We start from the raw sequence: 141126 nt of genomic DNA, 5'->3' as shown, positions 1-141126 counted from the left end.
CTCTTCGCTCGGGTTTCTTCCCTCCAAGAGCCCCCTCCCCTCCCTTCACAGGATCCTGTTACTCATTCACCTGCAAATACCAGTCTCTCTCCTCCCCTGCTGGCCAGGGGCCCCTTCCTTCTCCACTGTGTTCTTAAACCCCTCCTCCATCAGGCCATTCTCAGCCTGCCATTGGCCCTTACACCAGTTTGCAGGACACCCAATCCCAATTTTCTTGCAGGAAGTTCTGACCCTGTCCTGCCTCTGGCTCTGGTGTTTCTGGCCGGATCTGGGTGCTGGGCTTCCTAGGAGCCTCCCTCCTCTTTTCTTAACCCCCAAACCCCTATCCGAGACCTGTGAACATGACATTAAAAGTTTTTAATGGTCGCAGTTAGTAGAAAAAGACCAAGGCTAATCGCCAGGCCCACATGCAGCAGAAGGTAACACTCCAAACCCAGGCTCTTGTGGCAACCCTGAGGCTGGCAGAGCAACAGAGGCAAGACACAGGAGGTGCCCGACCCAAGTCCGGGCTGCAAAGAGGAACCCCATCACTGGTCCTGACAGTGTCCCTGCCCACGACTGCCCACTGAGCTCTGCCCTGACTGCAAGCAGCCTGGTCACTGGTGGAGCGATTGCCCCTTTGGGCAGCGGGCTCATCCTCAGCACCTCTACGTGAAGGACAAGCCACTCAGATGGGAGGCCAAGCTAGCCAGGAGGGCCCATTGTTTGAACTCCTAGGACACGGCCTGGACTCGGAGACCCCCATCATCCTCACCAAATCCCAGGTTAATGCTGCAGGAATGGGTAAGTTCATCTCATTTCTTGTGGACACAGGGGCTACCTTCTCTGTTTTTCCATCACACTCTGGACCTCCGTTCACTCACAGGTCTTGGTTATAGGAGTGGATGGGACCTCTTTCTTTCCCCTTCTTACACCACCTCTGACATGCAGTTTTTTCCCTTTGTACGCCACTCCTGGCATACAGTTTTGCCTCAAGTTTGCTGGCCCCTACCCATCTCCAGCTCACCAAAAGGCTGGACTCTGCAAATCCCCCTATTACTCCTCTTTAAAAAAAAAACAATCCTTACAGGACCACATCCGCGAAGTTTCTCCAGTCATGGTCTAACACAGGGGTCGGGAACCTATGACTCACAAGCCAGATGTGGCTCTTTTGATGGCTGCATCTGGCTCGCAGACAAATCTTTAATAAAAATAGTAACGTTAAAAATATAAAACATTCTCATGTATTACAATCCATTCATTTCCTACCACTCATGTTCATGGTTGCGGGTGGCTGGAGCCAATCACAGCTGTCCTCCGGGACAACACCAAATTTTTATTGGATATTGCGAAACATACACAGGTCGTTGTATGGCTCTCATGGAATTACATTTTTTTTTTTTTTTTGTATTTTTCTGAAGTTGGAAATGGGGAGGCAGTCAGACAGACTCCCGCATGTGCCTGACCAGGATCCACCCGGCATGCCCACCAGGGGGCGATGCTCTGCCCATCTGGGGCGTCTCTCTGTTGCAACCAGAGCCATTCTAGCGCCTGAGGTGGAGGCCATGGAGTCATCCCCAGCGCCCAGGGCCAACTTTGCTCCAGTGGAGCCTCGGCTGCGGGAGGGGAAGAGAGAGACAGAGAGGAAGGAGAGGGGGAGGGGTGGAGAAGCAGATGGGTGCTTCTCCTGTGTGCCCTGGCTGGGAATCGAACCTGGGACTCCTGCATGCCAAGCCAATGCTCTACCACTGAGCCAACCAGCCAGAGCCTGAAATTACATTTTAAAATATGTGGCGTTCATGGCTCTCTCAGCAAAAAAGGTTCCCGACCTCTATTCTAACAGATGTTCCTCCTGACACCCCTCAAAGCCACCACCTTCCGATCTCCCCCTCCCCATGACACCCATAATCAGCAGGAAGTAGCCAGACAAATAAGCGGCACCCCTAATTAACACAAAAGATCGGAATGTAGGGTGGTCAGCAATAAGGGAAGGTCATGTGAGGAACCCAGACCCGGGAACTTTGACTAGAACCACGCACATCCATGCGCGCCAAAAGAAACTCCCCAGGAGCCCTTGGGAAAGAGCGACCAACTGTCAGACAGTGAGATTTCACCACGTCATATCTGCGTCCTGGTGCAGCAGGTGCTATTGGGCATACGCTAGACTAGGGGTAGTCAACCTTTTTATACCTACCGCCCACTTTTGTATCTCTGTTAGCAATAAAATTTTCTAACCACCCACTGGTTCCACAGTAATGGTGATTTATAAAGTAGGGAAGTAACTTTACTTTATAAAATTTATAAAGCAGAGTTACAGCAAGTTAAAGCATGTAATAATAATTGCTTACCAGGTACTTTATGTCGGATTTTCGCTAAGTTTGGCAGAATAAATCTTTATAAAACAACTTAGTATAGTTAAATCTATCTTTATATTTATACTCTGGTTGCTTCGCTACCGCCCACCATGAAAGCTAGAATGCCCACTAGTGGGCGGTAGGGACCAGGTGGACTACCACTGCACTAGAGTATCAGAAGCCTGTGTGTTGGGATTGGCATGCCTTTTAAGTCAATCATTGTTTTCCTGTGTCTTCTGCTGGGGACTGACCAAGATTGGGTGTGTGATACAATTCTGGTTAGTGAACTATGACAGAAGCTGCTAGGGGGATTCTGGGAAGAGTTCCTTACATTTAAAAAGACATATCCAGCCAAACCAGGTGGTGGCACAGTGGATAGAGCATCAGACTGGGACACAGAGAACCCAGGTTCGAAACCCCAAGGTCACTGGCTTGAGCGTGGCATCATAGACATGACCCAATGGTCACTGGCTTGAGCCCAAAGGTTGCTGGCTTGAGCAAGGGGTCACTCATTCTGTTGTACCCCCAACCCCTCCATCAAGACACATATGAGAAAGCAATCAATGAACAACTAAGGAGCCACAACAAAGAATTGATGCTTCTCATCTCTCTCCCTTCCTGTCTGTCCCTACCTGTCCCTCTCTCTGTCTCTGTCATATACAGAAGTAGTTTCCTTTGCTGGGTGTTGTCATTTCTGAATGTGATGCCTGGAACAGTGGCAGCCATCTTGTGATCATGAGGAGGCTGCCCTGAGAACAGAGCTGGCCCCTCTTGGGCAGCACAGAAACGTAGATGAAACCTGGTCTCTGCTGATGTCACTGCAGCACTGCAGTAACTAGCCCTGGGTGGCTGTACCGGGTTTTTTTTTGTGCAGGAGGCACACCTCCCTTACCATTTCACCCCCCTCAGTTGGGCCTTCTGTCACTTGCAGCTGGAAGCACTCTAACTAATCCTCACATCTCCCTCTGCTCCGTTTCCTGCTCCAAGGCAGGTGCGGACCAGAGCCAAGCAGCTCCACCTGGGGATAAGCAGCACTGCCCATTCTTTGCCCTCACACTTGGAGCAGAGCTTTGTGAGGCTGGCTGCTCATTTAACTTGCTGTCCACCACAGCCAGAAAGGGGGCAAGAACTGTGTTTAAAACTCCGGGCAGGGGGAGGAGTGGTTTGTGGGGGCTACATAAAGAAAGGCCAGGCCCTGGCCAGTTGGCTCAGCAGTAGAGCGTCGGCCTGGTGTGCGGGGGACCAGGGTTCGATTCCCGGCCAGGGCACATAGGAGAAGCGCCCATTTGCTTCTCCACCCCCACCCCCTCCTTCCTCTCTGTCTCTCTCTTCCCCTCCCGCAGCCAAGGCTCCATTGGAGCAAAGATGGCCCTGGCGCTGGGGATGTCTCCTTGGCCTCTGCCCCAGGCACTAGAGTGGCTCTGGTCGCAGCAGAGCGACGCCCCGGAGGGGCAGAGCATCGCCCCTTGGTGGGCAGAGCGTCGCCCCTGGTGGGCATGCTGGGTGGATCCCGGTCGGGCGCATGCGGGAGTCTGTCTGACTGTCTCTCCCCGTTTCCAGCTTCAGAAAAAAAAAAAAAAAAAAAAAAAAGAAAGGCCATTCCTGACCTGTGTAGCCCCCACCACAGCCCTGCCCAGCCCAGCATTGCCCCAGAGACACTGCCAGCAGCCATCCTCCAGCTGCTGTGTGTGAATGGGACAGAAAGACTGGTGGGTAAGTGCTAGAGAAGCCAGACCCCGTGTCTGGCCCAAATGCACTATTGTTGAGGGAATGTGACTATTCTTTCTTCCCAGCTGCCTGGTGCAGAATGACTATAGGCCAGTTAAGGACTTTTCTGGCGACTGATTATATAGATTTGCCTCCATGTAAGCACTCTCTCGCAGTGACCCAGGACATCTGGAGCGCCCTCCCCCAGACATTCGTGTTGAAAACACTGACATGCTGGCCTCTTTGCTCTCAGGAAAAGGGGCTCTTTTACAGGGAGAAAGCTCTAGAGCAAGGGTCCCCAAACTACGGCCCGCGGGCCACATGCGGCCCCCTGAGGCAATTTATCCGGCCCCTGACGCACTTCCGGAAGGGGCACCTCTTTCATCGGTGGTCAGTGAGAGGAGCACAGGATGCATCCTCTCACTGTATGTGAGTACTGTATGTGGCGGTGCCGCAAAGCGAGTCGTCACTCACATGCAGTACTATTTCAGGTGACGCGGGACACACGCGTCACGGCTCCAGAAGTGCATCATATCACTTGTTACGGCTAGCAGTGACAAATATGGACCCGGACATTGACCATCTCATTAGCCAAAAGCAGACCCATAGTTCCCATTGAAATACTGGTCAGTTTGTTGATTTAAATTTACTTGTTCTTTATTTTAAATATTGTATTTGTTCCCATTTTGGTTTTTTACTTTAAAATAAGATATGTGCAGTGTGCATAGGCATTTGTTCATAGTTTTTTTTTATAGTCCGGCCCTCCAATGGTCTGAGGGACAGTGAACTGGCCCCCTGTGTAAAAAGTTTGGGGACCCCTGCCCTAGAGGAAAGCACTTCATGAGACATTTTCTTTCTTGGATGAAATGCTAGAGGGCCTGAATGTCACCGCTCCCACCAGGCCACCCACCAAATGCTGCCAGGTGAAGCCTGCAAATTGCAGATCTGATCATGCTGTCCCCTGCCCAGGGTGCTGATGGTGCCTGCTGTCCCTGAATGGCCTTGGCTGCCCTTGAATGGCTATGGCTGGCCCACGCAGCCAGCTGTTCTGTGCTTATGGCTTCATGCTGCTGGGCACTTGCTCACGCCATTTCCTGTGCCAGAATTCCCTATTGCCCCAGGCGGTGTGCCACCCAGGTGTGGCCATCAGTCATAAGGATTGGTTCAGGCATGGGAGCCAAAGAGGTTCAGCCCTGAGGCCTTTGTGGGAACCTCTGGAAAGGCACCCCACACTTCTCTGGGCTTGTTAGCTAGAGAGTGTACAGGTGGCATTGCTGGGACCATGCCTGTCCTCCAGTGAGGTCAGCACTAAGAGTGAAACCAACGCAGACGAAAGCAGAACGAAAAGGCATCAGGGGATGTCCTGATGACATTATCTGAGCACTTAAATCCACCTATGTCTTTGTATTTTCCAGTCATTTGAGTACATAAGTTCCCTTTGTCTTAAAAAGAAAAAAAAATACAGTTTGAGCTGGGCTGTCACCCACATGGAAAGCCATGACTAGTGGAGAGACGTGACCCTGGTCAGGCAGACGCAGTCAGTCCTGTGTGGCTCGCGACGTGCCGCTTACAGCACTTACCCACCTTAGCAGCTCTTATGCTTCTTTCTCGGTCTGTCTGTCCGAGCTGCTCCCTTCTGGAGGAGTGGACAGTGCTGTGCTTCAGGTTTCCCTGGAGCTCGCGTGGGCTTATTTTCCTCACCAGTCATGTTAAACCCTGCATGTTGCCTTTGTCCATATAAGACTGCTCCCTTGTTTCATGTATTCCTTGATCTCTGGACCCACTCCCAGCCCTTCCTCTGCATCGGCAACGTGCTAGCAAGGCTCTTTTTCTTCTTGTATGCCCATCCCTGTTGCAACATGAGCATCCATTCTCGCCTAGGTGCTACATCATTCTCAAATATTTTTTAATTTATTCATTTTAGAGAGGAGAGAGAGTGAGAGAGAGAGAGAGACAGAGGAGAGAGAGAAGGGCAAGGAATGAGCAGAAAGCATCCACTCCCATATGTGCCTTGACCAGGCAAGCCCAGGGTTTTGAACCAGCGACCTCAGTGTTCCAGGCCGACACTTTACCCACTGTGCCACCACAGGTCAGGCCACATCATTCTCCACGCGGTGAATCATTCTTATTGATCTTCCCATTATCCCTGAGATGAACCCCTAGGTTGCCAGCCACAGCCCCTGCCGCCACACCACTACAAAGAACTCTGCAGTGACCATACTGATATGCATGTCGCATGGAACTGTGTCAATTTTGTTTGCATCTCTACTTGGACATGGAATTGCACTGTTGACTAACTACCCACACAGTGGCCTCACTGCCCTCCCCTCCCATTAGCAGCTCCCTCACCAACACCCCCACACCTCCACCCAACACCAGTGCTTGACTTTATCCAGCTAAGTTTGGCCTGCCAACAGATTACATTAGTTCTCTGCTGCTGGATAACAAGTTACCACAAACCTAGTACCTTAAAATAACATCCATTTTTTATCTCTCCTTTTTCATTTCCCAGCGTAGGGGGGTCCTCTGCTCAAGCTGCAGTCAAGGCATCGTCCATGTTGCCTTGTAATCAGGGGCTTGATTTAGAGAGAGAGAGAGAGAGCCATTTCCAGACTGCCTCAGGTTGTTGGCAGAATTTGTCTCCCTGTGGTTGTAAAACTCAAGGTGACTTACTTCTTCAAGGTCAGCAGAAGAGTGAGTCTCTGACCTCTACATCCATTTTTAAAGGGCTCACCTGATTAGGTACAGCCCACCCAGATTAATCTTTATTTTGATGAATTTAAAGTCAACCATTACAGGGTTTAATTACAACAGCAAATTCCTGTCATCTTTTCCGTATAGTGTAATCTAATCAGAGGTGATACCCCATAACCTTTGTTATGTTCTATTAGTTATAAGCAAATTACAGGCTCTGTCCATACTCAAGGGAGATAATTATATAAGGGCTTGGGCACTGGGGCTCATCTTAGAATTGAGCTTATCACATAGATGTAATGTTATATTTTATTGCTGTTTTTTAAATTGTGGTAAAATATACATGACATAAAATCATCTTAATCATTTTAAACGTTCAGTTCAGTGATATTAAGTATATTCTCATTGTTTTACAGCCATAACCAATATCCATCTCCAGATCTTTTTCATCCTTTGCAACTGAAACTTTGTACCCTTTAAACTTAACTAACTTCTCTTTTCTCCCTCCCTCAACTCCTAGTAACCACCATTCTTTTTCTTTCTTCTTCCTTCTTCCTCCTTTCTCCTTCCTCCTTCCTCCCTCTCCTCTGCCTTCTCCTCCTCCTTGTCCTTCTCCTCCTCCTCTTCCCTTCTTCTTCTTACAACTGAATTACCCTAGATATCTCATATAAATGGAAACATATAGTATTTGTGGTTCTGTGACCATGACTGGTTTACTCACTTAGCATAATGTACACAAGGTTCATCCTTGTTGTAGTGTGTCAGAATTGCCTTCCTTTATATGGCTGAATTAATATTCTATTGTATGTATCTACCACATTTTGTTTACCCATTTATCAGACACTGGGTTGCCTTTTTTTTTTTTTTTTTTGACTGTTGTGAATAATGCTGCTTTGAACATGAGAGTGTATATGTCTCTTTGAGATCTGCTTTCAATTCTTTTGGGTACATGCCCAGAAGAGGAGTTTCTGGATTGTATGGTGATTTTATTTAAAAATTTTTGAAGAACTGCCATATAGTTTTTTTAGTGGCTGCACCATTTTACATTCCCACCAACAGTACACAAAGGTTCTAATTTCCCCATATCCTCACTAACACTTGTTATTTTCTGTTTTCTTGATAGTAACCATCCTAAAGGATGTGAGTGGTTTTGATTTCCATTTCCTTAATGACTAGTGATACTGACCACCTTTTCATGTGATATTGGCCATTTGTATATCTTCTTTGGAGAAAAGTCTGTTTGGATATTTTATTATTATAATCTGCATTTTTCTACTAATCTCATATATTTCTTGGCTTTTGTGATCTCCTCTTCCAAAACTTGCTTGCTCATTCATAACCTTTGTCCATTTATTTTTCTTGTTTATAGAAGTGCCATGTATATTGAGGTTCTACTAATCTTGTACATTTTAGTTAATGCCTATATCTTCTCTCATTTTGTCATGTCTCATTTGGAACAAATAGCTTTAATTTTGACATAATAAAGCCTCCCTTTTTTGCTTTATGAATTGTACTTTGATATTTTGTCTAAGAAATCTTTTCCTCCTTCTGGGTCTCAAAGATGATCCTCTCCATGTTTTTTCTACCAATAGTATAATTTGGCCATTCACATTGATTTTTTTTCTTTCCCGAAGTTAGAAGCGGGGAGGCAGTCAGACTCCTGCATGCGCCCCACCGGGATCCACCTGGCATGCCCACCAGGGAGTGATGCTCTGCCCATTTGGGGCATTGCTCTGTTGCAGCTGGAGCCATTCTAGCGCTTGAGGTAGAGGGCATGGAGCCATCCTCAGCACCCGGGACCATTTTGCTCCAATGGAGCCTTTGGCTGTGGGAGGGGAAGAGAGAGACAGAGAGGAAGAAGAGGGGGAAGAGTGGAGAAGCAGATGGGCGCTTCTCCTGTGTGCTCTGGCTAGAAATCAAACCCAGGACTTCCACATGCTGGGTCAACACTCTACCACTGAGCCAACCAGCCAGGGCCATTCGTATTGATTTTTAATTCACTTTCTCAGCACCCATCTTGTATGGATTACATTTTTTTTCCTATAAAGCCAGAGTTTCCCTGGTAAGAACAATTTTTTCCCCACTGATTTGTGATGCACCTTTTATTGCATCTTAAGCACCCCTATAAATCTCTGAACTCTCCATACTGTCCCAATGGGTTGTTCATTCTTCCACTAACACCATACTGTTGTGTTGTTGTTTTTTTTCAACAATGTCATCATTTGTCTGAATCTCTGGGAAAGTAAGTTCCCTGTATCCCTCCTGTTACTTCAGCATCTGTAGACCTTTCTCCCTCCTCACACATTTCAGAGTAAGTTCAGATGACAGTGAAATTATAGATAAACTTAGGGAGAACTGACATTGTCATATATTAGGCCACCCCTCCCAAGGCACAAGATGACTTTACTTGAGGAGTACAACCCTATTTTGCAATTAGCAGGCAATGGATGAAGTTTACAAAATTGATGCTAGGGAGGCAAACAAAAGAGTAGGCCTGGAACATTGCTCAACACCACTCCCTCCATTCTCAGTGGGGTTGGGCAATGGGGAGGAAACATGCTGCTACAGAACCTATGTGTACTTGGGTTTTGTCTGGGTAGGCAAAACCCAAGTATGATGGAGGAAATGCACATGGTTGTAAGGTGGTTCCCCCTGCCCCCGCAAGGGTTGGGGCAAGAAGATCACAGAGCAACAGAATAACTCCTGGCTTTTCCCACGGTGGCCCAACCCTCCTGGTAAGCATCACTTTGTGGTGCTGGCTGGCTCACCATCATCTCTGATGTGTGCAAGATCAATCATGTGCTTGTCTAAACTAAGCCCATGCATTCCACCATCTTGCTGAGCCACATCCCAACGTATCACATAAGTGACAGATTATCACCCTCATTCAATAGGAGAACTAAGGTCCACAAAAAAGAAAGTTCATCTATCACTCAACAAATATTTATCAAAAGTCTACACAGCTGAGACCAGACAGAGGTCCAATCCTAGTGTTATAAAGTCACAGTGATGCAATGGTGGACATGGTGCTTTCATCAGCTAGCCAATATCTCTTCCCTGAGGGAGCTAATCTCTCTATACTACACTGCTGCTTTAGGGAAAGGGTGCAGCCTATACAGCACCATACCTCCTAGATTGTGATTGGTCCAGAGAGTGGATGTATGATCCTAGCAGGAGTTTTTATACAGATGTTGGAGGACAGACATTTTTTCTAAGATTTCTAAGTAAGGTGAAGGAAGGTGAGTCTTGGGCTACTGGAAGTCATCTTGGTATAGGAGATAGCCTTCAGGAAGATAAAAAACCAAGCAGAGACCAGTAATACAGACATGTGAGAGAGAATCAGAGGCCTGAGAAGGTTGTTTTGAGCACTGGACCTAGCCATGCCTGAAGCTAACACACCTATACCTTCTAGTTATGTGAGTCAACCCATAATCTTTTGGCTTAAGTTTGTTTGACTTGGAATCGGTGGAAAGGAAGAGTCCCATTGGACAGAAAGTCTAGCAACAAGTTCAGCTTTCTGCCCACTCTACTGAACTGTCATCCCTCAAGTATCACCAGATTCTTTCAGATTGGGGCTCATTTTGGTCATAATTTCCCTTTCCTCAAAATATCTGAATCCTAAATGTCAGCAAATACCCTTTATTCCCTATTGTTTTATGGCATCTGCTAGAATGCTGAGCTAAACCTGAGTTCTGGGACATTATCCAGGTTGTTGGGGGGAAGGACAGAGCCCCGTAGTATGAAATACCCTTCTCCCTCAAGCCATCAACCCATTAGCTTTTCACACCATCTCTGGCTTCACAGAATCCAGATTCCCATTTTTAGCAAGAACTTCCCATCCTCTACCTCCAAGCCTCTTGGCTCAAGTGTTTTTTTGTTTTAAGATTTTATTTACTGATTTTACAGAAAGAATAGAGGGGAGTGAGAAATGTCAACTCAGAATTGCCTTAATTTAGCTGTTCATTGACTGCTTGTATGTGCCTCTCTGGGCAAGGCCAGGGTTTTGAACTGGTGACCTCAGCATTCCAAGATGACACTTTATCCACTGAGCCACAACAGATCAGGCTTGGCGTTGGAGAAAGTGGCCTGTGTGGTGAGCATCTGTTGGTAGCTGCCTAGCATTCACTTTCTCACTCTCCTGCTACCAGCACTCAGTTTCTGCTCCTCCATTCTCAGCTGTGTGGTTTTGTGAGAGACAGGCTATGTAAGATGACAAAGTCCATATAGCCTAGGCTAGGGCTTAGCTTAAGACTAAGCTCTTCCCCACACCCTTGACTATTGCATGGTGGAGGGTGGTGCACTGTTATGAGAATTCCTGTTTATGCCTCAGATGTGTGACTTTATATCAGAGACTTTTTTATTTGCATATGGCTCTGCACTATATAATAAAGCAGACCGGGAGCTTTGCTTTGGCTCTGGCTTGCTATCAGCTTGCAGAGACCTCCCGATTCCATCATTTTTCTCTCTGAGTTTATTTCTTTATTCCGTACTGTTCTCACTCAGGACCTGGACAATTACTAGCTGCACTTGTTTGCAGCAGGTGGCGCCCAAACAAGGACCTGAGGAAGAGGAAACTAAACTAAAGGCAGGTGATGGAGCTCCCCAAGTGTGCACAGTGAGTAAAGTTTTTGGGGAAAGTATAGTAGGGAGTAGTAAATTATGAGACAATTAGGGTCAAAAGTAAGGGATCTTTCTGTAAGAATAGTTATGCAGCTAGAATGCTTTTTGTGATATATTCAAGATGTGTGCCCCTGATTCCCGGAGGAGGGAATGGTTAGTTCTGCTACAGGGGAACAAGTAGGTAAAGTTCTGAAAAGGTAGTGGTGTGAGGAGACTATGGCAGGTGGTGCTGTACTTTGTGGCTAGAGTGTCGAGGAATGTGGGACAGTGTGGCTGCTCCTAGTTCTCTTTGATTGCTTAGTCTGCTGCTCATCTAAAATTGAGGTAGAGGAGAAGTGTTGTCATGGTCAACCTGAGCCGCCAGTTATAGCAACTATGAAATTTGAGAATGATTAGGAGATTCAGCTATTAAAGTTACAGCTTTTCTTGTTATTGTCTGATTTTCTTTAACGTTTTAGCAAATAGTCCTCTGAATTATTATTTTGTTTCTTTCCTGTTCTTTGCCTGGAAATTTAGGCAGGGGACCCCTGCTGGATCTGACTACAAAATTTTCCATGCAGCTGCTGAGAGCAAATTTTCTCAGGGAGATTTTGTTTAGTCCCATCCTTCATTGTCCCTGTCAGAAAATGCCCTGACTGAGATCAGGTAGGCATCTTTCTAGTCTGGTTGTGCTCTGAAATATCTGGTTTTCTCTCCAGTTTGTCTGATTCTAGTTTCTGTTTAGTTTTTGTCTGATGTTGTCTAAAATGTGATTTTTAAGGCCTTAATTAAGTTCTTGCATGCAAAAATTTGGAAATGCTGGCTTTTATATTGAAAAAATAAAATATCGTATTTTTTACTCCATAAGACACACCTGACCATAAGACACACCTAGGGTTTTAAGGAGAAAAATAAGAAAAAATATTCTGAACCAAATTGTATGTTAAAATATTTAATAAAACACTGTGCTTTTTGCTCCATAAGATGCATGAGCATTTTCCCCTCCACTTTTGAGGGGAAAAAGTGTGTCTTATGGAGCAAAAAATATGGTAGTTTTGTCCCTACATTTCTGCTTTAAAATGGGAACATATAAGGAGTGCTTATTTAAATTTAAATAAAATGGAATGTAGATCCTAAAGACTTGCTAATTTAGTTGGTGCTTTGCAAGGTGTGTTCTTTGTTTTCTGAGTTGAGAGCAAAATAGCAACTCAGGTATTGGGATTAATCAGATTTAGAGCGTGCCCATCAAACACTTAAAAGTCAATTACAAAAATAAAAAAAGGGGGAGTCATACCCTGGAACTCCTGCAAATCTTCTTTATCACACAGTTTTTACTTTCAAATAATTTTGAGTACTGATTTACAGGGTCATTCAGTGGCTTAGAGACTCTGGAATCCAACAAGGAAAGCCTTCTCTGAAATGCAATGGAGGGACCCACTCACAGTAATCTGGCAAGTGTCAGACCCTGTTCTCTTATGAGATGGAGGATATGTTTGTGATTTTCCTAGGTCTGCTGAGGCTCCTTGGTCGGTTCCTGAACGTTTGATGAGACATCATGAGCCAGGAGGAGAGATTCACTTCAAAAAAGCAATTATATAAGGCTTATTTTATTCCACTCTCATCCCTCTCTCTGTCAAATCCACCTATCAAATCCTCTTAGCACACCCCAAACCTCCTCCTCCTGCAATTTATGCTGTCCCTCTGTCTTCTTCCAATCAGCCCCTGGTATACGGAAAAAGTTTTAAAAAGGCAGAGGAGAGCCCTGAAACCCCTCAATGAGATCTCCTGAGCATGGCTTTTAAGGTCTATAATGACCGAGAAGAACAGGAGAAGGCAGACAGAGCCCAAAGGGATCAGGCAAAATGCTGGCTCTTGGCAGCCACCCTTAAAAGCTCCAACACCCCTTAGGGGCCTCATAAGACTCCATCAGGGCCTTGCTTTAAGTGTGAAAAGGAAGGTCATTGGGCAAAAGCTTGTCTGGCTCCTCAGCCCCTGCCAGGGCCATGCCCTCGCTGCAGGAAAAAGGGACACTGGAAGGTAGACTGCCCCCTCGCTCCTTTAAAGGAAGGTTCGGGCTCTTCTAGCCCTACCCCAGCCATCTCTGACCTAACCTAGCCCAGCCTGCTGGGACTTGCCACTGAAAACTGAAGGTGCCCAGAGCCGTTGGCCCCATCTCACATCATTGATGAGCCTAGGGTGACCATCCAAGTAGCAGGTAAGCTGATCTCATTTCTTATAGATACAGAGGCCACTTACTCTGCCTTGCCCAAATATTTAGGTCCTGCTCATCTCTTGAAGATCTCTGTCATTGGTGTTGATGGCCTTATTTTCCTCCTCGCTTTCCATGGATCCACTGCCTTGTCTAATACATGGTGTCTCCTTTACACGTTCTTTTTCTCCTCCTGCCTCGGTGCCTTAACCCTATTATAGGCCAAGACCTACTCTCCAAATTCAGAGCCTTTCTCTCCTTTCACCTCTCATCTTCGGAATTGGCCTTGTTGCTACTCTCAGCCAGCCGTGTCATTGAAAATAGCTCCGCATGTCAATGCTGACATGCGTGTCATAGGTTCGCCATCATGGGCCTAGGGCTTAGTTTAAGACTAAACTCTTCCCCACAGCCTTTTAAAACTAAAATCTTTCTCACACCCTTCTAAGACTAAGATCTTCTTAACATCCTTTTTAAAACTAAGCTTTTCCCCACACCCTTGACAGTTGCATGTTGGGGGGGTACACTCTTATGAGAATTCCTGTTTATGCCTCAGATGTGTGACTTTGTATCAGAGACTTCCTTATTTGCATATGGCTCTGCACTGTATAATAAAGCAGACTGGGGGCTTTGCTTTGGCTCTGGCTTGCTATTACCATGCAAAGACCTCCCAATCCCATCTTTTTCCTCTCTGAGTTTATTTCTTTATTCCGCACCATTCTCACTCAGAATCTAAACAATTACAAGTCGCGCTGGTTCATGGCATTGTTTGCTGCCATGTTTAATTAAACTTTTTGAAAGGTTCTGGAATAATGATTAGAACTACAACACAGAGCACAACCAGTGGTAACCTCTAAAGGTGACTATAAAGCCAGTAGCCATGGCCACCATCACAGCAGCCTGGCCCATGCAAGTTCACATTAGATTCAAACAGATGGTAATGAAACAATGGAGCCAAGAACTGGTGGGTCATTAGCTTTAATCCTAACTTGCACCCAGCGGGCAAGTAAAAACACACACTGGGCTCCAAAACCCACTCATTCAGTGCTCACAAAGCTACTGACTTATCCGAGTTCCTAGAATCAGTTTCTAGGAACCAGCCTTATTCACCTCTGTTTCCCACCTCCTTCTCTCTGCACAACTTTGCACAAACTGGCTTCTCACTCAGCACTCCACCATCTTGGCTGCTTCTCCTGGCCTCCTCCACGTGGCCTCTCTCAGCTCTCCTCTCTAATGTTAATCTCAGGAACCAAGAGAGAGAGCAAGCTCCTGGTCTGCCCCACTTTATAGTATAGAAATCAAAACCTTTAATTCAATATACAAATAAGGAAGTCTCTGATACAAAGTCACTTATCTGAGGCATAATGGGATTCCTCATGAGAGTGCACCACCCTACATCAAAAAGGGTGGGAAAGGCTTAGTCTTAAAACTATAAGAATCCTGCCTGCTTACAGCCTGTCCCCCCACATCCAATGCAAACTATAAGCGAACAAACATACAGCGTGTTCTTAAAGTCATGGTGCACTTTTGACCGGTCACAGGAAAGTAACAAAAGATGATAGAAATGTGAAGTCTGCACCAAATAAAAGGAAAATCCTCCCAGTTTCTGTAGGATGATGTGGCAGCATGTGCGCGTGCACAAATGATGATGTAACACCGTGTATACAGCGGAGCAGCCCACGGCCATGCCAGTCGAGATGTGAATGGTACAGAGGAAAGTCTAGTGTGTTCTGTGGCTCGCTAAATTCAAACCCGTGACCAAAGTGCAACGTGAATATCAGCACGTTTATAACGAAGCACCACCACATAGGAATAACATTACTCAGTGGGATAAGCAGTTGAAGGAAACTGGCAGTTTGGTGGAGAAACCCCGTTCTGTTAGGCCATCAGTCAGTGACGAGTCTGTAGAGGCTATACGGGATAACTACCTAAGGAGCCCTAAAAAATCTGTGCATGAGCCCACATCGAGCTGCACTGAATAGGTATGAAACTGGGAGAGTTTTCCTTTTATTTGGTGCAGATTTCACATTTCTGTCGTCTTTTGTTGCTTTCCTGTGACTGGTCAAAACTGCACCATGACTTTACAGACACACTGTATATATCATATTTACAAACTTATTTGACCAACAGTGACTGTGCTGAGTGAGCTCCTGGACCTAGAGGGATATCCCAGAAAGGGACACTTCCACCAACCCTCTGGTGAGCCTAAGGGATAAGAGTTAGGGCATTTGTGCCCAGACGAATGCCAGAACCAAGCCCTCTTCTCCAGGTGATGTACAGCAGAAAGTCCCATAACATTCAGGTGGGTACAGGCCCCCAACCCCAGGGAGGGCCTTTATCCCTCTGGGCTTAAGGTGTCAATTATATGTGTTGGTATGTTCTAGGTGATGTGATCCGGCCTGAGCTCATGGTGGGGTGTTGGGCAAATAAGTTTGTAAAATGTGTTTTTTAGGTTTGCTTGCTTATATTGCATTGGTCTGGGCAGCACCATGTGTAAGTAGTCTGTGAAAGGCTGCGGTTTTGCCCTCAGGGTGGCAGATTGCAAATTGCAGATTACCTTCCTGCTTGGGAGAGGGCATTGTATTGCTAATGTTTGCTGGAGAAGGGATGTTTTTCCCAGCCTGGGTTTTGCAGATGTGAAACTGGGGTGCAGATGTGGAACTGGAGCTGAGGGGCTTTGGGAGCTCCACTGAGGCTGGTGGGGCCTTTGATTGCAGGAGGAACTGGAGAAGATTCTCCGGGTTGTGGAACCTAAGAATGTGTCAGGGCTTTGGGAGCTCTGAATGAGATGGAAGCCGTCTGCCCTGCCTGTTTGCTCGTCCGCCAGTATGAGACTTTAATAAAGGAATGGCCCACCATTTTTTGGCTCCACTGGTTCTTTACCGTATGCTTGAATCTAATAAGATCCTGCATGACCGTGATGGTGGTGGCGGCCACTGGCCACACATCGGGCCAATTCTAAATGAGTTTATTTGTGTCTCCCAGGGTCAGGTCAGCCACAGTCAGTCTTCACACAGCCAGCCTGTAGGTTTCACTACATCATGTTGTAAAGTACTATAATCCACAGGTTACATAGAGACACCAAGTCCAAATGAATTTTTGAGGAATTTATTAATTAGCCAGCTAACTATACGGGGCACAATCCCAAATCATGCAAGCTCTCTTACTGTTCTAGACCTTATTTTATACAAAATCAAGTACTGGTTGGGGTGGGTAAGGAGGGAGCATGGTACAATAGTCAATTACTAACAAGCTTACAACATCTATCTATAGGATCTATTAAAAGGAAAAAGCATTCTTATATCAAGACCACAAGATAACACAGTAGTGATAATTGTCTTACATACCAGTGTTGGTCAAATAAGTTTGTAAGTATGATATATAGGTTTGCTTGCTTATATATTATCACTGAATGAGTGAGTTTTGGAGCCCAGTGTGTGTTTTTACTTGCCTGCCGGGTGCAAGCTAGGATTAAAGCCAATGGCCCACCAGTTCTTGGCTCCATTGTTTCATTACCGTCTGTCTGAATCCAATGCGAACCTGCATAGGCCAGGAGCTGTGGTGGTGGCCATGGACACTAGCCATACATTTGGTGTAGTCTGTGGCAGGATTCAATACAGTTCAGTATGGAACCACCACCACCTTTGAGCGGTGGAGTAGAGGACTGGCTGCTGTTATGGTTCCCCATGGCTGTCCTTTTGGGGGCCGTAGGCTGACTGACTTTTATAGCCATGTGTGAGGAAACTGAGAGCTCTGTGGAAGAGGCTGCCTGGGACCTGCAAACCCAGCAGTGGAAGGAGCTGGAGCAAATGTGGGAGAAAGAGATGCTGACCCTGGAGCTAGAGTAAGCGCTGGAGGAGGAGGCCGACCAGGTTTGCGAGATTTGCTTGGAAATGGAGCAGCCACTGGAAAAGGAATCACAGATTCATGAGTTTCAGCTTGCCCTGGACATTGTGGAGAGCCAGCAGTGGCAGGAGGCCGGAGCTGAGGCCGGAGCTGAGGCCGGAGCTGGGGCTGCAAGTCTTGCAGAGCAGAAGGTGGCAGCAGCCCAGGGTTCAAGCCTGGTGGCGGGAGCTGGTGTTTTCAGTTCCTCTTTGGAGGATGAGGAAAATCGGGCTGGAGTTGCGATCCGCAGTCTCCAGACGGTGAGAGCCCAGAAGCAAGGAGTATCTACTACATTGCTGGTAGGTCTGCGATTTTAGGACATAAGGGTGGATGCCATCATGCTCTCTGGAGCAGAGATGGAAATGCTGACTGCCATTGCCAGGTGCTCCTCCTTGGGACAGTGTAAGACCTGCCAGGACAGCAGGGATGAGGGGAGTGGCTGAGGTCCCATGTGTGTGGACTGATTCCTGGACTATGACCGGAGTGGGCACTGGTTCCTTTGTTGGATAGACTTACAGATTTTGGACAATGTGAAATACCCTGATGGGGGTGGGAGGCAGCTTTGCTGGAAGCTTTTCCCATGGCTAGAAAAAAGTCCGAGGACATTTTGTGCTTTTGGCAAAGTGCTTAGAGACTGGTGAAGTGTATCTTTGTAATTGTTGAAATTGTATGATTTGTCATGTTGTTGTAATTTGTGTAATGTGCCTAATTTCCTTGTGCAGGATTACCTGTGCTTTAGATTGTGAAGCAAGCAAAAGGGGTGGAATGTTGGTCAAATTAATTTGTAAATATGATATACAGGTTTGCTCGCTTATAGTTTGCATTGGGTGTCGGGGACAGACTGTAAGCAGGCAGGGTTGTTATACCCTAAGGCTTAGTTTTAAGATGAAGCCTTTCCTACCCTAAGTGACTTTGTATCAGAGACTTCCTTTTTTGTGTATTGGATTAAAGGTTTTGATTTCTACACTATAAAGTGGGGTAGTCCAGGAGCTTGCTCTCTCTCAGTTCCTGAAATTAGTATTAGAGAGGAGAGCAGAGAAAGGCCATGTGGAGGAGGCCAGAAGAAGCAGCCAAGATGGCGGAGTGCTGAAGTAGAAGCCAGTTAGTGCAGAGTTTGTGCAGAGAGAAGGAGATGGGAAACAGAGGTGAATAAGTCTGGTGAGCTAGAAACCTGTGAATCTAGGAAACTCAGATAAGTCAGTAGCTTTGTGAGCACTGAGTGAGTGGGTTTTGGAGCCCAGTGTGTGGTTTTTTTTGTTTTTGTTTTTTTTCTTTTCATTTTTCTGAAGCTGGAAACAGGGAGAGACAGTCAGACAGACTCCCGCATGCGCCCGACCGGGATCCACCCGGCACGCCCACCAGGGGCGACGCTCTGCCCACCAGGGGGTGATGCTCTGCCCATCCTGAGCGTCACCATGTTGCGACCAGAGCCACTCTAGCGCCTGGGGCAGAGGCCACAGAGCCATCCCCAGCGCCCGGGCCGTCTTTGCTCCAATGGAGCCTTGGCTGCGGGAAGGGAAGAGAGAGACAGAGAGGGAAAGTGCGGCGGAGGGGTGGAGAAGCAAATGGGCGCTTCTCCTGTGTGCCCTGGCCGGGAATCTAACCTGGGTCCTCCGCACGCTAGGCCGATGCTCTACCGCTGAGCCAACCGGCCAGGGCTCCAGTGTGTGTTTTTACTTGCCCTCCAGGTGCAAGCTAGTATTAAAGCCAATGGCCCACCAGTTCTTGGCTCCATTGTTTCATTTCCGTCTGTCTGAATCCAATGCGAACCTGCATGGGCCAGGAGGCTGTGGTGGTGGCTGTGGCTACTGGCCTTATACCTGGCAAAGACATTCCCAAATTTTCTAGTGTCTACCCCCCATTCCTGTTGCCACAACGAAATGGTTAGCTTATTATAAGGAGAGAGGCTAAATGGAAATACCTTTGCTAAAAGTGTTGGGGCTAGCTTATTAGGAAAATAAGCTAGTCCCCGCTCATTTAGTTTACAAGTTTTTATACATATAAATAGGATTTCAAGAGGGATGATTATTAGAAAGCATATAAAATGTTACAGAATGCAGGTTTTTCAAGCAAGGGGAGTGGTCTCGTGATCCCTTTGTCTAGAGGTATAGGTCACTCTCAGGACTACAGGAGGGAAGGAAGAGTTAGAATCAGGGTAGAAATTTTTAATTAAGATATGTAAACATTGTCTCCTAAAGCAGTGGTCCCCAATCCCTGAGCAGCAGACTGATATCAGTACATGGGCCATTTGGTACCGGTCTGCAGAGAAAGAATAAATAACTTACATTATCTCCGTTTTATTTATATTTAAGTCTGAATGATGTTTTATTTTTTAAAAATGACCAGGTTCCCTCTGTTACAACTGTCTAAGACTCACTCTTGATGCTTGTCTCGGTCACGTGATACATTTATCTGTCCCACCCTAAAGGCCGGTCCATGAAAATATTTTCTGACATTAGACCAGTCCATGGCCCAAAAAAGGTTGGGGACCACTGTCCTAAAGGATCTTAAGGATGGGGAAGAGGAAGTTTTCAGATAAGTTTTATCCTTCCAGAGAACTATAGTTAAACTATGACTAGATGACCCATTTGTCCTTGTAAGCCAGGAAGCTCCTGCATTTTTCTCCCACCATTCTCTAAAGAAAGGAGGGGGCAAGAAGCCTGACTTTTCCTCTTTAAAATGGCGTTGCCAATTCTAAGTTTTACAGTTCTTTGGCACCTTATAACAATCGAAGCATCTCATTTTATGCATGTGACTTGAAGAGGAGCACATTGACTTCTTGCTACCTGGGTTAAGATCCAGGTCTGAAAGGTGATGCTTTTTTTGAAATGTCTAAATTGAAACAAACAAAAACCAAACCACATTTCTTTCATAGAAGCAACATAACAGAGGAAAGAACTCTGCTAGATGACAGACCAGTCTCTGACATCACAATATGTCCAGCTTTTGAGTCTGAAGCATGTCTTCAGATGACTTCTCAGTATCAAAACTTCCTACAGACAATTACAAAACTCAACTGCCTATATAGATGGTGTTCCCAGAACAAAGAGGTTGTAAGGTATCCACCCCCCCCCCTCACCCCAGGAAGAAAGAAGGGCATAGCCAGAAAGTGTGGATAAGCAAAAGCTTTATTTAGTACAGCACTTCCCAGATGATGTTCTCTGGTCTGAAAGACGGGGGCCAGAGAAGTTGAATGGGGGAATCCACGTGGGGGTAATTTAAAGGGTCGTTTTGGGTGGTCAAGTTAATATGACGTAGGAAGATTTCATTGTCTGGCAGACAGTCGCTCTTTACCAAAGGATTCCTGGGAAGTTTCTTTTTTTTTTTGTATTTTTCTGAAGCTTGAAACGGGGAGAGACAGACTCCCGCATGCGCCCGACTGGGATCCACCCGGCACGCCCAACAGGGGCAACGCTCTGCCCACCAGGGGGCGATGCTCTGCCCCTCCGGTCCGGGGCGTCGCTCTGCCGCGACCAGAGCCACTCTAGCGCCTGGGGCAGAGGCCAAGGAGCCATCCCCAGCGCCCAGGCCATCTTTGCTCCAATGGAGCCTTGGCTGCGGGAGGGGAAGAGAGAGACAGAGAGGAAGGAGGGGGGGTAGAGAAGCAAATGGGCGCTTCTCCTGGCCGAGAATCGAACCCGGGTCCCCCGCACGCCAGGCCGACGCTCTACCGCCAAGCCAACCGGCCAGGGCCGGGAAGTTTCTTTCTTTTTCTTTTTTTTTTTACAGGGACAGAGAGAGAGAGTCAGAGAGAGGGATAGATAGGGACAGACAGACAGAAATGGAGAGAGATGAGAAGCATCAATCATCAGTTTTTCATTGAGACACCTTAGTTGTTCATTGATTGCTTTCTTTTTTTATATAAATAAGTTTTTATTAATTTTAATGGGGTGACATCAATAAATCAGGGTACATATATTAAAAAAAAAACATGTCCAGGTTATCTTGTCACTCAATTATGTTGCATACCTATCACCCAAAGTCAGATTGTCCTCCATAACCTTCTATCTAGTTTTCTTTGTGTCCCTCCCCCTCCTTCTTCCCCTCTCCTCCTCCTCCCCACCCCCGTAACCACCACACTCTTGTCCATGTCTCTTAGTCTCGTTTTTATGTCCCACCAATGTATGGAATCATGCAGTTCTTGTTTTTTTCTGATTTACTTATTTCACTCTGTATAATGTTATCAAGATCCCACCATTTTGTTGTAAATGATCCGATGTCATCATTTCTTCTAGCTGAATAGTATACCATGGTGTATATGTGCCACATCTTCTTTATCCAGTCTTCTATTTTTTTTTTACAGTGATTAAAGCCTTTAGGCAAACTCTTGGCCAATACAGCAAGAATCCATAAAAGAGTTGTGTCCTTAACATGTTCACCAAGTCCAAGTTGGCCCCATCACCATGCCAAATCCCTGAAAAATGCAACCCAACCCCAGTTCAGTCCATTAGGAACTGCCACAAGGAGCAGGAGTCCAGGAAAAGCCCACATGGCACTGGAATTGTTGTCACAATTCTATACTTTGCAGCTCATGTCCAAGTCCCAATGACCACTGCTTCTAGCTGGTAATGATTCAGGTAGACTGGAAAAGCCATCTGCAGCATGTGTGGAGATGGAGCTTCTGTTCTCCTCTGCCTGGAGAGATGAGACCAGGGTGCTTTTCCCTGGAGCTCTGCAACTGTGGCATGGTAAAGAGAACCTTGGGATACACTAAGCTGGGTGGCAAAGGTAGATTCATAATAGAAGTTGGCAAAAGGGGGAGAGAGAGCTCTAAATTAGGAGTAGGTCCCAGCCTGAAATATGAGTGGAGCATTGAGGTAGGAGGAATAAAGGAAACACTATATATTAAACAAAGCAGCAGAAAATAGGACTATCACAACAGAGATCTTTGAAGAAAGAATAAAAAGCCTGACTATTCAGGCAAGACATAGTTAAGTGGCCCTTGTGCAAATGAGATCAGTTTACCTGCTTCTTGGAAGAAATATCCTAGGCTCGTCCACAGTGTCATAGATGGGGCCAATGGTCCTGGGCACCTCCAGCCTTCAGTGGCAAACCCCAGCATTCTGGGCAAGGTTAGGTCATAGGTGGCTGGAGCAGGGCTGGAAGAGAATGAACCCTCCCTTAGAGGAGCAAGGGGGAAGCCTACCTTCCAGTGTCCCTGTTTCCTCACAGCAAAGGCCTGTAAGCCTGGCAGGCTTTAGCTCAATGACCTTCCTTTTCACTATTGAAGCAGGACCCAGATGGAATCCTATGAGACCCCTTTGGGGCATTGGAGCCTTTAAGGGCGTATCTTAAAAGCTGGTAGTTCACTTGATTTCTATTGGGCTTTTTCTGCCTCTTGGTACCTTAAAAGCCATGCTTAGAATATCTCACTGAGGGATTTGAGGATCCCCATCCACCTATATATACCTTTTCCGTAATCTGGAGCTATTTGGAAAAAGACAAAACAGTGTTATTAGCTGGATCAAATAAAAAAAGGTAGAAGTTTGCAGGAGAAAGAGATTTGGCATCTCCTGTTCATCAGCATTCAAAAGAAATTTAAAAATTTTTAAGTAAAAAGCATGATATGGTAGACCCGTAGGAGTTCCAGGATATGGCTCCCCCCTTTTAAATTTTTTTAAATTGACCTTAAAATATTTGCTGGGTACACTTTAATAATACCTTAACTTTAAAGATTGTAAGAAATAGCCTGACCAGGCGGTGGTGCAGTGGATAGAGTGTCGAACTGGGATGCCGAGGACCCAGGTTCGAGACCCCGAGGTCGCCAGCTTGAGCACGGGCTCATCTAGTTTGAGCAAAAAGCTCACCAGCTTGGACCCAAGGTCGCTGGCTCAAGCAAGGGGTTACTTGGTCTGCTGAAGGCCCGCGGTTAAGGCACATATGAGAAAGCAATCAATGAACAACTAAGGCATCCCAATGTGCAACAAAAAACTAATGATTGATGCTTCTCATCTCTCCGTTCCTGTCTGTCTGTCCCTGTCTATCCTTCTCTCTGTCTCTGTAAATAAATAAATAAATAAATAAAGATTGTAAGAAATACCCATAATTCGAAAGGTTTGACAAAATACAGTAAATGCTTTTGCTACATATGCAGGAGCATTGTCAGTTTTAACCAGTTCAGGAAATCCAATAATAAAAAAATGCGTACAGATAATGAGCTATAACATGCTTAGCAGCCTCTCCTGTTCTGGCAGAGGTTACTATAACTCCAGAATAAGTATCCACTGTAACATGGACATAAGACTGTTTGCCAAATGAAGGTATATGAGTAACATCCATTTGCCAAAGTTGTCCTGGTAGGAGTCCTTGAGGGTTAACTCCAAATGAAGGGACAGATTGTAGTATAGGACCCCTTGGACAGGATTTACCAATCTGCCATGCTGCTTCCTGAGAAAGTTGAAACTGTTTACACAGGGTTGCAGCGTTCTGGTGATGAATAGTATGAGACTGAATTGCTTGATCTGTCATGGTTGCTCCAAATAATTTTCTTTTGGGTAGCTTGATCAACAAGGGCATTTCCTTGTGCTAAAGCTCCAGAGAGCATGGAGTGAGCTCAAGTATGTCCTTTAAAACATGGAGCTCTATGTTGACATACAAGTCTTTTTATTTTCTTTTAAAAAAAATATAGTAAAACCCAGGAGAGAGAAGTACCTTTCTTTTTTCTTTCTTTCTTTTTTTTTATTTTTTTGTATTTTTCTGAAGTTGGAAACGGGGAGGCAGAGAGACAGACTCCCGCATGCACCCGACCGGGATCCACCTGGCATGCCCACCAGGGGCCGATGCTCTGCCCATCTGGGGCGTTGCTCTGTTGCCATTCTAGCGCCTGTGGTGGAGGCCATGGAGCCATCCTCAGTGTCCGGGCCAACTTTGCTCCAATGGAGCCTTGGCTGCAGGAGGGGAAGAGAGAGGCAGAGAGGAAGGAGAGGGGGAGGGGTGGAGAAGCAGATGGGCGCTTCTCCTGTGTGCCCTGGCCGGGAATTGAACCTGGGACTCCTGCATACCAGGCCGACGCTCTACCACTGAGCCCACCGGCCAGCGCCTACAAGTCTTTGAAGAAGGAGGAACTGCTGAAATAGTTCATCAGCAGTTGTCCCTAAGACAGCAGTTTTTATAGTGGAAACAACCATAAGTAAATATTTGCTGTCTGTATATAGATTAAAGGAGGAATATGGCAAATGCTAAAAAGCCATGATAATGGCATATAATTCTAGTCTTTGAGCTGATTTTACATTGATTGCTTTCTCATACGTGCCTTGACCGTGGGCCTTCAGCAGACCAAGTAACCCCTTGCTCTAGCCAGAGACCTTGGGTCCAAGCTGGTGAGCTTTTTTGCTCAAGCCAGTTGAGCCTGCATTCAAGCTGGTGACCTCGGGGTCTCGAACCTGGGTCTTTCACATCCCAGTCTGATGCTCTATCCACTGCGCCACCACCTGGTCAGGTTCCTGGGAAGTTTCTTTTGGTGTGCATGGGTGTGGGTGGTTCCAGCCAAAATTCCTGGGTCTGGTTCCTCACATGACCTTCCTCCATTGCCAACTTACCTCACAGAGGTGTTGGGTAAATTCAAGTCTGTCCTCTTAGGAAGCAACTTATAACTTCAATATAAAGGGGCTTTTGTTTTGTTGTTTTTTAGCTTCAGGATCTAGTTGTGGCCAGTGTACTCTGATACAAAAGAAAAGTAAGATGGAACAAAATGGATACTGCAATGCAGAAAGGACCTTGGTTAAAGTGGGTGGACCCAGACAAACAGCCTGGGTTCATAGATACTGTTGGTCAAATAAGTTTGTAAATATGATCTATATGTTTGCTCGCTTATAGTTTGCATTGGGTGTGGGGGGACCGGCTGTAAGCAGGCAGGGTGGTTATAGCCTAAGGCTTAGTTTTTAAGACTAAGCTTTTCCCCATACCCTTGACTGATTGCATGATGTGGGGTGGTGCACTCTCATGAGGAATCCCATTATGCCTCAGATAAGTGACTTTGTATCAGAGACTTCCTTGTTTGTATATTGGATTAAAGGTTTTGGTTTCTACACTATAAAGTGGGGCAGACCGAGAGCTTGCTCTCTCAGTTCCTGCTATCACCATTGCAGGGGCCTCCCTGATCCCTTGCCCTTCATGGGAAAAGCTGGTTTTCTGCTTTTCCCTGTCTTCTCTTGTGGCTTGCCTGTCTTGGTGAGACACCAATAAACAGAATGGTCCACTATCCTCCAACTCTGCCATTTCTTTACCATCTGCCCGAATCCAATGGGAACCTGCATGTGAATGGCCACGATTGCAGCTCCTGGCCTTACAGATACAAAGTGAGACAAAAAAGGAAGATAAAGCTACACCCTGGAGGGGAAGGGTGAAGGCAGTAACATCAGGGGTGGTGAGTCAGAGAAAAGGGAAGAATGTGAAACAGCTTTGTGCTCTCAGGCCAAGCCAGGCTCCCATGTAGCTTTGCTCACTCAGAGTGTCACAGTGTTCTGAAACTGTGGAATTCTCTTGACATTTCATGTAGGCTCACTGCATACATAGGTGGCTGTGTGGGAACAAACCAGTCATTTACTCTTTCATGTAGTCTATATGTCTTGCCTACTTGCTGGTTCCCTGGTGGGTGCTGGGAACAGTCCAAAGATGCCCAAGTTCATTCATCTGGAGCTTAGGGCTGAGACAGGTATTAATAATCAAATAACCACACAAATAACAAAACACTGGCCTTGGGACCAGCTGAAACCCAGGCACCTCATAACTGCAGCACATCCCTGTGGTCTGGAATTCGAATCAATAAATGAAATGACAGGGGGAGGCTTTGTGGTAGGCAGTTAGACATGAGCAGAGTAAGGCCAGGGACAGAAGGTCACCAAGAAGGAAAGCCCCAAGTGCCTAGCAACGTGCAAAACTAGGAAAACAAGCATCTAGTCCCCAGGCTAACCTTTCCTCCACTAGTATATCACTGCATGTGGCTTAATTCCTTGATTGCATATCTCTTATCATGCAGTTCAGACCCTCCCCTGACTTTCTTCCCTGGCTTGTTGCTAGTCATGCGGGTTAGATCCCCTTAGCAGGGGAGTGAATGGGGGTGGGGGGTAAGGGGGTGGAGAATAGTCCTTAATCATTAACCCCTAGGGATAATATCTAGGTCTCATGATTAACTCCTAGGGATAATATCTAGGTCTCAGTTGTGTTTCCGCTCCAGGCCCAGAAATGCAACAAAAGCAGAGGAGCAGTGCTACACAGCTGACTTCAGGACCAGCTACATTGACTAAAAATCCCCTGGTACCAACGAAATCAGTGGAGGTCAGGACCCTAAAGGCCACAACCAGAAAACTGATGAATATTCTATTGAGATCCTCCCCTGGACCGCCTCTAAAATCTACACTCTTAAAAGACCTTAGGACAGAGAACCCAGTATGCTCTCTCTTTGGGGAGCATGCCTATGCCTTTCCTCTCCTCCTCCTCTTCTTATCCTCAGGCGTGTTTCCCCTGCCACTCTCTTTCTCCTGACGCTAAGGGACCCCTCAAGACTTGCAATCAGGGGAGCAATGGTTAGTGGCCGGTTGTCCTGGGCTAACCGCCATAACCAATCTCCAAAGGTCCCCTTTTCTTTGCTTGTTCAGTCCCTTCTGAGTGTACTCCTGCACCTCCAATAATTTTTTCCTTAAGTTGATGCATTTTCTCTTGGTTGAATTCCTTCAAGAAGACAAGAATAGAGGTCGGCTGTTTCACCAATAACAGCTTGATTTGTTTTTCATGACCCAAAACTGGCTTCTGGTGATCCTCTGCGTTTTCTAAGTGTCCCAACTTGTAAATTTGCTAGAGCCTAAACTCCTGCCTAGTGGCATATGTAGCTTAAAACCTTCCTTCATTAGAACCTGGCTATCCTCAAGTCCTTGTCCAACCTCCAGGTACCCGGGCTCTCCCAGAGTATCCAGGGATCCGCAACATCTGGGGAAGCCTGCCTGGGAAAGACGACAGGAAAGACGACGGGGCCCAATATACACAGCCAGACACTCAATAACCCGCCAGACCTGCCACCGGAAGCACAACCAGCCCCCGCTGGGCACGAGTCATGTGGTCAAGCAGCTCGCAGAGTGCGTGGGGTGGGGTCTCAGGGGCGGGTCTTTGAGTCCAGCGCGCGTTTCCATTGGCTCTCAGGGCTGCCTCGCCGACGAGTGCGCAGAGCCTCCAGTCCGCGCGCTTGGCCTCCCGTGAGGCTTCGCGGTTGGTGGGAATTAGTGGCCGGTGTGAGGAAGACTTGTGGAGTTGCTGCTGGGCCTGACTGGGTCAGATACATCCCAGGAACGTCCAGGTCCCTTCCTGCCTCAGGAGCCGCCCAGGTGACCTTCCTGGGTTCGGGCAAGGGTGGAGGAGTGGTGTGAGGGGCTTACTAGTGACACAGCTCCACTGGGGCCTGGCCTGTGGATACCCCAGACGTGCGTGTGTGTATGTGTGTATGTGTGTGTGTGTGTGTGTGTGTGTGTGTGTGAGAGAGAGAGAGAGAGAGAGAGAGAGAGAGAGAGAGAGATACACACGTGCGCGCGCAGGCGCACTCTTGTGCTTTGTAGGGAGCACGCGCAGTGGGCCTAGCAAGGGACCAGGTTCTGAGGGTGGGGCTGGGACCTAGGGTTGAAGAGGTCACGTTCAAGCCGTTCTTCTTTGTAGGGAACAGGTTGGATGTCATCCTTTGATGGAGGGCTTCACATTTAAGTGTGTGCCAGGGCCAGGCAACAGGTGGACCTGATGTGGCCAGTGGGACAGTGCCTGCTGCTGGGCGAAAGGGACCGCGGCCCGGACTCCAGCAGCTAAAGTCCTGGTGATGACTGCCACAGGAACCAAGTCTTGGGTTTTTCTTTCATCATAACAGCTGGAAACCATTTTTAACCTAATAAGCTCTCTAGTTTTAAATGTTGATGTTGGGGCCTGGCTGGTTGGCTCAGCGGTAGAATGTAGAATGTCGGCTGGCGTGGGGATGTCCTGAATTCAGTTTCCGTCAGGGCACTTAGGAGAAGCAATCATCTGCCTCTCCACCTCTCCCCCTTCTATCTCTCTCTCGCTCTCTCTTTTTCTCTGTCAGCCATGGCTCAAGTGGTTCCAGCAAGTTGGCCCAGCACTGAGGTCCTCTCCATGGCCTCCCCTCAGGTGCTAAAATAGCTCGGTTGCCCAGCAATGAAGTAGCTGCCCCAGATGGGCAGAACATTGCCTGGTAGGGGGCTTGGTGGGTGGATCCCGGTCAGGGTGCATATAGGAGTCTGCCCCTCTGCCTCCCTGCCTCTCACTTAAAAAAAAGTTTCAAGTGAAATGTTGACGTTAATTCATCAAGTTTCAGAACCATGTGTGGCAGAAAGCCTGTGTGTGAACTGCATTTGGCCCTCAGGATGCCAGCTTGCACCCTGGGGGCTGGGGTGTCTAGGTAGGAGCTACAGACTGACACAGATCCCCATTTGGGGGGCTTGGGTGCTAGACAGATATATCCCAGAACTGGTCTCTGGATTGTGTGAGCTAAATAGTTGATGTAGTTGGCAAATAGGAGTTACCCCTGGCCCTATCTTTTACTTTTTCTGACCCCTCTAAGGTTAGCACAGATCTAGTGGGGTTAGATTTTTTTTTTTTTTTTCAGAGACAGAGAGAGACAGAGAGAGTCAGAGAGAGGGATAGATAGGGACAGACAGGAATGGAGAGAGATGAGAAGCATCAATCATCAGTTTTTCGTTGCGACACCTTAGTTGTTCATTGATTGCTTTCTCATATGTGCCTTGACCATGGGGCTTCAGCAGACTGAGTAACCCCTTGCTCAAGCTAGTGACCTTGGGTCTAAGCTGCTGAGCTTTGCTCAAACCAGATGAGCCCGCACTCAAGCTGACGACCTCGGGGTCTTGAACCTGGGTCTTCCGCATTCCAGGCCGACGCTGTATCCACTGCGCCACCGCCTGGTTAGGCGGGGCTTAGATTTTTGAAAGGGGTGTTCTGAGGCTGGGGAGCAGCCATCCTCCTTGCAAAACAAACAGGACTCCCCAGTTTGCAGTCCTGCCGTGGGAGCTTCCTGTGCCAAGTGTCTGAATGGGGTGGTTAGAACATTTTCAAAGTAGGAAGTGCATTTGGGATGAGTCTACCAGAACTCACACACTGCAAGGATCGTCATCCTGGTATACCACTTGACTTCATGGTTTTAAATAGTGCTAATTGGGGAGAGGAGGAGAGACCTGAAAGATTCTGGGAAAGGAAATTACAGTTAGTCATCTGGCACTTCCGGGGTCCCTCTTCTGTGCAGAGCAGACTGCTGGTCAGAGACCAGTCAGTTGCAGCCCTGGACCTCAGGGCACTTTAGATGACACAAGGATGTGAAACCTCAGCTCTGGAGGAGGCTCTAGCCCAGCAAGCTTGGGCTGAGGGAACCAAGGAAGAGAGGAAGCCCTAGGGGGAGATTCAGAGGCATCATGCACTTAGAGCTATGGGCAGAATTTGATGGGAAGGGAGAAGGCACGTTCACATGGGTATGTGCAGTGAGTGGTGGGAGCAGGTACCATCCATCCATCCATCCATCAGGGGCATGGTGAGAGATCAGGGTAGAGGGAGTTTTAGGGCCTAATTTCTGGGTCAGAAGGGGTTCAGTGCTGCTTTATGGAATAGATATTTCTTAGTTCAGGGGAATATTATGGGAAGGAGGGGCTGAAGAGGTAACCAGTGGGATCTGTGGAGAGTGTGGTGTGAGATGGGATGGATTGTGGAAAAGTTTGTCTTGTCTCCAACCAGAAGAGCATTCCTTGGGGAAAGATCTGTGTATTTCTCTGTGTCCTGACTCCTTAGCTGTCCCCCGACTCCCCCACCTAGTACCTGGCCCACATTCCTGTGATGGTTGAGTACGTGAAGGGCCATCTTCTGGTGAGGAGAAGAAGAGCAGCTGAGCAGGACCTGGTGGGCTTGTGGCTATGGTCCTGTCCCTCTTTGGCAGTTTCATGCCTCCTTCCTGTCAGCCCAGCCTTGTTCTTTCTCTCTGCACAGAAGGAGTCTGAGTCTCCAGTATAGCCCTCATCTGTGCTGGGACGTGGCAGCGTAGGTGTTGACAGGAAGACAGTTGAGTTTTACGTTCACCATTAGGTTGCCCCTGATCCGCACATGGAAACTTTTGGAGGACAGCTGGCTCCTTGGTGGGAACATTTGAGTATGGGGCATGGCTTTGGTTTAAGTCAGCTTCCAGCCCAGTTGGTGGAAGGTGACTGCTGGCCTGGGTGTAGTCTGTTTTTTCCAGGGATGAGAATTTGGTGGTGACCACAGGAACCATAGGTTGTGGCCCAGAATCCAGTACCCCATCCATCCTTCCATCTTTCCTAGGTCAGATTTCTGTGGTGAGAGGAAGAGAGCCAGAGGTGGATGTTTCTCAGATCTTATAGGCACCCATGGACACAATGTTAGGAGCGAAACTCCAAACTCAGCAGAGGAGCAGCCAGAATGGCCAAGAGGTAGTATGGCCCCTTTCATTCCCAGGATACCCTCTGCCCTCCCACCATCCCCCCTGTGAACCTCCCTCTTGGACCCTCCCTTCCTCTGCCAAGGACTTTGAGTCTTTTCATCTTTCCCTGTGGCCACTTTCCAGACTAGCCTGTGGTCTTCAGGCCTGGAGATGAAGCTGGAGGCTATCACCCCATTCCTGGGGAAGTACCGCCCTTTTGTGGGTCGCTGCTGCCAGACCTGCACCCCCAAGAGCTGGGTGAGTAATGTAGGGCTGGGACCCACTAGGGGAACTTGGAGGAGCTTGGTTGTGGGAGCCATAGCTTCCCTTATGTCCTTCCAGACTTAGCTTTCCCTGCCCATGCCTTTGCCCCTATCTTTCAGGGGAACGGAGGCACTGGTTCTGGTTGTATTGTTGGCCTGAGGCTGGCTTGCAGTTCTCAGAGAGTTGGGTGGGGAAGTGCAGAGTGTCCTGAGAAGACAGAGAGTGGCCAGAGAGCTGGGATCTGACCATGCCTGCACAGTCCTGTTGTTTAGTTTTGGGGACCCACCCACTCAGTTACCCAGCATTTAGAACAGGTTAAAGACCTCCTATGAGCCTGACCGGGCAGTGGCACAGTGGATAGAGCATTGAACTGGGATGCAGAAGACCCAGGTTTGATACTCTGAGGTCACTGGCTTGAGTGTGGGCTCACCAGCTTGAGCACAGGTTCGCTGGCTTGAGGGTGAAAGCATAGACATGACCCCATGATTGCTGGCTTGAGTCCAAGGTCGCTGGCGAGCAAGTGGTCACTTGCTCTGCTGTGCCCCCCCCCCGACCCCCGTCAAGGCACGTATGAGAAAGCAATCAATGAACAACTAAAGGGACTAAGGTGCTGCAACGAAGAATTGATGCTTCTCATCTCTCTCTCTGTCTCTATCGGTCCCTCTCTCTGTCTCTCTCTCTGTCTCTGACACACACACATACACACACAAAGACCTCCTGTGAGTCCATGCCTCATGTGTTGATGGGACCTACAGTTCTGGTGAGATCAGGCTATGTGTATGTTCTCTGAGGTAGATGAAAGACCTCACAGACTTCAGCGTGCCGCTCTCCAAGAGGGCGGTACTGTAGGGAATGTAGCCCTTCCGTTTTGACCACAGAACCCTTTTTCCTGAGTGAGCCTGGGCATCTTTTGGGAAATGGCTGTGCTACAGTCCTACCTCCTGGCAGACATGACAGGCCATCAGGCAGGGACCACAGAAGACAGAGCAGGGGCTTTCCATTGTTGGTTTTCAAAGACCCCTCAATGACATGCTGTCCCTGCCTCCTCTTGAGCAGGAGTCCCTCTTCCACAGAAGTATAATGGATTTGGGCTTCTGCAATGTGATCCTGGTAAAGGAGGAGAACACCAGGTAGGCAAGGCCAGGGGTGGGCCGGGCCCTGAGGTGTGGGGCTGCTAAGGCCCTGCTTTGTGCTATCCTTTTCTTCCTCCAATGGGAAAGAAGGGCCCCTGCTCTTTGCTCCATATCCACAGGTGGGAGAGTCAAGGAACTGCAAAAGCTCTCCAGCAGTTCCTTCTGTTAGTATTTATGAGCTGCCCACTGCGTGTCAGGCCCTGAACCTATACCTTACTTAGTGGGGAGGGGGCGGGAATGGGGCACAGATGGGCAGGTGCTTCCTCATTCTGCTGTGTAATAAGCCAAGCTCAGGTGTTCTCAGACCATGGGACTGGGGTGTTACTAGTCCTGGTGGACTACCCTCTGTGGGCCCTAGTAGGAGGGAGACCCTCTGAAAGATCTTCCCCCTGCTTCCTGGGCTGTGCTCAGGTTCCGGGGCTGGCTGGTTCGGAGGCTCTGCTATTTCTTGTGGTCCCTGGAGCAGCACATCCCCCCCTGCCAGGATGCCGCACAGAAGGTCATGGAGAGCACTAGGTGAGGAGGCAAGGACTGGTATTGGGCTGGCACTTCTGGGATCCTTGAAGGGATGACAGAGGCTCTAGGCAAGGGTGGTTGAGGGCTGGCTTCTGGAGTGTTAGCTTTGCCTAAGTTCCGAGATGGAGGGTGAAGACTGGAAGTGTGCCCTGAGGAGGTGGTGGGGCTAAGGAAAGTGACCTGAGGGATGTTAGGCCTGCCCCAGCCTGACACCACTCTGCCCACACCATAGGGTACAGAATGTCATCTCAGGAAGACCCCCGGGCGGGGCTGGGGAAGGCCAGGTGCCTGGCCTTGTGAAGAGAGAGGTACAGCGTATTCTGGGTCACATCCAGGCCCAGCCCAGCTCATTCCTGCTCAGGTAACTTTGTGCTAAGGGATACTCATCCCTATGCTAGGGCCTCTGCCCTTCTGGAGAGTGAGTTTTGGGAAGGACTGGACACCTCCCACTGGGGAGCCAGATGGTGTGTTTACTAGAGAGCCTGGGGGAATCCCTGACCTGGACACTGACACCGTTTTAGGATAGTTGGCTCCTTGGTGGGACCAGTTGGACATGGAATGGGCTTTTGATCTGAGGCAGCCCTCAGCTTCCAATCTGGGGGTTTCACACTGCTGGCCTGGGTAGTGACTGTCCTGGGGGTGGGAATTTGTCCTGGGTTGTGGCCCAGACTTCAGCACCCACCTCCATCCCTTCGCCTCTCTCAGGTGAGGTTCTGTGGAGAGATGGAGAGAGGCCGTGGTGACTGGTTCCCTGATTTTGTAGGCCCCCCATGCTCCCTCCCACATTCATCCTACTGTCACCACCTGCTCCCTCTCGCATTCATCTGCACAGTCTGAGCTCCTTTTAGATGCAGGTGCTATTCCAGGGGGAATGCAGGGGTGCACAGGTCAGAGCAAACAGATAAATATGGCAGCAAGAACAGAAAAAGGGCTGGGACTGAAAGTACCTGCAGGGGAGGAAGAGACTTGTAAGCCAGGGATGAAAAGGGGGAAAGGATCCAGCCTTGGGGTAAGAGGTGCAAGGATAGGAATAGTCCCACTAGAGAGAATGGCATGAGTGATAGTCGTAGGAAAGGCCTGGGTTTGCTCATAAAGCTCAGGCAGCTGGAAGCTGGCCAGGGAGCTCTTGGAGACGAAATGAGAGGTAGAAGGGACCAGATACACAGGGCCATACAGGAAGTTTGGATTTGATTTCTAAGTGCAGTGACAACTCATGGAAAGGTTTTAAGTAGAGAATTACAACAGGATTAATTGGGATCAAGAGTAGAGAACAGATAGACCATCTGGCAAACTGTTTTGTTAGTCCATGTGAGACATGGTGATAGCTTGGATAGAAGGTGACACTAGAGGTTAGAAAAATGGATTGAGAGACCAGTGTGAAATTGCAGAACTCACTGATGGATTGGAGGTCAGGGTGGGATAGTGAGAGAAAAGGGAGAACTCACAGGAGAGCTGGTTTCTGGCCAAGCACCTGGTGGTATGGATGGGGGTGCAGGTTTGGGAGGAGTGAGTTAGGTCCACAAAGGATATTTTGGATATAGTTTCAGACACCTGATGTGCTGGTGGAGGCATTTGTTTATGAGTTGAGCTTAGAAGAGAGCCTGGGGCCAGGGATGTACATTTGCAAAGCTTTAGCACATGGATGATGGTTGAAGCCAGGGCATGAGTGAGTTATGGAGGGAAAAAGGGCACAGGGCAGCATGTCTCAGGCTCAGCTGTTCTGACAGAGCTGAGAAGTTCACTGAGGAAGGATAGAAAATAGAAGAGGTTGTCGACTTAGACTGGCCCTCTACGTGAAAAGTCTTTTGCCTTTGTTGAGACTTCTAGTCCCCTGACCTGGCCACCTTTATACTGGCTATCAGCCGCTGCTGGTGTAGCTTCAGTTCCAGGGCTCATCATGATACTAGCACCCCTGTGAAGGAGTTACTGGGCACAATCGGTTCTGTTTGAACCCAATTTCCTGCATCCTCTGAGGTCCCTGAGCAGCCAATGTTGCTAGAGAAGAACACACCATGTGGACCTGCTTCCTTTTGAGTGCAGTTCTCTAAGGGGCCCAGGCTTCAGTCCAGGCTGCTCTTTCTCAGCTTTACCCACTGTCCGCTGATGCCCCACCTCATGTCATCAGATGAGGACACGCTGCTTTCCCACCAAATCTCCACGCTACCTGCATCAATGCTTCTGCTCTCATTTAAAGCTGCTCCCCTTCAGTTCCCTTTCCTTCCAGTATCACGAACTTTTCCCAGCAGTTTGCAAAGAGAAGGCCAAGCTATGCCTGCAGAATCTTAGCCTTCTAATCTCCTTTGGAGTAAATTGGGGAAGGGAGGTGGGCTGAAGCTTACAGGGAGTGGCTGCCCCAGGAGGCCTCACGGGAGTGTCAGCATCTCACAGGCATGGGCTCTGGTGTCAGGCCAGCCTGCCAGTTGGCAGTACTTAGCTTTCTCTCCTACTCAGTCTGTAGCCTCTCTGAGCCTCACTCCCTCTTCTGTAAACTGGGGACAAAATTGGAGGCCCTCTTAGATGCTGGGGGGCCCTGCCTTATGGGCAGTGCCCGCCACCCCTCACACTGTGTCTTGCTGCTCTTCAGGCTGTTCAGCTGGGCGGTGCTGCGGTTCCTGAACCGCCTCTTCCTGAATGTGCAACTCCACAAGGGCCACATGAAGATGGTCCAAAAGGCCTCCCAGGCGGTAAGCCCGCCCTCCAATGGGGATGGGATGGCAGGAGCAGAGCTAGGCCAAGCTCTTAGGACCAGCCCCATTCCCTGCTGGGAAAACTCCACTGCTCTTTGATGACCTCTCTTCGTGTCTCACGGCCCTGCTCCCATGGGGCTTCCTCTAACGTCTTTTCATCATGGTCTTAACCATTACATCAGTGTGTTACCTTAAAAATCGCCCACAGAGCTCCTTTCCTTTTGGGAAATGTGTTCTAAGGAAGAACTGCCCAACTGAATTCTTTGTCAGTCTGTAGCTGCCCTGGGTCTGGAGGCGCAGGGTGTAAGCTCCCTGTGTCTTCAGGGTGGATGCAGGTTGGCTCTCTCCAACCAGGGCTCGCCGCTCGTCTTCCTCTCCACCCACAAGTCACTCCTGGACGGGATCCTGCTGCCCTTTATGCTGCTTTCCCAGGGCCTAGGTGTGCTCCGTTTGGCTTGGGACCCCTGTGTCTGCTCTCCCATCCTCAGGTAAAAGCTTTCTGCCCCTGGACACGCATGGGAAATGTTCTCAGGCTGGGGTAGGGGTGTGTGGGGATGTGGATCAGAGTCTGCTAGCAGCAGTTCCTGGTCTCTTTGCTCCCAACTTCTACCAGTTCAGCCTGTGGGTTCAGCCAAGATGGCCCTAGGTGGGCCAAGGCTCTCACTAGCCGCCAGCCTGGTCCCATCTGAGCCCCTTACCTCATCAGGCTCTGTCTTTCCTGTGCTCCACAGAGCTCTGCTAAGGAAGCTTGGGTGCCTTTTCCTACCCCCAGAGACCAACTTCTCCCTGGACAACCCTGAGGGGATTGTTGCAAGGGCTGTGGTTCACGCGGTGAGTGTCCCCAGTGGTTTTGTATGGGGCCAGGCCACTGTATAGGTACCTGTTGCTGCTCTGGTCTTGATACCTGCCTCTGACACTACCTCCCTACCCTCTTCAAGGTTGTGGAGCAGTTGCTGGTCAGCAGGCAGCCCCTGCTCATCTTCCTGGAAGAGCCCCCTGGGACCCAGGGGCCTTGGCTGTCAGCCCTGGGCCAGGCCTGGCTGGGACTGGTGGTGCAGGCAGTCCAGGTGGGCGTTGTTCCAGATGCAGTGCTGGTGCCAGTGGCCATCACCTATGACTTGGTTCCAGATGCACATGATACACACCACGTGAGACCCTCCTGCCTCTTGGGACCCCAAGTGGACACCATCTCCTTAGAAGAGGCACAATATGTTGTGTCCTGTGGCTGAGTGCCTCTCAGGGATAGGGTTAGGGGGGTACAAGGGAATTCTCCCCTTATAGTCATCATCCTGTAGCACCTGTCCAGGCTGAGATAATCATTCTCTGCTTCATTCTCAAAAGACCTCACTAGGAAGGGATTTCTCCTGTTTTATGGATGAGAAAACAAGCTTGTAGAGGTCATAATCATGTACCAGTTTGCAAGATAAAGCTGAGCAGAGAGCAGTGCTCTGTGCAAGCCAGCTCCCTCAGGCCCTCCCTCCCTGCAGGCCACGGCCCCACTGGGGCTGTGGACAGGAGCTCTGGCTATCCTGCAGAGCCTGCGAGGCTGGCGCTATAGCCGCCGGGGCTGCGTCCGTGTTCACCTGGCCCAGCCCTTCTCCCTGAAGGTACGGAGTCTGTTGGGCAAAGCTGGGAGGACCTGAGGTCCTGGCACTTCTGGCAGCCTGGCCCTCAGAGCCACTGCAGGGATAACCTCCCCTACCTCAGTGGGATGTGCAGGTTTTCTAGTGGGCAGGCACAGCAACTGACACCTTGTCCTGGGCAGGAATACACTATTACTGCCAGAAGCTGCTGGGGCAGCAGGCAGACCCTGGAGCAGCTGCTGCAGCCCATCGTGCTGGGCCAAAGGTAGGGGCATGGGAGGATGTGGGTCTCGGGCATAGCAAGTGGTCCTTCAGCACATAGCCACAGACATCACTAGCTTCATCCTCCCCTCACCAAATATTTTGGGACATCTAGGATAGTGGCTGGCATCCCTCCTTGCCTATAATCTGAGTGTAGAAAATGGCAGTGGCTGGGAGGGGCAGTGGTTACAGGAGCCATTCCTACCCTGGGCCTGGGCTGGGGAAAAAACCTCTTTTGAGAAAGTTCTGGGCTTCCCAAGACTGACTGTTTTTAGGTTAGTTCCCCTCTTCCTGTGCTCTCTCTATCCTAGTACTATCATACCAGACACTGAGAAGGAGCAGGAGTGGACCCCAGTTACTGGGCCCCTTGTGGCCCTCAAGGAAGAGGACCAGCTCCTCGTCAGAAGGCTGAGCCGTCATATCCTGAATGGTGAGGGGAGCTAGGTCTGGGCCTTTGGGGAGGGCCCTGTGCTATCCTTCCTGTCAACGGGCTGCCAGGGCCCTCCATTCCAAGTGGGTTTCTGCATCTGACCCTTTGCCTGAGTGACCCACTTGGGATATATAAGGAGTGGGGCAACCAGGGAGAATATGAGGGAGCCCCTAGAGAGTACACACAGATGGCCACCTGAGCCGCAGGGGGTGGGCTGTACAGAGGGCAGATGCCTGGATCCAGGCCACCCACCTGAGGTCAGCCCTGCCTCGGACTCACCACTTCACTTCTCTGAGCCTGGTTTCCTGAGCTGTAAATGGAGTGCCAGTGACTGAATGGAATAATGCATGTGAAGAATTTAACATAGTGCCTGGCACAGAGGGGACTCTTTTTTTGTGTGTATTTTTCTGAAGTGAGAAGCGAGAGGAGACAGACAGACTCCCACATGTGCCCAATTGGGATCCACCCAGCATGCCCGCTAGGGGGCGATGCTCTGCCTATCTTACGCATTGCTCCGTTGCAACTGGAGCCATTCTGGCACCTGAGGTAGAAATCTATAGAGCCATCCACAGCGCCCAGGCCAACTTTGTTCCAATGGAGCTTTGGCTGCTGGAGGGGAAGAGAGAAACAGAGAGGAAGGAGAGGGGGAGGGGTAGAGACGCAGATGGGCTCTTCTCCTGTGTGCCCTGGCCGGAAATTGAACCCAGGACTTCCACACGCTGGGCTGATGCTTTACCGCTGAGCTAACCAGCCAGGGCCTTCAGAGAGGACTATTAACAGAATAGGCTTACCACTGTCTTCTCAGGTACTCCTCTGTGGCTGAGACTGGGCTGGTGGGTAGGCCTGCAAGGCTGAGCTCCCTGATAGGTTTGATAAATGCCAGTTCTCCACTGAGAGGAGTGGCCCCCAAAGCCCAAGCAGGCCTGCTCTTTCCTTCCCTGACGTGGAGTTGTTGGGGAGGGGGGCTGCTGCCAAGGAGGCAGAGGAGGACTGTTCTTGGTCCAGACCTGGGTGATGGAATTGGCTGCTGGGCCCAGGCCCCTGACCATCAACCCCCACCCTGGCTGCAGCTAGCATTGCGAACTCTGCGGTGATGAGCACAGCCATCATGGCAACGTTGCTGCTGTTTAAGCACAAGAAGGTAGGCAGAGGGTGGAGGGGGAAAGGGGGTTGGTTGTGGGTGGGGTGTGGCCCTACTGCTCAGTCCCGGCACTGCCCACCTAGGGTGTATTCCTGTCACAGCTCCTGGGGGAGTTCTCCTGGCTGACGGAGGAAACGCTGTTGCGTGGCTTTGACGTGGGCTTCTCAGGTCAGCTGCGATGCCTAGTACGGCACTCGCTGAGCCTGCTGCGGGCACATGTGGCTCTGCTGTGCGTCCACCAGGGGGACTTGCTGGTGGTTCCCCGGCCTGGTCCAGGCCTCATGCACTTAGCACACCTGAGTGCCGAGCTGCTGCCTGCCTTCCTGAGCGAGGCCGTGGGTGGTGAGTCCTGTGGGCTCGGGTGGTTGGGGTGTCAGTTTAGGGGATGGCTTCCTCACACCTGACCCCCTCCCAAGCCTGTGCAGTTCGGGCGCTGCTGGCAGGCAGAGTGCCGCCAGAGGGGCCCTGGGAGCTGCAGGGAATCCAGCTACTGAGCCAGAATGAGCTGTATCGCCAGATCCTGCTGCTGCTGCACTTGCTGCCACAGGACCTGCTGCTGCTGCAGGTCAGGCTTCCCCTCAGCCCGCTCGGGCCTGGGTGCTCCCTCAGTCGCAGGAAAGACCGTGCCCACCCTGCCCCTGCCACCTCTGCCCACTGCCAGGCTCTGCTGAGGCCACATGGACACATTTCTCCCCAGCCCTGCCAGTCTTCCTACTGCTACTGTCAGGAGGTACTGGATCGTCTCATCCAGTGTGGGCTCCTGGTTGCTGAGGAGGTAGGCAAAGCCACTGGAGACAAAATCAAAATCCCTGCCCGAGCCTGGCCTCCCTCAGCCTTCCACCTGAGTGACAGCTGCCCCATGTTGCTGTGGGTGTGGGCAGCCCCTGGCTGGGCAGACAGGGAGGCCAAGGTCCTTCTTCTGCCTCTGCCTCAGGGCTTGGTGGACCATACCAGCCCTGGGTCTATGTGTGTCTAAAATGACAGGACTGCACAGTGGTATCCCTGAGGTTCTCTGCACACCTCTTGCCCCTACATTTCTTGCCCATAGGGATGTGGGCCTTGAGGGTGGGTGCCTACTTCCTCTCACCCTGAGGCTGGCTCAGCAGGCACTGTGTCCCCACAGGGTCTCTTGAACTCCCTAGGTCTTTTACTAGTTGTGCTTCCATGTGCCTTGTCTGCCATGTAATGTGAACTGGGGGCTCAGGGCTGAACCTTGGCCAGCCTGACTGGGACCAATGGCTCCTCTGGCCCCCAGTCTCCAGGCTCCCAGCAGGCCTGTGATACAGGGCGACAGCGTTTCAGTGCCAAGCTGCTGTGGAAACCGAGTGGGGATTTTACAGATAGTGACAGCGATGACTTTGAGACTGAGGGCCGGTACTTCAGGGTACGTTGGGAGAAGCCACCAGGGAAGGAGGCAGTATGGAGAGCGAGAGCTGCCCTCACCTGGCCCGTCTCCCTCCAGCTCAGTCAGCAGTCTCGCTGCCCTGACTTCTTCCTCTTCTTGTGCCGCCTGCTCAGCCCAGTGCTCAAGGCTTTTGCACAGGCTGCCACCTTCCTCCACCAGGGCCAGCTGCCTGACACAGGTGAGACTCGCACTCCCTTGGTCATCCTCAGGGAGGGGCTAAGAGGTCAGGGCAGGGCTCTGCCTGTGCCAGCCCTAACTCTCCTCTGCCCCACAGAGTCAGGTTTTGTGGAGCAGCTGTTCCAGTTCTTGCAGGCCACTGCCCAGGAGGATGGGTTCTTTGGTGAGTCCCCAAGCAGCCAAGTGGTGCCCAGGAGGCAGGTGCTTGCTGGTGGTGGTTGCTGCCCTCTGCTGAGCGGTGACAGCTCCACCCCAGGAAAGACGGCAGCAGAGTAGAGGGCCTTTGGATGCAGCCTGAGCTCAGCCTTGGGTGGTTTCTTTTAGCAAGAAGAGAGAAGCCTGTGCCAGTGGCTCTTGGCACCCACTAGAGCAGCGGTTCTCAACCTGTGGGTCGCGACCCCGGCGGGGGTCGAACGACCAAAACACAGGGGTCGCCTAAAGCCATCGGAAAATACATATTTATTATACAATACATTTTTAAATAAAATATGTATTTCTGATGGCTTTAGGCAACCCCTGTGTTTTAGTCGTTCGACCCCCGCCGGGGTCACGACCCACACACAGGTTGAGAACCGCTGCTCTAGAGCTTCATTTCTTTCTCCCACCCAGAGTATGCGGACCCAAGTCTTGCCATCAGGGCTGTCTGGACCTTCAGAGACTTGGGGGTAAGAGGGGCAGTCTCACCCTCCTCTCCCCTGCCTCTACTCTGATAGAGCTGCTCAGGGACGCCCACCTGTACCCACCTCAGGTTTTCCCCAGTGTCTCCCAAGAACAGGTGTTACAGGTGTTGTGACAGGAGTTGGGGAAGATAGGATGGTTTTCCTGCCCCTCTTGATCTCCCAAACCACCACCTCATTCTACTCCCAGGTGGGGTGCTGGGGATGGTTTGAGAGGCAGCACTGTTCAAACTCTGAGACCTAAGGGACCAGAGGCCTCACTGTAGATTTCCCCATGGTGAGTGCTCACAGCCCTTCTCCACGGCACAGGTGCTGCAGCAGACGCCCAGCCCTGCAGGCCCCATGCTCCACCTGTCCCCTACATTCACCAGCCAGGACAATCAGGAAAAGCTGCAACAGTTCATCCAGCAATTCATCTGTGGCTAGAATTGTGGTGTGGCACCTGTGGTGAGACTTCTCAGTCTCAGAACACAGCCTAGCCCTGGAGCCAGAAGACAGAGGCTGCTGCAGACCCTGGGTTGGCCTATTAAGTTGTTGAGGTTCCACTGTCTCATTGTATCTTGCTTTGGTTTAATAAACAAGGGACCTGGACTGGACAAGTCCTCTTTTTCCAAGCTCACCAGTGTCTTCTGGTGTGTGTACATAGCGTCTGCTCTCCTTTCCCATCCCGTGACAAGGCCACCTCATTCCCTGAAACAAACTATAAAAGGCAGGAAGAAGCCAAGCTGCTGCTTTAGCCTAAGTTTATTTGTGAAGAGAGCCCTACCTCCTCCTCTCTATCTAGATGAGGAAGCTTAAGGGGGCTGCCACTGGGCTTCACCATTTACAAGACTGAGAAGGATGGAAGTCCCACCTCTTGTCTTAAATTCAGAGCCGCAGCAGGAGCCGTCACACCACCTTGTTGACGATGACACCCAATTCTTCAATCTCACACTGGACTTCATCGCCCTTCTGCAACAGAGTGGCCACCAGGTTGTCAGTCCTCAGTCTGACTCACATATTTACACATACACAGGCCTGGGTTTCTTAAGTCTGAGCCAAGCCTGCAAGGCCTCTGGGTCCTTTTCCTTTTAGCTAACCTACCTTGAGAAAGACAGGAGGTTTCCTGAATAAACCAACTCCTGGAGGGGTCCCCGTGAGGATGATGTCCCCAGGGTAAAGAGTGACGAACCTGAGGCAAAAAGGCGAGGTGAGACCAAGGGCTGAGGTGCCCCAGCCCGGGACTGAGGGCTCAGCTCAGCTGCAGGTGGCTCTGTGGGGCAGGGTTTCATTCCTTACTGGGAGATCCAGGCTATCAGCTCTTCTGTCTTAAACACCATCTGGTTGGTGCTGCTGCTCTGGACCAGCTCCTTGTTCACCCGACAGCAGATCTTTAAGTTGTGTGGATCTGAAATGCAAAACCACCATCTTGGAGTTTCCGGTTTTCCCCAAGCCCACCTGCCAGTGGTCACTTGGCTGAATTAAGATGTGTTCCAGACCCCCCAGGGGAAGAAAAAAATGTCAGTTTTTATTTTTGCTTAAAAAATCTGTACAGCAAAGGCTGACAATTGCAGGTATAAAGACTTCACATCTGTAATGCAATGGGGAACAGCATGAGCAGGGCAGTGAACCTGCACCTGACTGGCAGAGGGCACTCACCAGTAAGTGTCCCGGCTAACCACACTTTTAACTTCTGTTTTACAGTCACAAACACACCCTCTTAGAGCAGCTGGGACACAATTTAACTGCACTGTTGACTGTACAAGATGGTGTGAAGCCAACCCTGTCAGTCACATGCACCCGCATCCCAAATGGCCACACTCGGCCCTCTGCGCCACCGCTTTTCTCCCTGCTCGCTGCCCTGGTCACAGTACTGTTGGTCCTCTCCATCTCCTGAACTGAAGAAAATGCAGGGGCTTTGTGGCAGTCATTCTTTGTGATGCTCAAGGGCCAGCTTTGCTTCCAACTGAAAGACTCTCCCAGATGGTGGCAGCTAGGGGAAGCCTGACCACCCATCAGGGGACCGCTGTTCTCTGCAATTCACTTGATGAACAGTCACATCTGTGGCTGTGGTCCTCTAGGGGGTGAGGGGATGTGGAAGGAGGCCTGCTGCGAACTCATGGCCAGGGTGAGGCTTGCTAAGGAACCAGTGAAAGGTAGTTGAGGAGAAGGCTCCACATTGAGCAGTCCCCAATCCCATTTCCTGAGCACTGGTATTTCTTTGCTCTGACATAGCCGAGCAGAGCAAGAAGAGCCATTGTGGGGGCTGTCAGAGACTTACCTGTTACACTGTCCTTGGTTACCAAGGCAGGGCCTAGGGGGCAGAAGGTGTCAAAGGTTTTCCCCAGCAGCCACTGCTTTCCATTGCGTCTTACTTGCCAGTCACGAGCACTTACGTCATGTGCCACAGTGAAGCCAGCCACATAAGCCATGGCATCTGTGGCCTAGGGGGTGGGGGTTTGGCCAGATTGGAGGTTAAATCAGTGATACCAACTGCTGTAACAAAGCTGTTATCCCACGTTAGTAGCCAGAGCTCACCAAAGGTGCTAAGCGAAGGACAAGGCAGGTACCCCAGCTGACCACTTACTGAGGCCAGATTCAATAGACACCACCCCTTCAACCTCACCTTGATGTCCTTGCCTTTCTTTCCAATGACCACGGCCAGCTCCACTTCCCAGTCCACCTGCTGTAGAGTGGGAAAGGAGCAGTGAACAACCCGGCTCTGAGGCCTGTTTCTGTGCTAAGGGGCTGCATGCTGTGTTTCAGGGTCTCGGCCTCCAACAATGGGGTCAGCTGCTGGCCCACAGTCATATGAAAGCAAGGTGTGACCTGTAGACCCCGTGCCTGGGCAATGGCAGGCAGCACCACTGGATGCAGGCTTAACTCCCATGGTGACTAGAGGAACAACACTGATCAAGGGACTAAATTTAAAAGTCACTCTTGATAATTCCAAAAAAGGATGGATACCAAGTGATAATAGTTAACTACCATGTGCCAGGCACCATTCTAGTGCTTTAATATATTAACTCACTTAAATGATAAAAAGCTCAACATGCTAAAATAAGTATGGGCAAAAGGTTTGAGTAAGCAATTCACAAAAAATGCACAGGGCCACAGAAAATGAAAACATATTCAGCCTTTCCCTTATCAGGAAAGTGCTACAAAAACATAAAATCTAACCTTTTAAACTGGCTGCTCTTTTGAACGGTCCAGAGATGCTGTGAGCACACCTGACAGCCACCTTGGTCTCTAGTATCGCTCTCCACTAGAACGAACCAGGTACCCTGGGGGAAATGGCTAATTCCAGGTCCAACACAGTAAGACAAGCCTGTGCATTCTTGTACAGAAAGCAAGGAAGTGCTTAAAAAGTGACAGGGATGGGGGCCAACTTGAAGCCACCCCCACTGGCCAAACTGAGATCATCTGCATATAAAAAGACCAAATGATGGATTACAACATGTTAGCTAAAAATAAAAATCAGGAATTCAGTGACACTAAAGGAATGGAGAAAAAAAAAAAAAAAAAGGGCAGCTCTTGTTCATGAAATGCCAGCTAATAAAAATAGAAGGTGTGATAGAAAAGTCTCATTTTTCGAACCCCCAGTGCAATAATGGAGTCAGAGAAAGATGACCAGGGAATTGTCCGGTAAAACTGTAGGGCAGTAAGGCAGCCCCATGGTCTCAAACAACTACAGACTGCACATGACCAGAGAAATGCACCTTCACAATGAAGGGGTCTAGTGAGCAGCGAGTGAACCAGGTGATCACTTTAGGCACCTGACAAGAGCCTCCCAAGGGGATGCAGTAAGGCCACAATATCTGTGCTATAGACAGAATGTCTGTGTCCCTCCAAATTCATGTTGAAACCTAGCCCTGAGGTGACTGTCATTAGGGCAGAGCCCCTACGAATAGGATTAGTGTCCTTATAAGAGACCCCAGAGGGTTCCCTGGCCCCTTTCACCATGTAGAAACACACAGAAAGATATCATCTAGGAACTGGGAATGGCCTATCGAGGCACCAAATGTATCAGCATCTTGATATTTACTTCCAGCCTCCAAAACTGTGAACAATAAATGTCTGTTGTTTACAGGCCACCTGGACTATTTAGTTAGAGCAGCCCAAATGGACCAAGACACTTGTGTAGAACTCTTAACAAAAATGTTTAACCTGAATCTAAGCAGGAGGAAAAAAACAGACAAATACAGACTGTGGGACATGCTATGAGACTACTAACTGGACTCTTTAAATAGTGTCATGACAGAGAGAAAAGAGCAGCAGACTGTTGGTCAGTGACCAGAGGTCAGCAAAGTCTGGCCCATAGGTAAAGCCAGCTCGCCTGGTTCTGCAGGTGAAGCTTTCCTGGAACACAACCACGTTCATTCCCTTATGGATCAGCCATGCTGCTGTCACAGACAGTGGCAAGAGACTCTATCTGGCGTTCAAAGTTTAGTATTTACTAACTGGCCATTTGAGAAAAAGTCCTTGGATCCCTGTGGGTCTGTAGATTATAGACCCTAAAGAGACATAACCAAATATAATGTATGGCCTTGTTTGATCCTGGGTAATCAAATGACAAAACAGTACTCAAATTGAAAGTCATCTCCTAGTTGGACTATATATAATATCTGTATTAGAGATTACTCATGTTGGTTTTCTCGGTTGTGATAATGGTATTATGGTCATGTAGGACAGTGGTCCCCAACCTTTTTTGGGCCATGGACCAGTTTAATGTCAGAAAATATTTTCACGGACCGGCCTTTAGGGTGGGACAGATAAATGTATCACATGACCGAGACAAGCGTCAAGAGTGAGTCTTAGACAGATATAACAGAGGGAATCTGGTCATTTTTTAAAAATAAAACATCGTTCAGACTTAAATATAAATAAAACAGAAATAATGTAAGTTATTTATTCTGTACCAAATGGCCCATGGGCCGGTACCGGTCTGCAGCCCGGGGGTTAGGGACCACTGATGTAGGACATTGTCCTTATTCATAGAAGGCACATGCTGAATTTTATAACTGTCTACAATGATTACTTCTGTAATACAAATGAGAATGGAAGGGTCTATCTTCTATTTTACTTTTCCTGAGGCCAGTCTTATTAATACATAATCCCCTGTAGTTTCTGTTTAATGCACTACTAAGTGACAGGTGGCTCCTGTACCTTGGGTGCTGCATGCCCTTGTCTTGGGCCCCAGTAACTCTAGAGGGCAGTAGGGAGGCACCAACCTGGCTCAGAGGTGGAAGGACTATCTCATCATAGGGCCCCACAATGGAGCTGGCAAACTTGCTGAAAATGATGGGCTCCTTAGGCACAGGCACGTTCTGTTCCTTGCAGTGGTCCACATAATTCATGCCCACACACACCACCTTGTCTGGCCGGGTGACTGGAGCCAGGAAGGTTACCTCTGACCGTGGTAAGACTGGCAACTGGGCAGCCAGGGCTCTGCAGAGACCAGAGCAAAAGAAAGGGGCTGATTGAGAGTAGGCCAGCAGTCCTGGGGGATGCTGTGAAGATCCTACAACAGCTTGTAGCTTGTAGTTTGCTTTTTAAAATATTTTTTCTAGATCTGTCAACCATCGACTTCAGTGTGAAAATCAAGGCCAGCTATTGTTTCTTGACATCAGAGCACTGTGGATTTCCTTTACCCCATCGGGCACTACACATCCATGTAAGGGGATTCAGGTGTAGATGGGAGCAATGGGGAAGGGAACTCCTCTACTCTTTCTCCTAGTCACCACGCTCCAGCCTTGGAGACACACTGTGTCCTGTGCAGCTCTTCACAGCTACCCTATTCTCCTCCTCTCATCATTTTATATGAAAAGATAGCACACTATATACACATTAAAAAATATATATATATTTAAGATCTCACCATAACAGTGTATTATAGCTTCATGTTACTGCACTGTAGAGATAAACCCAATTACCCTATTAAGGGATATGGAAGTAGGTTCCAATCTTGGGAGAACATGAAGTTTGGGAAACATACTCTTACCAACTCTGTGTAGTGTCAAACATTTGTATTTCTTCCAATTTAAAAGGTACAGATGATATCTCAAAGTGGTTTACTGTTCATCAGTACCTTTAGACCAGATGCCACAGGGCTCCTGGTTTCAGGGAGGTTCCTATCTAATCTAGTCCAAATCCAAGAATCACCTTTCTTTTATTTTCTTTTGACAGAGACAGAGAGACAAAGAGAGGGACAGACAGACAGGAAGTGAGAAAGACGAGAAACATCAATTCCCTGCGGCGGCTCTCCAGCTGTTCCTTGTGCCTTGACGGGGGGAGGGGGGGGGCCACAGCAGACCGAGCGATCCCTCGCTTGAGCCAGCGACCTTGGGTCCAAGCTGGTGAGCTTTGCTCAAACCAGATGAGCCCGCGCTCAAGCTGGCGACCTCGGGGTCTCGAACCCGGGTCCTCCACATCCCAGTCCGACACTCTATCCACTGTGCCACCACCTGGTCAGGCTCCAAGAATCATCTTTAAATTCATCTCTTTGCAGTCCTCTTTTCCTGAAGAAGCCAAGAGTCCAATCCCTCCCCCAGCTTCCCAAGATGCCACTTAGGAGCCCAGGTCCCAGACCCCTTGGTTGGGCAGCACCTTCAGCCCCAGGGAAGGCAATGCAATGGAGTTTTGTGATCTTGGGATAATCACCTTCCCAGGGCCTCAGTCTCCCCTTCTATAAACTGAGGTTGCTGCTATGTAAGATTTCTAAGGCTCTTCACTAAGAGAATAAGTGAGAAAGGAAAGCTGAGGCTACCCTGCTCCCTTGCAAAAGAACTACCTGCTGGTTCTGTTTCCCAGGGCAGGGAGAGAGTGAGAGGAGGGAGAGTGGGACCAGGCAACCACCCAGGGTGACGCTGCCTGCTGGTTTACCTTCTTGCCACTGAGAGAGCGGACTCTCCCTGCTCCAGGAACTCCAGCATCGTCTTGGGCAAAGTGGGGTCAAAGGTGTTGAGGTTGATGACCCCACCACCATTCCCTGACTCCAGGCCCAGGTGAGGTCCCATCAGGTGAGGTGCCTGGAACTGCACCAGTCTCATGTCTCTGGAGGGTTGAAAGGGCCACTGCTGAGCCTGCAGCAGAGCCGTGAGCAACCTTCTTCTACCAAGAAATAGCATCAGAGTCTATGGAGACAAAAATGGGCCACAGGGTGCAGAGGGGATCTTACATCAGTACAAGCTTTACTTTTAATTCTGTTCAAAATTCAGTGTTCCCCATCCAAGAACACTGGGTACTCACCTTATGAGATATTATACAATAGTCTTCCCCCAATATTATGTAGTTTTCCAGGGACCCCCACCCCCAAGAACTAGGAGAAACAGAACTGCACAGGCAATTAGAGGCTTTAGACAAGGTAGCCTGTACCATATCCAAGTGGATATTAGATAGGGCTCCGATGAGTTTGTTTGCCCCTGTCCATTCTTTTTCCCAGACCAGGTGTGGGTCAAGGATTGGAATCCAGCTCCCCTCTGATCCAGGTGGTAAGGACCCTACACTGTGATCCTTACTCCTACTGCTGCCTGGATTCACCACAACTGGCTGAAGCCTGCAGCCCCTGTGGAGATGCCCTCATGGACAGCAGAGACTGGACCTGCCAACCCCTGTAAGCTGACCCTAAGAAAGACAACATGCTCTGCTCCAGCCACAAACTGGAAGCTAGCTGATCCACCTACAGCTGAAGCCTGAGGAACCTCATTGTGGTGCTCCTTATAATTGGACTCTGGGGAGGGAGGAGAACCGGGGCAGAGGACTGTGAACTGTGTATCCATGTCACCAAGGAAGGCCAAAAGGTCTCCACCAACTCAGAAAGGGACCTGTACCAATAATCACACTCAATATTCAGTATGTGACCCGGGAAATAGCCAACCTTATATTTGTTATGACCCCACAGACCCTCCTGCTAAAGTAGTGTTCGAGGTAAAAATAGCAAAAGGAGGAGTCGGAGTCGGGGGTTGGAAAGCCGGACCAACCATTGCTCAAAGGAAGTCCAGAACAAATCACCCTCAGGTTTGATGCATGTGCCACTATGGGTCATGCAGAAAGGGGGTGTGAGTTCCCTGACTGAAACAGAAGCTATAGGGTAGATGAAAAGTATATGTGTGCTAAGAATGTGAGACTCCAGCATAAAAGGAATTTCTAGAGTCTCAAAGGGGAGAATGAGGAGGGTGCAAGCCTCCCTTCTGCTTTGAGAAGGGAGAAACCAGAAGAATACAATGGAAAGGAGCCAGCAGGGATAACTGAGTCAGCCAGTTATAAATTATCTACATCCCATAGTTCTCTAAATAGTTGCTTGGAGCCACTTGCAACACAAAGCAAGAAAAGTAGGATCTGTATGTAGCTATGACCTGTGACCCAGAAACCCCTTCCCCCTTGCTGACCCCACAGAAACTCCCCCTCCCCTCTCCTTGAGTCCTGGGAAACCTTAAAAGAATCATGTGCTCATTGCTTGGAGACTGTAAAGGTATACATGTATAACCTGTAAGAAAATCTAATTTGCAGAGGTTGGGCTTTGGTGCTACTAGCCCCACATGCTCCTCCAGCTACTAATAAATTCTCCTCTCTCTATTAATCAAGTTATCTGAGTGTCTTATCCTCCATCAGTGTCCCTTCCTGCAACACAATCATGCCACTGATAAAGCCTGTTCTAGCCAAAGAGCATGTGCTCAGACACTCTACCCACTAAAATATATACAATAACTGCTCCCACTGAATGTGAGGTCTCATTTAAGTGCTTTATCCACAATGTCTGATTTATTTCGATAATTGTGGAAGGTAAGTATTGTTAAATCTCGTTTTGCAGATGCAAAAAACTAAAGCTTAGAGGGGTTAAGGGATTTCCCCATGTTCCCAAGGAGGGGAAAGAGCTGAGACTTGAATCCAAATCCAGGTGACATTGAAGTTCTTGGTTCAGAAACCAGGTAGTGTGCAAACACGATAATCCAGCTTTAGCCTACCCCCACAAAGCACTTTAGCCCAGAAGATTGTGGTGAAAAGTAGGGGCCTCCAACTGGAGATCCTTTAGAGGCCCAGACAGGTGCCTGCTCTCAGCCATGCTCAGGGAAGCTTGGTCACCGGTTGACTGCCGCCTCAGGGGTAATACTGGTCACCTGCTCTCCAAGACAAGCCCAGGTCACACTGACGGACAGTGCCCTTCTCATGTGACAGATACATGCAGGTTCTCACTAGGTCCTACCACAACCCCCCCGGGCAGTGCGCTCATTTTACAGAACAGGGCACTGAGGCCAAGGTATCTGTCAGAAAGTGGCCCCGGCGCATCCGCAGTTACTACTCTGTAGCAGAGCCGAAGCTCGATCCGACTCTGACAAAGGGTCCTTAAGCAAAGATATGTGAGGCGGCAACAGCACACAGCATCGCAGCTTGGAGACGTGTGTGTGCCTGGGACGGTGTCCCACTGTCCTTCCACACGCAAAGCACCCTGGTCCAGTCCCTCGGTTTTCCTACATGGTCAACTTGGTGCCCGGCAGTCAGTGGGCGCTCACGCAGTCCCTTCCGTGCGGTCCAAGGGGCCGGGGCAGAGGTCCAGTCCTGCCCTTGGCCGGGACCTCGCGCGGGGGATTCCCCCAGGCCAGTCCGAACCCGACCTACCTGGCCGCAGGGGTCGGTCGGGAGGGCGCCCCGCGCTGTCGGACCAAGCACGCGGCACCGAGTCACTGGAGTAAAGCCACGTGACTAATACGCCCCAACCTGCCACCGCAGCGGGAGCTCCCGGCGGCTTCTCTTATAAGATGTCGGCAAAAGCGGCGCTCCTCGGTGACGTCCAGGACAACGGCCAATAGCAGGGCGCATCGTCCCTAGTCGGAAGTTACGTTGGAGGGGCGGGTCCAGCGCTAGAGCGCAGGTGGTCGACCCAGGGACCTTCAAGCCTCTGGGCTGGGTCCGCGCGAGCAAGTGCGGTGGCGCTCTGCGCTCACAGTGGCGAGAGAGCGAGCGCTTCCTGGCATTTTTGCGCCCTGGGCGCCGCTCTCCTCTCCAGGTGTCGGCTCCCTGGCTGTGAGCGAGACACCGTTTTGATCGTTGGGCAAATGCGGTAGAAGAAATCAAGTTATAGCGCGCTGGTCGACACAGACAAGTCTCTGGCATATTACTGAAAAGAGAAAGGATGATTGTACCTATTTTACGTGTGGGGCACCTGAGGCTGGAAGTACTTTGCGCAAGATGACACAGGCAGTGAGGAGGGGAACCGCCATTTTTGTGTGTGTGTGCGTGAGACAGAGAGAGGGAGGGACAGATAGGAAGGAAGAGAGAGGAGAAGCATCAGTACTTCGTTGTGGCACCTTAGTTGTTCACTGATTGCTTTCTCATGTGCCTAGATGGGTGGGTGGCTACAGCCGTGCCAGTGACTTGGGGCTAAGCCAGCAACCTTTTTGAGCTCAAGCCAGCAACCATGGGGTCATGTCTATGATCCCACACTCAAACCAGCGACCCCTCGCTCCAGCTGGAAAGCCCGCACTCAAGCCAGTGACCTCAGGGTTTAGAACCTGGATCCTCTGCATCCCAGGCTGATGCTCTCTCCCCACTGCACCACTGCCTCGTCAGGCAGGAACCACCACTTTTGACTGCAGGTCCAGCCTTTACACCCATATGCAGCAGCCCTGTCTTCATATGCACTGTGTTGGGTTCAGGGCAGGGAAGGGGAGGAGGGAGGCATAACCTCCAGTGTCAGAGGACAGACATTCTCCTAGAGAGGTAGTTTAATTAATCAGGCAGTTACAACCCAAGCTCTCCAGGCCTCTGGAAAACAGCAACCTATAAAGGGGCACTGGGCGAAAGGTCCAAGACTTAATCAAGGACCAGATCATCAAGAGCCTTACTTGTCCCAGGAAGGAGTTTTGAGTCTTATCTAGTACACAGGAAGCCAGGGAAGGTCCTCAGAGGATATGCCATGGTTAGACTTGCATTCGAGTTGTTTTACTCTAGTCACACCTCCAACAAAGTGCGTCTGGGTGAGAGTGGTGCAGATGAGAGCGATGGTGGCTTGGTGTGCATTGCAAATGAGAAGAGTCCAGGGATGTTCAGGAAGTAGAACTGACATCTTCACAGTAGTTGGAGTGAGGGGGAAGAAGGCACAGTGCTGCCTCCTAGGTCACTGGCTTGGTAGATGGCAGTGCCATTCATAGAAACAGTTCTGGAGGGACAGCAGTTCTGGGGATAGGGTGGTGAGCTCAGTTTTGGATGGGTTGTATTTGATGTGCCTGTGGGACCTTCAAGGGGGCACTGCAGAATGGGGAGTCCAGGGCATGGGACTCTAGTCTGGCTTCAAGATGCAGGTCAACATAGCGATAGCAATGAAACCTGTGGGGGTGGGAGTGAACAGAGGGAATGTACTAGAGAGCCTGGCATAAACCAGTCAGGAGACCCACATTGTAAGGGTGGGCAGCACCAGAGAAGCAGTGAGAGAAACTGCAGGGAACAGGGAGACAGGGGACACATAACTTAGGCAGAGGTCAGGGGGCCACACCTTCCAAATGTCAAGGAGAGGGGAACTTCTACTTCTGGACAAGATGGAATAACAGGGACAGATTTACCTGATAGAGGTATGAAATTCCAAGTGCCCTTTTGTTGTCCCACCTGGCTGCCTGACCTCACCCTTACTTACTGGATAATCGCCCCTGAGGCAGAAGAGTTCCAGAAAGCTGATCAACCGCACAAGAAGGAGCATTCCAGAAAGCTGAAATCCTAAAACCGTAAAAAGGAACGTACCAGAACTTTTGACTCAGTACCTCCACAGGCTCTCCAAACCCTATAAAATTCGCCACTAGTCTATAACCATTGCTCTTCTCCCCGGAGAAGTGCCCGGCAGGGTTCCTTTCTTCCTTTCAATAAAGCCTGTTACTCTGGTCTTTTTGGACTCCCATGGATTCCAACATTACCCTTGCATAGAACAACCAAATAAATATACAAACAATAGTTTTCAAGAAATTGGACTTCAAGTAATGAAGAACACATATCAATCAGTCAGGTTGTCAGGCTGAGGAGCAAGAAGGGAGCCAAGGCGGAGCCAGCATTCCCCTTGAGTTGCTGAAATGGAGCTGAAGGCCCAGTAAGACCAAGGAAGCCAGAGTTTGCAGGACAGTGTTCTGTAGAGGTTCTCCATCAAGTGTTCAGAATCCTGAGCAGTACATGCCTGTGAGGCAGCTTCCTGAGACCAGGGAAAGAATCATCAAGAAAAATCAGAAGGGAACAGTGTCAAGAGATTGCATAAGGCCAGTGTTGGGCAAACAAGCTTGTTACAAATGCTTTTTAGGTTTGCTCACTTGCATTGGGGCAGCACTATGTGTGTATAGTCTGTGGCAGATAGCAAATTGTGGACTGCCTGCTGTCCTGGGGAGGAGTGATTGTTTGCTGGAGAAGAGGTTTTTCCCCCACAGCCTGTTTTGCTGGAGTCAAGAGAGAGAGAGAGAGCGCTGAGGGGTTTGGGAGCCCTGAGATTTCAGCCTGGCCTGTTTGGCTGAGCCCTGCTGAGGCTGGTGGGGGCCTGTGAGCAGAGGCGGATTAAGGTCAGTTGAGGCCCCAGGCGCAGAAGAAAATATTGGGCCCCTTACATTAGAAAAAAGTGTAAAGTTGGGGTTGTGCAAGGCCCTTCAGAAGTTGGGGCCCAGAGCGCATGCCCGGTGAGCCCCGTTAAATCCATCTCTGCCTGTGAGTTTGGGTGAGTCCGGGATGCTGAGGGGCTTGGGAGCCCTGCCTGTTTGCTCATCTGCTATTACGAGACTTTAATAAACAAAATGGCCCACCATTTTCTGGCTCCACAGTTCCTTTACCGTCTGCCTAAATCCAATGAGAACTTGCATGTCCATGATGACGGTCACCGGCCCTACAGCCAGGAACACTGTCTCTGCCCACTAGTCAGATTGGAAAAACACAGAAATGATGGGACACTGGGTAGAGTACTTATGAAGGTCTTGCCTCTGTGGGGAACCCTAGACCTGCCTGACAAATCATAAAATCAAGACCCAAAAGGATCAAACTGACTTCAAGTAATTTAACTATATCACAGGCCAAGTTCAATAATGTTTATTGAAATAAATAATAAAAAAATATCCAGCAGCCAACAAGATAAAATTCACAAGACCTAATATCTAATCAAAGATAACCCAGGCTTGGAAAGAAGCAGGAAAACATGACTCATAGTGAGAAGTATCAAGCATTTTAATGCAACTCAGAACTCACAAATGTTATAATTAACAGGACTATTATGTTACTATAACTGTACCTCATCCGTTCAAAGTTATTTAGGACCATGGGAGATATTTTTAAAAAGGACCCAAATCAAACTTCCACTGATATAAACTTCAATGTCTGAGATTTAAAAAAAAAAACCAAAACACTAGATTGATTAAGGGCAGATTCAACAATGCAGAAGATTAGTGAATTTGAAAAGATGGCACTAACCTGTTGGCTGGGGCCAAAATTACCAACACAAAGGAAAAGAGGAGAGGTACCCATTCTATGTTCTCTAGGCTTTTAGAAATATAGAGTTGCTTTTTAGGCCACGAACATGAGAATCTATGAGAAAAGTGCTAATATAGACATCAGGGAATGGAGACTATTCAAAAAGGAGCACCCCACAAAAATGGCAAAACTGGAAGTCTATAGTGTCACCCAGCTGTTGGCATTGTTGCAAACAAGTTTAAGGCAAGATTCTTGCCACAGGAGTTAATGTACATATTGGGCATATAAACACTTGAAGAGCTGAGCTAGCTTCCTGAAACCTGTGGAGGAAATGATGAGGAAAAGAAGAGAGACAAAGAGAAAGCTATTTGGCTTCATTGAAGCACCAGCCTGCTCTACTGAGAAAAATGAAGACGGAGAAACGGGTCTCCACTCGTGAGAACTGATGCAAAGGAAGCTTGAGGATTGCCTAAGCTTTGTTGGCTGGCAGTTGGCAACTGGAGACTGACTTATTGCCTTCTCTTTGGGGCCTTATTTTTAGTTTCTGGATGTTTTACTGTATTTGGTGATTTTTCAAAACAGGGAAAAGCACTGCCTGGCTCTATTAGCTAAGCTCCAGGGAACTGGATGCAGCCAGAATTGTTCAGGACAGGAAAGTGGATGGAAGAGGGCTGGGCTTGGTTGGGCTGGGGCGAGTGCTCAGGACGAGGTGCCCTACAGTGCAGGCCCTGTGTGTCAGACTTTGACCCTGGTGCCTCCTGAGCTGGCCTGTGACCCAGGTAGCACACCTCTGGCGGTCTGTTCCCTGCACCCTTTGATTCAGCAGCATTACTGACCACTGTCGCCCTATGTGCCAGCTGCAGGGCCATCCTGGGCTCCAGGGGTGAACACCATGGCTCCTGCTGGCAAGAGGCCCACAGTCGGGCAGGGGAGATGGCACTGGGCGTGTTGCCCCTGGCGCCCTTCCCCCAGGGCTCACTGACATCTGGAAAGCATGTCCATACCACAGTTGAGCTTGACATTAAGGGCTATATAGCACTTGGATATTTTTCAGCTAAAAGTGCCAGATGGCCCAGTTCTAACTAGCTTGGGGTGGAGTGTTTGGGAGTGGGGAGCCTATGAGGCGCTCATATAAGTGAGAATCTAGAGATTGGGAGGGGCTTGCTTCAGGTACATTTCGATTTTGAGCTCAAGGGCTGAACCCTGCCCTCCCTTTCCAACTTTCTCTGTCTCCATTCTTCAGCCAGCCCTTCTTCTGCACTAGCTTCATTCCCAGGCCTCCCCCAATGATAAAATGGCAGCATCAGCCCGAGGACTCATGTCCCTAAAGCTTCAGAAGGTGAGAGAGAAGAACCTTTCCCAGCATTCCTGGGTTGGGTTTCCCTGGGCCTCCTTGGCTCCACGTGCCTGCTCTCAACCAATCACTGACCAGGCAGACCACGTACCGGCGGGCTTAGGTACTGGCCTTGGAGTTAGGGTTCCAGATGTCCTAAGTGGGGAGGGATCCCAGGGAGATTGGGGGCTACTGCCGGAAGAAGGCCAATGCTAGCGATGCAGCAAACTGGTGTCCAATCAGCTGACTTTCCTCAGTGCCCACATGGCGCCCTGGGATGTGAGCGAGAAGCTCCTGAGGGCCTTTGTGGCCAGGGGAACAGAAGGGCCATCTCAGGTAGAGGATTGGGGTACACATAGATCCTGCATCCATGGGACAGTTTGGTAATTTTCAAAGCCAGCCAAGACAGCTGAGCAGAGGGGAACTTGTGCCTGCATCCAGGTGTGAGAGCAAAGATAAGTAGGGCTGGGGCAGGTGAGTTAGAGGGTAGCTGGGGTTTCCTTATTAAGGAAAAGACAGAACAAAAAGGTACCCATCAGATGACTGGGAGCATTTGGAGAGTCTGTGTGTTGGACAGTCTCCTGATGGGGTCAGCACTACCCAAGAGGGCAGCGCTTAGGTGCCTGCTCAGAAGAAGCCTGAATACCTCCCAGTGCCATGCCTGGCTTTCTCAGTCCCACTCCCATCTCACGGCCCCTTCTCCAGGACCTCTCAACTCTGGACAAAGGCTAATCAGACCTGTATCTTCCCTTTGATATATATGCAATTTCCCCGTATAAGTGCCAGGATATGGTGAGATGGATGGAGAGTTTCTTCTAGACCCCCTCATTTTGGCCCTACTTAGGCACAAGATAACTCTTGGCCCTGCTGGCTCCAGTACCAGCCACAGACACCCTCCCTGTGCAGACCAGGCCCTGCCTACATCCCACTCTCCTCTCAGTCTCAGCACCACCAAACCCCCCTGCAGGCGGGAGTCTGCACATTCCCTTTACAGCTCACTGGCTTGGACAGTCCATGCAAGTGTCGCTGACCCAGGTGAAAACATATTTTATGTTGTTTTCAGTGGAAGGAATAATCCAGATTCCTGGATACTCCATATTATTGGAAACTAAAGTGCCTATTATTTTTTTTAACGTTAAAGCTTGCATTTCTGGGATAAACCCAAACCTTTTATGAAATGTTACATATATCATGTATATAACTTACATTTGTTGAAATGAGATTACATATATATATATATTTTTTATTATTATTTATTTATTTATTTTGTATTTTTCTAAAGTGAGAAGCTGGGAGACAGACTCCCGCATGCACCCAACCGGGATCCATCTGGCATGCCCACAAAGGGGTGATGCTCTGCCCATCTGAGCTGTTGCTCCAGGTGACGAGCCATTCTAGTGCCTGAGGCAGAGGCCACGGAGCCATCCTCAGCACCTGGGCCAACCTTGCTCCAATGGAGCCTTGGGTGCGGGAGGATAAGAGAGAGATGGAGAGAAAGGAGAGGGGGAAGGGTGGAGCAGATGGGCACTTCTCTATGCCCTGGCCCAGAATCGAACCCGGGACTTCCACATGCCGGGCCAATGCTCTACTGCTGAGCCAACCAGCCAAGGCCGAGATTACTTACTTATATTCTGATTTTTACATCTTTGTTTATATTTGAGAATGTCCTATAATTGTTCTCTCTTAATCTATTCATGGCTGATTTTTTTTAATCCTGGTAATGCCAGTCTTTAAACTGAGTTGGAGAGTGTTCCTTTCTTTTCTCCTATACCAAGACCCAGAGAGAGGCAGAGAGACAGAGACAGGGCACAGAGACAGAGAGAATGGGATTTGTCCCAGACCATGTTTTATGGCCCAGATCAGGAATGAGATCTCCTGACCTGGAGACCAGAGGTCCTTCTATTCTGCCATTCAGCCACAGAGGGCACAGCCTGGACACCCCCTCTGACTGTCTGGATCAGCAGAGTGCTGAGTAGATGAGTGGGAAACAGATGTACAAATGGACAGATGGATGATGGATAGATGGATGATAGATGGCTTTCTCTACTCTGAGCTCTGTGCCCATCATGAAGTGGGTGGTGCAGTGTTTATACCTGGAGCCACCGTCCAGGGTCCAAGTCCTGACTCTACTCTTCAATGGTTGAGAGGTGGTAACACCTTTCAGCTCAGCTTCTCCATCCTGTCCATCTGGCTGTAGCTAGGATGAATAGGCTCCACATAGTGGCCAGCCATCCCATCCCAGACAGCAAAGTCAGGTGGCTCCCTTGCTGGGATTGTGCTAAGGTAAGGCCCTCAAACTCAGGTAGGGTGAAACTTATGATGTGTGTGGTGGTGAAAGGTGGTCCTGTCATCTGCCCTCCTGGCTACTGCTGAGATACCCATCAGCCAAAGCTGGTGACCCTTGGAGGCTTGGGTCTGCGTCACTGTGGAGATGTCACATGGGCTGGGCTCTTGAAGCGCTACCAAACCCCACCAGAACCTACCTCTTCTATACCCCCCAAGTTGGGGACCCCCTTTCACTCCTCCCCCAGGGTTTCATTTCTTGCCCCTCCCCTGGTATAACCCTTACTGAGTTTACACTTTTGAAAATAAAAACAGGAAAGGAAGACATCTTCAGGCAAATTCTGCTCTGCCCTATGACCTGCACTTTCCAGCCAAGGGAACATGCATAAATTACTGGAACTGGTCAAGAAAAATGATCTGGGAATGAAATATAAATGGAACCTCAAGAAGGTCCCCTGCCCGCTGGCTCTGTGTGGAGGCTACAGAGCTGGCTTTTCTCGTAAAGGCTTCCAACTGTGGCCATCGCTTCCTAACTCCCCCTTCAGTGACAGCACATTGGGAGCTTGAAATCCAACATGGAAATTGGCCAATGTGACAATATGGGGCAAGTTAAACACTTACCAGCATAGCACGGGGGCAGGAGTTGTGGATAACAGCAGAGATAGGAGGGGACAGACCAAAATCCACAGTCAGGATAAAGCCAAGGAGAGTCCCTCTCCTTCATCAAGTTTATTTTATTAAAATATACAGGACTGTATATTGGGGGACACTAAGAACAGGAATCACCCTCCCAGGCTGTGCTCAAGGGAAACGCTTCTGCCATGCAGACATGCGGCCAGTCTGAGTCCCAGCACGGGAGACAGACCTCTCCTGGCTGGACAACAGCTGGTCTGGTTGAGGCCAAGGGGACTAGGGATGGTGGTGACCCTGTCCTATGGCCTGGCCCTGAGAAGCAGAGCTACACCAGCTGGGAGGACTGGGCTGAGGTGGAGGTGGGGAGAAATCCCTGAGCCAGGGAAAGCTGGTGCCCTCCTGGATGAGGGGAGAGGGACCCCAGTCAAGCTGGAGATGGGGTGTCAGTGCAACTTCAAGGGGAGGACCACTTGTGGGTGCCAAGGAGTCCCCATGGCCATGCCAGACCACTCTCCACAACTTCTGCCATCCCACTTTTCCTCACAGGGCCCTGCTCACCCTGGGGCTAGGTTGAGCAGAGATGGGGTGGTAGCCGCAGATGGAATGTATGTCTGGGAATGTTCCTCGGAGGGGCCTGTGCTGCCTGGGCAGGTGGAAGCAGTCATCTCTGTTTCCTGGAGGTCGCTGTAGCCCTGCCACTGGCCTCAGGCCTCTCAACCCTCACTATGTCTGGCCTCAGGTGGACATCATCCCCATCCTCAGAGCAGAACCCAGCCAAGCAGAGTCCCAGGGTTTGTGCTTTTGAACGTTGGTCAGCAGGGTTTGGGATGGGCTTTGAGCCCCACTGCTCTGAGGCACAGAACTGACCCGATTCCTTCCCTGGGCCAACTGTATCAGGGCTACTGGGACCCCGGCCTCAGTATCCCAGAAAGGGCTCATCTCGGAAAAGCAGTGTCTTCAGCTCCCCTTATGGGCTCAACCTGAGCTGTTGGGGTGCTTGTGCTTTTTATAGGGTTGGGGGAGCCCATGTGGAGGGGTGGCAACACTGCCTCAGGACCTTAATCAGAGGGGGACTCAACCTGCCTAGGCTCGCTTGTCACCCGGCTGCCAGTTCTGAGTCATATGACCTCTTCTGGGGACCTATGATGACCTTGGGGCACCCTGAGGGTGGGGGCAGCCCCACCACTGCATCCCCTCTGAGCCAGGCCTGGGCAAGTAGGGGAGGGCTTCTTTCATCAGGTGGAGTCGCAGACAGTCCCCCTGACATCTTCACCAGGAGACCTAACCCTGAGCTTAAAGGGCCTTGTTCCTGGGACAGAGGGCCAGCAGGGCCCTCATCACTGGAGCAGAACTCACCCAGGAAACCTTTCCAGAAAGCAGCAGGCTCTTTCCCTATCACCACTTCTTTCTTAGTCTGTGAACACCTTTAACCGCAGCTGCCCCTCCAAGGTCCTGCAGTGAGGGGTATTTTGGGAGTGTGGTCAGTGGGCTGAGAATGGCTGGGGGAGCAAAACCAGAGCCTGGCCCATGGGCGATGGGAAAGAAGGGTGGCAGGAGGGAAGGGTGACTGGGCTCACACAGGAGCAGCCTTTACTCTGGACACTGGACCCTCCTCTGCAGGGAAATTGAGCACTTTCCTGGTCACACTCAGCAGCTGGTGGCTGTGGACACTGCTCTTCCATCAGCCAACCCCAGAGATGGCCTCACCCTGATGGCCTGGGATGAAGCTGGCTAGAGGTGTGTGGCTCATATCACCTGGACCCAGTGTCCAACCAGATACAGCTCTCCCCTGACCTCGGTCCCCTCTGCTAGCCCAGAGGAATGGCGTGCGCGTGCGCACATGTGTGTGTGTGTCTGGAGCAAACTGTTCACTTTTTGCAAATATATTAGAAAAAAGTTTCACATGGAGGCTGTTCCTGGCAGGATTAAGGTGGTGGCAATGGCCACTTGGGAATCCCCCATGTGTCTTAGATGACGTTCTCAAACAGCTGCATGGAGCTCATGATGTTCTCATCCTACATGAAGAGGGGATGAGAGGCTGGGTCAGACCCAGGCAGACCGAACAGGGTGGCTCCCACCTCCACCCACCTTGAGCAGATGCTCATCAGGGATCGGAACTCTGCAGGAACCACTCTGTCTGTGTCCCTAGGCCAGGGACAGCTGGTCAGGCACAGCCTGCCTTCGGCCCTATGGCCTAACTGCAGCCCCTCTGGGATCAGCTAACTCACTAAAGGACAAACCTCCCTGGCTGCTCACAGAGAAAGAGGCCAAGGGCAACTAAGAGGTCGCTCTGGGAGCAAGGCAAGTGGCAAGAGCTCCAGTGCACTGCCCCCCCCCCCCCGTGTGCTCTGCAGAGGAGGGTCAGCAAAGCTGGAAAGGCTCCAGGTGCCTGTCCCCCAGTATGACCCTGGCCAAGGGCAACATGGCCTCATCACCCTGCTGTGGGCCCCACATCTGCCCCCTCTAATTCAAAGCCTGCAAGGCTGGGGCTGAGATACGGTGTGCCCAAGTGGCTGGCAGTAGTGGGTATGGAGAGATGGGTTCAGACGAAAGAGTTAAAGTAGAGCTTGCAGGTGGGGAGGGGCCTGAGGACTGGCAGGGGCAGGACACCGAGTATTCTCAACTCCAGAGGACACTTACCTTCTGACAGGTCTCCAGAAACTCATCAATGGTCACTACTCCATCCTGATTCCGGTCCATTTTCTGCAACCCAAGATGGAGGAGACGTGGGGGCACCTTTGGTAGCCTGGTCTCAGCAGGAACAGTTCCTGCCCCAGGCCTGAGGATGTGGCAGTAGATGGGCCTCCTCCACCCCAACCTGTCCCCTCTGTCCCCTACACTGGATCCTGGCCACGTGAAGTGCTCTCCTAGGCCCCTCTCACCCCACAGCTGACTCTCCCCAGTCTGCCTTCCACCCCCAGCTGTTTCTGATGGCCTTCTGGGCTTGCATTTTCCAGAATGCACCCTGATAGGCAACCAGGGCAGAGAGAGCAACCAAGGCATAAGAGGGCCACATGTCCCATGGACACAGAAAATTCATCTCCTTTTGCAGACAGTTTCCCTGGAGGGCTGGGGGAGCTCTTAGAAGGCACCAGAACACTAGCAAAGATGGCAGCTACCTTGGAATTCATGCGCCTCAGCCTCCTCTTAGCCAAGGTTCAGCTGATCAGGGAGTGGGGATGGTATTTTAATTTGCTCTCTGATCCTGACAGCCGGCAGAGTGGGAGATGCCCACATGACTTCCTTATAGGAGGGAGAGGCACAGAGAGGGAAGTGGCTTACCCAGGGTGCCCTGACCAGGAGCCCCTTCCTCTTCCTGCTGCCTTCCCTGCACATCCAGGCTGGGCACTCACCTGGAAGAACCTCTCCACGTGCTCCAGAGGTGCGTCCTCCTGCACGAGGGGATAGGTGTGTCGGCCCATCATGTCATAGATGGACTTCATGATGGCCAGCATCTCCTAGAGGGGGCGAGGGGGCTGGCATGAGTCCAGCTGCAAAGGTGGGGGAAGGTGCAAGGGCCTCAGGGAAGGGGGCTGCCTCCATAGGTGGGGAGCAGGTATGAGTGAGCAGAAGGGGTTCCCATCCACTCTGCCCATTGACAGCTTCCAATTCTCCAAGAGAAGTTGTAGATAGTTTTTTGTCTCCAAAATTTGAAACTGTAGCAACTATTTCATATATAAAAATTGTTTGGGCCAAAAGAACCTGACTGTGGCCCGAGGTCCCCCATGTCTTAGGGACCACACTGTCACTTGCTTGGTGGGACCCAAGGCCAGCTCTACCCTAGGCTTCTCCACCTTTGTCTCCTCCAGGCCCTCCTGTAAGAATAAGTGATCCTGGGACACTTGTTGAACTAAATCGAGATGTGTGGTGAGGGGCACACAGCCCCATGCTCCCTGCATTCTGGGGTCCAGGACGGAGAGCCCAGGAGAGGAGGAGAGCTCCTTGGTGGCTGCCCCTCAGCTGGCCCTAGGTGAGGAGGGGAGTGGGGACAGGACAGCCTGGGCAGCAGCAGTGCTGGGCGGGAGGGCAGGCGGGCCAGGACCCGGCCACCCCATACCTCTTTGGTGATGTAGCCATCCTTGTTGATGTCGTAGAGGTTAAAGGCCCACTTGAGCTTCTCCTGGACTGTTCCTCGCAGAAGGATGGAGAGGCCAACCACAAAGTCCTGAGAGGAAGGGAGGGAGAGAAGTGACAGTCTGACTCCAGATTTTATTTCTAGTTCACTGTGTGGATTCCACTGAATTCACAGCTCAAGAGGTGAGAAACTTCCATTACAGAGCAGGCAGGTGGTGTCCATCAAATTGACACAATGTGTGCACATGTGCATGTGTGTGTGTGTGCGCACTCAGTTGTGTATGCATGTGTGTGTGGAGGTATGTGTGCATGTATGTGTATGTGTGCGTGTGAGTGTGTGTGGTGGGGATGACATGGTGGCTGATACTGATCTTCTCAAGTAAAGATATTTAGACAGGTCTGGTGTCTCAGACCATAATGCATTGCTATGATGGAGGAGACGTGGGGGCATGCTTTCATAAAGGGGGTGCCCGACATGTAGTTTATCAGTATTTGTGTGTCAGGATGCTTAAAAACTCCCAGCATCAAAAGCTAAGCTAACAGTGCTCAATTCTGGGTCAGGACAAACCTCTGAGTGTGATGGATAACTGAACACTAAGACAGGGATGGCCCAAGGGCTTCCACACGGAAGCTGTTGTGTTAGCTTAGCTTTTTAACAGCTAGTGGGATGCAAGCCTTTCCTGCCACTCCGGGAAGCGTGCAGGTGAGCTCCTAGGCTCGGCATTCTGAAAGCCCTTCCCAGAAAGGTGGAGGGTGCAGACTGGGGAGGGACAGGGCTCACAGTGGGGCTCAGTCCCAACTCAAATGTCATACTTTCTGCATCTGAGGAAGCCTAAAGGAATCAGAAGAGCAATTTGGAAGAAACAAAATTATTACAAGAGAAAAAACACACAACAAAAACATTAGACTTGGAGATTGAAAATCTGACACCCCTTAAATAAGAATAGGATACTATAAAAAAGGAATAATTTAGAACAATAAAGAGCTGTTAGAAATCAAAAATAAGAAAGCAAAATGACTCAGAAGGATTAGAGAAGCAAGTGGAATCTTCCACGAAGTAGAGTAGCAGGCAGAGCTGGCAAATGGGGAGGTCCCCTGCACAGGCACCGGTGCTCGAACAGCAGAAGTGTCAAGGACAGAGGACGCGGAGGATGCAGAGGAGAGCAGGTGGAGGAGGGAAGATCCCTGCATTGGAAGGCTGTTCGTGTCCAGGGTCTGCTGTGGCCTCCTACAGCACCTGTAAACACCCCGCAAGTGTTGCCTACAGGCATGTATCCTGACGCCATTTCAGAAAACTGGGTGCAAAGACAGAATCCTACAGGCTTCTAGAAAGAAAAACAAAACCAAAGAGAAAAACAGAATCAAGTCCTGTGCACAGGGTCAGAGGTCAGCAGGCTTTGCCTTCCGACCACAACACTGCGGGCAGGAAGCCAGTGGCATGGTGGCCACCGCTCTGAAGGAGCACGGCTTTCCACGTGGCTCTGGCCTCAAACAACACAGCAAGCAAGAGTGAGAACAGAAAAAAGGCACTCCCAGACGTCCGAACACGCCAAAGTACCGCCCACATACTCTTTCTTTCCTAGGAAGCCATTGGAAGACGTGCCGCTGAAAAAAGAGAGTAAAGCAAGAAAGAGGAAGGTGACTGGATCCGGGAACCAGGGGACTCTGTGCAGGCGGGAGGGAAAGAGATTCCTGGGGACGCTCAGTCCCAGTGGATGTTGGAGCTGGGGCCTGGGGAGGCGCCCTCAGAAAGGTGCCCATTCTCGTGACTGGAGAAGGGTCTTGGGTTGAGTCAATGACAAGGTCAGACACCAGGCAAGTGAAAACTCAGGATGATTGCCAACGGCAGGCAAAACAAGAATGTATGCGGGAGAGGAGAGCACCACCACAATTTAGCATGGTGAGGGCACCGCTGAAGCTTGCTTGTGATTTACTTAGTAGTGACGAGTTAAAGCATCTGGCTTACTGGGCTCAAACTCCCACGAGCAGGGTGAACCATGAGTCCTTGGCTAACCTGAATCCTGTACTTCTGTTGGAAGCTGGGAATGGGAAAAGTGTGTGCACAGGAGGCCCAAGCCCGCATCACCATGCAGATGCCCACAGGCCATGTCTAAGACTGGACAGTCAGGAAGGAGTGATAGAGGGATGTGACTGGGAGATGGAGACAGAGTGACAGTCAGCTAACACAAGAGAAGGCTGGCTCCTCAGGTGTGTGGGGTGTTAGCTGCTGTTTTCCAAGGCACACTCTCTAATCTATAGGACTCTTGAAGTCATGTATGTGGTTGTTTTTTTTGTTGTTGTTGTTGTTTTTTAACAGAGACAGAGAGAGAGTCAGAGAGAGGGATAGACAGGGACAGACAGACAGGAATGGAGAGATGAGAAGCATCAATCATTAGTTTTTCATTGCGCATTGTGACACACAGTTGTTCATTGATTGCTTTCTCATATGTGCCTTGACCGTGGGCCTTCAGCAGACCGAGTAACCCCTTGCTCGAGCCAGTGACCTTGGGTCCAAGTTGGTGAGCTTTTGCCCAAACCAGATGAGTCTGTGCTCATGCTGGCACCTCGGGGTCTCAAACCTGGGTCCTCGGCATCCCAGTTCGAAGCTCTATCCACTGTGCCACCACCTGGTCAGGCTCATGTGTGTGTTTAAGTGAAGAAAATGAAAGTATATCAAGGAGAAACCATGTGACACTTCTTAGAGGCCTGAGTTGGGGGTGAGGGCACCGCTGAAGCTTGCTTGTGATTTACTTAGTAGTGACGAGTTAAAGCATCTCTGAGTTCATGACCCTCCCTCTTCTCAGGGGTGTGACAGGCTCTCCCAGTGGGAGGCAAAACCATGGAGTCCTCCATAGAACCCCTTTCTTGTGTGGGCCATGGGAAGTCACCACTGTCTTCCCCTCTTGCTTCACAGACCTGGGTCTGACATTGGAAGCCCTTGTGGTCGATTTCAGCTGAGGAAAGTCCCTGTTCCATCTCCCTTCATGTGTGTGGAGTACAGCAGCGCTGGTATCAGAAGAGAAGTGGGTGGAAATATGCCCTGTGAGGCTGCTAGCCTGTCCTCAGTCACACACAGGTGACCCAAAGTCCAGCCAACTTGCTAGTTCTAAATTGCCAGCTCCATAGCACAGCTGCACATGGGACCATTGCTAGTTGTATGTGACTCCTTGCTCTTTTTTTTTTTAAAGCTTAGTTTTGTTTTTTTTAATTTATTCATTTTAGAGAGGAGAGGGAGAGACAGAGAGAGAGAGAGAGAGAGGAGAGACAGAGAGAGAGAAGGGGGGGAGGAGCTGGAAGCATCAACTCCCATATGTGCCTTGACCAGGCAAGCCCAGGGTTTCGAACCAGTGACCTCAGCATTTCCAGGTCGACGCTTTAACCACTGTGCCAGCACAGGTCAGGCCACTCCTTGCTCTTAAATCGAAGGTATATGAAACCTATTACATCCACAGCCCTGCTCTCTGGCTGTCCCTGAGGCAGAGCCCAGGGAGAGTGAGCTGTTCCTAAAAGTGACATAGTGATGCAGAGAGGCCTCAGTGTCCAAACTAAGACACCCAAGGGTGCCTACAGGGGCGCTGGGTAGAGCACAGGGCAGGAGCTCAGCCAGAATGTAATTGCAGGTTGCAGACCTTCTCTCTGGTTGTTCAAGATACAGCCTGTGTGTTCAATGGCACCAGAAGCAGGTTACTGCAGGGGCAGATAAGGCAGAGGCAGCCGCAGCTGCCTGAGACACACACAGCCCTACATCACCAAAAGGGCGCAGCCCTGGCATGATGATGAGGTGAATTAGCAAGGCCCTGGTCACATCTGTGTGTGGCACGGCCTGCCCTGCACTGGGAGGCCAGCCCCAGCCTCCCTCTTGGGGCACACCCAAAGGGCCCAGGAGGACCAGAAAGGAAGCAGGCTCTGCGGGAGAACGTGAGGCCACAGCTCCACATGGCAATGCTCAGGTTTGCTGGGTTTGCCAGTCTATTTTCTGGTCGTCTTTCTGGTAAAGGCAGGGGAGTTACAAAAGTTTCCCATATTAGTGAACATTTATTATTTGGGTCTTATCTATGAAGAATATACAAAAGAATTGGGATCACTGTAAATACCCATAAACCGGCTTGAGTTTCCATTTTCAGATATGTTGAGTCTGAGGTCTTGACAGGGCCGTGTCACCTCGGGACCCTTTCTGGCCTGTGAGCAGCCAGGATGGCACCTGCTGGCTGGAAGGTCCCTGGAGAGATACATGCCCTCCTCCCTTCCTGAAAAGGCCTTCCTAGAGCAGACACTGGAATCAGGAGGAGGGTCCTCGTGGTGAACAGACAACAGACACAGGTGAAACCCCAGGCATTAACATCACTTGCCAAGAAGCACGTGGAAGGCCCAGAATGACACTAGACAGAACAAGCTTCTGAGAAGGTGCCAGGCAGAGGGGCTTCAGCACCAGTGCCCTCAGCTTACTCCCTGACAACACCCACCAAACACCCACCACCTACCACCTTAAATGGACCACAAGACCCCTCCCTCAGGGGATGGAGACTAACGACTAAGGAGGATAATCTAGACCAGGGGTCCCCAAACTAAGGACCGACCGTGAGCCGCACGCGGCCCCCTGAGGCCATTTATCCGGCCCCCGCCACACTTCCGGAAGGGGCACCTCTTTCATTGGTGGTCAGTGAGAGTTCCCATTGAAATACTGGTCAGTTTGTTGATTTAAATTTACTTCTTCTTTATTTTAAATATTGTATTTGTTCCCATTTTGTTTTTTTACTTTAAAATAAGATATGTGCAGTGTGCATAGGGATTTGTTCATAGTTTTTTTTATAGTCCGGCCCTCCAACGGTCTGAGGGACAGTAAACTGGCCCCCTGTGTAAAAAGTTTGGGGACCCCTGATCTAGACCTCCTTAGCAAACCTGGTGCTCTGCTAAACAGTCTGATCCTCTGATTTCAGAAACAAAAGAAACCACCCACAACACCCTGGGGGGGTCTGTCACACTAGAGTCTTCCCACACGTCACTCCCAGATATCTCAGGTGTCTCCTGAAGGATCCGCAGAAACTGGTCCCAGAGGAGCAGCCGGGGGAACAATGAGTTTTCCCCGTTTCCTCCTCTGTACTGATGGGGTTTTACGGTTTGCCGGTGTCACTGAGAAAAAACATGAAAATATTTGCACACACACACAAGCCCTAAGAATGTGGCTAGAGAGGGGGCCCTGTGGTCATGGCGGGGGGGGGGGGGGGGTCTGTGCATCACTGGGTGGGCTGGAACATACAGAGGAATGCAGCAGTACCAGGATGAGTTCAGAGTTACTGTCACCTCCCCGCCAGCCAGCTGCTTGCCTGTCACTGCCCTTGGGCCCAGTAGTTATTGATCATGCCTGGCTCTCAGCATGGTTTTCCTCCCAAAGAGGTTTCAGCTTTTCACCTGCAGCTATTTTTAGGGGCCTGGACTCCACAGAGATACCTCCTTCAAATGATCCTGTTGCAGGGCCTGGGTGGGGCCCTCCTGAGGGACAGTTTCTCCTTTCCTGAGAGCAGACAGCAGGTTACTCAGCGTGTGGCTGGGAGGGCAGGAGCCTGCTCAGGGCAGGTGCTCTGTCTGTTTTCTGACAGAGGGAGTGAATTCTGGGGCTAGGAGTCAGAAACCCCAGCTAACACAGATCTCTGAGTGAAGCCCCGCCTCTTTTTTAGATGCAAATCACCTGGGTCACCACTATCCTAGGGTGTGCCTCAGTAGCTCCCAGGGTTCAGGAGGGCTGGGACAGAAGACAAGGGTGGGAATAGGGTGGCCAAAGAGCAAAACCAAATTCCACTGACTTTATAGTTAGAGACCATCCAAGTGCAGTCTACCCATTCCTCAGGGGACACACTGGACCATGTACACCAGGATCAGGACTCTGGACATCTCGAGGTGTGACACCAGGGCAGAGGGACACCTTGCAAGCTAGGGAACATGGGCAGGAATGCCAGAGCCAGAAACCTACCTCGAAGCAGATGGCCCCGTTCCCATCAGCATCAAAGGCATTAAAGAGGAAGTGTGCGTAGGTGGTGGCATCTGGAGGAGATCAAAGGCACTGGCTGCAGTGTGCTGGGGCTCCTGGGGCCCCCTGGCACCCACGCCCCCCCAGGCAGCCCCACTGGGGATCCACCTGTGTCCTGAGCTGGGGTCCCCCCTTCCATCGAGATACAGGCAGCACCAGGCCTCTAGAAAGCAAGTAGTGGTAGGGAGCATAGAGGTGGAGGTGAGGGTCCCCTCCCCATGAAGGGATACCCCACCCTCTGCAGAACTGCCACAGGGATACAGTGGGGGCTTTGGGAGGAGGGGGGAAGAGGGGAGAGGACAGGGGAGCTGGCCTCAGACTCACCTCCCTGAGGGAAGAACTGTGCGTAAATGAGTTTGAAGGTGTCTTCATCCACCAGGCCCGAGGGACACTCCTGCAGCAGGAAGTCACTCCCTCAGTGGTTTTGGCCACCCCACCCCACGCCCTGACTGCTCCCTCTAAGGGATACCTACTGTCCAGGGCACTGCTGAGCTCCATGGAGTCCCAGGAAAGCCTGGTGGCTGGGTGGAACGAGGCAGGAGCGGTAGGTGGGGGATGGCTGGTCCCTCAGGCCAATCTGATCCCTCCGTCCACCCTCCCCGGTGCCAGCACACAGACACACAGAAAAGAGCACGGCGCTTTCAGGACACTGATTCTGGGGCTTGGCCCACACACTCCCCAGGCAGGTCTCCAACAAAAGACGAGCCTCATCAGGGTCCCAGGATATTTGCTATGCCACGGAAGTGTCTAGGTCGGCCCTGGCCCCCTTTCTGGAGCCAGGGGCCAAAGGGCTGGGTGGGCCAGGGCCTCTCCTAAGGGATGTGGATTACTCACGTTCTTGAAGCCCCTATAGAGGGACTGCAGCTCCTTCTTGGTGAACTTGGTCTGTGCCTGTAGCTGCTCCAGCCCCTCTGGCTGGTGTCGTACCGTAGACAGCTCCAGCTCACTGTCACTGCTATCTGGAGGGGGACATAGACCCAGGAGGGTGGAACAGGTACCCCCCCCTTTTCCATCTTGCTGCAGTGTGGGCGCCAGGCCATGGGCTGATGTCAGGGGTGGAGGGACTCTCCTTGCATGACTACTGCATATGGCCACACAGGCTGCACACTGCACAAAAGAAGGGGCTTACAAGGAGCCACTCTGCCTCCTACCTCCTCATACAGAGGGGGCCCTTCTCACTCATCTTACCTGGGGCATGCCCCCCCTGTCAGCACACAGTGGGACAGGGGCTGGGAACTGGCCCTGTACTTGAGGGACACTGAACAAGGGGAGGTGGGAGGGATAAAGACAGCAAGACAGGCTCAAGAGATGCTCAATCTTTAAGACCAAATTCATGGCCACCTCTTCCTTGTAGTCCTCCCTGATTTCTGCCAGGAATGGGGAGGGGACCCCTCTTGGCTCATTCAGGCTAAAACTCTGCTGCTTGGCTGCATTTGGTAGGGGGATGTCACTAACATTTGGATAGGTCAGACCTCAAGGGCCCACTGGGCTAGGACCAGCCCTTTTCTTTAATAATAAGACATTTAAATGTTAACTAACTGCAGCTGCCTTGGGTGGGGGGTGTTGGGTGGAATGTAGATTTTTATTTATCATTTTTTTACCTTTTCCAAATTTCCTTGGTGTGGCATGCATCATTTTTATAATATAAAATATCGAGCTGGCTGTAGACAGAGCAGCACTGAGTACCTACAACTGCTGAGCAATCTGATCACCCCCACCTCCCGAGGCACCCCACAACATGGTGAGTCCATGTGATCTGTAGCCCCTTTGCACTGCCCACCCTGTGCCCGTGGAGCCCAGGATGACACATGGCACGGAGCACTACTAACCTGAGCCTGCAGCACCCTTTGCTGGGCCTGCTCCATGCCCGGCTGCACCCAGAAGCACTGCTCACCTCACTAACCTAACAGCAGCCTGCAAACTGCCCAGCAGTTTGCCTTGGTCATGCACACTTCCAGCCTCTAAGATAGCTACTTCATACCTTTCTCTTTTTACACTGCCAGTACCTCCTCCCCCATCCTGCCCCTCAGCTTGCTTCCTACATCACCAAGAAAACAGAAGCCACAGAAGAAAACTTCCCCAAGTTCCTGCCACCACACCTACCCATCTCCCTGCATCTGGCCTCGCCCTGCACTTTCCCTCCTCTGGGGATGAACTGTCCCTGTTCCTGACTAACTCTTCCACTTGCACAGTGGGTACTGGCCCCTCTCACCTATTCAAGCATGAGGCTCCAGAAATCCTCCCCACTCCTTCCTCTCTCCTCACCACCTTTCTCCCCTCCCTTTAGAGTCATCCCATCTCCATATGCACCTCTGGCAATCCTTAGCCAAGTTTATTAGAGGCAACCATGCAAGCAAGTAATTCTACTCTGGATTCTAACATCCCAAATAAAATCTTACCCAGCTAACAGGATCTGTACAAGTATGCTTGTAGCAATAGTATTTTTTATGAGGAGATGGAAGCATCCCAGGAATTCATCTAAGGCAGGATGGGGGAGCACAATATGGAGGATGCAACCAGGGAGAACTGTGCAGTGGATTAGAAGTACACATCAATACCTAGATCCAAGAAACTCAATGAACCCCAAGAAGGAAAAATAACAAGATAACCACATTCAGAAACAGCACAAACTGAAGAAAATCAAAGATAAAGAAGTCATCCTCAAAGTAGTCAGTGGGGAGAGGGAAATCCTACAGGAGAAGAGCAATAAGAAAAGCAGCTAACTTCTCGCAAGAAATTATGTAGATCAAGAGACAATGGAACAACATTTGAAATGGGGGGGGGGGGTGTCTGTTAACATAGAATTTTCTATCCAGTGATAATATACTAAAAAAAAAAAAAAAGAGGACTGACCAGGTGGTGGCGCAGTGGATAGAGCATCAGACTGGAATGCAGAAAGACCCAGGTTTGAGACCCCGAGGTCACCAGCTTGAGCATAGGCTCACCTGGCTGGAGCAAAAAGCTCACCAGCTTAGACCCAAGGTTGCTGGCTCGAGCAAGGGGTTACTCGGTCTGCTGAAGGCCCACGGTCAAGGCACATATGAGAAAGCAATCAATGAACAACTAAGGTGTCGCAACGAAAAACTGATGATTGATGCTTCTCATCTCTCTCCGTTCCTGTCTGTCTGTCCATCTATCCCTCTCTCTCTCTCTCTCTGTCCCTATTAAAAAAAAAAAAGAGGGTGAATTAAAGACATTTTTCAGATAAATGAATGCTAGGGAATTTGTTGCCAGCAGAATTGCACTACAAAATGCTAAAAGAAGTATGTACTTCAAAATGAAGGGAAATGATATCAAATAAAAATCAAGATCAGTGGGAAAATGAGAGGAAGCTAACAGAAATATTTTGAACTGAATCATTTGAAAAGACAATATATCAAAATTTATGAGATGCAGATAAATTACAGCAACATTTAAATAATTAAGTGCCTATTTTAGAAAAGAGAAAAGATTTTAAATAAGCTTCCACCTCGAAAAAAATAGAAATAGAAAAGTAAAATAAAGCCAAAGCAAGCAGAAGGAAGAAAACAGGAAGTGATGAAAGTAGAAACCAATGAAATAAAAAAACAAAACAAAACAAGAAACAGAGAACATCAATGAACTCAAAAGATGGTTCTTTGAAAACATCAATAAAATTGATGAAACTCTAGCAAGAATGAAAAAGACAAAAATAGAGAGAAGGCACAAATTACCAGTATCAGGAATAAACAGGGAAAATAAGTATAGACTCTCCAGACATTTAAAGGATAGAAAGGAACTATCAGGCACAAATCTCTGCACACAAATTCAATATCTGATCAAATAGACCAATTCCTCAAAAACTGCAAACTACTCTGTAAAGCCAATAGCCACGGCCACCATCACAGCCACCTAGCCCATGCAGATTAGCATTTGATTTGGACAGACGGTAATGAAACAACAGAGTCAAGAACTGGTGGACCATTAGCATTAATCCTAGCTGGCACCTGTGGGCAAGAAATACACACAGTGGGAAAACATTTCCCTTTCCATTCAGGGCTCCCAAAGCCACTGACTTATCCGAGTTTTCCTAGAATCAAAGGTTTGTACCTCACCAGCCTTATTCATCTCTGTTCCCCATCTCCTTCTCTCTGCACAAACTCTGCACAAACTGGCTTTTCCTTCAGTACTCCGCCATCTTAGCTGTTTCTCCTCTCCTCCACATGGCCTTTCTCTGCTCTTCTATTTTTTTTTTTTTTTTGTATTTTTCTGAAGCTGGAAACGGGGAGAGACAGTCAGACAGACTCCCGCATGCTCCCAACCAGGATCCACCCAGCACGCCCACCAGGGGCGAGGCTCTTCCCACCAGGGGGCAATGCTCTGCCCCTCCGGGGCATCGCTCTGCTGCGACCAGAGCCACTCCAGCACCTGGGGCAGAGGCCAAGGAGCCATCCCCACCGCCCGGGCCATCCTTGCTCCAATGGAGCCTTGGCTGCAGGAGGGGAAGAGAGAGACAGAGAGGAAGGAGGGGGGGTGGAGAAGCAAATGGGCGCCTCTCCTATGTGCCCTGGCCGGGAATCGAACCCGGGTCCCCCGCATGCCAGGCCGATGCTCTACCACCGAGCCAACCGGTCAGGGCCTCTCTGCTCTTCTTTATAGTGTAGAAATCAAAACCTTTAATCCAATATATAAACAAGGAAGTCTTTGATACAAAGTCACTTATCTGAGGCATAAATGGGATTCCTCATAAGAGTGCACCACCCCCTATCATGCAAGAGTCAAGGGTGTGGGGAAAAGCTTAGTCTTAAAACTAAGCCTTACGCTATAAGGACCCTGCCTGCTTACAGCCTGTCCCCCACAGCCAATGCAAACTATAAGCGAGCAAACATATACATCATATTTGCAAACTTATTTGACCAACATACCCAAATTCACCCAATATGAAGGAGATAACCGGAATAGTCTTAATTGATATTCCTTATGAACGTAAATGAAAAAATTCTCAACAAAACATTCACAAATTGAATTCATTGATGTATAAAAAGAACACCACAAATGGAGTTTTCCAGGAATGCAAGGCTGATTCAATATTTGAGAATAAATCAGCATCATCCACCATATCAACAGTCTAAAGAAAAACACATGATCATATCAATGATGAAGAAAAAGCTTTGACAGAATTCAATGTCCAGTCACAACAAAAAAAGCTCACTGAGTGAGGAACACAAGGAAACTTCCTCAACTTCATTAAAGGCATCTACAGAAAACCTATAGTTAACATCCTATTTAATGGTGAAGGACTGAATGTCTTCCTCCTCAGGCTAAGAACTGGCAAGAATATCTGCTCTTTCCTCTCCTACTCAACATCATGCTGAAATTCCTAGTCAATACAAAAAAAGGTGGGGGGGGGGAGAAGAGAGCAGGGAAAGCATACCCACTAGATTAGAAAGAAAAAACCCAAACTATCCTTATTTGCACATTGACAGAATGTATGTAGATAACCCAAAGAATATACAAAACAAAAAAATCCTCTAATGAGTGAACTTAGCAAGGTCACAAGACACCTAGTCAACATACAAAATCAGTCACATTTCTATAGATCAGCAATATATAATTGGAAACAAATTTAAAAACAATACTATTTATAATAACTTGCCCCATAAATGAAGTAGCTGGGCATAAATCTATCAAGACATGGGCATGATATGAATGCTGAACACTACAAAATGAAGGTGAAGGAAACCACAGAAAATTGAAATAAGTGAAGAGACTTACTATGTTCACAGATTGAAAGATCGAACATCATAAAGATGTCAATTATCTCCAGACTTATCTACAGATTTAACATAATTCCAATAAAAATCCCAGGAGGATTGTTTTTGTAAATATGGATACACTGGTTCTAAAATTTATATGGAAAGGCAGAGGAAACAGAATAAAATAGTTCTGTAGAAGAATCAACTAGGGGAAATCAGTTTATCTGACTTTAAGACTTATTGTACAGCTACAACAATCAAGACTGGTATTTGAGGAGAGGTGGACATGATAAATGCAACGAAACAGAGAACTCAGTAAAGAGATCCACACAAATAGGACCAGCTGATATTTGACAAATGTGAAAAGGCAATTCAGTGTAGAATGAATAATTTTATTTCAATAGGTAGTGCTGGATAATTGGACATCCATTACAAAAAAAAAATGAACTTTGACTAAACCTTATTTTCTTATACAAAAATTACCATATTTCCCCATGTATAAGATGCTCCCATGTATAAGACTCACCTTAATTTGGGGGCTCAAAATTTGAAAAAACACGTCTTACATACAGTTATTGAACTCAAGTTTTATTCATCATAAAATTCATACAACTCCTCATCACTGTCAACACTCCTATCCATTAGCTTGTCCTCATCTGTGTCTGATGATGAATCAGTCTTCAACAATGAGCCCAAAAAACAAGCGCAAAAAATCAGAAAATGCAAGTAAAAAAACTACAACCACTGTATAAGACGCACCCACCTTTTAGACCCCAAGTTCTCTGAAAAAATGTGTGTCTTATACATGGGAAAATATGGTAACTCAAAATGGAGCACAGATTAAATGTAAGACATACAACTATAGAACTTCTGGAAAAAAAAATGCAGAAGAAAATTTTCATGGCCTAGGTTTAGGCAAAGAGTTCTTAGACACATGATCATACAAAAAAAATTGATAAATTTTTAATCATAGGGAAGGAGAATATTTTTTAATGAAAAAGTAAAGCTTTGGCTCTGTAGCAGATATTGTTAAATAAAAAGATACACTACAGACTGGAAATAAATAATTGCGACTCACATATCTGACAATGGATATCTAGAATTTATAAACAACTCATAAAACTCAGCAGTAAGAAAACAAACAACCCAAATTCATAACTGGGCAAAGGACTGTTCAACACTTCACCCTAAAGCACATATAGATGGCAAGTAAGTACATAAAAAAGTGTTTAACACCTTTTGCAATGAGGGAAACCCAAATTAAAACCATAATGAAATACAACTACACACCTATTAGAATCACTTAACTCACAAATATTGACAACATCAAGCACTGTTAAGGAAGCAGGGTAATGGGAACTGTTAGACTTTGCCGTCAGGAATAAAAATGGTGATGACACTCTGGAAATCAGTGAGGCAGTTTCTTATAAACATACATTTACCCTACGACCCAGAAATCGCACTCCTGGTTATTTACCTGAATGAAATGGAACATATTATATACACACAATAACTTATGCAAAAGTCCAGAGCAACTTAATTCACAATCGCCAAAGGTTGAAGATAAACCAAATGTTCTTCAACCAGTGAATGCATAACCAAACTGTGTCACATCCACACAGTGAAATATTACTTGGCAATGAACACAAACTACTGATAGCCACAACAGGGACAAATCTCAAATGCATTAGTAAATTAAAAAATCAGATGCAAGAGGCTCTGGACGTGGTTGGCTCAGCAAATAGAGTGTCAGCCTGGCCTATGGACATCCTGGGTTTGATTCCTGATCAGGGCACCATCTGCTTCTCTACCCCTCCCTCCCTCCCTCTTCCCCTTCTCTCCCTCTTCCTCTCCCACAGCTAGTGGCTTGATTGGTTCAACCATTGGCCTGGGTGCTGAGTATAGTTTGGTTAGTTTGAGTGTTGGTCTCAGGTGCTAAAACTAGCTTGGTTGATTTGAGCATCGGTCCCATGAGGGGGTTCCCAGGTAGATCCTGGTATGGTCACACGCGGAAGAGTCTGTCTCACTATCTCCTCTCCTCTCATTAAGAAAAAAAGGGAGGGGGGCCCTGGCCAGTTGGCTCAGTGGTAGAGCATCGGTCCAGCATGTGGAAGTCCTGGGTTCAATCCCTAGCCAGGGCACACAGGAGAAGTGCCCATCTGCTTCTCCATCCTTCCCCCTCTCCTTTCTCTCTATGTCTGTTTCCCTCCCTCAGCTAAGGCTCTATTGGAGAAAAGTTGGCCCAGGTGCTGAGGATGGCTCCATGGCCTCCACCTCAGGCGCTAGGATGGCTCTGGTTGCAATGGAGCAACACCCCAGATGAGCAGAGCATCACCCCCTGGTGGGCATGCCAGGTGGATCCCAGTCAGGTGCATGCAGGAGTCAGTCTGCCTGCCTCCCCACTTCTTACTTCAGAAAATAAATAAATAATAATAAAAGAATCAGACACAGAGATTACATAATATAAGATGCTATTATATGACATTTTGGAAAATAAAAAATTATAGAAACCATAGGAAAGGAGACTATATCAGGGACTGGGGCAAAAGATGGGCTGACTACATGAGAGAATTTTTTGTGGTGATGGGGTTGTTCTATATCTTGATGGTGGTAATGGCTACATGACCATGCATTTGTCAAAATTCACAGAACTGAGAGACAGCAGACACATGCATGCACAGAGGAAAGACCATAGGAGGACACAGTGAGAAGAGGGTAATCTGCAAGCCAGGGAGGGCTCAGAAGGAACCAAACCTGATGATATCTTTTGTGTGTGTGTGTGTGTGTGACAGAGATAGAGAAAGACAGACAGAGGGACAGACAGGGATAGACAGACAGGAAGGGAGAGAGATGAGAAGCACCAACTCATAGTTGTGGCACCTTAGATGTTCATTGATTGCTTTCTCATATGTGCTTTGACTGGGGGGGCTACAGCAGAGCGAGTGACCCCTTGCTCAGCTTGGACCTTGGGTCCAAGCTGGTGAGCCTTGCTCAAACCAAATGAGCCTGTGCTCAAGCCGGCGACCTCGGGGTTTTGAACCTGGGTCCTCCACGTCCCAGTCCAATGCTCTACCCACTGTACCATCACCTAGTCAGGCTGATGATATCTTGATCTCAGGTGTCTAGTCTCCAGATTTATGAGAAAATAAACTTCTATTGTGTTTAAAATAAAATCATAGGAATGGGGACCAAAAAGGCAAATGGCAAATGGCACTAAAAAATTAGAAATGAAACATAAATTAGAATAATAGCTATAGGGGAGGAGGAAGTGGGGGGACAAAAAGGAATGGGAGGCCCTGGCCAGGTGGCTCACTGGAGAAAGCATTATCCTAGCCTGTGCAGGTTGGGGGTTTGATCTCCAGTCACTGGACTGGAGAAACAACCAATGAGCACACAACTAAATGGAACAACTAAGTGGAGCAGAGAATTGATGTCTCTCTCTCTCTCTCCCCCCTCCCTCCTTTTCCCCATTCTCTTCCTTCCTCTCTCTTTCTTTTTCTCAAATCAATGGAAATTTTTTTTAAAAAAGGGAAAAGTAAAAGTAAAACAAGAGAGCGTTTTAAATAAGGTAAGACTGATACTGTCCCATGAACTAAAGAGCATGAGTAACCTAACCCTCTGCCTCAAAGGCCAAAAAATAAAACAAAAACTATATCTATGTATGCTGCTATTTCTTTCATTGAAAAAAGAAAAAAAAAAGAAAGAAAAAAAAGATAAAAAAACTCCTTGGCCCTCCTTTCCTCTAAAGCTATTTCTCTTTGCCTGACTTACTGTCTTCACCCTCCTCCGATTCTCTCTTGAACACACTCCTCTGGGGCATTTGCCCACCACTCAATAGAAACTACTTTTGAAAGGGCTACCAGACCCTGCCCAGTTAGCTCAGTCAGGTAAAGCTTCAGCCTGAAACTCCAAGGTTGTGGGTTTGGTTCCTGGTTAGGGCACATACAGGAAGCAACATACGAATGCACAACTAAGTGGAATAACAAATCGATGTTTCTCTCTTTCTCTTCCTTCTTCTGTTTCTCTAAAAGATATCAGTTAAAAAAAATTTTTAAAGCTCACCAGTGGTCTTCATATTGCTAATCTAGTGATGGATAGAGTCATCTTGATTCCTAAATCATATATGGCCAATATGGGAATAAAAATTACAGTGATGACATGGAATGACGTTAAGGACATTAGCTACATGAAGTAAGTCAGAGAAAAACAAACACTGTATGATCTCACTAATATGTGGAATCTTAATAAAGCCAGACTCATGGAAACAGTAGAATGGTAGCGGCCAGGGGTTGGGCGTGGGGAACTGGGGAAGTGTTGGTCAAAAGATACCAGCTTCCAGCTATAAGATGAACGAGGTCTGGGAATGTAACGCACAGCATGGTGACTGTAGCTGACAGTGCTGTGCTGTACACTTGAAAGTTGCTAAGAGAGTAGATCTTAATGTTTTCACCACCACCACAACAAAAAATAGTATTTATGTGAGGTGAGGGATGTTTTGAATAATTTTACTGTGGTCATCATTTCACAATATATACATGTATCAAATTACCTCATTGTACACCTTAAATTTACACCATGTTATATGTCAGTTATATCTCAATAAAGCTGGAAAAACAAAAAATTATATGCTCACTTCACTTTTTTTTTTTTTTGTATTTTTCTGAAGTTGGAAACAGGGAGGCAGTCAGAGAGACTCTCGTATGTGCCCGACCATGTGCCCGACTGGGATCCACCCGGCACACCCACCAGGGGGTGATGCACTGCCCATCTGGGGCGTCACTCTGTTGCAACCAGAGCCATTCTAGCGCCTGAGGCAGAGGCCATAGAGCCATCTTCAGCGCCCAGGCCAACTTTGCTCCAATGGAGCCTTGGCTGCAGGAGGGGAAGAGAGAGACAGAGAGGAAGGAGAGGGGGAGGGGTGGAGAAGCAGATGGGCACTTCTCCTGTGTGCCCTGGCTGGGAATTGAACCCGGGACTCCTGCACACCAGGCCTACGCTCTACCGCTGAGCCAACCGGCCAGGGCCCTCACTTCACTTTGAGCATAGATGAAACCAAATCTTAGCTAACTGAATCCAACCACATTTTTTAAAATTGAGAGCAGAGCAGAGGAGGCAGAAAGACTCCCGCATGCACCCCAACCAGGATCCACCTGGCAAGTTTCCTATGGGGAGATGCTCTGCCCATCTGGGGCACTGTCTGTTGCTCAGGTGGAGGCCACTGAGTCATCCACAGCCCCCGGGGGCCACTTTACTGGAATCAATAGAGCCATGGCTGCTGGGGTGTGGGTGAGATATAGGGACCGGGAGGGGTAGAGAAGCAGATGGTCACTTTTTCTGTGCGCCCTGACTGGGAATCGAACCCCGGACTTCCACACGTTGGTTGGCTCTACCACTGAGCCAACCAGCCACGGCCCCTACCATATTTTTAAAAAAGTAAAAGACATCGTGGTAAGATTTTATCTGTAAGAGAATAAGGAGGGAAAATCACTGAAAATCCTAATGCAAAGAAAGATAAACATTATTGATAAACATCTGCATCTACTTATAATTAAAACAAAAACTCTTAATAAACTAGGAATTAAAGGGAACTGTCTTAACTCGCAGCTTACAGTTGCAAATCATATATCATATTTATTTACAGAAAATTTTAGATTTACGGTAATGGCAAAAGCTAAGACACGTTCTCTTTAAGATCTAGGCCACAATCACAAGGGTGGCCTCAATCACTACTGATTGATGTCCTGCCAATGCTCTACAAAAATTTCAAAAGCAGAAATAAGCGATGGGAGAGTTGGGAATTAAAGGAAAAAACTATCATTATTTGTAGGTAATATGGACCCCAGGGGAAAAAAAAAATCAAATACATGAGAGTTTGGTAAGTTTGCCAGACATAAGATTAATTTATGAAAACCAATAGCAATTTTCTATGCCAGTAATAACCACCTGGAAAATATAATAAAAAGATAACCTTCGGCCCTGGTCGGTTGGCTCAGTGGTAGAGCGTCAGCCTGGCATGCAGGAGTCCCAGGTTCGATTCCCGGCCAGGGCACACAGGAGAAGCGCCCATCTGCTTCTCCACCCCTCCCCCTCTCCTTCCTCTCTGTCTCTCTCTTCCCCTTCCGCAGCCAAGGCTCCATTGGAGCAAAGTTGGCCCGGGCGCTGAGGATGGCTCTGTGGCTTCTGCCTCAGGCGCTAGAATGGCTCTGATTGCAACAGAGCGACACCCCGGATGGGCAGAGCATCGCCCCCTGGTGGGCATGCCGGGTGGATCCCTCCCGGTCAGGCGCATGCGGGAGTCTGTCTGACTGCCTCTCCGTTTGCAACTTCAGAAAAATACAAAAAAAAAAAAAAGATAACCTTCATGGCACTATTTCAAAAGAAGAAATGCACCCCCATGTTTATGGCAGCATTGTTCACAATAGTGAAGATCTGGAAACAGCCCAAGTGTCGGTCAGTGGATGAGTGGATTAAAAAGCTTTGGTACATATACACTATGGAATACTACTCAGCCATAAGAAATGATGACATCGGATCATTTACAATAACATGGATGGACCTTGATAATATTATACTGAGTGAAATAAGTAAATCAGAAAAAAACTAAGAACTATATGAATCCATACATAGATGGGACATAAAAATGAGACTTAGAGACATGGACAAGAATGTGATGGTAATGAGGTGGGGATGGGGGGGGAAGGAAGGGGGTAGGGGAGGGGAAGGGCACAAAGAAAACCAGATAGAAGGTGACGGAAGACAATTTGACTTTGGGTGATGGGTATGCAACATAATCAAATGTCAAAATAATCTGGAGATGTTTTCTCTGAACATATGTACCCTGATTTATCAATGTCACCCCACTAAAATTAATAATAATAATAAAAAGATAACCTTCATAATATCAATAAAAGCATTAACCAAAACTCAGAAGACCTCTATATAGACATATAATCCAAATAAATAAGACATCCCATTTTAGATAGGGCCATAAAATATTATAAATGTCATTTCTACCCAAAGTAATATGTAAATTTGGCACACTCACAATTAAAAAAATCTAGTTGGACTTTTTGAGGATGTTAATAAAGTTACTCTGAAATGTAGAATGAGGAATAAAGACTCCAGAGGAATAAAATCCAGAAAAGAGGAGTAAAGAGAGAGCTTTCTCTATTGGATACTAATTCATACTGCATAGTCACTGCAATAAAAACTGTGTGGTAGGTACAAGAACAAACCAACAAGCCAACCAGAGAGTTCAAAACAAGGAAGAGGTTCTGGGCAGCTTCACAGGAGACTGAGGAAAGGCCGAGGTTTAGGCGATGGAGTTCCAAAAGCCAGTCCACCACACACGGAGAATGGATCTGGGGCCCTTTTCACCACATATGAAAGTGGCTCCAGGTGAACTAGGGTCCAAATATAAAAGGTGAGCTGCAAGTTAAAATAAAGGGCATCTTGCTAACTAAAGGGTAAGGAAAGACTTCTGAAAACCTCAGAAGTTCATACCATAAAGGTAAAAAAATGAATGAATTCAATCCCATTAAAATTAAGGACTTCTGTTCAACCAAGGGCACTGTGGCCAGTTAAAGACACTCAGCAGGACGTAAGAAGACAATATCCAGTGTTCATAGCTGACAAAAGAGAAATGTCTAAAGCAGGTAATCATCGGAAAAGGAGATCAATGAGCTAAAACTCAAAGCTCAGAAAGCAGTGCCCAGCACAAAGGAGTGTGTTGTGTTGGCTCCCATCACTGCTGGCAGAAATGACCTCGCCCACATGACTGCCAGGGTCACACACCACTGACTGTGTGCTGAAAGTTAGTGAGCAAGGAGGATGCTCTTGACAGGCTCTTTATCATGGTGGGCATCCTACATTATGTGCTCTATAAGGTCCAGGCTGGCCCTGGTCTCCAGTGGCTGAGGCTGCTGCCTGCTGAGCTGGCTACAGGGAAGGGAAGAGAAGGGTGGGTCCATGGGGATAGTTTCTGCTGGACAGGCAGGTGGGCTGGAGCCCCAGGCCTGAGGTTGCTATAGGCTGTGGGGCTTGGGAAAGGCCCTCCCACCCCAAGTCTCCGCTTCAACTGCTGCTTATCTAGACACAGTCAGCAGTTTCCAAGAAGCTTAGTCAGGAATCTCACATGAAGTCTTACTCTGGCGGCCTGTCAAGTGCATTCTTTATGCCCGCTAACTTCTAATACAGTCAGTGATGTGTGACCCTGGAGCTAGGTCATGTGGGCTAGGTCATTTCTGCTAGCAGTGACAGGAGCTAACACTTATAATGCACTCTCTCTGTGCTGGGCACTGCTTTCTGAGCTGTGCACACTGTTGGGGAAAAAGCTGTGTTAGGCTTGCTCACTGGTTCACCAGCTGCAAGGGCTTTGCATGATTAGAGCATGAACATGTGGCGGAGGCATGTGCATAGCCTATCTAAGGCCATAGGCGCTTGCACTCAGAGAAACTGGTGACTGCAGATGGCGGATTGCCTGCCCACCACTGTGAGGGGCCATTTTTGCTGTTTCTTTGCCTGAGAGGTTTTCCCCTGCCTGTGTGCTCCTCCGCTGTTGCGAGACTCTATTAAAACAGGAATGGTCCAACGCTTCCCAGCTCTGCAGTTTCTTTACCTTCTGGCTGAATCCAATGTGAACCTGCCTGGTCTTGGCCACCAGCATTCCACACACATTCACACATTTAGTCCTCACAGTGCTGTGAGGGGTACCCTTCCCGCTTCAGATTTGGGCCCAGGCAACTGCCTCCACTTTGGGCTCCTGACACGTGCAAGGTAGGAGGCTGGAATGCAAAAGGCCCTCCACGGTCTTGCAAAGTTAGAGACACATCCAGGACAATGTGTCAAAGTTCAGAAAGGTCCTGGTTCTGCCACTCTCTGGGCTGGGCAACTGCAGGCAAGTCAGTTATATTTCCTGATCCTCAGTCTCCTCATCTATAAAATGAGCCAAAGCCCTGGCCGGTTGGCTCAGTAGATACAGTGTTGGCCCAGTGTGCGGACATCCCGGGTTCAGTCCCGTCAGGGCACACATGAAAAGCAACCATCTGCTTCTCTCTCCCTCCCTCTCCCCCTTCTCTCTCTCTCTTCCCCTCCTGAAGCCAATGGCTTGACTAGTCCCAGTGTCAGCCTCAGGAGCTGAGGCTATCTTGGTTGATTTGAGCATCGGCCCCAGATGGGGTTGCCGGGTGGATCCGGTTGGGACGCATGCAGGAGTCTGTTTCTATCTTCCTTCCTCTCACTTAAAAAAAATTTTTTTTAAATTAAGTTAGCCTAAAATGAGGAGAAAATTATAATGTGCACAAAGTGCCCAGCCTTGAGAGAGCACTTGCTACTCTCAAGGACTACTGTCCTTGTCAGCACCCTAAATCTGGAAACTGCCCAAGGACCAAAGGAGTCCTGGTGGACCTGCAGTGTACCAAGAGCAGTGGTCCCTGCCAGGGACAAGAGCACCCAGGATGCTCAGAGCACCACCAGCCCCAGCAAAGGTAGGAGAGGGCGCTGGAGAGGAGACAAGCAAGAGAGGGAGGGGATTGGAGGAGTAACAGTGGCCCCTTGGGCCTGCTCAAACCAAGAGCCGGTTGTGGACCTTCTAGGATCCAAGATCAGCTTTGCAAGGCCAGGCCCCATGGGTGCTGTGTGAGGAAGGCAGCTATAGAGGGCTGGGCTGTCTGCTGGAAGAACAGGGGTAGTGGGCCAAGCCGTGCATATCCCTGTCACGGGCCAGCCACACTCTCCCCCTACTCCGTTCTCTTCACCCACCTACACTCTGGCCTCACAGTCAAGCCTCCAGACATTTCCAAATGTCCACAAGGGACAAACTGCCCTCGGCCCAAAGCTGCCAGTCTGGAATTGAGGAAACCTGGACTGAGAGAAGCAGCAGCCAGAGTCCAGCCTTGGGCCACTGGGGTGGACACAAAGGTCTGCTGTGAGGGCTGTGTCATTCTCAATAACAAAGTTGATCGGCCCAGGTAGGCCCCACCCCCAGGAGTTTCTTAGAGCTGAGTTCCACTTTTAACTTTTGAAAAGTGCTGTAGTTCACCCCAACTCCTAGAAGTGGATAGGGGAAAATAGTCTATTATTATCCTCATTCTACAGATGAGAAAATTAAGATGCACTGAAGTCACCCAGTAAGCTGGTGGCCACACCAGGCTGGAACTTCTGACAGTCACCAGAGGCAGAGACTGACAGGTGTCCAGGGCAGAGAGAGGAGGGCCTTTTGACTCCTGCATCTATTTCTAGAAAGCTGCATCCCTACAACACCGATCCATTAGTTCCTGATAATTCCCAGGGGCCTCATAACTCTGGTCTCTTTCAGATGAGAACTACGGAGTCTCAGAGAGGACAAGAAACACATCCCACTGAAAGCATACAGGCTTGGAGGGACCTGGGTACCAGCTCCCTTCCCTCTGTGCCAACGCACATCCAGGCTGAGGCCCAAGAGTTGAGGCTCCTCACAGCCCATCTGATAGTCCCTTAGACACTGCCTGGCCAATGGGCCTTTCCAGGCCCCACTCCCCCTCAACAAGGAACATCTGGAACTTACAACCCTCTCCCTGTGATGCAGGCAGGGAGGCCAGTCTAAGTGAGAGGGTGTTTTCCGTAGTGTGTCACTTCTGTTAGTACAACTCATCACTGTGTTACTAGTTATTGGTAATGGCAATAGTTCACAAAGCTGTACATTTATCATACTCCAAGAACAGCTCTGGGGCCGTGAAAGTCCCACTGACCAGTTACATGTCTGCCACAGTCCACCAGGGCAGGATTTATTATTGGCCTCATTTTATAGAAGGTCAGACTGAGGCTCAGAAAGGAAGGGAGTTGTACAGCCAGTATGTGTGGGTGGCAGGCTCCCAGCTCAGACTTGGCTGGCTCTGAGGGGCTGTGCTCCTCCCACAGCATCAAGACCCTAGACTCAGCAGGCACACTGGGCAAATATACCATGAAAGAGAAACTCATTTGAGCCTGAGGTGGATGTTTTATCCAGCAGAGCCAGGACCTTTCTGAACTCTGACATGCTTTTTTGGATGTGTCTCTAACCCCATAAAACTGTGGGGGCCGTGTGCATCTCAGCCTTCTACAGCACAGGTGTCAGGAACCCAAAGTGGAGGCACCTGCCTAGGTCCAAATCTGCAGCTTCACAAGCATTGTGAAGACTAAATGTGTGAATGTGCGCAAAGCTCAGAAAGCAGTGCCTGACATAGAGAGGCATACCCTGCACCTCATGAGGAAATGCATTCTCCTTAGGAATCACAAAAGCCAACTTCAGACTGGCCCAGACCTGTGAGCAAGATGCTGGGTGGCACCTTCAACCACATCCCTGATCATCCTAGGGCTGTCCATCTGTCCAAGCAGCCAACTGGGCCCAGTCAGTGGAGGGATGTGAGACCCCCCACACACACACACACAAAGAGACCTCAGGTTGAGAGAGGATAGGGACTAGGGGATAGGCTAGTGCCTGGCAGCAAGGGGGTTCCACAGCACTGTGGGATGCTCAGACTCTTACTTCACTGCAGTGTCTGCATTTCCCACTAAGTTCCCTTTCAGAGATTACCCCTGCTAGGGTCAGAATCCAGCCAGGTGCAGCCCTGGATTGGACAAATTTCCTCTCCAAGCGCAAAGTTTAAGGTGACACTTCTCAGAACCACCTTGAGCAAGTTCCTTCTATCTGGGCCCCCTGAACTCACCTAGAAAAGGTGTGATGGAGCAGGAGGACTTCTGAAGAGCACATGGCCATGAACTTCGGGTAAAGAGCAGGCCCTGGGCTCTGAAGGCAGAATGGAGGGCAAGCCTGGCATCCTGGCCCTGTGCTCCATCCTGCCTTCAGCAGCCCTTCACAGGGGTTGGGGTGCATCCCCATCTCCAAGGGGCTGCAGGCCATTCAGAGGCAGGGTCAGGCTCTCCCTTCATCCCCTCCTGAGGCCTCTGGGTTTCAGCCCCAGAACCTGTACCCTGACAAGGTCAGCAGAATGCTGAGGCAGGCAGGTGCCCATCCTCCTCCAAGACTCGCCCCTTCCCCATGGTCCAGCAGTACAGGACTGCAATCGCTTCTTTGGCACTGTTGGAGGACTAGTTACAACCCTGGCGAGTCAAGGTCCCCTGCAGAAAGGCTGTGCCCTGCAGGGCCTCCTTCTTCCAACCTGCCCAGAGTTTAGGAAGGCACCAAGGGTCGGGAAGCAGCTCCAAGGGCATCTGCCAGGGGTGTCAGGGAGGCGGCAGTGTCTGATTTAAGAGTAGGTCTGTCTCCTCGTTTAATATTTTACTGGAACATAAATGTAGCGTCTGAGGATTTGGTTACTGATTCCGTGGCCTGAGCCTTGCCTGGGGAGGGGAAAGTGGATGTTGGATGGGGGCGAAAGGGACGGCCCCAAACACAAGGCAGAGGCTTTATATTACTCGTCGCCCTGCGCCCTGGGCGGAGGGTCATCCTGTCGTCCTCCCCCTGCACCACCTCCCGCTCCCGGACGGTCTAAGGTAGCTATGCTTAACGCAGGCGAGTCGGATCGGCAGGCCTGAGATGGCCAGGAATGCGGCTCAGGTGCCACCTGGCATCTCGTTCACACCAACCTTTAGCACCGCAGCTCCGTCCCCTCGGAGGTCACTCAGGCCAGAGCCCTCCTTTGACCCCATAGTCTCAGGCCCAGCCCTCTCGGGCCGGAAGGCGGCCGGGGCTGCGGAGCTAGGCGTGCCGGACCCGAGCCCTTGCACCTCCCTCCTCACAGACCGCGGGCTCCCGCGGAGGGCAGCGGGGGCGGGGACCACAGATTACCTTCCATGGACATGGGCTCCAGGATGCCGAACTGCTTGAGCACTGCGATGAACAGCAGCACCACCACAGCCATGGCGCACAGCTCCATGCCCTGTATACCCATGGCGGCTCACGCGCTGCCTCCGAGGCGCCGGGCCGGTGCAGCCCTCCGGCTCCTGGGGAGGCCGCGGCTCACATGCCCCCGGCAGGCGGGGCTGCGAGTGTCTGCGGGGCTGACGACCCGCTTAAGGCGGCGGCGGCGGCAAGGTGGACCCGGCCCAGAGGTGAGATGCGGCGCAGCGGCCGAACCGGAGCGCAACTTTCCGACTCACTGCAAACTTTGAAGCGCGGCGGCGACACGGGCTAGAGGCGCCTCCGTGCCCCGCACGGGCGCCGCGCCTCTTGCCCCCTCTCCAGCCCCGCGGGCGCAGGTGCGCGGAGGTCCCCGGCACTCCAAGCCGCCCAGCCTCCATCACGGCTCCCAGCGCGCTCATTGGCCTAGGCGTGGCGACCACCCGGGAGGCGTCCCCTAAGGCCCCACCTCGGGCCGAGGAAGGGCGGGGGAGGCGGCCCCGCCCCGCGCGGTTCAGTCCCAGACGGATCCTGGCGCAAGGCCACCGCTTCCCCGCCAACCCCGAGAGGCTGCCGGGTGGTGGTTTCACCGAGCCGTCAGTGCATGGAGGGGGCGGGGAGGAAAAGAGCACCGCATCACTCCCGGGGGAGTCCAGGCTTCCTTCTCCTGGCTGAGGGTGTGGAGTTCGGCCGCCACCGCTCCCGTCCGGCCGCCTAAGCAGAGTTGGCCTTCGAGGGATCCAGGAAGCCCTTTGGCCCCGGTGTCTCCCATAACCCAGCCCTCGGCCAGAGATTAAATTTGGCCCTGGTTTACAAAGTTCTTCGGTTCTGGAAACCTGGTGCGCTCGAGGCTTTTTAAGAGGGTGTGTGGCCTCTGGCACTAGAGTCCGCGAAGCTGAGTTCGAGTCCTGCCTTAGCTGCGTGACCTTAGGAGAGTCGCGGACTTGCAACCTCCTCCTCCCGGAGGACCTGGTGCCTGCTTTTCGGCTGTGGGAAAGAGCTAAGTGGATGCCAAGCGCTCCGCTTCGGTAGGGCAAGGCAGTGCTAATTAGTTTGTGGGTCGCCTTTTTCCTGCCCAGGGCACTGGGTAGGGAAGAAAAGCAGAGGAAAAGAAGAGGAGAAGAAGGGCGTGGCAGGGCCGAGAACGGGATCCTCTGAGTGCCCAAACTCCCGGACTCGGGGCGCGGGAGCCGCTACTCTGCTTCCTCCAGCGGGCGCTGTGTACCAGCTTGGATTTAGGGGCCAGGACGCGCGCGCTGTTGCAGACAAGTTCTGTCCTCCGGGTCCTTAGCGGAGGGAAACCCAACCCCGGTCCACACCCGTGAGCGTAAGTCCTGTTTGCACCTAAGGCCTGAACAATAACAAATCCCATTTACGGAACCTCTGCTACGTACGCATTCACTCATTCAACAAATCCTGAGCGGTTACTTGTGTCCCAGCACAGAGCAGCTGCCACTGAGAGCCCTTCTGGAGCTGATAGGAGTCAAGCCATTAGGGTTACTTGTCATCCTTGAGGGCTCTGCCAGTGGGCACTTCTATTGTACAGGCGAGGAAAGCCGGAAGAGGAGGGTGGATTAGGGTAAGGGCACAGGTGCAGCCAGGCCTGCTGGGCTCCGGAGCAGCTGCTGCCCTAGGGCATCTCACTGCTTCCTTGGAAACTGAAGGGAAGGAGGCTGCATGTGGCCTTTCTTTGGGCTGCGCAGTTCAACCTCACTATTTAACACTAAAGTCTGAATTGGTAGAGATATTTTTAAAGAACTGTAAACGCATAGCTTTCAATCTAATTTCAGTGGGAGGCAATGAGTCTGTACTGACCAAAGGCAGAGTTCTAGGCAGAGAGGCTAAAATGGCAGAGATCACGACTTTGCCTGACCAAGCGAGTTACTAAAGCCTGTGAAAGTCTATAGAATGTCGGGCAGGGGCTCTCATGGCCCATGGGGTGTGTTCTGGTGTTGGCCATGTCCAAGGTGTCAGATGTGAGAGAGATGGGAGGACAAAGAATCAAGTAAACAAAGGAAGCCATCTTGCTGCCCTCCTGAGGATTTCCCACCTCTGCTCCCTGACTCAGTTTCCCCTGGTGCTATTGCACATCTTCCCTGTGAAAGTTTCAATGACTGCCCATAAACATTGAGCTATAAACAAGACATCGATCCCCTGGCTCTACAGCGTAAAATATTAACGATGCCTAAGTAGATAGCAGGGCCAAGAGCAGAATGTCCGCTCAGCATCAGCAGCTGGGCCACGGCCTAATGGATGGGAAGCTGACTCCCTGCTCATCACTAGCTTAGGGCCTGCCAGTTCTGAGGCCAGCTCCAGTCCACTGAGACTGGGCTGATGGCCCTGCCACACCTGCTTCTCCCCTGGACTTGAAGAGGGAAGCAGGCAGATGAGCCCCAAAACCTTGTACATGTACCCTGCACTCAGAAAGTGCCCAGCCAGATCTTCCCCAGCCACCTCTAGCTTCCCTGCCAGGGCCATTTGTCCTGGCATGCATCCACTTGACCCCAACATCCCCCAGGGCCTCCTGTGACAGAGGGTATGCTGGTGTTGACAGTGCTCCCTGCCAGTTCCCTGCCTTGAAGAGGAAGTGGGTGAAGGGGAGGGGCACAGAGAAACCTCTACAGGTTAGGGTGCTGAGGGCTGCCACAGAGATAGGGACAGATGAGGGGTCCTGTGGAGGGAATAGCTCGCTCTTCCTCAGATGACTGGGAAGGCTGGGGATGAGACCTCACTTGAAGGTTTCAGGAAGTCTGGGAGGCCTGGGGAGGCCCTGGTATCGTCATCTAAATTAGAAAGCTCTTAGAGACCTAGCTGCTTTGGGGCAGGGTAGGGTGCACTCCACACCTAGGCTTGCAGCCCATACCTGAAATCATGGTCTTCCTTTTGTCTGGTACTTTGATGATGGCCCTCCAGTTCTGTCTCTGGGAAGCCACACCAGATTATGCCAACCCTACATTACCCCCTTCCCCTCTCAGCCCCCACGGCCTCTGCTGCCTGGCCACACCATTCTGCACTGAGTTTCAGTTGTCTGCCCAGACACCTTCCATGTCACCTGTGCTCCTCATGTCTAGCCATAGCTCCTGGGGGCTAGGACTCCATCAGTTTGACTAATACTCATTTCATGCCCCCAGCCTGTTGCCTGACCACCTAGCTGCCCAAGGATTTTTCTCTTTTTTTTTTTTTTTTTGTATTTTTCTGAAGCTAGAAACGGGGAGGGACAGTCAGACAGACTCCCGCATGCGCCCAACCGGGATCCACCTGGCATGCCCACCAGGGGCGATGCTCTGCCCACCAGGGGGCGATGCTCTGCCCCTCCGGGGCATCTCTCTGTCATGACCAAAGCCACTCTAGCGCCTGGGACAGAGGCCAAGGAGCCATCCCCAGCGCCCGGGCCATCTTTGCTCCAATGGAGCCTTGGCTGCGGGAGGGGAAGAGAGAGACAGAGAGGAAGGGGGGGGCTGGAGAAGCAAATGGGCGCTTCTCCTATGTGCCCTGGCCGGGAATCAAACCCGGGTCCTCCACACGCCAGGCCGACGCTCTACCGCTGAGCCAACTGGCCAGGGATTTTTCTGACTCTTAAGGGAGAGATTGGATGGGGCACATATTCCAGGGACACATTCCCTGCAGACAGCTCACTAAGTTGTTCCTGGAGTGAAGGCCTCCCTTGGTTCTAGTGCATTCTACTGGACAGAGCAGGCATTATTCAGTTTATTTATAATTCTCATATTTCATAAAAACCAGACAAGAATTCCTCAAAGACATGCCTCCCAGACTCCTACCCAAGGAATCCAGATGCCCTGCTCAAACACAGGGCATCAAAAGCTGAACTCTCACTCTGTCCTCCAAATTAAACCCCCCTCAGTAGACCCCTCCCTGTCTCAGTTGCTCAGGCCAGATCCTGGCTCTTGGCCTAGAACCCGCCTGTCCCCACTCCTTCCTAGTCTGTCACCAAGCCCTGGCTGTATGCCTCTTTCTTATCAATCTCTGCTCCATGGCCACCAGCCCAGCCATGCCACACCCTCTCTCCTGGACTGCTGACATTGATCCCCAGTGCCTGTCCTCGCCCCCACTCTGTCCTCCTCCCACCTTGTTCTTCCATCAGCCAGTGGTCATCTCATGGGGGGACATCAGACCTTGTCCTTCCTGTGTAAAATCTCCAGTACCTCTGACTCAACATTGCCTGGGTCTGCCTGCTCAGCACACCTCTCCCTAATTTGGTAACAGCAGCTCCATTTCCTTTTAGAACCCCTTGCTGGCCTCAGGCCAGTGATATTGGATATTTGGGGATATAACTGGCCGCTCAGTGTCAATTCCTCTTTTCCAGCTGCACACCCCTTCTCTACTGCACAGTGACTGGCTCAGATCTGGGCACCAAATAGGAACTAGGACAATGAGATGGCTTTGGGACAAGCAGGAGAGAGGCTATCTCTTTCACTGTGGTAGCTAAGTGGCCACCCTGTCACCTTGTGGAGACAGGAAGCCTCAGAATGTAGTCACCTCACTGGAAAGCAGAGAAAACAATGCAGAGTGCTATGTGCCTGGATCCAGCTGTATCTGATGACATACCTACACCTATATATTTTGGTTATATGAGCCAATAAATCCCTGTATTGTTGCTCAAGACAGTATGAGTTCTCCAATACTCATAGAACAAAGAGCAAAATCTTTAACAAGGCCTATATGAACAGCTGATATCTACCAAGTACTTACTCTGCAAGAAGCACTTAAACACAATTCATCTCCATTGCTCACAGCTCCATATAAGGTGGAGACTTGGTAAGAGGAAGAAATTGAAGCACAGAGTGGTTAATGGTTTGCTTAACAACACACAGGTATTAAACTACAGTGTTAAGATTTGAATCCAAGCAGTCCAGTTCCAGAGCCTATGGTTTTTGTTGTTTTTTTGTGACAGAGACGGAAAGAGGGACAGACAGACAGGAAAGGAGAGAGATGAGAAGCATCAGTTCTTTGTTGCAGCACTTTGGTTGTTCATTGATTGCTTTCTCATATGTGCCTTGACGGGGGGGGGGGGCGCTACAGCAGACTGAGTGACCCCTTGCTCAAGCTGGTGAGCCTGCACTCAAACTGAATGGGCCTGCACTCAAGCCAGCAACCTCAAGGCTTCGAACCTGGGTCCTCTGCATCCCAGTCCGATGCTCTATCCACTGTGCCACTGCCTGGTCAGGCCAGAGCCTATGGTTTTAACTCAACAGCACCCTACCCTTCTAGACCCATGTGATTGCACCACCCTCCCCACTCTCCCTTGTTTACATGAACCCAGCCACATTTGCAGCTACCTGAGTAAGCTCAGGACTCTCACTTCCAGGTCTCTGCACACGCTCTTCCCTGAACTTATATGTTCTTCCTCTCCCTCCTTCTCCTCCTCCTCCCTTCCCTCATCGTCCTCCTCCTTTTTACCCAGCTAATTAATGCCTGCTCGTCCTTTGGGTCTCAGCTACTGTTATTTCTGCAGAGGTCTCTTCCCTGACCTCCTCCCTCCTGTTAGATCTAGCATGCTCTCCCTCTCACCTCTTGGCAGTTTTCACAATGTAAACTGGTTCACATGGTTCTTATAGTCTGGAAAGACTGGGAAACCATAAGAGGACTGAGCTACAGACCATGTGGACCTGTCTCCAGGTGTCACTGTGGCAGTGGACCCCTCACTGCCTACTAATGGGAACATTCTCTTTGGACTGTCTAGCCACTGTTTGATTCCCCCCTTGGTCAGGAGGAAGGGATCACTCATGCCTCCATCCCCACACAGCACATGTCCAAATCCCCATCTATTGTTCCAGGGGTTTTCAGGTGGTACATGGAGACACCCTTGAGGGCCCCTTGTCCTCAGAGCCCTTCACCCTGCTTCCCTATGACGGCATATTCTTAACCCCTCTCTCACGTGGAGCACTTTCCCACTCTTCTTAGGTCCCTTCTTCCATCCACTCAGCTCCAGTCCAGAGGAACCGACAAGCTCCAGAATGACAAGTCCAGAGAAGGCCGACCATGACTCTACAGCAACTTCACTTCAGATGCTTAGGGTTTGCACAATGTCCCTCATGTTGGTTCGCAAGTTCCTTTGGATAAATTTATGTTTCTTGGCAGAACTTAGCTTTCCCACCTCTCTGTGTTGCAAGAGGACTGAGTAATGATGAGTCAGGAGGTCCAGGACTGTGTCACCTAAACTATGTTGCTTCTTGCCCCATTCAGCCTCAGTTTCCTCATCTCAGAAGTGGGGCAAACATTCCTTCAGCCCTGACCTGTCCCTCATGGTGGTGTTGTGAGAATCAGGGGCACCCGTGCATGTGGAAGTGCTCTGTACACTGGGGGCTCCATTCACACGTGAACTGGGGTCATGTTATATTAATGCCCCACTGAATCCAGGCTGGGGCCCTTGCACAGATCCACAGGAAGCAATACTGCTGGCAACTTAGAGCTTGCTTGTGTCCCTGGCAGTCACCCCAGGCACACAGGACCATCAATCCTTATGCTTTATGACACTAATGCTAAGTGCTCTCAAGTCCCTGTCTTGCTACTTATCTGTGAAGTTGTCTGGACATAAGCATTTCTTTGTTTGAACTCCAGCAGAGGGCCCAGGGTGTCTTGGGGAATTTCCATCCTGGATGGCTGGTGCCAGAATTCCAGCCTCCATGGTGGCCTCTGGCAGCTGGGGGGGGGGGGTTTGTTACAGATGCCCTGCCTCAGCTGGATGTGGGTGAATGACTTGGAGATCAAGGCCTTGGGATCTGAGATGGAAAACAGAGGAGGAGAAGCGGAGTCCTGACCTGTCAGCTGGAAGTCTTGGATCTGGGTCCCACTTTCACTCCCCATAGGCTGGGGGCCTCAGCGAGTCCATACTGCCCCTGAGCTCACTAAAACAAGGGGACCAGTTTATAATAATAATAATAATAATAATAATAATAATAATAATAGCAGCAGCTTCATTTACTGAGTGCGTACTCAAAGCCAGCCACTCTCCTGAGCACTTGCAGGCATAATATCATTTAATGCTCACAACACCCCTGTTAACATCCCCATTCACAACTGCAGAGAACACAGGCTACAAGATTCACCCCACTTACCACTTTCTAGAAGCACTGGGTTTCTAATCTGAGCATCTGTGCTGAAAAGCTGCTTGGAAACACCCAGTACCTCCCTTCCTAGACGGCTAGGTCTGCCCAGGGCAGGTACTTGTGAAGCCTGTATAGAGGAGGGCAAGGCCCAGGGGAGCCCGGCAGGCAGACCCAGAGGAGGGAATATGACTTTGGAGTCTTTCTTCAGTTCACAGTGATAGAAGATTATGAGTTAGAAGAGGGCTAAGCTCATTCATGCATTCACTCAGTTGACACATATTCTGAGTGTCTGCTCTGTGCCTGGCAGACACAGCACTAATGTGTCAGACAGGACTCTGGCCTCAAGGAGCTGCATTCTAGAGAGGGTGATAGGCAGTGAAGAGCTGTGGTGACAGCAGAGACTATGATAGGAGAAACATGGAGCTCCCGCTGCTCCAGACTCAAGACCAGAGGGAGCCTGCGCATTTCCCACCCTGATCTGAAGACAGAGAAGGTGTGAGGAGGATTTTGGGGCAGAGGGACCAGGCTATGTAGCTCCAGGACAGCAAAGGGTGACATGGTGTGAGTAGGGGTGGGGTGGGTAGGGACTGAATGTGAACCAGCATAATGGACCATAGAGCTGGGGAAGGGTGTTGGGGGAACAAGGCCCAGAGGTCAATCTGAGAGTTCAGATTTTATTCTGAGAGCAATGCAACTTTTGTTTTCTTCTTTCTTGAAGAAAGGACTGCTCTAGCTGCAGCATAACCATATTAAGGGTGAGAGAGGCTACAGTTATTTCCTCCCACCTGTATCACAGATGACACAAGTGAGACCCAGCCAGAGGTCACACAGTGGCACAGTGGGGATCAGAGACCAGCCTCTCAATTCCTTGGCCAAGACTCCTTCTTCAGCCCTTCCTCACGCTCTTTCCTCAGGCTTGAACAGATTTAAAGCCTGGCAATGGCTTGAAGGGGCAGGAGGAGCACCCACAGCTCTACTCCCCACCCCAGCAGCAAGAAGGTCGGACCTCTGGCTGCCCCGTGCTGTACCTAAGGGTCCAGGATGCAAGACAGGTACACGGTGCTGCCCAGGACTTCCCTGAAGTGAGCATTTGGGTCTCTTGTCACTCACACGTCCACCAAAAATCAGTCTGCAGTCCACATTTCTAAGTCATGTATGAAAAGTTGAGTCTGTACAGCTGCCTGTCAGAGCCTGAAGCAGCAAGTAGACAGGGACCTAGTGACAGAACCCACGCGAGGCAGGATGTTTCATGTTTGTACACTCTTACATGTTATAAGCAGTTTCATGTCTGTCACATCCTCGGGTCCCTGAAACCTGGAAGACAGCCAGGGATGTAATTATGATTCCTGTTGAACTGATGAGAAAATCAAGACCCAGAGGGGTGAAAAGTCTTCCCAAATGTCACAAAAAGAAGTGGCCAAGAGGGTTGAGTACCCACATCTGACCAATTCTAAAGCCAGGAGGCTCTTACCATCTTGTCTTCAAGATGTATAGAGTGCATGAATTCACTGAACCTCATCTGACCAGCACTTCTTAAAGGTATTTCACCACAAAATCCCTTTTCACATAACACATATTAACATCCCACAGCCCATGCTTGGCAAAACATTGTCCTGCCACAGGAGCTTTTAGGGATTGCCCAGCTTGTTTTAGTTAGCATGACCCCAGCTTGGAGTCAGGCAGACCCGGAGAAGATCCTCCTGGCTGTGGGGCTCTGGCAAAGTCCCATTCATCTTCTTCCTGGGTTTCTCCGATATCAGGGGTGACTCCCTTACTGCATGGCTGGGAAGGTTGAATGAAATGATACAATTTTCCCATCCATGACTGTTTCCTATGCTCTGTTCTCTCAATACCTGCTTCCTGCAACTCCTTTTAGAAAGTATAATTGCTGAAATGTAAAAATTCCATTGATGGGTTGAATAGCAGAATCACCACCCTAAAAGGCCAATTAATGAGCTAGACTCTAGTCTAAAATGTTTATCAAGTTACATATACAAAAAAAATAAAGATATGAAAATATAGAAAAGAGTATTAGCTCTGGTCTTCAATGGGCACCTGCATGCACAGACGGGCAGTAGGGCAGCCTCTCAGCCCAGGACGCCCATTTCCACACCCCTCCTGTTCCCTTCCATCACTCCCCAAGTCTGAAAGCTTCGGCACTGCAGCTTCCTCCTTTGGTGTGAGACCCTGACACTGTGTGTTGAGGGTCCTTCATAATTTCTGGCCTCCTGAGGGTACCCCTTCTTCATTTTTTTCTGGCTGTTTTTTCTGTAATCCGTAGGAGAGCTGGAAGCGGTTGTGCACAGCCTTGGCCCAATCTCCTACCACATGTTGAGTGTGTGCTGGGCCCCACTGGTTTCCTGTCCAAACACCCCTCTCTCTATCTGACTGCTGAGGTGCTGTTTTAGGGCCCCTGATCGAATTTGCTCAGGTAGAGGGATTTATCATCCCTTGAACCAAACCACAGGAAGAGAAGGGAACAGAAATGACCAGAAACGAGCTCAAACTGTGTTCTCACTTCTCGCACCCCCACTCTGCATGTCAGCCTCTTCTCAAATGGCTTCTTTCACACTTGGCTACTAGAGGCTGCCAACCAGACCTGTGTGTCACAGCCTCTCCACTCCAGACACGGGCCGCTCACTGTCAAAGGATCTGAGAAGGATCTCTGTAGCTGGGCTGAGCCAGGGACCTACCTCCAGATAACTGCGCATGAGAAGTGCTGGGAACCCTCGCCCAACCAATGTTAGACAAGATGAAGGTCACTTTCTGGAACATGGATAAGCACCTTTCTGGATAGAATAAACTATGGAAAACTTCAGACATCAGGGGCCAAGCTCAGGGCGTAAATGCAAGAGTAAGATCTTTAAACATTGGTGTGCATGCCTGACTCGGCCCCGACCACTTCTGTCTAGTTTTTTGGCTTTAAATCCTATGTGCTAATGACTCTAAATTTTCTCTCTCCAACTGCCAGCTTAAATCTTCACTAGGATGTCATCAAATGTCTCAAACCTAACCTGCTACAGCTTAGCTCCCCTGTTCCACGCCAGGGCTGCTCCTCTGTGGCCTCCGCCACACTGAGGAACCGCTTGGACCTCTAGGTGCTCAGGACAAAATCCTGTCCTATCATTATCCTCAACTTCTCTCTTTCTCTTACGCCCTATTTTCCATCCATCACCAATTCCTTTCAGCTCCGCTTTCAAAATGCCTCCAGAACCTTCGCATTTCTTACTACCCGCCCCAGCCTGGAGTGCCCTCAAGGATCCTACCATCTTCTTGGCCCTGAGGCTTATGCCCAACCAGCAGCCAGAGGAGGGCCAACTCATACAGCAGGCAGCTCCTGGCCCTGCTCCATTCAAACCCCAGAGTTCTGCCTCACCCCCATGAGCAGCCAAGGCCCTAATGGGGCCCCCAGGCCCTTCTCTGCTGTGCCCTCTCTGAGCCTCTCCACATGGGGCACCTCCCAGTCCCCTAGACATGCCAGCTCCCCTACTTCTGCCAGGAAAGCATTCCTTTGACTCTTTTCCCCTCACTTCTTAGGTCTTTTTTTTTTTTTAATAAATTTTTATTAATGATAATGGGATGACATTAATAAATCAGGGTACATATATTCAAAGAAAACATGTCTAGGTTATTTTGTCATTAAATTATGTTGCATACCCCTCGCCCAAAGTCAGATTGTCCTCCGCCTCCCTCTATCTAGTTCTCTGTGCCCCTCCCCCTCCCCCTAACTCTCTCCCTCCCTCCCTCCCATGTCCTCCCTCCCCCCACCCCTGGTAACCACCACACTCTTGTCCATGTCTCTTAGTCTCGTTTTTATGTTCCACCAATGTATGGAATCATGTAGTTCTTGGTTTTTTCTGATTTACTTATTTCACTCCGTATAATGTTATCAAGATCCCACCATTTTGCTGTAAATGATCTGATGTCATCATTTCTTATGGCTGAGTAGTATTCCATAGTGTATATGTGCCACATCTTCTTTATCCAGTCTTCTATTGAAGGGCTTTTTGGTTGTTTCCATGTCTTGGCCACTGTGAACAGTGCTGCAATGAACATGGGGCTACATGTGTCTTTACGTATCAATGTTTCTGAGGTTTTGGGGTATATACCCAGTAGAGGGATTGCTGGGTCATAAGGTAGTTCTATTTGCAGTTTTTTGAGGAACCACCATACTTTCCTCCATAATGGTTGTACTACTTTACAGTCCCACCAACAGTGGATGAGAGTTCCCTTTTCTCCGCAGCCTCTCCAACATTTGCTATTACCCGTCTTGTTGATAATAGCTAATCTAACTGGGGTGAGGTGGTATCTCATTGTAGTTTTGATTTGCATTTCTCTAATAACTAATGAAGCTGAGCATCTTTTCATATATCTGTTGGCCATTTGTATTTCTTCCTGGGAGAAGTGTCTGTTCATGTCCTCTTCCCATTTTTTTATTGGATTGTTTGTTTGTTTGTTGTTGAGTTTTATGAGTTCTTTGTAAATTTTGGAAATTAGGCCCTTATCTGAGCTGTTGTTTGAAAATATCAGTTCCCATTTAGTTGGCTGTCTGTTTATTTTGATATCAGTTTCTCTTGCTGAGCAAAAACTTTTTATTCTGATGTAGTCCCATTCATTTATCTTTGCCTTCACTTCTCTTGACATTGGAGTCAAGTTCATAAAATGTTCTTTAAAACCCAGGTCCCTGAGTTTAGTACCTATGTCTTTTTCTATGTACTTTATTGTTTCAGGTCTTATATTTAGGTCTTTGATCCATTTTGAATTAATTTTAGTACACGGGGACAGGCTGTAGTCGAGTTTCATTCTTTTGCATGTGGCTTTCCAGTTTTCCCAACACCATTTGTTGAAGAGGCTTTCTTTTCTCCATTGTGTGTTGTTGGCCCCTTTATCAAAGATTATTTGACCATATATATGTGGTTTTATTTCTGGGCTTTCTATTCTGTTCCATTGGTCTGAGTGTCTATTTTTCTGCCAATACCATGCTGTTTTGATTATCGTGGCCCTATAATATAGTTTAAAGTCAGGTATTGTAATGCCCCCAGCTTCATTCTTTTTCCTTAGGATTGTTTTGGCTATTCGGGGTTTTTTATAGTTCCATATAAATCTGATGATTTTTTGTTCCATTTCTTTAAAAAATGTCATAGGAATTTTGATGGGAATTGCATTAAATTTATATATTGCTTTGGGTAATATGACCATTTTAATTATATTTATTCTTCCTATCCAAGAACAAGGAATATTTTTCCATCTCATTGTGTCTTTTTCTATTTCTCTTAATAATGCCTTGTAGTTTTCGTTATATAGGTCCTTTACATTCTTTGTTATGTTTATTCCTAGGTATTTTATTTTTTTTGTTGCAATTGTGAAGGAAATTATTTTTTTGAGTTCGTTTTCTAATATTTCATTGTTGGCATATAGAAAGGCTATGGACTTTTGTATGTTAATTTTGTATCCTGCGACCTTACTGTATTGGTTTATTGTTTCTAATAATCTTTTTGTGGAGTCCTTCGGGTTTTCGATGTATAGGATCATATCATCAGCAAAAAGTGATACCTTTACTTCTTCTTTTCCGATATGGATGCCTTTTATTTCTTTGTCTTGTCTGATTGCTCTGGCCAGAACTTCTAGCACCACGTTAAATAAGAGTGGAGAGAGTGGACAACCCTGTCTTGTTCCTGATTTAAGGTAGAAAGTCCTCAGTTTTATGCCGTTTAATATGATGTTAGCTGATGGTTTATCATATATGGCCTTTATCATGTTGAGATATTTTCCTTCTATACCCATTTTGTTGAGAGTCTTAAACATAAAATTGTGTTGTATTTTATCAAAAGCCTTTTCTGCATCTATTGATAAGATCATGTGGTTTTTGTTCTTTGTTTTGTTGATATGGTGTATTACGTTAACCGTTTTGCGTATGTTGAACCATCCTTGAGATTCTGGGATGAATCCCACTTGATCATGATGTATTATTTTTTTAATATGTTGTTGTATTCGGTTTGCCAGTATTTTGTTTAGTATTTTAGCATCTGTATTCATTAGAGATATTGGTCTGTAGTTTTCTTTCTTTGTGCCATACTTGCCAGGTTTTGGTATGAGGGTTATGTTGGCCTCATAAAATGTGTTTGGAAGTATTGCTTCTTCTTCAATTTTTTGGAAGACTTTGAGTAGAATAGGAACCAAGTCTTCTTTGAATGTTTGATAGAATTCACTAGTATAACCGTCTGGGCCTGGACTTTTATTTTTGGGGAGGTTTTTAATAGTTTTTTCTATTTCCTCCCTGCTGATTGGTCTGTTTAGGCTTTCCGCTTCTTCATGACTCAGTCTAGGAAGGTTGTATTGTTCTAGGAATTTATCCATTTCTTCTAGATTGTTGTATTTGGTGGCATATAATTTTTCATAGTATTCTACAATAATTCTTTGTATATCTATGATGTCTGTGGTGATCTCTCCTCTTTCATTTTGGATTTTATTTATTTGAGTCCTGTGTCTTTTTTCCTTGGTGAGTCTTGCCAAGGGTTTGTCAATTTTGTTGATCTTTTCAAAGAACCAGCTCCTTGTTTTATTGATTTTTTCTATAGTTTTTCTGTTCTCTATTTCATTTGTTTCTGCTCTGATTTTTATTATCTCCTTTCTTCGGCTGGTTTTGGGTTGTCTTTGTTCTTCTTTTTCTAGTTCCTTAAGGTGTGAAGTTAAGTGGTTTACTTCGGCTCTCTCTTGTTTGTTCATATAGGCCTGAAGTGATATGAACTTTCCTCTTATTACTGCTTTTGCTGCATCCCAGAGATTCTGATATGTCGTATTTTCATTTTATTTGTCTGTATATATCTTTTGTTCTCTGTGCTTATTTCTTCTTTGACCCATTCATTTTTTAGAAGTATGTTGTTTAGTTTCCACATTTTTGTGGGTTTTCCCCCTCTTTTTTGCAGTTGAATTCTAGTTTCAAGGCTTTATGATCAGAAAATATGCTTGGTACAATTTCAATTTTTCTAAATTTGCTGATATTGTCTTTGTGGCCCAACATATGGTCAATTCTTGAGAATGTTCCATGTACACTAGAGAAAAATGTATACTCTGTCGCTTTGGGATGAAGTGTCCTGTAGATGTCTATCATATCCAGGTGTTCTAGTATTTCGTTTAAGGCCACTATATCTTTATTGATTCTCTGTTTGGATGACTGATCTAGAGCCGTCAGCGGTGTATTGAGGTCTCCAAGTATAATTGTATTTTTGTTAGTTTTTGTTTTAAGGTCAATAAGTAGCTGTCTTATATATTTTGGTGCTCCTTGGTTTAGTGCATATATATTAAGGATTGTTATGTCTTCTTGATTCAACTTCCCCTTAATCATTATGAAATGACCATTTTTGTCTCTGAGTACTTTTTCTGTCTTGTAGTCAGCATTATTAGATATGAGTATTGCTACCCCTGCTTTTTTGGAGGTGTTGTTTGCTTGGAGTATTGTTTTCCAGCCTTTCACTTTGAATTTGTTTTTATCCTTGTTGCTTAGATGTGTTTCTTGTAGGCAGCATATAGTTGGATTTTCTTTTTTAATCCATTCTGCTACTCTGTGTCTTTTTATTGGTAAGTTTAATCCATTTACATTTAGTGTAATTATTGACACTTGTGGGTTCCCTACTGCCATTTTATAAGTTGCTTTCTGTTAGTTTTGATCTTGTTTGATTCTTCTCTTTTGTTTTTCTATCATTTGTTTTTGTTTGTTTGTGTTCCATACTTCTTTCCTCAGTTGCTACCTTTTTTAAGTCAAGTGTTTTTGTGGTGGTTTTTTTAAGGGTGGTTACCATTAAGTAATGAAAAGGGTACCTACCATATTCATTGTAGTACCCTATCTTATGAGTATTTCTGCACTTCATCGTCCTTTGCTACTGTTAATCTCCATCCTCTCCCCCCTTTTTTTCCTTTGTTGTCACAGTTTAAGTTTGGTTTTATTGTGTTCTTGGTGGAGCTGTTACTTGTGGTGTTGTTTTCTTTTGTTCTTTGAATCTGGTTGGAAAACCCCCTTTAGTATTTCCTGGAGTGGGGGCTTTCTGCTGATAAATTCTCTCATCTTTTCTGTATTTGTGAATGTTTTTATATCTCCTTCATACTTGAAGGGTATCTTTGATGGGTATAGTATTCTTGGCTGAAAGTTCCTCTCTTTCAGGGCTTTAAATATTGGGGTCCACTCTCTTCTAGCTTGTAGAGTTTCTGCTGAGAAATCTGATGATAATCTAATAGGCCTTCCTTTATATGTTGTACTCTTCTTTTCCCTGGCTGCCTTGAGAATTTTTTCTTTGTCATTGGTTTGTGTCATCTTTATTATGATGTGCCTTGGAGTGGGTTTGTTGGGGTTAAGAAAACTTGGTGTTCTGTTTGCTTTTTGAATTTGAGGCTTTAGTTCTTTCCACACGCTTGGGAAGTTCTCATCTATTATTTGTTTGAGTATATTCTCCATTCCATTTTCTTTCTCTTCTCCCTCTGATATACCTATTATTCTTATGTTATTCTTTCTGATGGAGTCAGACAATTCCTGTAGGGCTTTCTCGTTTTTTATTATTTTTGAGTTTCTTTCTTCTTCTCTCTGTTGTGCCTCAAGTTGTTTGTCTTCTATTTCACTAATCCTATCTTCTATCTGGGCTGTTCTGTTAGCTAAGCTTGTTACCTCATTTTTCAGCTCATGAATTGAGTTTTTCATTTCTGTTTGATTTGTTTTTATAGTTTCAATTTCCTTGGTAATATATTCTTTGTGTTCACTGAGTTGTTTTCTGATCTCCCTAAATTGCCTTTCTGTGTTTTCTTGTATATCTCTGAGTATTTTTAAGATTTCTATTTTAAATTCTCTGTCATTTGGCTCCAAGGCTTCCAATATGTTAAGTCTTTTCTCCATAGATTTTTCCACATCTATTTGTGTTACCTCTCTTTCTTTTGTATCCATAATATTCGATTTCCTCTTTCTTATTGGCATCTGAGGGTGGTCTTGTTGATAGCACTAATTAGAATTAATAAAGAGTAAAAAGAGAAAAAAAAAAAAAAAGGTAAAACACCCCACAAAAAAAAAAAAACAGTAATAATTTATTATTTCCCCCTTTTTTTCTTTCTTCTCTTTCCCTCCTCTCCCCTCCTCAGGGAAATATCGTGATGACCTGTGAATTATATTATGCTAAATGGAACAAAAACTGCCTATAATGGAGGGCCTGATTTGGGGTGAAGATTTCAAGGGGCAAAAAAAGGGAGTAGGGACCTACTAAATGCAAAAAAAAAAAAAAAAAAAAAAAAAGGAAGAAAATCTTAGACAAGCATAAGATGATTTGCTTGTAAGTGATGGTCGACTAAGAGATATAATGAGAGGGATAAGAGGGAACCAGAAAAAAGGAGGAAAAAAAAAAGAATAATAAAGAAAAAAATAAAAATAATAAGTAAAAATCTGTTGTATTAAGTGGAGCGAAGACTAAATACAATGGAGACCTTGGGTTGGGAGGAATGCTAGTGAGTTAAAAAGCAATGTAAAAAGTACCCAAAATGCCACAAAAATAAACAAACAAACAAAAAAAAAAACAAAAGCGAAAAAGAAAAATAAAACCAAAAAAAAACCTTGAGTCTCAAATTAACTAATTTGTTCGTGATTGAGGATTAAATGGGAGGAAAAGTAAAACGAGAAAAGAAAAAATGAATAGAAAGGAAAAAATAAGAAAAAGAGAAAAACGAAGGAAGGAAAAGAAAAAAACAAAATAAAGCAAAACAAAAAAAAAAAACAAAAGAGGAGAGAGTGAGAGTTAAGTGTTTTGGAGTATAACCTTAAAGGAGGGTGAGGATGAAGATAAGAAATAAAATGTAACACTCATGGGTAGTGTAGTTCAAGAAAAGGGAAGCATAAGATGGGCAGAGAATAGAAGGACCGAGGTGGAGGAAATAGAAATAATAATAATAAAGGCAATAAGATAGAAGAAACAAACAACAGCAAAAAAAAAAAAATTAGTGGAACAAGTTGTAAAGTCTGTGGATTTTTCTTGATTTTGAGAGGTTAACTTCTTCCTTTTTCTTTTCTCTCCCTTTTCCTGGTCGGTGACTCTGTACCCCAGGCTCTGCCCCTGTGTCACACTTAGGTAGGGATTTGCAGTTGATGGGATTCTATGGCAATGTCATATAATTGGCTTTAGTCTTGCTGGTAGTCAAGGCTTGTTGGCGTTTGCAGGGTCCAACGATGAGAGAGTTTGCTTTCCTGGAGTCTCTTTCCTAGTCTCCCCTTCGTGAATTAGCAGCCTGGTGATCCAGCTATAAGGCTGCTACTGCTTCTGCCTGGGGAGTAAGAGGCTCAAAGAGCTAGGAAATCCCCACTCTATCCCCACTCAGCGCAAGGCTTTGGGAAAGGCTCTGGCAGTCAGAGCCTCCAGTGTAATCAGGCGGGGGTTGGAGTCAATTGTTGTCAAGGTGACTGTTCAGCGCCTAGCATTCAGTTGGACCACTCAACCCAGGCTTTCCACATTTTGTAGCCTGTTTTGGCTGGGAAGAAGAGGCACTAGTCTCTGCTTGCGACTAGTGTAGTAAAGATCTTATTATCTGCCAAGTCCCTCTTGTTAGCGTTTATCCCTGAATATGGAGGCTCTATCAATCAGAAGTTGCCCCCGCCCCTTTAGCGAGAGGTACTAAGAAATATCACGCCTCTTGTCTTGGATCGCTGAACTGAGAGAGATCTCATCAATTAGAGCCCGTGGGTGCGCAGATTTCATGGGTTAAGCTAATTTCAGTGATTGGGTCCGCAGCTGTGCTCCCGAAGGTATTTCAGGCTGCCTGCGCGCCCCTCCCCCAACGCTTGATTGTTAGCTTGAATGGCTGGGTGAGGTGCCCCGCCCGCGGAGAGAATCTCCCAAGTAGGGAAGACCGACCTGGCGCCTCTCCCGCTCACCCCGCCACTGGCGGCTGGGGCGCACCGTGTGCAGGATAATGGGGCACCCTGGGTGTGCGGGCCAGTAGGGCGCACCGGGCGCAGGATAATGGGGCACCCTGGGTGTGCGGGCCAGTAGGGCACGCGCGCGAATGGGGTGCTCCAGGCACCGGTGGCTGGGGACTCTCACTGGCAGTGCGCGGGCCGCTGGGAACGTTAGCGGTGCTCGCTCTGCAACCGGACCTGGCGCGCGCCGGCGGCTGCTCCGCTCCCGAGTGTGGGCCGACTCACCACAGGCGCGCTCCCTCCGCGGCTTGAATGAACGTTCCTGCGGTAGTTAGCTTCCTCCACACCCTCGTCTCTCAGATTCAAGTGATAACAGTCCTTTCACTTTCAGTTTGTGTGGAACTCCGGAATGCTCCGAGGATAAATTTTTCTGTTTCTAGTTGATAAATTTGTTGTGATTTTGGGGAGATCTGTCAGATGCGCTGCTCACGGCGCCATTTCCGTGACGTCACCACTTCTTAGGTCTTTATTCAAATGTCACACATTTCCTCCAAACCTTTCTCTAAGTGTCCCCACCTGTCTCCCCCACTCTGGGTAATTTCTTCAGCCCTTTCTAATATCCTTATCATTTATTTATCCACCTCGTTTTATAGCCTGTATACTTCAGAGAGGTTTTGATCTGCCCAGTTCCCTGCTGTGTCCCCAGGGCCCAGAGAAGCACCTTATGGACAGATTCCACTACTTGTTGAGTAAAGGTGCCATTGGATGCTCTCGGCCTGGTTCCCTCCTTGCTGCCATGGTGTCTGCCTCTGTCAGCCTGGTCTGCACAGCCTTGAGGATTTCACTGGGCAGGTGCTCCACTGGGAGGCACAGGGGACTCTTTCCCACGCCCCTGGTCACTCGGGGTGAGCCCAAGGAAGAAGGGAAGTGGGGCTCAGAGTGGTGCCATTAGTGACCTCTGGTCTGGGCAGTCCCAGAGACCACCCCCATATGAAGATGGCCCCCAGAGGGTGCCAGCAACACTGACAGCCCAGCACAGGAACCCTGTACCCAGGAGACCTGTAATACTTGGTCCCACCCCACTTCCCAGCCCATGACAGGAGCAACTTCTGGCCTCGGCCTTGGACCTGCCTAGGGACCCATTCAGGATGGGCCTCTCCTGTCACCTCAGGATGCCTCCACGTGCTCACTTCTCACTTCCCATTCTTCAACACTGCAGGGCTCCCTGGGGAGAAGCTGCCAGACCTCCTGCCCCTACCTCCTCCCCCCTCAGCCCTGCAACTCAATTATTCCAGGTCCTACTGCTCCTCCTGCTGCTGTGAGAAACACCAAAACCCCCGGGGCCAAGCCCTCCGGGAAGTGGTTACAGTTGGGCAGGGAGGCCTGGGTCCAAAGCAGGAGTGGCGTGAAGGCCTCAGCAGGGAGGATGGGAGGACCAGAGAAAGGCCAAGGCCCTGAGCTGGCATTTTCAGGTTTGCTTTGGAGATAGGAGCTGAATTATTAAAGCCACGTGAGAGCAGAGGCTGTTTTTAAGAAAGCATGAGTAAGCAGGGCTTGCCCAGCAGTGTGGGATCAAACCAATCAATTGCCGTAATGGGTGTGAATATTTTACTCAGTTTCTGTGAATGTGTACAGCAATGCATACTTAACAGAGGGCCATGCCCAACAGACCCCTGTCAGCTGCCCAGGGGGATGCCGCCTCAGCCCCTGCTATGTCTCCATTGGCAGCCAGGGCTGTGCGGTGTACAACTAGGGGTGAGAGGGTCCTGTGATATAAGTTCCCTGAGGGAACAGGCTCTGCTGTCAGATGCCATGCGGACCTCCTAGCTTGGTCACCTGGGCAGGTGCTCAACTTCCCTAGACCTCAGGACTCACCTATAAAATGAGGTGGTAACGTCCACCTCAATGCAGAGAGTATGCCCAGGGTGGCATTCATCAAATTTGGGTTCTGTTGACCTAGGTTCAAGAGGAGGGAGGTGAGGCCTACCTGGGGCAGGGACCTGGGGTTCTAGTTTTACCCCAGACCTTGCTCAGGTAGAATGCAGGACCAAGTTAAGCCTCAGATATGGGTGCTCTCAATAGGGGCCCCATCAGCATGAGCTGGCCAGTGTGAGGCTCAGCCTTGAGCCTGAGCATTGACTGTGTACCTACCTACTGGGTGCTGGACACTCCTGGGCTAAGTGCTGCATCTTATTTCATCCGGGCAGCAGCTGGAGAGGAGAGTTCTGTTAGTCCCCTCCTCATAGATAAGGAAACAGGCTCAGATAGGTGAAGTGACTTGCCCAAGGCCACATAGCTGGTGAGTGGCAGAGCCAGAACTACAATCTAGGTCTCTTCCACCCTTTCTAGGAATCCCTTATATTTAGAACCCCTCTGCCTTCTCCTCCTCCATGATACCCCTCTTCTTTCCATAACCACTAAGTGGTGCTCAGCCCCTACCACCAGCTGACATGCCTAAGGGTTGGCAAAGGGCACAGCCAAAAGAGTGTCCAGCTTGTCTACTCCTCTGCCAGGGCACATTCCACCCAGCAGCCCCTCTGCCCCGCAATCCTGGCTCTAAAGGGTCTGCATAGCGCAGGCCACCCCAGTGGTCAATCAGTTGTCCCATCTCTAGGGGCTCTCTGATTGTGGATGAGGCTGTTGTGGCAAGAACAGCACCTGGCCCCTCCCAGCACCCAGCTACAGGCAGTCTTGAAGGCCACATTGATCACAGAGGATGCGCAGATGGTAAGTGTATGCACACACATAAACGCATGCTTACACATACACATACGTGCATACATATACACCAGGGGTCTCAAACTCAACTCAGCATGTGGGCCGTAGAGCAAGATCACAGCCGTTCAGCGGGCCTCACTAGGTCTACAAAAGGCAACTGTTACGCAACACTTTTCTCACTGCAGTTGAAAACAAAAAAAATCAGTACAACAAGCACAATCGTACATGCAGTTTACTCAGTGTCACAAAACGACCAGAAACTGTAGTTCGCATCACAACTGCTGTTAACTAAGCTAATATCTAGCTAGGATGCTAGAGAAATAAAAAATACAAGTAGGCCCCTAGGCTTACTTAATTTTATCCAAAATATTTTGAACTTCGTGGATTAGTCTGCGGGCCGCACAAAATTGTTCGGCGGGCTGCATGCGGCCCGCGGGCCGCAAGTTTGAGACCCCTGATATACACGTACACACAGATAGCCAAGCCAGCACATGGTGGCTGACCTCCCACAGACTTCCCTCAACCACTTTCCTTGTGAGATTCATGCTTGAAAATAGCTCAGCCACCCACAGGGCACCCACTACCCTCTTCAAAAGGCTGGACAAAGCCCTCAGCGTCTCTGTCAGGGACACTGAGGCTGAAACTGTCCCAGGAGTCCCAAGACCTGTGCCTTGCCCACTTTTCCTTTACTTTCCAGGCTTCAGTTTCCCCATTTGTGCCACGAGAACTCCGTCTGTCCAAGAGGAAGGTCACAGGACTGGGGGAGGGTAGAGTGCCATTGTATTTGATCCGTTTTCCAGGCCCGGGGAAGATAAGGGGTGGGGGTGAGCCAGGATAAGCTGCACTCAGATCATTGCCTCTGCTCCCATCCCCCACAGAGGCCAAGAACACGAGAGCCCAGGTTTATCCAGCATGGGCTGGCAGCAGGTCCCAAATATCTCCAGCTCAGGCCTGGCCTCAGGGGCCCAACCACAGCAGGTTTTCAGGTGTGTTGGGGGGAGGGGTCAGCTAGGGCCCTGCAAGGTGGAGAGGGTGGAGGGGAAGGCCCGCCTGGCTCCTCTTTCCTTCCAGCTGGGCTGCCCTGGTCAGGAGGTGCTTCGTAGATGTGTGTTGTGTGTATGGACAGACAAACCCTTTGCTCCCTGAGTCTCAGGTGCTCCTGGAACTGCCCACTGGGCTGGATCTGTGTAAGGACTGGCCGAGGGCAGGTTGTGTTGTGGTTCTAGCCAGGCTGGACACACAGAACTCACTCTGCCCACTCCAGTCACTCTCCTGTAATGGCCCTCATTTTGGCTCGGCAGGTGCTCAGAAGCCTCACAAATTGGCTGTAAGTGAAAAAATGACCCTGCTTCCACATGTGCCTGGGTGTGTGTATGAGAGTGTGTGAGGGTATATGTATGCACATGTATGGGTGAGCATGTGTGTGTGTGTATGTGTGACCTCAGAGCCACTGAACTGGGATCCCTAAATGCAATGGGGATGATGGGACCCCCGGTGAAGGGCCAAGAGCTGGCACTTAATGGCCAGAGCCGAGGTGGGTGTGGCTAGTGTGACAGGCAGACAGCAGAGGGTCTCTGCCTCTTGGGGTCCATAGGACAGGACCGGCTGAGCAGCCTCCTGTATTTCTGTAGAAAACCTCCAGGGCCAATGTGCAGAGTTTGCTTGGGTCCCCAGAAGAAAGAGTGGTCTTTGTCAAATACCGTTTGATCGCCCATCTGGTCTGTGCTGAGCTTGTGATACCACAGGGCAGGTGCTGGGGCGGGGGCACATGAACTCTGCCTGAGGGGAAGGAGCCGCAGGAAGAGCAGCCCCACAGAGGCTCTGAGTAGAGAGGACCTCGCACTAACCTCCCACTGAGGCATCAGGTAGGGACACCTCCCAAGGGGCTCTGCATTTATTCAAGGTGAAGGGGACACCACCAGGGGATTTTGTCAGGAGAGACTTACGTTTGCGTTTGCGAAGGTACTCTGGCTGCTTGCTGGGTGGGCGTGCTGCCTCCAGGGAGAGACCTGCTGGGACACGTGAGACTGAGGAAGGCAACAAGGAATAACGGATAAAAAAGCAGCTTCTACATGACCAGGTGGTGGAGCAGAGGCTAGAGCATCGGCCTGGGATGCCGAGGACCCAGGTTCAAAACCCTGAGGTCACCAGCTTGAGTGTGGGATCAGAGACATGTCCAGTAGTGAGATTCAGCTGGTTCACTCCTGTTTGGTAGAACCAATATTAAGTTTGGTGAATAGGTTGTTAAAATGGCACTTGTAATCAGGATTCTCTATAAGGTGGGTGCCTGGGCAGCTGCCCCATGTAGAAATCACAAATTTACATTCCTTACTCTTTTATAAAGTTCATCTGCACATCAGCGCATTCTAAGCACCCATAGGAATGTTCATTCTGTCCGTAGGTGAAAAAAATTGCAAGTGAGGATGCCAATCAAGAAGCAATATGGAAATATCTTAAGTAACAGTTTTATTGTTTTATGTCAGGTATTACTTATCTTTTTTATTTTAAAACTCATAATAATCTAGTTTTGTGTTCCTCTTTTATTGTTCTTATTTAAGTACTAAATGCATGAAATAATAAACTACCTTTCAGTGTATCTTTTCTTTTTATACTTAAAATGATCATTAGGGCAGAGAATCAGTTGTTAAATTATTTGAATCCCACCACTGGACATGAACCCATGGTCGCTGGCTTGAGCCCAAAGGTCACTGGCTTAAAGCTCATAGTCACTGGCTTGAGCAAGGGGTCACTGGTTCGGCTGGAGCCACACAGTCAAGGCACAATGAGAAAGCAATCTAAGGAGCCACAACTATGAGTTGATGCTTCTCCTCTCTCTCCCTCCCTGTCTATCTGTCTGTCTGTCTATCTCTCTCTCTAAAAAACAAAAACAAAAAACCCAGCTTCCCTCTGGTGCATTTTACAACCTGATGTGCTCCCAAGGCTCATAGAGGTGGAGTGACCTGCAGGGTCATAGACCAATGGGGCAGTGCTGGGGACGGCGGCGTGGCCTCCACCTTCCACCCCAACGCCCTCTCCATCAGCCCCACCAATCTGCCCCCCAGGCTTTTCATTCCCCTTTTGCAGCAGCACCTCTGTTTCGGGGGAGCAACCTCCCGCCTGGCTGGGGGATCCCCCGCACGAACCTCTTCTCCTGCCCTCTTTCTCTTCTCTTTCTGAAAACTTAGGTGGTGCACAGCCTTTCTCTGGCTTCTCCCGCAGGAGTGTGCTGGGTCAGTACACTCGAGTGACCGCTTCCTTGGTTGCTCTTTTCTGCCTTTCACTCCATTCCTCATTCATTCATTCATTCATTCACTCACCTACTCGTGGTTGCACTCTGCTCTGGGGCCTGTGCAGTCTCAGTCACCCCCACCCCAGTCTTCAGATTCTGGTCACAGCTCAGGCCCGGTCCTCAGCTTGTTCTTCTCTGGGAGGAACAGCTCACAGCCACCAGAGTGGGGGCCCAGGCTCAGGAACCCCTACCAACATGGCTATACCTTGCTCTGAAGGGAGGTGGGGGAGAATGTCACCCTGAGGCCCAGCCAGGACACCTGCACCTGCCCTCCCTATCTGTCTCTGGCCTCTGCCTCTCACTACAACTACTGTCCCTTTCTAACCTGCCAGCCCAGCCTCAGCTGGGCAGGGGTGTTCACCTGTGCTCCCCAGGTTTCTATCTACTCCTTCTATTTTCTCCAAATCTGGAATAGGCCATAAAAGTATCATCTTTTATTTTGCAAAGCAAGGGCACAAAAACAAAAAATATAGCTATGCTCTAACATCATTTCAATGAGAAGGAGGCTATAAACCATTGGAAAGGAATTTACTTATGATCGGTCCACTGCCGTCCTTCCCTATTTCACCTTGGAGACCCTTCCAGCACATGGACCGGTGGTCAGCAGCATGATCTATCCATCTTGGGGAGCATTTGTTTTATATTATTATAGCCCCACCCAGGCCTGACACAAGCCAGGATGTGAGCATGACCCCTGCCGGAGTCTGACCCCTCATTCACACCTGAGGAAGACAGCTAAAGAAAACCTTGAGTAACACCTAGGATACACCCCGCCCTCCTGAGGCCTCTGGGGATGACCTGAGAAGGAACTATTGCCTCCCCAGGGCATATGTAGCCCATACTGGGGCAGATATTTCATGGGCAGCAGAGGGGAGGGTATACCTACTAGGGGAAGGGTCCCAGACTATCCTGGACTTAGCTCAGGGCATCAAAAACCAGGATACAACGATGTGCCCTGAATGAGAGATGGCAGCCAAGAAACACCGGACACCTGTGTCCCTAAGCTCCAAACGTGTGAAGCTGCGGGGACGGGGATAGTTGGTATCAGAAAATGCAGAGGTAGTGACTTAAAATGAAAAGGGTCCAGGGTGGCAGATGTGTTGGTTCTTGCTGCCCCCTGGTGGGAAGATGGGGTGATGCCTGTTAAGAGAGACCCTTTGGCAGATGTGGAAGGAGGAAGGCCACAGGACAGGGGTGTCCAGGCCAATGGGCACCCGGCTCACTAGCCCATGAGCCCCAATTGCCCAGTCACCAAGGTTCTGACTTGTTCCTGAGCAGCCCAAGCATGGCACAAAGACATATCTTCCCATTCAGAGCATAAGCTGTTTCTGACCCTCCCTCGTGCCCAACAAAACCCTCAATTCCCCCTCCACCGCAGAGGTCAGGGATGGGTGCGCGTGCACGCACGCACAAACACACACACACACAACACACACACACACACACACACACACACACACACACACACACACACACACACACCCTATGCTGTGAAAGAGGTCTGGCACAGGAAGGTGGCAATCGAAGCTAAAGAAGGGGCCCCTGTGTCTGGCAAGTGGCTCTCAAATACCTTTCTGTGGGCTCCCCCTGCCCACCTTTCTAGTCAGTACAGTAGCCTTCGTGCTGACCTTCCCCCTGCATCCTTGTACACACCTCTCCTACCCATTCTTATCTGACAATTTGGAGGTAGGCAATAGGGGAGGCTGTGTGGGCGAAGGCCACTAGAGGCGTGGGGGCCTCAGCAGCCCTTTGTATTGTTCTGAAGAATGCCAGCTTGCTGGCTAAAACTAAGGCAGGAGGTCAAGCTGCTCATGGTTGGTTATTAATGAACTTTACCTCGTTAGCAAGGTCCTGGGAGGGGTTTGGAAGATGCTCTGAACAGTGGGAGGACAGAGTCTTTCAGGGTTTGAAAAGAGCATCTAAGGAAAAGCCAGGGAGAAGTAAGAGTGGGCAGAGGCTCAAAAGTCAGGCCTCTTACGGGGGCCAAAACCCACAAATGTACCCGGAGCTCCCAGGCCCCCGTGACTGGTTAAGGGTGGGGAGAGGAGAAATCACAGACTTCAGAGTTGATACTTGAACTTGAAAATTGCTTTCTCCAGCTCAAATTTCATAGATAAGGAAAGGAAGGAGGAAGCCCTAGCTCAGAGTCACACAGTAAGTCCCCATGATTGCCAGCCCTGCTACTGAAACTTCTAGGGGAAATACTGCCCTAGTCCTTTAGGGTCTGGTGAATTCTTAAAATCACCCTCCATTATGTCCATTTCATGGGTGAGGGAACTCAGTCTCAGAGAGACCAAATAACTTGCCCAAAGTCACACAACAATGTAAAGTAAACGGATATAGGAGCCTTCCATGGTGGAAAGGTAGAGAAGGTAAAAGGCAGAGATTTTCACGTGTGTCTGGCAATAACCATCTTCTTCTTCTTCTTCTTCTTCTTTTTTTTTTTTTTTTTTTTGCGACTGAGAGAGACAGAGAGAGGTACAGATAGGGTGACACAGACAGGCAGGGAGAGAGATAAGAAGCATTAAGTCTTCATTGTAGCACTTTAGTTGTTCATTGACTGCTTTCTCATATGTGCCTTGACTGGTGCACTCGAGCAGAAAAAGTGACTCCTTGCTCAAGCCAGCAACCTCGGGCTTCAAGCTAGTGACCATGGTAACCATGGGGTCATATCTATGATCCCACACTCAAGCCAGCCACCCCACACTCAAGCCAGCAACGTTGGGGTTTTGAACCTGGGTTCTCTGTGTCCAGGTCAACACTCTATCCACTGTGCCACCACTTGGTCAGGCAGGCAAAAACCTTCTTAATGACCTCATTATTCTTATGACCATTTTACAGATGAGAAAACTGAGGCTCGGAGAGGTTAGAAGAAATTTGCTTCATGAAGAACTATGTTTAAGTATTTAAACAAGGTGGTTAATATGTTAAGTATTAACCACCAAGGTGGCTCTAATGCCATGGTAGCCTACGTAAGCAAACCAAAACCTAAGCTAGAGTTAATGCAATCAAATCTGAGAAAATGAAACTTATGAACAGCCAATCACAAACAACCAACAAGGCACTCCCAAATAACGCAACTGCTCAAGGTACAGCCAATCAAATAATTTCCTTGCTTTGTTTCCACATCTTCTGTATAAAAACCTTTCCCCTGGCTCCTGTGGCTAGAACACTCCTAATAACCTTTGGTCTGGCAATGCTCAATTCAAAGTGTTTGCTCAAATAAACTCTTGACAGTTTTAATGTCCCTCAGTTTACTTTTAACAAGTATGAGTGGCAAAGATGAGATTCTTTTTTTCTTTATTCAGTGAGAGGAGGGGAGGCATGCTTTGCTCATCTGGGGCATCCCCTGTTGCTCAGCAACCAAGCTCTTCTTTGTGCCTGAGGAGGAGGAGGCCATTGAGCCATCCTCAGCACCCGGGGCCAACTCGCTCTAATCGAGGAGAAGAGAGAGAGAGAAATGAGAGAGGGATGGGCGCTTCTCCTGTGTGCCCTGATTGGGAATTGAACCAGGGACATCCACACACCAGGCTGACATTCTACACTGACTCAATTGACCAGGGCCAAGATGAGATTATTTTTTTTATCTTATTTTTATTAATTTTAGTGCAGTGACATTGATAAATCAGGGTACATATATTCCAAGAAAACATCTCCAGATTATTTTGACTTTTGATTATGTTGCATACCCCTCACCCAAAGTCAAATTGTCTTCTGTCACCTTCTATCTGGTTTTCTTTGTGCCCCTCCCCTCCCCCACCCAAGATGAGATTCTTTAAAATTATTTTTTAAATTTTGGAAGGAAAGCCCAAAGAGTATTATGTGATCTTTTAGATTCCCCTGGGGCATTGACTATTACCTGCCCAGGACACCTGACTCTCCAGGGGAGCAGAACTAAGCTGTACCACTGACGAAGACCAAACATTTTACAAGCCTGCAAAATTACTAAGATGCAGTAATTTCCTGTTCTTTCTGGCAGAGACAGTAACCCCATGGGTGGTGGTTTCTCTGCCCTGGATCTTTCAAAGTTTCATTTCTTCTAACTGAACACTCCTATCTCAGTGTTCCCTTTAATTCCACCCTCTCTATAACTCCCCGTGTGTCTTTCTGAATCAGCTTGGCCGTTCTGTTGTTTCCCTCATCAAGGACTTCAATAGAACCTTGACACACATTCACTGTCTATTTGCTGGAAAATGATATTTTTAACACATCAAGAATGACATATTCAAGCTAGCTATGCCCAACTTCATCTGTAACCTTGGGTCTCTGCCAGCTCAATCTGAAGCTCGATCCCCCTTTCCTGGGTCTTAGCCCCTCCCTGCCTCTGTCCTATGCCTGCCTCATCCCTGGGAGGCCTAAGCCTGGGCACTGGGCCTGGGCAGAGTGGGGTACACAGTCCAGGAGATGGGCTGGGGAGACAGGCTCTCCCCTGTCTTGATGTGGACTTCTGGTGTTAAATGTAACTTTTCCTGTTGAGTTTAACAGAGATCCCAATGATCAAAACCAGCTATGCAGGTCGTACAGTAAAGGACTGAGAAACGGACTTTGCAGCCCATCCTGCTTCATCCCACCAGGGGCAGAGAAGAGCAAGGCTGGTGAGGTGGAAGAAGGGTGTGTCTTTGGAAGGGCTGGTTTGTGTGCCGGGGAGTTTTACCTCCTCTCCTCACTTATCCAGTGAGGGGCTTTGGGGAAGACTTTGGGGATCTGGGCACGTGCAAGGCCAGGTGGGTCTAACCCACACCTGGCGGAGGCTCAGGGTATTGGCCATTAGCTACACTGGCCAGAGTTCACCAGGGTTGGGGGGAGGGACCTGGACATCCCCCAGCAATGGTCATAGAGGCAGACAGTGTGTTTCTTAGAGCTTCCCCAGATTCCCCAGAAGAAAGCTGGGAATCCATCCTCAAAGTTTTACCCTCCTCTAAGAAAGACGGCCTGGAGAGGGGCAGTCTTCACATTGTGGGGGCAAGGCCAAAGGGCACCACGTGCACCGATGGCAGGTGGCAGAAGCCTGGTCCTGGAACCAAGGGGGGAACTGAGTGAAGCAAGAGTGGAGACCTCCAGGACCCTGCCCACACTCTGCCTTCCTTTTCCACCCCTAAGCCTGGGACAGTCACAGGGAGGCAGATCTCCAAAGAAGGAGGGTCTGGAGAGCTGATATTGGATAGGAAAGGAGTCCTTGAGTTCTCGCTGACCTGAGAGATGACCATAGGACCTGCATAAACTCCACCCACCAATGCAGGAGCAGCAGTGCCACAGAGTGGACGGAAAGGGTCACAGGTGACAAAGAACCAAGCTTTCTCTGGCGAGCTCCTACCTCAGTGCCAAACACTTGTGTTTTTAGCAGCTGTCCACATCATTCTCAGTAGAGTCTCATGGTTCACACCTGCTCTAGCCCATTGGTCCCCCACTCCCAGGGAGCTTCCCCTAAATCCACCACACTGTGGGTCCAGAGCCAGCTTCCTCAGAGTTGGAAGGAGCCCAGAGCTGGGCCAGAAAGCCCGTGCCTGTGTGTTGGGGGGGGGGCAGGGTGACCTGCAGTATCGCCCCTCCCTTTCAAGGCCAACTGAGACAGAGTGGCATACATAGGGGGCAGGGGAAAGCACCTCATAGCCCACAAGCGTATCAGGTGGCAAAACTGTTCAAGAAATGAGCATGAAGCTACCAGAAGTAAAGACTCCCAGTCACTGAGACTGATGGCTGTCACTGCCCACCCCGCAGGCGGCCCTTGGCTCTTGTTCCCTGCAGCCCATAGAAGCACCCGGCTTCAGATTCACACCTCCCTCCTATCTCCTTCAGCCCTGTCTTATTATTCCTAGAGATTTGTTATTGCTTTTGCGTATTTTAAACCGTTATTATTCCATAGATTTTGAGATAATTGATTTTATGCTCAATTTTATGTTTAAGTTGTTATTCATTAGTACTTAAATACTGACAAGTATTTAATGCACCAGGCCCTGGACTAGGCTCTCAGCACGAGGCAGGGAACAAGATAGGGAACTAGGCCCCAGCACTGGTAAGGGGACGAAGGCCAGGATTTCCCAGCCCAGCCCTACTCAGCGTAGGCACATGGTCCCTTGGCAACTGTGAACATCTTCAGGCCACATAAGCAGTTTTTTTGCTTTGGTTAAAAAAAGCCAGCATGTCACATGCCTACACTAACTCAGCTTTCTGTTCTAGGGGTCTGTTTTGCTATCTCGTTAGGGAATCACATGATTTCTTTAGTGTCCTTCCCTTTGAATCTCTCCAATAACAGAACAAGTCAGGAAGCTACAGGTCTCTCCTTGCAAAACGCAGATCTTCTGACTCACCCCCTCCAGGCATCCTGCCAAGGAAGCAGGGCTCCCCACACGCCAGAGGCCCTCTGCCTGTGCGTGCCTCGTGGGGGCCCCTGGCCTTACCTCAGTCTAGTCTGCTCAGCCCTTGGGCACCTGCACAGGCGAGGGACAAGGAGACCCAGTGGAAGGGGGCCTGGTCTGCCACGGAGTCACTCCCACACTGGTTTCTCTCAGGCCCGAGCCTGAAGTCTCCAAGGGAGCCTCCTGGCATACCTGCCAGACACCCAGGATGGCTGGTTTTCATAGATTTTGAAAGATGGCCAACACCGACTGAGCACTGTCTACTGCAGCGGTTCTCAACCTGTGGGTCGCAACCCCGGCGGGGGTCGAACGACCAAAACACAGGGGTCGCGACCCACAGGTTGAGAACCGCTGGTCTACTGGGTCTTTCAACATACTTGCTCATTTGTCGTATCTGTCTGATGGACAGAAGAGGGGGGAAGGAGGAGAGAGGAGGGGGTCAGCAGTGGGGTGAGCATACACAAGGTGCCGCTGGCTCCCTGCCTGGACTGGTCCTGAGTCTGTGGCCCCAGTGAAGGACCCCCCCACCTCCTTTCCTTCTCCAGGCCCATGAGTGGGGGAACCCTGGCTTGCACTCACTGGCCGCAGGTCCCAGGGCAGGACTACCAGAGGGCAGTCAGGGCCGCTGCCCCCAGTTATTCCACCCTCTTCAAGGTGGGTGCCATTTGCAGCCCCAACCTGCCCCGCCCTGTATCCTCACCCCTGCCCTGCTGTTGTCCTCACCTTGAGCCAGGTTCCCAGAGATGAGGCGAGAGGACAGAATGATGTCCCCAGGAGCTTCTTGCAGCCATGTGGGTGCTCCTGAAGCCTTGGTGTGGCCCCCCAGACCCGGCCCCGAGCCATCCCTGGACTGAGCCTGGTCTCAGGCCCCGTCCCCTGCCCTGGCTCTCGCTCTGCCACCCCCGCCTGCTGTCCCTTCTCTGCCTGCCTCTCCCCAACTGAACACCAGAGCTTTTCTTCTGGAACTCTCTCTTTCCCTCTCTCTCTCCCTCTTCTGGTCTCTCTCAGTCTCAGCGTCTCCCTCTGCAGCTCTGGCCTGTTCACAACTCCTGCTCTCTTGGACTGCTCAGCCCCTCTGCCAGGGGTTGGTCTCTTCCAGCAGCCCTGCCCCCACCCTGGGCCAGCCAGGCCCCTTCACCTTGTGCTTGGCTTCTCACGACCCCAAAGCTCACTCTCCCTGGAAAGGCTCCTGCAGCTTCCTGGGCTGGGAGGGGCTCCCAACAGCAATGAGGAGGTGCCAGTGGTGTGATTCTGGGCTGAGGGTGTGACCTCGCTGTAGAGGGGCCTCATCTGGGTCCCAGGGCTCCTCTGTAGCCAGAAAGGGAGCAGCCCTGCTCCAGCGCAACCCCTGCTTAGGGGGCTGGGGGCCAGGGACCCTGGACAGGGCTGGGGGATGGGTGGGGCCCTGGCCGTTGCTCACAGATCCCATCTGCCAGCCCTTCTACTGCCTCTGCAGAATCAAAAATAGGGAACCAGGAAAGGATCCCTCTGGTGAGGAGGGTAAGGAAAATCAAGTATGTGGCTGGAGCGGGAACGGCGAGCCAGGCCGATGCCCACAGTTCTTGAGCGCCTGGTATGTGCAGCAGCTCGCTAAGGTCCGGGGCTCTGGGGCTTTTAGTCATCAGAAACCTAAGAGGCATGTTGGCAGCGAATGCCATGTCAGTACTCGTCTTCCTCTGCTTTTTCAACTACACAACTTGGATTTTGTTTGAGGTGGAAATGTGCCCAGCTTAAAAAACGGCCATTCCTCCACCATTCTTCCACCTTCCTGTCAGGGTGTCTCAGTCTAGGCAATAGAATGTAGCATGAATCCTTCAGAGATGTCTGCAGGGGTTGCTTTCCTGATATAGGCACCACCACTTCCTCCTTTCACTTGATTTTTCCTTCCTCTTACCTGGAACAAAGCCATGATGGCTGAAGCCAAAGCAATGACCTTGCAACTATGAGGGAAAGGGTAATTCCCTCCCCCAAGACCTGGACTCTGACATCCTGAAGCTGCTAGACTATTGCCAGCCACTGCCTAGCCCAGATTTCTCAAATAGGAAATACATGCCTCTGTCTAAATCAAGTCACTGTTATTTGGATTTCTTTTATATGCAAGTAAGCGCAGTGTTTGATGGGCCTTGTTATGCAGCACTGTCAGGTGGGCTGCTCCAGGCTGTGTCCTGAGTGCAGACCAAGGCTCGCAGCAGGCAAGGCTATACGCTAGCTGCTCTGGCCCGGGGCCTGGTGGCCAAGCAGGTTTCAGTGGCACACCATGCACCTCGGGCTAGTGAGGATGCCTTGTAGGGCCTTGGGCAGGCCCCAAAATAATATTCCATGGTCCCCTCGAGTTTAGAGCAGAGCCAGGCTTTGGTTGACAAAGATCTCCTCTTTTTGACAGACAGCTAGTGGCTTCTTACTAGGCTTACATGGAGAAGGGATGCCTGACTGTGAGACACCGAGTGACCCTGAGATCCTGATGGGCGGCTGCCCACCAGGAATGCGTACCAACCTCTCTCTCAGTGCTAAAGGCACTCTGTTGTCATGCATGGGTGTTCTGCTTGGGCTTGTGGTCAGGGCATTGAGAAGGCTCTGGCATATATGTAGGGGCTCAGCTCCTCATAGTAACAGCCACTCTGCCACCTTCCCCTCAACCCACACCTGAGACCCCCTGGCGAATCCCTAAGACTATTTGAGGAGAAGTGTCTGTTCGCATGTCATTTACAGACAAAGCTGCAAGAAATGTTGTCACCAACTCTAAGTTGACAGGGCAGCCCACTCAGGGAGACACATGGAAGTGGCATCATGCTGGTGGGCAGATTGTTGAGCATGTCTGCTGGCCCACGTGGCCTGGCAGGAGAGATGGCCTGGGATGGATTACATTGTCCTGGGCAGTTGCCAACCACTTGTTTTAAGGGTCAGGGGAGTGGAGAAAATGGGACAAGTGGCCACCAGGTGGTGAGGACATCAGAGTCCTTTGCAATGCTCTGCATAGGGCCCCAAGGCCTGAGGAGGCCCGGTGTCAGGTGGCCAGGACGGCCTGTTCTGCACCTCACTCAGCCTGTATTCCTGGCTGCAGAGTACTAAGACTCCTTAGGTTCCATGAAAGAACTCACTGTCCCCCTACCCCAGCTGGCCAGCAGGTGGCAGGACAGCTACACTGTATCTCTCCCCTCCTGGCAGCGGCTCTCTGGACTAGATACTCATTCTGCACGTGGACCTTCTTTCCTACCTGCCCTGCCTCTGCCAACACCACCACACACCACTGTGCCCCACATATCACTGTTACTCACCAAGGGACTCATTTTACTACAAGGAAGTTTGGCCAAGAGCCCGTGCTTAACTAGACCCCCCAGCCTCACCCTGTCCTGTGCCCAGAGCCCTACAGAGCAGAGGGAAAGCCTCTGGCCGGCTGGTTCTTGCAACAGTACAAGATTCAGGTGCTGTCCTATCGATGCTGGTGTTGCTCCTTCTCCAGCCAGAACAGCGTCCAGGGACAAGGGCAGTGGTGGCGGTGGCCCTCACACCATCTCCCAGCCACCCACTCACAGTACTTTTGCTTTCATTTTCAGTACCGTTGACTCCAGAATAGAGGCTTTAGATCCCAAAAAAGAATGCTTCCCCAGAGGGGAGCCGCCTCTGGGTCACTGAGATGGCTGCCCAGGGTTAGGAAGGGTCACACTTCTTGGTCAAGGATGGACACTGCTCCCTGGTAGGGATACTCTGCCTGCCCTGTGTTCCCCGTTTCCTGGGCACAGTCATTCCAGAGGCCACCACTGCTGACCAGCTCCCAACTACATGTTGGGACCTTCACAGACCAAGAGAGACGCCAGGGCACCCTGGCAGATGGTCCACCCTGGCCTGCACGGCTCTGGCCCCTGAGCCCCAACCACTCTTGGCCACGGTGGCCCAACCTCAGAGACACAGTGCAGTTTCCTGAGCCTGGGCCTGAGCTTCTGCTCCAGCTGTCCCAGAACTCTCCTCTCTGGCTTGCTTCTGTGAATGGAAAATCCCTGACAAGGGCACAGTCACTTTTCGCCACTTTCCGCGGGTGCCCGCTGCCCCAGCTGCCAGGCTGACTGTGACGGAGTCACGCTGAATAGCACCTATTGTTCCCTGTGTCCAGAGCCCAAGGAAGCTCCCGGAGGAGCAGGGGCGCCCCATCTGCTCCCAGTTTAGCATCTCTTGTGTACACACAGCCCTCCATGTGACCAGAAGTGCTATCCTTGCGGGGCACACACAGCACATGCCAGATGGAGGAGGCAAGCGGGGTCTCGGCTGCTCAGTTCGTGAGCATGACTGCTGCCTGCACAGACCCCAGAAGCTCCCTCTTTCCTCGGGTCCTGAGGGAAAAGACATGGGAGACACAGGTCGGGGTGGGCACCTTGCCTGGAGCACAGGGCAGGAGCCCTACGTTGGAACCCGCTCTGCCCCTAACTCTATGCAACCGGCTGAGTGATATGACCTCCCTGAGCTCCAATGACATTTTTAGTAAAACAGAGATCTACATTGCCTTCTTCACACAGCTAAATAAGACCTCATTTTCCTGTGTTTCACACATGCACTGTGTGCCAGGCATGCTGCCTGGTAAACACACCCACCCAGGCCCAGAGCCACTGATTGTGTCTTAGGCCTGCCACCCTCCTCTGGTCTGCTCAGCTGCGTGGCCCTGACAAATTGTTCAGCAGACACACCCAAGTTGCTCAGTAGGAGCTGAATATGAAAGGCTCTGCCCCTCTAGGAGACCACCTTGAGCTGAAAATGGCGCATGTGGGTGTGGTCCCCTCAGCCCTCTCACAGCCACCTTGCTGTGTTCACCCACACTCAGGTGTGCTACAAGACCCAGTGAAGGGGTGGCACACCACACCCAGCCCCTGCCTGAATGCTGGAAACCTCAACCCTCAGCAGAAAGGCCTGGGGTGCGGTGGGGTGCTGGATGGAGAGACAGAGAGGCCCACTGCGGCCAAGCTGAGGGGCTGCCAGATCTCTGGCTGACCGGGAAGGGAGGGCCTTGCACCACCACCAAGGAGAACCTGGGCAGCTGGAGGGTAAATTGAGCCTTTAGTGAGGGGGGAGATGTGTCGGTCAGAGAGCCAGGATTGTCACTCAGGGTGCCACGGCTCCCCCTGCTCTCTCTGGGGACTGCCCTGTTTTTCTTCCACTGCAGAATGATCAGCATCATGTGGGAGCTTCCCAGTTAAGCTGTTTGCATAAATGTGTAAGGACTTCATGTTTCTTTTTTTTTTTTTTTTTTTTGTATCTTTCTGAAGCTGGAAACGGGGAGAGACAGTCAGACAGACTCCCGCATGCGCCCGACCGGGATCCACCTGGCACGCCCAGCAGGGGCGACGCTCTGCCCACCAGGGGGCGATGCTCTGCCCCTCCGGGACGTTGCTCTGCCGCGACCAGAGCCACTCTAGCGCCTGGGGCAGAGGCCAAGGAGCCATCCCCAGCGCCTGGGCCATCTTTGCTCCAATGGAGCCTTGGCTGCGGGAGGGGAAGAGAGAGACAGAGAGGAAGGGGGGGGTGGAGAAGCAAATGGGCGCTTCTCCTATGTGCCCTGGCATGGAATCGAACCCGAGTCCCCCGCACGCCAGGCCAACGCTCTACCACTGAGCCAACCGGCCAGGGCGACTTCATGTTTCTGTAAGATTTGTTCGCACTCTCTGAGAAGCTGGGGAGTGCATGTGGCCCCTACATGTGTTCGCATGTATTAAAGCTCCCGTGAGAGGCCACTATGGGAAGGCCAAGAGCAAATGTCAAGCAAGGGTGACAGAGCAGCACAGGCAGGCAGGGATTGTGGGGAAAGCAGAAGCAGAGCTGGGGTTGTGCTGGGAGCTCCCTGGTGTGGGTTCCCAAGTGAAGGACAGGAGCCCGGCTGGAAGCCCTGCACGCACGGGCTGAGCTGGCTACCAGCCCCTGTGTCTGTCTCCTCCTTACTCCTACCCCATCATGCCTGGGGACTGGGAGCCACGGTTGTGCCCATTCTTCAGCCAAGGGGACTGAGGCCCTAGAAATCACAAACAAGACAGCTGTCAGAGCCACGTCTGCACCTTTTCCTTAAAGTCAGAGAGTCATAGTCTCATGCACGCCTGTTTGTATATGTGGCATGGACGCCTGTATATGATACATGTACACGCATGTGTATATCCACATGCTTGCTCATGGTGGGCGGGTGTGCACACTGTAGTGAGTGCACAGTTGTGCATGGTGGGTGTGCACAGGTGTGAGTGTGTGGTGTGTGCACATGTGTAAGAGTACAGGCAGTACAAGGTTGCCTCTGAACCCTCGCTATGCCACGTGCAGCGAACACCAAATATCACCAACAGCCAGCACAGGGCAGCCACTTCTATCCATACCTCACAACCACTGAATGCAGGCCGAGTGAAGAAGCACAACCAGCCTTGTGTGCACTAGGCAGGGTCTCCCCCTCCACTGCTCCCTGCACACATTGTCACCTGTCTTCACTTGTGGCCTGCAGGTGGGCACCAACACCTTTTACAGGGGACTTATAAAGGATCAGTTGCCGCGCCATGTTACCCAGCAGGTGAAGTGTGTATGGTGAGCCCAACCTGTCCGCCCCTGATGCTGGGCTCCGCCCTCCCAGCCACTCAAGCAGAACCTCCAGCCTGGTCCCAGTTCTCTGTCTCCACCCTCCTGGCCCTGCCTTGAGCTCAGTGCCCTGCAGGGAGGGCTGAGTGAGTAGGGATGTGAATGAATGAAAGCACATCTCCCTGTAAAGACACAGGTGGCGTGGCCTGGGTTGGAGCACCAGGGTGGTCTCTGAGCTCCCAGACAGGACAGCTCCCCCCAGCCCTCACCAGTCCCTACCTGAGCCCTGCGGGGCAGAGCTGGACAGGATCCACTTGACTAGGCAACACCGCATCAGGGCCTGGCGGCTGAGTCTCGGCTTCTGCCACTTGACACCCTGCTTCTTGCTTAGTGGGGTGCTCCCGGGGTCCCCCAGGAGGCTGCCATCCGACACCTTCATCGCCTCCTGCAGCAGGAACAGGCAGAGCGTCCCTGAGCCCTTGCTCATAAAGGAGACCTGCAGATCTCTCCCAGGGTTGCCCCACATCCAGGTGAGGCTGTTCTTAAACTCCACCCAGGGTCTTGTCTTCCGGGGGTGCATGCCAGGAGCCCCAGTCCCAGCCAGAGAGTCCAGGGTCCTGTTCCCCCTTGCACAGGCCATCTTCTGCCCAGAGTCTCACCAGTCTAACTCTCTCCCCAAGAACCCTTGGTCTGCGTGACAGGGGCAACCTGTGGGCACAGTGTCCAGCAGAAACACAGCCCAGTGGCCCCAGGCAAAGTGGGGCAGAATGATAGAGACCACGCATGCTTCCCACATACTCCCCTCAAATTGCACCGGCCGGGCCTGTGAACACACCACTCTTTGCACACTTCTGTGCTCTGCACCAGCTGAGGAAAGCCTTCCTTTCATGGCCCAGTGAGCCCTACTTATGCTTTAAGACCCAGCCCCAGGTCAACCCTCCCACGAAGCTTCCCTGGCTTCTTGGCTGAAGGGACCAGGTCTGCCTCGTGTCCATAGTCCCACAGCAGCAGGGACTGCACAGTGGAATTCCTGGTTGAGGGCAATGCCTGTGGCTCCGCATTCTGCATCCTGGCCTGGCACACAGTGGGGACCCAGGAAGGAGGGAGGTGAGGTTCAGACTTGCTCATCAAGCTTGCACCCCGGCACAGGCCTGGTTGTCAGAACTGGACAGTCCCTTAGAGAGCACAAGCCTTCCTTTGACTGAAGCCTAGAGAGGGCAGTGATCTGCACAGGGTCACAAGCAAAGCTGGCTTCCTCACTTCCCTCCCACACCCTCCATCTTTTCCCACCTGAGGAAGATGGGCTGTATGAGAGACCCCTGGCCTGGCCTGAGGGGCACACTGATGGGACCCACTGCCCTGAGTTGTGCCATGATCTGAATGAACAGCTCAAGCAACACACTGGAGTAATCTGGGAGGAGAGGCCATGGGGGTTATTCAGAGATGATGAGCTTGAGCTCCAGGGGTGTGGATGTGAGGGGACAACCTGGGCAGAGGCCTCAGCACAGCGAGATTTGTTTTTCTACAATATTTTGAGCCCCATCTCCCATGCGGGCTCCCAAAGCACTCACTTCCTCAGTTTCCTCAGTGGCTATAGGGTGGACCTTGAGGGCAAGGCTCAGGGAGGGTTGTATGTGGCCAGCAGCCATGGTGACCCCTTGGGGCATCTGCCCAGTCTCATTTATGACCTGTGCCCTGCTCTCCTGCTGGGAACAGCTATGTCACAGGTGTGGCCTGACTGACTGGGTCACTGCCACAGGCAGACCCCAGGCTCTTTTTATTCACAATGTGATGTGGCCTAAGTGCCAGTAGTGAGAGGCAGCAGCATTCCCGTGTATGTGGGTTGGTGGCCAGGATTATGGCCACTGGGCTGGCTGGTAATGTCTTTCTAGGGTCAGCATGCTATGTTTGCACAGCTCTGAAATATTTTTGGTTGTCCAAAGCAAATAACGTAGCTGTGCAGTTGGGTGGCTTCTGCAGAGGCAGAGCCCAGAGGTAGCCCCTGCCTCAGGTTCTCAGGTGCGAGCAACAGAGATGGACCCAGGCTGATTTTAACCAGAAAGAATGAGCAGTGGGCAGGGCAGGCTAGTCTCAACCTCCCCAGGGAGGACTGATAGCCAGGCAGACAGACTGGAGCAAAGAGCCGGTGGCTGGACAGCCAGACCTCAGCTTTGGTCAGCCCACAGAAGGGTCCTCTGAACAGCTCTGCTGCCACTGGGTAACAATGCCCCATCCCTGGCACTCCATTTGGGGGGCCCTGGGCCTGGGACCCGAATGGTCTCATGGCCCTGCTGTCCCTGGAACCTGAAGGCTGCAGCTGGGACTGTCTCACTGGAGTGACTAGCTTCAGGTTCAAGGTCAGGAGTGGAGGAATTCATTGTCCCAACCCCATCCCTGGCTTCGAGGGGAACAGGGAAAGCATGTGTCTGGCCTGTTAGACTCTTATGCCCTCAGTGGGGGCTTTCCCAAACACAGGGAATAAGAAATATCCTACAGACATCTCCCAAATTGTGGAACTTGTGCAAATGCCCAAATGGGTGAGGGGAGGCTGGTCCATTCATCCTGAAGTATCCCATTAGGTGGGAGAACTCCCATGAGGCCCAAACACATGAGGGGAGGACTGGGCCTCCTAGTCAGTTTTTGACAAGTGGCCACCCAGACAGGACAATTTCCAAATCCCTAATCCTGACTTTTGGGGCATTCCCCAGCCTGGTACCAGCTGCCAAGTTCTGCTGTCACAGTCATCACCCCCACAAACTACCACGTGACACACACCCTCCTTGGTAACACCCCCGACCTTCCTCCCCTCCTCCAAGGCTCACCCTGGCAATAAGGCAAATGGAAGTGGTGCCAATTGCTGCAGCAATCTTGCCATCTTGGTGGCACAGGGTCCAATAATGCCAGAGATACTGAGGGATGCCCCTACACAGCCCTATACACGAACACATATATACATGCATGCATGCACATACATGCGCACATATGCCCGGTCCTGCCGCCAGCTGTCAGCGAGGCTCCTGATCCATTATTAATGACATTATTCAGCAGAGAAATGGCCTCGATGAATCAAGTCTTTAGTTTGGTCCCGGTGGTGGGGGTGGGGGGTGACAGGCAGCTGGTGCTTCATTATTGCATGACTTCTTTGCGGGGGGCTCTGGACCTAGGCTAGTGGAGAACATCAGAAGGAGAGCCTGAGGTGGCCTCATAGCCTCAGGCAGGATCCTGTCCACCTCAGGACAGTGCTGGCACTGGCTGGCAGGGGTGCCCTGGCAGGGCAGCAACCAGTCATGGGGATGCTGTTCTGAAGCTCAAGCCTGAGCCGGCAGGGGGATCCAGGGGCCGCGAGCCCTGGCTCCTATTTCCCTGGAAAGGCTGGAGGTCCCCAGGACAGGGCCAAGAGCTCTCTTTCTGTTCTGTTCTGGGTCTCAGTGTCATCTCATTGTCATGACAACTCCAGAGGTTGGTAATACCACTCCCCATTTTAGAAATGAGGAAGTAAGTCCTAGTGAAGAGATTCATTTTGGGGCCACACTGTGCTGTCTCCCAGTTCCACAGTTCAGGTGGTCTTGGCCATGAGCTGCATGGCTTGGCTCTCTGGGGGCCAGGCCCCGGGAGAGGCCTCAGGAGCTGAGGAGGGGTTCCCCAGCCCCCTAATCATGACAGAGTCCCTGTGTGCAAACGCTCTGCTGCGCTCCTGCGCTAGGGGCCGAAGTTTGCTCTCCCTGGTGCAGAGAGCCCGGGAGCGGTTGGCAGGAGCCCTCGGCCAGGTCCTCCACCTGGCTGAGAGCCAGGAGCTCCTGTGAACCACCCTCTATGAAGTGGGTGGGGGGTCCTCACAGTAAGATGTGAGAAGCCCACTGTGGCTGAGCTGGGGCAGAGCCACACAAATGCCAGAAGGGGTTGAGTCCTGTGGACTGGGCCCAGGGACCATGAGAGAGGGCAGAGGAGGAATGACGCTTCTCATCCTCATGAATATTTGACACTTGTCTGTCTGGGAGAGGGTCTGACTGGGCTGTCAGGGACTGTTAATAGCCACTCCAGCTCCCTCCCCTGAATTGGGAAGCTCAGGAGGGGGCCATGAGAGATGACACAGCACCTCCTCACCCTGCAGGACCTCTGTGCTGAGAGGTAACAGAGTCTAGGACAGCTGGCTCAGTGAGGAGACCAAACACAGGGGCATTTCAAATAAAACCCAATCCCTGGTCCTGCCCTTAAAGCCCCACTCCAATCAACCTCTGCCTGACCCTGTTCAGCCTCATCTCACTTGCCCGCCCCAACTCACTCTGTTCCTCACAGGCCCCCACAGCCTGCTGTCCTCCACATCCACACTCCCCCTCCGCCAGCATACTTCCCTCCCTCAGCCCGCACATTCCCTCCCTCCCCCTGCACACCTGTCCCCTCCCTCTACCGAACCCTTTCCCCTCCACCTGCACACTTCCCCTCTCCACCCGCACACCTCACCCCCTGGACTGTCAAGGCTGACCCCTTTCCCTTTCAGGCCTACTTCAGGCCAGGTGCTGGGAGTCCCCCACCTCCAGGTTGCTCTCCTTCATGCGGGCTGCATCTCAGCACCTGCTGGGCCTCTCAGCAAATGTGGCTTTTGAACTTATCTTATGTATTAGTTTTCTGGTGCATTGTCTGTTTCCCTCTTCCCCTTGCCCATGTCCACTCTGAGGACTGGCCCTGGACGGCTCTGTGATTTACTCTTCCCAATCCAGCGCCCAGCGCCCAGGAGGCCCTCATCCCCAAACCCACCAGTAAAGGAACAGAGTATCAGTTAGAGCAGTGGTCCCCAATCCCGGGGCCGCGGACCGGTACCAGTTCGCAGAGAAAAAATAAATAACTTACATTATTTCCATTTTATTTATATTTAAGTCTGAACGATATTTTTTTTAATGACCAGATTCCCTCTGTTACATCCGTCTAAGACTTACTCTTGACGCTTGTCTCGGTCACGTGATACATTTATCTGTCCCACCCTAAAGGCCGGTCCGTGAAAATATTTTCTGACATTAAACCGGTCCGTGGCCCAAAAAAGGTTGGGGACCACTGAGTTAGAGGATGGCAAAGACATGCAGTGAAATTTCCCTGAGGAGGACACACAGGTGGCCAAGAGGCACATGGAAAGATGCTTGGCCCTGGCCAGTTGGCTCAGTGGATAGAGCATCAGCCTGGCGAGCTGACATCCTGGGTTCAATCCCCAGTCAGAAAACACAAGAGAAGTGACCATCTGCTTCTCTCCCCTTCTCTCTCTCCCTTCTCTTTCCCATAGCCAGTGGCTTGATTTCTTCAAGCGTCATTCCCAACACTGAGAATAGCTTGGTTGGTCTGACCATTGACCCCAGTTGGGGGTTGCCAGGTGGATCCTGGTTGGGGCACATGTGGGAGTATGTCTCCCTGTCTCCCCTCATTTTTAATTTTTTAATTTTATTTTATTTTTAATTTACTGATTTTCAGAGAGAGGAGAGAAACAGAGCAAGAGAAGAGAGAAAGGAGGAGGGGGAAAAGGAAACAGTAGTAGTTGCTTCCTGCATGTGCCTTGACCAGGCAAGGCCAGGGTTTCGAACCAGTGACCTCAGTGTACCAGGTCGACGTTTTATCCACTGTGCCACCACAGGTCAGGCCCTGTCTTTCCTCATTTAAAAAAAAAAAGAAAAGAAAAAAGATGCTCAACATCATCAGTCATCAGGAAAATGCAAATGAAAACTATCATGAGATGTCACTCACACCTATCAGAATGGCTAAAATAAGAAGTAGTGACAGTACCAAATGCTGGCGGTGATGCAGAGAAACTGCTGCACTCGGACATGGCTGATTAGGATGTAAACAGTTGGTGGCTTCCTTTATTTTTATTTATTTATTTATTTAAGGGAGATGAGGGAAGATAGTGAAACTCCTACACGTGCCCTGACCAGGATCTACCTGGCAACCCCTGTCTGGGGCTGATGCTTGAATCAATCAAGCTATTTTTAGTGGTTAAGGCTGATGCTTGGGCCACCTGAACTATCCTCAGCACCTGGGGCTAATGCTTAAACCTGTCCACTGGCTGTAGGAGGGGAAGAGGGAAAGAAGGGAGAGAGGAAGGGAAAGAGAAGCAGATGGTCACTTCTTATATGTGTCCTGACATCTGAATGCCAGGCTGATGCTCTATTTACTGAGCAAACTGTCTGGGGCTGGTGGCTTCTTAAAAAACAAATATGCATCTGCCATCCAACCCAGAAGTTGCCCCCGTGAGCATTTATCTCAACAAAAAAAAAGCCTGTACAAGAATGTTCACAGCAGCTTTACTTGCAATAGTCCCAAACTGGAAACACTGAGATGTCCTCTTTGGAGTTAAACAAACAGGAATATCCACACCATGGAATACTACACAGCAATCAAAAGGAACGGACTACTGATACACACAGCAAATTGGATGAACCTCCAGGAAGTTATCCTGAATGAAAGCAGCCAATCTCAATAGGTCATATACTGTACAATTTTATGTAATGGAAAAAATTGTATAAATGAAACAGATGAATGGACCATGGATTAATAATAGAGGTAGAGGCAGAAGGGAGGGAGGTGTGGCTATATAAGGCAGCACACGAGATTCTTGTGATGGACCTGTGATGTGTCATGACTATGGTGGTGGGAACACAAGGCTCCATATATACATAAAATGGCATGACACTGAGCACATGTAAAACTAGGGCATCAGAATGAGACTGTGGACTGCCTCACTGGCCATATCCCACTGTGATCTTGTACTACAGTTTTGCAAAATGCTACACTCAGGGGAGCTGGGGAAAGAGTATGCAGAATCTCTCTGTGTTATTTCTTACAACTGCATGGAGATCTATAATTATCTCAATAAAACGTCAATTCAGAAATAGTTTCTTACACACACACACTAAAGAGTATTTAAAAACACAAACACACACAAAGCTGTCAATCAATATTCATTAATGACTGGGTTTGAGTCCCATGATACTCTCCACAATTCACCTCCTCCTGCTCCTGCTTGATGCTAGTGTCATTGTAAGAGGGGGCAGAGCTCTCCATCTTCCAGGAACTTCAGGAGATAGCCAGGGTTAGGTGACAGAGACCAATGAAGCCAAAAAATCTGGCCCCTCAGGCCACAATGAGCTCTCAGTGGCACATCTGGCAGTGGGGACATTTTGGTCCAGGACCCAGAAATGGCCCTGGGCTGGCCCTGAAGACCCACAGCTGCACATGGGCAGGGCCATGCCCTAGAACTCCCCCCAGAGCCCTGAGACTTGCAGCTCCTGCCTGGCCAAGCGGGCCAGGGGCAGTTCTCTCTCCTTCTAAGTCCCCTGCCTATGAGGAGCAGAGGAGGGACAGAAAGGATGCCACATAGTGATGTACCTACTATGTGCCACGCACCGTGTTAGGTGTTTGGAGAGGCTGCCTTATTTTATGCTCACATCAACCTTTTGAGGTCACTGGGCCCCTCCTCCAAATCCCCCAACTGAAGCCCAAGCCCTGAACTAGGTTCTGCCTTATACCCCTCACCAAGCTCCGCCCACTCCTGTGCTGTGTGTTCTTACTCATTCAGGGTCCGTGAGGAGTCAGCCCAACTGGCTCAACTTCAAGTGAGTCCTGGTGGGCTTGGCTAGAAGTCACTGTCTCCAGGAAATAGGGCTGTGCCACCAGGCACTTGGGAGCCACCTTTGCCTGGTACAGGAGACGACTTAGCACCCCTCTAACTTCCGATGACCCACCCTTTTTTACAAAGACAGTGTGGTCTCAGCAGGCAACAGAGAGGGCATGTTTTGTTTTGGTGGCATTGCTATGGTTACTTTGAGGCAAGAGTGAAGAAGTAAAATTCAGCCAAGGCTGCTGAATTACTAAAATCAAGTAGACTGAGGTCTGAGGAAACAATTCTACTCTTGCTTTATGTAGCCTGAGAACATGAATTATTGAACTCTCTAGTTATGCCTGGAGATATATGTATAAACCCTATAGAAAACCCTCTGATCACTCACTGAAAGACTTGGAAAAGAATGTCACATATCCACACAGACGACATCATCACCCAGACCACTGGACATCTAAAAGATGACCTCTCGGACTAATCCAGAAGCTAAGAATACAAGACTGATTCTTCTCAAAATGTCATTTTTTTTCTATAAGAATTTTTAGCTTTTCTTTCTTCTTCAGAACACTCTGGGCATTGCCTAATTGTGTTTCTGGTTTGTCATTTAGTTCTAGCCTAAGCCTCCTGATTGATTTACACTCAGTCGTCATCTATTTCAGCAACTGCTCCCTGCACTCCATCTATAATGATTTAGAGATTTCCTTTTAGATACATTTGTTAAAGTTTAATATGTGAGTTAATTTGAAGAAAATACAAAATACAATAGCGCAGATAAGGCAAAATTGGTGAAGGCAGAGTACAGACAACTAGGAAACTTGGAGGCTCAGAGGCACACTCAACTTGGCCAAGCTCTGTCCCATACGGTGGCCATTTGTCATGAGTTGCTACTGAGCACTTGAAATATGGATAGTTTACCTGGGATGTTCCATCAATGTAAACATAACCCGTATTTCAAATCTTCAATTACTAAAATGTAAAATGGCTCCTGAGTAATTTTTTATATCAATTGTACATTGAAATGATAATATTTACATTGGGTTAAATAAAATATATTATTAAAATTTTCACTTTTAAAAAAATTTTCTTCTATGTACCTACCTGAACATTTTTTTTTAAAGAGAGAGAAAAAGAGGGAGAGAGAGAGAGATGAGAAGCATCAACTTGTAGTTGTATCACTTTAGTTGTTCATTGACTGCTTCTCATATGTGCCTTGACCGGGAGACTCCAGCCGAGCCTGTGACCCCTTGCTCAAGCCAGCAAACTTGGGCTCAAGCCAGAGACATTGGAATCATCATGCTGATCCCAGGGATTCTCAGTGTTTCAGACTGACACTCTATTCATTGTGCCACCCCCGGTCAGGTCCTACTTGAATATTTTAAATGGCACCTGGGGCTCATGTTGTTTCTATCGGCCATCACTGTCTATAGAGTTCTCGGATCTGCCAGTTGGGTGGTTTGGGGCAGCTCTTCTTCCAGGGCACACCCTGCCCCCAGCTTCTTTCTCCCACCCAAGTCCAAGCTAGGGTCAGGCACAGTTGTTTCAGGAAGGGGGCCTGTGAAGGAGAGTTGGGGGACAGTGAGGCAGATAGCCAATTTGGGGTACTGCTTGGGTCTAGGTAGAAAGTGGGGCTGAGCCAGGCCCAGGCAGTGGATGGGCAGTGGAGATACTCATGTGATGGGTTTTAGGATTTGCTGTAGGTGTGGGTAGTGATGGAGGGGTTGAGGTGACTCCACAGTAACTGTGAAATTTGTTTCCATGGAGATGCAGGAGGCAAAACCCCCAAATCTGGTGCAGACTTGCCTACCAGGAGTACCATCACTGAGAGTCTCCACCACAGTGCAGAGATTATCTCAGACAAAGCACAAACCTGGACCCCGACATCCCATCTCATAGCTCCCTGATCCCCACAGGCTCCCTGAAAGGTCACTCTCCCACAGTTCACAGCCCCTGCCCAGCAGGCACAGCTTCGTCCTGTGGGGCCCATATGGTCAAGTCGTTAAGGGTGAATTGGGGCAAGATCTTTAAGTAACTAGTTCAGTTTATGGCTCTCGTCAGCTGTGCTCTGGAAACTCCCTAGAGAGTGGCCCAGAGCAGGCTTGGCAGAGGCCACCTGTGGGCACATGGCTGCCAGTTAGGACGGGGTACATAGCTGGAGGCCATGCAGGGTCCTGGTCCACCCGAGTTAGGGTATCCAGGCTCCTTTCCAAGAGGTAATGTCACATGAGTAAACACATGTGAAAGGCATGGCTAATGTCTCCCAAATGTTTACAGACACATAGATGGGAAGCAGCACAGATAGCTCAGGAGGGCCACAAGGACCCACCAGGTGCTGGTTCAGAAGATGCACTTTAGTGGGGAAGGGGTGGATTTCAGGCCGGTTAATGTTACTTCCGGCAGCTGAGTGCAGTTGGAAGAGGTTTTGGACCGGGACTTGAACTCTGGGACTTTGCCCCCTGGCTGGGTGGCCCTACACAAAGTACCTGACCACTCTGAGCCTCAATGTCTTTATCTGTAAATGGGGATGAAAATGCGCCTTCATAGGACTGCCGGAAAGGTTGACTAAGGTGACATATACCAAGACCCAGCAAGAGTGATTATCACTGTTCTTCATCCTTCTGATGCCGAGTGAGGGCCTGGCCAAACACATGGCCCCATGATCCAGCAGGGAGATCCAGCCTGCTCTGCTCAATTGGCTGCACAAGAGAATCACCTGGCATTCACCACACCCTGCCTGCCCGAGGGCTGCATTGTGTGACTGAGTAGGGCCTGCTCTGCTCTATTTGTAAAGGCCCCTCGATCCACCTACAGCTCAGGTCCAGAGAGCCTGTCCCTCCAGACAGTAAATGCTGGGTCTGGTCTCTGAGAGGGAGGGGGCTCCAGGTCTCCATGCTCAACCTCTCTCCTCCCAGAACAGCTGTCTTGGGACCACAGTCTGGGCCAGCTGCAGACACAAGAGCCTGCTTAGATGGGGGGCTGCCTGGCCCACGTCCATGGGGATGCTGTAGAGCAAGCTGGTTCACGGAGCACCCACTCGTCACCCGCTCTATTTCCATCACTTGAGATGGATGGCAGGAAGTGGCAGTGGGCGTTGTTTTGTGCAGCCCTGAGCATTTGAAATGGGAGGCTTCTGATATCCTCAATTCCCCATCCATTCCTGGACAGAGACAGATGTGGGCCCAGCAGCTTGCCTGGTGAGGGGGAGCTGGGTTTGTCATGAGTCTCTGCAGACACTCACATGTGTATGTGCTTGAGTGCACACGCAGACCTGAGTGCTACCCCTCTCAGAGCACTGGAGCAGGAGAGGGGAGGATTGGCCTCTGATGACTGCCACCTCAGCCAGGACACTTTGCTGCCCAGGCAGTGTGGGTGTCTCATTAACTCAGGGGCCCACTCGAGTTGCTCACTAACAACATTCTATTGTCAGAGTCTTTTCCAGGCTCCACTCAGTTGTCAGAAAACAGTAGCATTGACATTTCCCCACATTATGGAGTGCTCACCATGTGTCTCAGGGCCATGCTAAGGTTGGTATAGGCCCTGGCCGATTGGCTCAGTGGTAGAGCATCAGAATGGTGTGTGGATGTCTCAGGTTTGATTTCTGGTCAGAGCACACAGGAGAAGCGCTCATCTACTTCTCCACCTCTCCCCTTCTCTTTTTCTCTTTCTATCCCTATCTTCTCCTCCCCTCCTGCATTCATGGCTCGATTGGAGCAAATTGGCCCCAGGCTCTGAGGATAGCTCCATGGCCTCTGCCTCAGACATTAAAAAGAGCTCAGTTGTTGAGCAATGGAGCAATGTCCCAGATGGGCAGAGCATAGCCCCCTAGTGGGCTTGCTGGGTGGATCCTGATCAGGGCGCATGCCGGAGTCTGCCTCTACCTCCCCTCCTCTCATTGAATAAAAAAAATGTTTATTTTAAAAAAATGTTGGTATAAGATCTCAACTGTCTAGGAGGTTGATGATATTTCCCAGGAATATGAGAAGACCTCGGCACAGAGGAGCTGCATAGCTTGTCCAAGGACACATAGCCAGCTCGTGTTAGGGCTGGGACTGAGGCCAGATCTACTGATGCAGTCAGGTTAACAGCTCACAAGCGGCAGCCATGTTACCTCTCTAGACCCCAGGTGGCAATGGGGTGCTGCAACAGGCCAGGGAACATATGTTTTGTGTGTGGGGTGGGGATCTATGTCATAGCACTTTTGGTAGTGATCCTGACATGGATACCCAGCCCCACTGACCAGCTCATGGTCCTGATCTCATGTGGGGACTGAGCAAAGGCTATGAGTATATCTGAGTCACAAATGGAAACTGAGACCCAACAGGGGATGGGCACTGCCCAAGCTTACAGACTCAACAGGGAAGAGTTAGGGCTCGAATTGGCTCTCTGAGGTCACTGCCCATCTTGAGAGAGAATCTTAGAACAGGGCCAGGACAGACTGGGCATGGGCGTGGCACTAGCTCTTGCATGCCTTGGAGGTGCCCATGTGCAGGAAGTGGGGAAGGGTGAGGGCAGTGGGCAGCGCTGAGGAGGACGCTGTTGAGAACCAGCAGCTGCTGTGCCCAGCTGAGCTGGCACAGGCACAGGCCAGCCTGATGGAGGGGTGTTGGGCAGAGGCCTAAGGCTGCAGACACACAGTGAGGGGGCCAGGCCAGCTGGGAGATGGGACAGGCCCCCACTTGGTTGTCCTGCCTCGGCTCAACTTAGCCCCCACCCACCCTACTCTGGCACCTGCAGGGCTCCCGGTTTCTCTCCCTGTCACACGGCTGTTCTGTGGTTCTAGGATGTTTGCTGATCACAGCTGATAGAGATACACCTGTTGGAGGGGAATAGCAGTCAGCTGGAGATGGGAAGCTGGTGGAGGGAATGGTGGGGTACAGCACAGTGACTCGATCACACTGTATGCCCTACCTGTTCTCAGTCTTCCTCCTGCCCCTGGGCTGGGACCAGCGAAGGAAGATCTGCCAAGTTCTCTCCCCTCTTCTTTCTTTGCCTTGGAAATCAAGACTGCCCTTGTCCCTCACAGAGGCCACATTCATGGCTCTGCAGCTGCTTCTGGGCCTCACCAAGGCTGCCTTGGGGGTGGGGCGGGAAGAGCAGATGGCCTCAAGCCAGACAAAGTCTGCAGAGCAGCTCCCAGCTTGCAGAAGGTTCTGATAAGAAAAGGATCCTGTAAAAGGCGAAAGATTTATGCGATCTGAAGAGAAACTAGAGCATTCCAGCTTGCAGAAGGTTCTGATAAGAAAAGGATCCTGAATTCAAAACCCTGGGGTCCTTTCCTTTGCAGCTATGGCCCTGCAGCCCAGAAATGGGCAACAGCAGCTCCGACTGCATGGCTGATCCAGGGGATGTAGCTGTGTGTGCTACCTCCTTATGTGCAGTCTCTAAAGGGTTCAGAGATTTCAGAGGGCACAGACCTATGGAGATAGGCCCCAGCTGGGAGAGGATCCCTCCTCAGCCACCTGGTTCCAGGTGGGCAACTCTCCCCTGAACTCTTCTCCAGGAGCCCCTCCCCCCACCAAGCCTTAGGGAAGCGAGCTTTGCAGTAAGACAGCAGGTTTCAATCCCAGCTACAACACTGTGTCGCTTTCCGTCTAAAGCAGGCCTCAGGTTCCTCATCTGTGAAGTGTGTACAATGCCAAGAGCTACCTCATGGACCACATGTGGGTCATGGGTCCAGGGAGACAGTGCAGATACCCAGACAGCCCTGACCTCCCAGACTCCACCAGGAGAACAGTCTGAGCCATTGTTGGCATCTGACTCATCAAGCTGGGCAGATTAAGGGAGCAAATGAGGGCCCGCCTCCTGAAAGATCCCTGCAGGAAGGCAGGCAGCCTGGCAGGCAGAGGTCCAGTGCACATGCTGGGCCGTGGGGACAGCGCCCCTGGAACCCTGGACACAGGCATGTCCACTCCAGCACAGCACACAGCTCTGCTCGCTCTACTCATGGAGTGCAAGTCTGGGTGCTGTGCTGGGCAGGCTGCTCCTTCCTCTGTGCCTGCCTTCCTGGGCTGGGAGGAACCACAAATGACTGGAGAGTGCATGTAGGAGGCCAAGGGCTGGGCACATTATTGGCCCCTGCACTGACCATGACTGACAGGCAGCTGAAGGCGGAGGAATCCACCCAACTCCCAGCCTGTGCTCTGACTTGCAGTCCCTGCTGCCACTAGCAGGGAAGGTGATTTTCACAGCCGGTCCCCCTGCTGACCTTGGTGAGCAACCCAGGGGCAGCTTCTTCAAGGACCACTGTCCATGCATGGCCCAGCACCAGCAGGTGTGGGAATTGCTCCAGTCACAGGAAGACTTTTGGCAGGTGCAAGGCCCGGCAAGGTCCAGTAGGGCCAAGAGCCATTTGTGGGGAAGGGCAAACAGCAGTGTGGGGTCACAGTGGCCAAGGAAGGACCAGATGCAACTGCAGGACTCAAACTACTCACTCCACCCATCTGGCAGGGATAGAGATGGCCAAGCTTCCAGGATGAGTTCTTGGTGATTAGGGCCAGCAGAGGAAAGGCAAGAGAAGGACTGTCTCTGCGATGTGGACAGAGCAGGTGGCGTGCCACCTTGCTATTCAGAAACTTCTCCTCTGTGTGCATGCAAGTTGTACAGCCTGGGCACTAGGGGCAGTTGCAGGGTATGGCCATGCAGTGTGTGCTCACACTGATGCCTGCAGACATATACAGACTGTGCTGGCAGTAGCATGTGTGTGCTGTGAACATGTAGCGTGTGAGCCCAAGACAAAGCTCTGAGTTCCACTGCTTCTGCCCAGCCCACCTGGAGCCTCCCGGGAGAGAAAGCTCCTTTCAACCTACCTGACTGCCATGCTTAAAGAATTTCATGTTGTCAACTCTGTTCATCCTCCTGGCACCACTGGAAGATGGTCTAAGCGAGGCACGGAAGACCTGGGCTCTGGGCAGTGTAGCTTGAAGCCAGCCATAGCTCCCTTGTTCTCATGGGTAAAAGAGGGACAGGAATTCATCTTTTGGGGATGGGCAAAGGGGACTGCGAGATGCCAGCCTGGCATCCATTCTCCCTTATTCATGAGATCCTGATTGTATTTTTTTTCCTTCCTTCTTTCTTCTTCCTACTATCTGCATGTGCTGGCTGGAGCTTCAGCAGCCTTGTTGGACCTTAAGGTAACGTCCAGAATGGAAGCCAGGGAACAGATGGAGCCTGAGTCCCTGCAGACCACAGGACCTCTGTGCCAGACCTCTCTTGCCTCCCTCTGGACTTCTGCAGAGGAAGAAACGCAACCAGCCTTGTTCACACCGTTGTTACTTGTGCTGTTCTGCTGCAAAACAGCCAGACTGAACCTGGGTGCTTTTTCCTTTCAAAGAGAAACTGTCTCAAATATATGAGGGGCTTGAGAGGCCTCAGAATACATTTTCTGAGTGTTAACTGTATTCTGGGGTCAGTTTATTTCCCTGGCCCTCATTCTCTTCATTTAATTAGTCCTCATCCTTCCCACTACCCTGTCACCATTTCTTGAACTCTATCTCGGGCATTTCCTTGCATATTATCTCTCTCTCTCTCTCTCTCCAAACTCCTAACAGCCCCCAGAGTGAGAACTATTAGCGTGTGTCCTTGTTAAGGGTTTCATGGCCTTTTAGGAAGTAAGCATTCATTAATTACTCAAATAACTAAAAGGGGCATTCACTAACCAGCCCTCGAGCAGAAGACACCCACTCCCAGCACTCAGCTGTCTCCCAGCTCTAAGGGCCCAGGCTCAGGGTCAGCTGCCCTGGCACCAGCCCCAGGGATTTCACAGGGCAGGACCAGTTTTGTGGCTGACCCAAGCTCCTCCTCTGTCCAACTTCTGTTCACAAACACCTAAACCTTCTCCCATCCCATCTAGCCTCCCAGCCAAGACACCCCAACACTTACATTCCCCAAAGTGACCCTCCAGGGGACAGCGAGGGATGAGTTCAAAAACGGAGAAACACCAAGGTTTCCCAGTGGTCCAAGGTAACCCCTAAAGCCTCCTGCCGCCACCCCACACGCCTTCAGCCCACCAGTGCCCACCTTGGCCCGCTGCATCCTGGGTGCTGAAGGAAACTTGCCGGCCTCCCCTCCTCACAGTCCAGGAAAGCAGGACTGCTGGGCAGGGCTGGCAGCTGCCTCATGTTTGCTTAGACTGGCAGCTCCTTGCCCGCCCCCTGCCCACCCTCCCTGCCTGCTTCTACCGGCTCCACCCCTCCTGCTCTGCCTTCTCTCTCTCTCTCTCTCTGACTTCACTCCCTCTCCACCCCCCTGCACTACCAGGCAGCACTGTCCCACCCTCTGTATAACTGGATAAATGGTTCCTAATCCTCCCTCTCAGCCTGTTGAAGGCCTGCCCATCACCAGGTATCTCTCTGTGCCACCCCCACTCTGTCCTTTCTATAATGCACACATTCTCTACTCCCCCAGCTTGGTCATGGGGAAGGTGGGATATAGTGTGTGTGTGTGTGTGGGGGGGGTGCAGAGAACCCAGGTTGAGGAGAGGGAAGTTCTGGTGAGCTCCTGCCCCGAGTGAGGGGGCAGCCCTCCTCCCCCTACGGGCCCTTCCTCAAGGACATTCTGCGGAGGAACTCAAAGAGGGCCTCAGGTCATGCACTGCTATCAAGACCCTGATGCCCCCTCAGCCGGTCCTCTTCCCTGTGGGGACATCATTTCAGAGCACTGGGTCTGAAGTGGCCTCACAGGTGAAGGTTCACCACCTGGAGATGGTGACAGCTCCCAGGGCTACATCATGTGGGTCATACACAGGGGTCCTTCCACCTCTTTCACCTGCCATCCCTTAGTTACCTTTTTACCCACGGGGCCTGCCATGTGAGTTCTCCCAGGTACCCTGTCTCTGCAGAGCCTGTCTGTCCCTACCTGGGTCCCAGATTGGGACCCCATCACAGTGCCTGATAAGAAAGGGGAGGGTCCCTGGTCATCCTTGAGAAGGGGCAGACTCCTGCGCATTCACTTGTTCCCAGGGAGGCCGCCAGGAGCCAGGTGTCTGAAACCTCTGCTAAATTTCCCTTTTCGGCACCGAGTGCCAGCCGGAGCCTGTGGTTCCCATGGAAACAGAGCCCTGTGACACCTTCCTCTGCAGTGGCACAAAACCCACATGCTTGTCTTTATTTTAGCCAGCCTTTTTGCTCAACTTGCAGATCCACCGGGGAGAGAGCGGTCTGGAACTATGACCCACGGAATCAGGAGGACCACTTCCAGAGCTGGAGGCCTCCCAGGTGTCTGGCCAGGGTGGACTTCCAGGATGGGCTGGGACCAGGGGGAGGGTGCAGGGAGCTTCCCACT

General features: G+C 49.9%; 4 protein-coding genes across 8 annotated transcripts in view; 1 reads left to right on the top strand and 3 right to left on the bottom strand.

Moving 5' to 3' along the window:
- The first annotated feature begins 30797 nt into the window (after nucleotides 1–30797).
- Nucleotides 30798–41635, top strand: LOC136397827 (glycerol-3-phosphate acyltransferase 2, mitochondrial-like). 2 transcript variants are annotated; one of them, XM_066372319.1, is made up of 20 exons: nucleotides 30798–30860; nucleotides 30995–31108; nucleotides 32171–32244; nucleotides 32659–32763; nucleotides 32996–33124; nucleotides 35348–35447; nucleotides 35805–35938; nucleotides 36182–36281; nucleotides 36938–37057; nucleotides 37216–37298; nucleotides 37606–37724; nucleotides 38795–38865; nucleotides 38967–39207; nucleotides 39282–39430; nucleotides 39563–39640; nucleotides 40121–40249; nucleotides 40328–40448; nucleotides 40545–40610; nucleotides 41057–41112; nucleotides 41434–41635. In XM_066372319.1, the coding sequence occupies exons 1-20, from the start codon at nucleotides 30798–30800 to the stop codon at nucleotides 41548–41550; spliced, it is 2169 nt and encodes a 722-aa protein (XP_066228416.1). In that variant the 3' UTR covers nucleotides 41551–41635. The 2 variants fall into 2 exon arrangements, with proteins under 2 accessions (XP_066228416.1, XP_066228415.1); XM_066372318.1 differs by having other exon boundaries at nucleotides 38949–39207.
- Nucleotides 41636–41850: 215 nt separating this feature from the next.
- LOC136400641 (fumarylacetoacetate hydrolase domain-containing protein 2A) lies at nucleotides 41851–50884 on the bottom strand. The gene is made up of 8 exons (XM_066377687.1): nucleotides 50719–50884; nucleotides 47986–48236; nucleotides 46335–46551; nucleotides 43730–43789; nucleotides 43385–43547; nucleotides 42403–42511; nucleotides 42208–42295; nucleotides 41851–42075 (listed from the first exon to the last, which is right to left on the bottom strand). The coding sequence occupies exons 2-8, from the start codon at nucleotides 48228–48230 to the stop codon at nucleotides 42013–42015; spliced, it is 945 nt and encodes a 314-aa protein (XP_066233784.1). The 5' UTR covers nucleotides 48231–48236; nucleotides 50719–50884; the 3' UTR covers nucleotides 41851–42012.
- Nucleotides 50885–58911: 8027 nt separating this feature from the next.
- KCNIP3 (potassium voltage-gated channel interacting protein 3) lies at nucleotides 58912–139949 on the bottom strand. Of its 4 annotated transcripts, none has more exons than XM_066372313.1 (10): nucleotides 139864–139949; nucleotides 124530–124695; nucleotides 110018–110080; nucleotides 69708–69832; nucleotides 69198–69267; nucleotides 68817–68887; nucleotides 62832–62939; nucleotides 62128–62232; nucleotides 61415–61477; nucleotides 58912–60789 (listed from the first exon to the last, which is right to left on the bottom strand). In XM_066372313.1, the coding sequence occupies exons 1-10, from the start codon at nucleotides 139876–139878 to the stop codon at nucleotides 60742–60744; spliced, it is 834 nt and encodes a 277-aa protein (XP_066228410.1). In that variant the 5' UTR covers nucleotides 139879–139949; the 3' UTR covers nucleotides 58912–60741. The 4 variants fall into 4 exon arrangements, with proteins under 4 accessions (XP_066228410.1, XP_066228411.1, XP_066228413.1 ...); XM_066372314.1 differs by lacking the exon at nucleotides 139864–139949 and adding an exon at nucleotides 136756–136836; XM_066372316.1 differs by lacking the exon at nucleotides 110018–110080.
- Nucleotides 139950–140924: 975 nt separating this feature from the next.
- Nucleotides 140925–141126, bottom strand: part of PROM2 (prominin 2) — a 19983-nt gene continuing 19781 nt past the window's right edge. The window contains exon 24 of the mRNA XM_066377684.1: nucleotides 140925–141126. This exon is cut by the window's right edge and continues 727 nt beyond it. The gene's annotated coding sequence lies outside the window, so the exon portion shown is untranslated.

The sequence above is a fragment of the Saccopteryx leptura genome, chromosome 3 (assembly GCF_036850995.1).
Source record: "Saccopteryx leptura isolate mSacLep1 chromosome 3, mSacLep1_pri_phased_curated, whole genome shotgun sequence".
Classification (NCBI taxonomy): Eukaryota; Metazoa; Chordata; class Mammalia; order Chiroptera; family Emballonuridae; genus Saccopteryx; species Saccopteryx leptura.
Note: the sequence above shows the minus strand (reverse complement) of the source record. Positions and strands in the feature narration are given on the sequence as shown.

What these genes read in the sequence shown, in the direction of transcription:
- LOC136397827 (XM_066372318.1), top strand. Translation starts at nt 30,798, where the DNA reads ATGGACACAATGTTAGGAGCGAAACTCCAAACTCAGCAGAGGAGCAGC. An exon ending in TCCAAAAGGCCTCCCAGGCG is followed by an intron (nt 35,448 to 35,804) that starts GTAAGCCCGCCC and finishes CTCTCCAACCAG; the next exon opens with GGCTCGCCGCTCGTCTTCCT. An exon ending in CCTGAGCGAGGCCGTGGGTG is followed by an intron (nt 39,208 to 39,281) that starts GTGAGTCCTGTG and finishes CCCCCTCCCAAG; the next exon opens with CCTGTGCAGTTCGGGCGCTG.
- LOC136400641 (XM_066377687.1), bottom strand. Translation starts at nt 48,230, where the DNA reads ATGCTATTTCTTGGTAGAAGAAGGTTGCTCACGGCTCTGCTGCAGGCT. An exon ending in AGAAAGGCAAGGACATCAAG is followed by an intron (nt 43,548 to 43,729) that starts GTGAGGTTGAAG and finishes CCCACCCCCTAG; the next exon opens with GCCACAGATGCCATGGCTTA. An exon ending in CTGATAGCCTGGATCTCCCA is followed by an intron (nt 42,296 to 42,402) that starts GTAAGGAATGAA and finishes TTTTTGCCTCAG; the next exon opens with GTTCGTCACTCTTTACCCTG.
- KCNIP3 (XM_066372313.1), bottom strand. An exon ending in GTACCTTCGCAAACGCAAAC is followed by an intron (nt 69,833 to 110,017) that starts GTAAGTCTCTCC and finishes GTCCCCCTCCAG; the next exon opens with ATAGCAGTGACAGTGAGCTG. An exon ending in ACAGTTCTTCCCTCAGGGAG is followed by an intron (nt 68,888 to 69,197) that starts GTGAGTCTGAGG and finishes GATCTCCTCCAG; the next exon opens with ATGCCACCACCTACGCACAC.